We start from the raw sequence: 144,179 nt of genomic DNA, 5'->3' as shown, positions 1-144,179 counted from the left end.
AAAATAAGTACATTTAATCACATATAAGTTTATTGAGAAATAATTCCAATGCCATTTAAAATTATTACAAATCATACACATTGTTGAGCTTGTGAATACACTTTACAAATCTGGCATAATATTAACACTAAAGTTAGATAATAATAATAGAAAAAGAAAGTAACAGCCAGTTTCTCTTACAAACATATATGCAAAATTCTTAATAAAAAATTAGAAAATAAAACTTGACAGTATATCAGCCATGACCTGATATATATATATATATATATATATATATATATATATATATATATATATATATAGAGAGAGAGAGAGAGAGAGAGAGAGAGAGAGAGAGAGAGCGCCAAGATGTAAAGATGGCCTCATGTCAAGACTCCTTTCAACAACCATAATCTATTACAACAGTTTAGTAATGGCTTGAAATCATATTAATAGATGCTGAAAAGACATTTGGTTAAATTCAGCAATCATTCCTACCAAAACCCTAATAAATAATAGGAATAGGAGGAAATCACCTAAATACAATAAATGCTACCTAGGCAAAAACCAAGAACAAGCATCACTGGAGACTCCGTTTTAGAACTATTGTATCAGAATTTAGTAATATACCTGTATATGTAATTCCCACTTAAGAAATATGTGGCTCTCTACTAGAATTAGTCAGATAGAATTAAAAATAGAAAAAACTATATATATAAAAATATATATGTATATATATGTATATGTAGATATACATATATTTGTATACACACATATATATATAGTAGTACAAAGAACTTAAATATTTTTAAATAAATTTAATAAAAAGTTTGCAGGATCTGTAGGAAGAGAATGATAAAATCTTATCAAAGGGCTACATCGTTAGCTAAAAATACAGAAACGCACACCCCAGTTCTTGAATGAGAAATCTTAAAATTACAAATATATCAATTCTGCCTAAATTGTTATATGTATTTAATGAAATTCCAATTAAAACACCTATGGTCTTAGAAAATTGGATTATCCTACTAAGAAATATAGGAATATGAAAAATAATGATGATAATTCTTGCCAGACATTAAAATGCTATAAATTCAGCATAATAAAAATGATTGGGTATTATCTTTGGAATAGACTGATTAATAGACTGAAAAACATTGCAGAATAAAGAGGAATTTAGTGCAGGATAAGAATGGTATTTCATGTCAAAGGGACGAGAATAGTTTATTTGGGGAATTAGCATATTTAATTTACATATTAGTAAGTAGATCAATTAATTATTCATTTGGGTAAAGTTGGTTGGAACATTACCTCATAGTATCTATAAAAATATTGTGTTAGTCTTAAAATTAAAAAAATAGAATATTAAAATTTCATAAAGATAAAATTTAGAAATCCATAAATGTAATCTATATGTTGGGGATATTTTTTCAAAATTTAAATTTAGTTTTTAGCTGATACATAGAAACATAACAAAAAATATAGATATTTATGGGGTACCATGTGACGTTGAGACATATATATTTTGTGTAATGTTTTTCAATCAGGGTAAATATACCTATCTCCTCATTTATCATTTCTTTATTGGGGATAGTTTTTAAAGCAAGTTGTAAACCCAAAAGTTATTTCTAAAAATGCATGATTAATCCTACACAGATGTTAAGCAAATTTTTTATGCAAATAAAAAACAACAACAAAAACCCCACCTGTGTTAGTTAGGATGCATTCAACTAAAAGTACCAAGAAATCTGACTCCTACAATTCTTAAACAACCAGAGAGTTTATGGATTTCCACCTTGGAATTCCAAAGTTAAGGTAGTCTTACCTCAGTGTATTTATTCAGTTCATTTTCTTTTATTCTCTGGTCTTTGCTCAGTTTTTTGAATTGTTTTCTCCTAAGGTTGGTAGCAAGATGATTATACCCATTTTTCTGACAGTGGCATCTACAAAGACAATGGCCAGGAGAAAAGGAGCTAATTTCCTCCATCTTCCTGTTCTTAAGCCTGAGAAAAGAAGCTTTCAGCTAGTTTCTTCTCACATTTCATTGGGCCCAACTGGCTGCATATCAGAATTCCTAGAACAAGGGAAATGAATTGATTGGCTTAGACTTGAGAGTATGCATAAAAGGATTGTCATGAAATTTGATTTTCTTAGTGTGGAAGATTTTGTGTAATATTTTACTTTCCCCCTTGTATTAAATGGAATTTTTAGAAAAAAAATGTATTTTTCTATTATTAGGAAAATGACAAATTAGTAGTGCTCATTGTGGAAAAAGTCATTTTATTCTAAGAGTGAGCTGGGAACAGTGTGAACTTATGTATCTCTTTATTGTTTCATTTTTCACCTATAACCTGGCAGGAAGTCTTTTTTTTTTTTTAATGTAATGTTCTTTTGAAAATGGCTCCCAAAATATTATGTATGAGGGAACATTTTCTTGCAATAACATGCAATGGATTGTTATATTTTTAACATTTTAATAATCATAGATAATCATGAGGTAAATAATTATAACTTAAAAAGCTAAGTATAAGGTAAATAAATAGCTATAGTTATTTAAATATATATGTATGTGTGTGTATATATGTGTATATATATATATATATACATATATGTGTGTGTGTGTGTGTGTGTGTGTGTGTGTGTGTGTGTGTATGTGTGTGTTTGGTGCTGGGGATTGAATCCAGGGCCTTATGCAAGGACTCTACCAAATGAGCTATATCCCCAGCCTATATATATATATTTAGTTGTTGATGGACTTTATTTTATTCATTTATTTATATGCGGTGCTGAGAATCAAACCCAGTGCCTCAGGCATGCTAGGCAAATGCTCTAATACTGAGCCACAGCCCCAGTCCCCCTAAACATATATTTTTTTATACATGTAGTTCTTAAGATGTTCAATGAACATTACTCCTCATCAAACATCTCTGCTTTGTTAGAACAATGAATGGTTGACCCACCAACCTGAAATGACATTTCTACCTCAATGACAACTCTTTTTTTTTTTTTGCCCTTGAAGCAATGATAAGTCATGCCACTCTCATCTGAGAAAACGAATGCACTAGTTTCTTCTGATATGTGTCTGGGAGTGACTATGAATAAATTCCTGCGGAAGTCTGAGCATCAGTAGTGGGAGAGGTATAGGGCGTCCCCACGCTCACTTGCAGAATTTGGCCGTCTCTTCTTACCAGTTGTTCTTGCTCAGATTCTCGTATCCCAGGAAATGCCACCCAGTGCTGTACACATGGTGGGCTATTTTTAGAGCTGGGCCTGCCTGGGGAAACTGGAGAACTTGAACACTCACTGACAAGGAAGTTGAAGAGAGCAAAGGCTTAAGAGAAAGCCGAGATGCTTTATCTTTTCCTCCGGTGATTTCATTTGGCAGCACATCATCCAGTTAGGAAGGTCTGAGAGATAAAAGAGAGAGACAGTGCTGAGAAGTGAGAGGTGATTGGGAGGAGAGAAGAGAGCTGGCAGTGGGAAGGAGTGTGTGAAGTGTGTTTACATGAAGACAAGGAAGAGTTATGCAATTGGGTTAAAGAGGGAAAGTTGAGGCCAGAGAGACTGTTTCTAGAGAAGTCAGTGGAGACCCAAAGTGTAAATCTTTAGGACTTGAAAAAGTGGTTAAAGAAGATCAAATTACTTATAATTTTCCAGCCATGTGAATTTAAGCAAATTATTTAAATCTCCCTGAGCCTAAGATTTCTTATTTATAAAACGTGAGTATTTAAAATCTAGCTTACAAGGTTATGAGTCAAATGAGTATAAAATACTCTGCATGGGACCTGGGACACAGGAAACACAGAGTGGACATTATAACTTTGTTTTAATTTCTGTATTTGAATAAATTATTCTACTTTGTTCATAAAAAGGCAAAATAAAATTAAAAAAACTATATGGCAATGGGGACATTCTAGCTCTTGCTCCAAATGCGCATGCACACACACAAACACACACACACACACACACACACACATAGGGAAACAAATTATAGATGCATTGTTTGTAGCATCATTCCTAACAAAGCAATGCCCAAGGGAGTTATTAAAACTACATTACTCAGACACTGTCCACCTCTGTTTTGTAGTTATTCAGCAAGGGGGGCAAACCTTCTGAACTATCATAGACATGTGTTAAGTGTAGTATGAGTCTGAGGGCAAACCAATGTAAATCAATTCATCTACTTTCAGACACTCTGTCCTAACTAAATGTAATAGATCCCAAGGGAAAAATTAAATAAAAGATAGGTAAATGCACCAATATTAACACAAAGATCAAGAAAACTAAATGTAGTGCATGGGACCTCAAGTTAATATTTGGCAAAGATTATTAAGTAAGTCTCAAAACAGGGAAATATAAAATTAATACTAGAAATATAATTGTGTGCTCTAAGCAAAAGCAAAATAACTCATAGGAGATATACTGGCACTGTTCACAACTTTAGATTATATGACTTCCAAAATCCATCCAAATCTCACTAAAAAATAACATTACCATTTCTTTTTTTCTAACTTGAATTTTTTTTGAGGAAGGGTCTTGCTGTGTTGCTAAAGTTGGTCTCAGGCTCCTGAATTTAGGTGATCCACCTGCCTCAGCCTCCTGAGTAGTGGGGCCTACAGGCATGTACTACCACACCTGGCTTTCAGCTTGATTGTTTTCTTCAATTTTCTAGTGAAAAAGCAACTGATATTAAAATCTTAGAATATGTTATTTCACAGTTTGCACAACAAACACCAACTCTGCTCTTCCAGACAAGTTGTATTTTTTAGGAAGTTTTGTAAAATTTCATAGTTTATACTTAAAACCTATACTTACAAATTGCTTAAATATTTTTCTTAGTTTTAATTCTCTCTCTCTCTCTCTCTCTCTCTCTCTCTCTCTCTCTGTCTCTCTCTCTCTCCCTCCCTCCCTCCCTAGAAATAAGCAAATGTGATATTTCTGTTCCCACTATTTTCTTCACCCTTCCATGTATAACAGCCCCATTGACTGTATCCTAATGCTAAAATTAACAGAACAGGTAGAATTTTTTTCCCACATGACTTTTGGAGGGAAGTCTCTAAGCAACCTAATACCCCCCACCATTTTTAGATTTCTGGATCTGAGAGATAGGTGGATAAAACATAGAGAGACATATGGAATCTAAAGGTGGCTGGCTATTGAAGGACAGGAGTCTCAGGAAAGTTGTGTCTTAGGTAGCAATTTCTGTGCAGAAAGTTTACTAGGGACTTTTCCTGGGATCAGCACTTATTGGGGAGGGGAAGGAAGGAGAATAGGGGGTGGTATCAAAAAGAAAAAGAGGTCTGTGATGTAGTCTTGAGATGTTAGCCAACACCTGGGATTAGGTAAGGGCAAGGGGCCAACCTTTACTCTGAATGTGTCATGCCTAAGGGAGGACGTTTAAAACTGGGCAAGGCAGCTCTCTTCTTCTAAGAGAAATCCTCAGGCAAAATTTCCAGGTTCAGGAAGAATAAAATCTTGAGACACAGGGTAGGAATCTGGGCAGTGCAGCACAGTATCCACCACAGAAGTCATGGAGAACAGATGTCAGTTACCCTTTGGTCAAGTGCTGGCTATAAATGTGAGGCAGACTGACAGTTGAGATAACATTTGATTGGCTCCCTCCCCCACATACACATTCCTATACCCTTTCCTTCTCTGCCATTCCATCTGCCATTTCGTTGGCAGAGGGATTGAAAGAGCAGAATTCAGAGAACAAAGGGATTAATTCTTTGCTTTTGGGTTTCAAAAACTTAGGCCTCAGCAAAGACAAAACATTTGGAAAAAAGCAGGAAGTGTAAGAAGAGAAGATTTCTCAACCCCTCCCAGACTAAAAGATTCTCTGGGCTTTGGCCAGAAAAGGTGGAGAGAAAATAAAGACAACTCAGAATCCTGTAGATTCATGGGGTAGAAACTTATGAGCTGAGATCAAAGGATTGAGGAAGCCAAGGAAATATCCTTGCCCCCAAGGAATGAATACAATGCTGTGAGCATACTATGTTGATAGAACACATAGGATCGGGACTTAACCTGGCCCAAAGTTTGGGAATGGCTCGCAAAAAATGATATGTTTAACTGGGAACCTGCAGCTTAAATAGATGCCATCTAAATGGAGAATAGAGTGAATAAAAGTGTTTCAGGGAAAAAGAAGACATGGAAAAGCAAAAAGGAAAAAACTGTGTATGTCCATACCTACAGATTTTCATACACACATATAAATCTGATTATTTCTGAAAACCTCCCTGTCTTTGTCTTTCCATTCCTATGGAGTTGTTTTATGTACCTTCAAAGACATGGAGAGTGAACTCTCTCTCAGAGGTTAAAAACTTTGGAACTCCAACCATGTGTACTGATTTCCTAGAGAAGAGGGATTTCCTACAGAGGGATGGAAATACAGGGGGGAAGTAGAAAAAGTTTTGGTTCCTAAGCAGTTTATTTTTCTGGTACTCTCAAGGTTATCTTCTTGGTGAGTTTCATCTGTTGATTGATGATTCAAACACTGTTCCTAAGTATAGTATAAAGACCCCAAGCAAGATCTGTGAAGACTCTAAGGATAAATAGCAACTAGAGGGTACCACCTCCATTTCAGAGCTGCCTTGGATTCAGTGGCCCTGAGGGATAACCCTCAAAGATCTTATTGCCTTTATCAGCATTGCAAGAAGGTTGAAAATATGTAGCTTCGCAAATAAGATTGGAAACTCCCTAATATATTTCCTCCCACTTATATCTTTTGGGAGATTGCCTGCTTTTTTCCAAGTGCAAATTTCCCTGCTTCTTTTAGATGCAGTCACTATGTCAGCTACCTCAACTCTGTTTTGCTCCAAGTCCCCAGTCAGCTCTATTTGGGGGGCTGTCTTATTTCTCTTTTAATCTTTGGCATCAAAATGATAACATGGTCATAGTTTCTTCTGTTCTACCATGTAAGGCTTCACGGGTGTATCTCAAATAGGAAACACCTTTGTTGCTTCAGATACCTGGACTCTTTGTCTCCTCTTGCCTTTTCCAGAAAGTCATGGAGCGCCCCGAAGCAGCCTTTAGAGATCTGGCCCATGAGTATGGAGACAGCTTGTTTTGCTAACCCCTTCTTACCTCAGTGACACAACCTCTGATATCTCCTGCTTACTTCTCCCCATTTCTCTCTTCTCTTCCAATTTCCTTCTCTCTCTCCTCTAAGTGTCTTACTAGAGCAACTAGTTCAGGGAAGAGAAGATTCATAGCAATAAAAGCTGGACTGGAGTTGGACTCTCTCTACAATTCTCCACTAAAAATATTTTGGGTCATACATCACTGAGATATGGGGAGATCTCTTACAATAACAAAATATTGCAATTAGCTTGCTTGGCTATGTATGTGGAGTAAGACACTCTCTAGACCTCAGTTTCTTATATGTATAATGAAACTAATACATGAATAATGAGAAGAGCTGTATTAATTAGGAAGCTTATGGGGCCATGACAATTTTGTAACATATGCTTGAAGTTCCACCTTCCCTTATGTCATATAAATGTCAAGCCTTCCAAAATCTAGCTCTGCGTCTACTGACAGGGTTTTGTAAGAGTGGAATAAACAATAGATGTAAAACATTTGACACAAGTCCTGGCTGTCACCATTATCATTATTAACACTACTAAATTATTCATCTATCAAAAGGATGATAAAGGACTTAATCAAAATTTAAAATACCAAGCTTCAGAAGCTATGTGAATGAATGCAAAATAGACATTTTTCTGTTTTTATAGGGTTTTGCAGCAGTAACAATATTTTTCCAAATATTTTCAAATTTATTTTCAATTACAAAAGCAATTCAGTTTTGTTATAAAAACACAAATAGTATGAGGATCCCAAAATAAAATGTTTTATTTTTTTACCCTTCCTTGCCATTAGCCCGCCTCCACCCAAACTCCTCTATCGAGGGTAACCATAAATTAATAGTTTGGTATATATTTTTCTAAATCTCAACATGTACCTTATAACTGAAAGAATATTGAAATCAATAGAAAAGTAACTTTTTTCTTTCCTCAGTTGAAAACAGGCATGGAAGAGGATTACTAAGTAGGTAACCAAATGGAACACAAGTGAATGTTTATATGCATGCATGCACGTATGTATGTGATATGTATATATATTTTTTTTCTCCAAATCAAGAAGCCCAGAGTTTAAGGAAAGCAAAACTGTCCTCTTAAAGATTTTGCTAATATGCAAAATACTATTTTATTAAGTGTATCAGAGAGTACTTGCTAAATAATTTTGCCCACATAACCTCAGTGTCAATCCTTGCTGAAGATATGCATTTTAGTCTGTTCTGCATGGGTCAGGTTGTAAAAGGCAATGGAAAACAACCTCAAAAAGGGAGGAAATGTGTTTCTTTTATCTTTCCTCTTGGGTATAAATATTTAATGCAAATAGCTCCTGTCTTGAGAAAGAAATAAAAACTAGTGCTTCATGTTGTGGCATCCGCCTGTAATCTCTGAGACTTGGGTGGCTGAGGCATGAGGGTTGCAAATTCAAAGCTAGCCTCAGCAACTTAGTGAGATCCTGTCTCAAAATAAAAAATAAAAAGGGCTGGAGATGTGGCTCAGTGGTTAAGCACTCCTTGGTTCAATTCTTGTTACCAAAAGAACAAAACAAAACAAACTGGTGTTGCTTCTCATTTGCATATTTTAAAATTCAAGAGTATAGAAAGCATTAGAAAACAAAATTGACCAAATTATAGTGTTATATTGTGTGTATGTACAATTCCACTATTATGTATAATTATAATGCACTAATAAAAAATAAAACAAATAAATGAAAAGAAAAAAAGAGTATATTCCAAGCACAGAGGAAAGCTGATACATTAACTATTAGAAAATCATTTAGAGTTACACATATACCTGTTGTAAAAAATATATATTACAGGCATGTAAAAACTTCTTTTAATAAAATTTTAGGTAAATATTTGCTACCATTCTAAATAGTACATCAGAATTATTTTCAGTGCTGAATGTAACTGACATTGTACATATAAAATATGCATTCATCTGAGAAAGGGTTAAATAGTTACACCTTTTAAAATTTTACAATCAATAAGAAAGACGTGTAAGTAGGGATAAAATTCCTGAATATTTGTTGAGAAACTTCATCTCATACTCTTCGAGAAGTAGTTATTTTTCAGAGAAAATAGATGATTATTCTTATATGTTAATTCTTAAAGACTTTTCATAAATGTTTTTTAAATGAACACCTTTTATGAACTTTCTAGTTTAATTTATTAAGTGGAACTTAAAATTAATGAACAGCTACAGTTTATAGTAAAATCATTATCATATGATTTACATAGAATTTTGCATGCATCTAAGTAATAGAAAGTATTTATAGCTTAATATAATAAATGTGAATAAATTAAGCCATAATTACATATTTTCTCTAATTTATGAATATGATATTCTTTATTGGTTTAGTATTACCTACATAAATAAACTAGTTAATTTAAATATTAAATTGTAAGGGAAATATATGTCAGGTCAGTTAACAAAGAACCTAAATTTCAAAATGCATAATTGCAATATTGAATATATTTTTATAAAAGAGTTATGACAATTTTAAACATGCAAAGAAAGCTCTCATTTGAATATTTAAAATTCCAGATCATTTTTAAGACACATATATATTTCCATGGTAAAATCAAGGTTGGCCTCTTTTACTTCTATACATATTGTAGCACCATGTCTGTTTTTCCTTACACATTATATACTTAGCAGGTATCTCTCTCTCACTCTTTAGTTTCTCTCTCTCTCTCTCTCTCTCTCTCTCTCTCTCTCTCTCACACACACACACACACACACACCACAAATTTTTTCCCCACATTTATTTTTTTGTGCTGTAACTAGAAGAACACAACTAGGGGTTGTACCCACAAATAATCACTAAAATGAAACTTGCAAGACCAACCACTACTAGAGTTTGATTGCAAACAATGGATATAGTCTCTGCCTAATTAAACAAATCTGTTGGAAGGATATGGATTAGCTTATAGAATCAGAAGGGAAAGCTAATAAGTGACTAACCACAGGAAGGACCCCATCCTAAAGTAGTTCTAAGTATCTAGGTGGGAGGAATCAGTGGACAGTGTCCTCAAAAGCTCACTGGAATGAATCCACTTTGCCCATTTTCTGTTCCAGTGTCACTTTGTTTAGGATTTGGATTTCCAGAGGAGACTCTGATCAGCCTAGCCAAGTTCACAAGGCCATACCTTGGACATCTTCACTGAAGTTACCACATTGAAGGCTAGCAATTTGGAAGCTGTACAGATTCCCAAAGGAAAAGCTAAATGTAACTACCAAAAATGGGAAAAGACTTGGGGCAGGCAAAAACTGTGTGTTCTTAGAATTTAAAATATAGGAATCCATAAATGTTACAATGTTTTATTTGTAGTTGCCACTTACCACTTCAATAATTAATTGCTTAAATATTCATATGGGAGGATATTGTAACCAGCAAGGCTTTCATTAAAAATAATTAAGTAAGAATAAGATGTTAAGAATAAGATGTTCCTTATTTACCCTATTTCCTTCCTCCATCCACTCATTACTGCTAAGCTTTCAATGCAACATGCAAACATGAGTTCTTTATACTTTAATGTACAGCCTACAAGCCAGGAGGCTCTCCATTGTTTCTCTAATGGGCTAGGAGATTTTGGCTAACTGAACATTTTCCAGGGTTCTGTTTCTTCATTCATAAAATAAAAGAGAATACAATAAGTCCCAGCTGTAACTTTCATTCTGTAGTTTAATGACAGCAGGCATAATTCTCTGCTGCTGGTTTCTGCTACTCTTTCCCAGGGTCAGGCCACTCTGTAGAGTGTTTATTATTCCTGGAAGCTGATTAGTGGCAGTAGAATATCCATTCTCTGTGGAGTAGTTTGGATGAGTTCATTTATTTATTTAGTCAATAAATCAATCAATCATCTGCTAGGCCTTTTGTTCATCAAGCATTAGGGGATACGGTTAGAGCCTCTACTCCCAAAAAGTTCACAGATTCACAAGTCCTATGCAACAAATAAGACCTTATGAACTTGAAGAAATATGAGGAAAAGAGCAAGTCATGCATAAATCAGTCTGCTCCAACATGCTAACTGTAGAGAGAGGTTATTTATTGGAGCAGGGAAGACAGCACACTTCTCCATGACAGAATCAGAAGACCAAAGATGGTTTGGGGGAGGGAGGGACTCATAAACAAACAGAATATGGTTTGTTGATCCATTCAACATTCATTGGAAACTTTTGTGAAGATGCTGCATTAGGCAATGGAGAATGGCCATAGAATTGGAGACACATGGGAATGAGAGTGCAGGAAGGAGTGGAAAGGCAAGACCTTTTAGATTAAAATATTTAAAAAAAAAAAAGCCAAGAAATAACTCACCTGTAGTTATCACTTTACAAAAACAGGTTGAGACCAGAGTCTAATACTTAGTGTTTGCTCTATGCTAAGCATGATTCTAATTGCTTTCCAGGTACCACTTTGTTGTTTAGGCAGGTACAGTAATTATTCCTGTTTTACAGTTGAGAAAATGATAGCAAATTTAAGCAATGAGCCCAGGGTAAGATATCAAGCCTGGAACAGGTTAGGGATTTGAACCCAGACGAGTCTGACTCCACAGTCTGACTATACCACCTCTCTGCACATTTGTAATAGCTAAACAAACAATCATCCAGTATAAATTTAGTAGGGTTGATCTATTTTAGACCAATTTGAAATACTGAGCCAGTTTGAAAGAATAAATTAGTACCCACAGTTATAAATATTCTTCCTAAAATGACATCACCATTTCCTTTTTATAGCTTCTTTCCCTATCCCCCACCCACTGCTCAAGCTAAATTGCCCCCAAATTCAGCCTTTATGAAAAAATCTTTGGCTGGAAATGAATACTTGGATAAAACTGGGAAAAATCTGAAAATTGAGAAGTGTGGTTACTTTGTTTGTATGATGAAGAATATAATGGTGGTTTATAATAATTCGTAAGTGAAATACAGGTGAAAATCACTGCTTTCTAGTTTCTCAAGGAGTATGATCATCAATCTGAAGAAAACCTGAAGGAAAATATATTAGTATACTATTGTAGGACAACCTGTTTCTTTTTTCACTTCAGATGTAAGGTGTAGAATTATCATTAAAAGTTATATAATTTCAGTGCCTGGTGCAGTGGTGCAACCTTGTAATCCCAGCCACTCGGGAGGCTGAGGCAGGAGGATTGCAAGTTCAAAGCCAGCCTCAGCAAATTATCAAGGCCCTAAGGAACTTATGGCTTTATAATTAAAAAAATAAAAAATAAAAAGTACTGGGTTGTCATTCAGTGATTAAGTGCTTCTGGGTTCAGTCTCCCTTACTAATAATAACAATAATAATAAATAAATAAAGTAAAATAAAGTTATATAACTTCCTATTTGATTTCAGGATCTTTGGTTATATTAGTAGCACTTATTTACATAACTATAAATGTATATACATACAGTACCTGGAGATACCTTTTCAGGAAGCTAGTTTTGTTTTTTAAAAATTATTTTTAATTGATAACTAAAAGAATATTGGTATTAAAATAATTATAACCTAAATAGCATGGTATATAAAATCTCACAATAGAACCACACAACGTATACTCATTTGAGGGATCAGGTAAAAAAGAACTTTTGATTTCTGTAGTATTATTTTCCATCAAATAATTAAACTCTAAGTCTGAAGCCTGATTTTTTCCCCCTAGGAATTCTTTCTAGGCTCTCACAATCTATAGAAATAATTCCTTCCTCTAAGGTTACATAACAATCAACCTCTCCTCAACATATTTATAATTGTTCTGACCCTGCTATAGTATAAAATCTTCCAAGACATTGCCAGAGGTTGGCACTTTGCTGATCTTAAACTGTAAGTTACTATACACATCTATAAAATTAGGCCCTACCCACACTAATCATGGCTCCTCATGCTATTTTTTTAAAATAATTCATTGACAATGAAAGTTTGTCAATAAATAGTGGTCATGTGTGCTTGGATGAAGACACATAGTAAATAAGCAATCTTAAAGTGAATTGAATTCTGGCAGAAATGATTAAAATTTAATCTGAGGCTTTTAAAAAATGAAACTAAGTTCTAATAATAATAAATTAGAGAAATTAAAGGATCTTAATTGTAAAAGAACAATACATGTAAAGTTAAAATAAGACTACATCTTAATTTGGCCACTGTCCTTAAAAAAAGAGAAAATTTGGACACAGAGAGACACAAAGACAGAGATACAGCCATGTGAGGATATAACAAGAAGGTGATCATTTGTAAGTCACCGAGAGAGGCCTTGGAAAACACCAAATCTACCAATTCCTCTGTCTTGGACTTCTAACTTTCAGAACTTTGAAAAATTAAATTTCTGTTATTTAAGCTAAAAAAAATCTTATAATTTTGTTACAAAATATGTCATTCATTCAAAAAACTCCAACATTTAAAATCAGTAAATTGATTTCTTTTTTTAATTACCGTGTGCCCACTAATAACTGAATTTATGTTCCTGATTCATACCTCAAACCTATTTTTAAACTTTTTTTTTAAAGGGTAATGAGATTTGTAAAACAAAGACCGTTTTGCACAGCTATACTTAGGCAAAGTGAAAAACATGGTCTGTATTTTTCAATAATCAGGCATCTTGAGTTATGCTGACAACTTCAAATTTGCATCTCTGGCCAGATCTCTTTTTAGAACCCCAGACTCAAACAGCCAACTGCTTCTCCAGGGCTCTTCTTGGAGTTCTTGTGGGAATGTCAAATTCAGCATGTTCCAGCTGACTCTACATCCCTTCATCCCAAGCAACTGCTCACTGTGTCACCAGGGTAGCCTTGACAGGTGAAGTGCACTACCAGCTGCTCAAGTCAGAAACCTGGGCCAGTTCCAGACTTTTCTTTATCTCCCCTGAAGCTCATTTATATCTTTAAGTTTTGTCACTTCTACCTGCCAAATAGCTCTCTTCCTTCTGTCTCCTTTGTCTGCTTCAGGTGGCCTCTGCTCATCTTTCCTACTTATCCCCCACCACTCTTCCGCCTGTTCTCAGGTACCATTGAATAAGGCTCAGTTCCTACAAAGCCATGTGTCATTGGTTTCCAGCCTTTATTTATGTTGTTCTCTCAACCTGGAGCACCTTCTCCTACTTCCCTAGTCACTATCCATTCCTTCTTTAGCTCAACTTAGATGTTACTATTATTAGCAGCCCTTTTGGCATTCACATCTGCTTAGCCATTTTTCCTCTTTATCTGCTCCCTCCCCTATTATTGTGCTTACTTTAAAGATTTGTCCTGTGTATTGGTTTTCCTACTAGATTGTTAGCAAGGATCTCTTTATCATCTATTAAAGAAGCTGGTAGGTATCGGGTACTAAAAATATGAATGAATTTACATACAGACCATCAGAACCTATTTTTTCTACATTCTTGTAGAAAATCTTTTCTAAATTGAAACTTTGAGGAAAAAAATTTCCATAAGTTAATTATCCTGATCTCTTTTGGTTTCATGATGGAGACTTCTCCTATGTTAGTATCCTGACGAAGTGATACTTAACTTTAATTCAGGACTTATAAGGCACACTCTGTTGCATATCTCAGTGAATCAGTTTTTAGACATTTCAGTCTTTCGAGTCATACATTTAATTAAGGAAAACATCAGATGGTGCTAGGCCCTGTTATTCCTGGAGAATGTGCCCCCAGGGTGCCTCCCCACATGGGGAGACCGTGCTCAGACCTGGTCCTCTGCTGTCACTTGGCTTCCCTTCCACAGATTATTTGAATCTGCTGCTCTTGGCTCCTAGTTTCCTCTACTTGACACCTCGTAATTGGCCGGGAGTTGGCTTCCTGTCTGTGCCCTCATCTTCTGGCCTGGAGCTTGTAAGCCTGCTGTTTGTTTGGTTCTGACCCAGCATGCTCAGGGCAGGGCATGTGGCTGCCATCATCATTAACTGCAGTGAGCACTTTCACTTTTCAGTGTTGCTTCCCATTAACTGTTCCATCTGATCCTCACAGCAGCCTGGGAAAGGAAGGCATTCATCATCTTCAAATCCTTTCATATTTCTAGTGGGGTTGTAAATTTAGCAACTTTATCTCTCACAACTAAAGTTCTCTTTATCATCAACTGATAATGTGTTTTAAATTTAAGGCCTCATGGTAACTGTGTGTGTGTGTGTGTGTGTGTGTGTGTGTGTGTGTTTTAAACGATTTATTTTGAGGACCCTCAATTTATTTTAGGTAAATGCTAATTGTCTAAGATTTTCTCTTTCCCTAACTCAATTCTAAGACACTTTCACGATGCCATGTCAGGGAATCAGAAGAGTGATGGTGAGAAGGTAATCTTGGGCAAGACCTCACTGGGTTCTGAAGTTGAATGGCTAGTCAGGTGCCTGGGTTTGTAACTGTTGATTGCTGGTGGCCAGTTTGCATCGACCACTGGTCTACTTGCCTGAGTGCCTCAGTAGATACTGTCAGTCTAGTGGGCATTTCTGGATATCCCCTTTCCCCACCAGGATGCATAGGCATTTCTCTGGTTTACACAATTCTTTCCAAGTGACATTGTTGGGCTACTCACTCCATGTCTCCTCCCAGAATTCCACAGAGAGACCAAAGCAAAGGTCTTCTGTCTTCAATGTTCTCCAGTGTGTATTATGTACCACCCATCTGGCAAAGCTTCTGCTGAGAAGGGATGGTTGGGAATGGGGCTTATTCCTTATTTTTGTTGCTCTTGTCTTTGTTGTGAATCTCTCCTAGGCTAGAAGAGATTCTCCTCACTGTTCCTCGTAAGTTGTAAGTTCTTCCTTCAGATCTTATCCTGAATTCTGTATATATCTGTCATCTGGTAACTTCCATGAACAAAGTCAAAATGGAATTAAAAATTTTAGAAAATTGTTGAGTTTTTCAACAACGCTTGGTCCCCACCCCCCGATTTTAAATGCCTGCTTTAGATATTAAAGCTGAATATTAAAAATTCTCTTTATTTTTTGTATTCTAGCTAAAATATAATCCTAGATTAGGGTGGAATGAGTGAAGAAATGTAAAAGGAAAAAGCTTATTAATTTATAACAAAATATTCCCATTACAGCATTAATTTGGAAAAAATATTAACTATTGCAAAATTTCACTAATTTGCACTGAATGGTAAAGTCACTCTGAATTAGTAAAATTTTTAATTTCTTAACTATTACTAAAAATACTAAAATATGTAGAAAAATGTTAAAGATAATAAAGGGATATATGTTATTGAACATTTGGAAGGGTTAGGCTGTACATATTTTGTGGAGATTAATGTATTTTTTATATACACACATGTGTATTACCAGTGTATTATATACATATGTTAGCTGCTTTACCTATATGAGCCAATTTATCTTAACCTATTTTACAGAGAAGGAGAAAGATTCATAACTTGCCCAAAGTGAAATACTTGATAGGTTATTTTGCTAGATTTACCTGATTATGGAATATAATATATAACTTTCATAAAACACATCCATGAAAAATAAAGTGTATAAAGACACCTTTAGCCAATAAACAAAAAGAATGTAATTAGCATATTTTATGTAGAAATGACAATATTTGAAAATGTTTTTAAATTTTTATAGTATTACATAAATTTTTCCTTCATTTTTTAACAAGCACTTCATAATGAAAAGTTTAGCTACTGGTTTACCTAGATATTCAGAAAGTCCATGTTAGAAGGATTTGTCTTAATGCATTTTACTGTATGATTTCCACAGGACCAAACATAATCATTCTTTATTATATTTGCCATTTAATCCACTTTCTGTAGGTACTTTATGATTACATGATGTCAAAATATTGAATCTATTGACTAAAAATTTTTAAAAACAGTCAAAGGTCATAGACACTTAGCATCACTTGATCAAATAGCCACTTGAAGTGATTAAGTTCGCACATTGTAGAAAAATTCAAATTTTCAGACATTGGACTTAATAATAAGGTATAGGGATACTATACTTATATATAAAATATATTGTATATTGTATATATATGTATATATATTGTATATATGTATATATTACATATATTGCATATATTCATATATATATATAAAACTTACTTGCTTATACTCTGAAGTATAAAATAAACAGCCACAAGTCCTCACCAATATAAATAAATGATTAATACATAAATAAATGGAAAAGAAGAAATAAATGCCTCCTGCAGAATTTCTAACAATTTATGTAAACATTTGACCTAAAAGAGGTGGAGCACAACTCTCTGCTTCTTAATTGTGGGCTTCATATGGTGCCTTCCTTCAGAAGGGCACTGTGTGGAAAGAGGGAAACAGAATAGCTTTAATGGAAAAGCCTGGCAAACACACCCCTGCTGGGTGACCATGGTTAATATCAACAATGATAAGTATGTACCTTTGATATGATTTGATGAAAATGACACTTGACTTCCGTGGTTTTCCTCCTCCAAGCTCATACCCTAGTCTGATCATGAGAAAAATATCAGACAAATCTTAGTTTAGGTACATTCTCCAAAATACCTCACCAGTACTCCTCAAAATTGTCAAGGTCATCAAAAAAAAAAAAAAAGGAAGGTCTAAGAAATTGACATAGTCAAGAGAAGTCTAAGAAGATAGCTATTAAATGCAATGTGGTATCCTGGGTGGGATCTTGAAAGAGAAAAAAGAAAAAATATTAGGTAAGAACTATACTTTATTCAGGACACCTGAATAAAATATGTATTTTAGTTAATAGAATGTGTCAATATCTGTTTATTAGTTATAACAAATGTGCCAAACTAAACTATAAATAGTAGGGAAAACTGGGTGTGACCATTGTATATGATCTTCACATTTTTTATATAAATCTAAAACTGTTCATAAAGAGTTTATTTTAAAAGCAAAGCTACACACGGATATCTTATTGAATAGCATAGCTTTAGATCTGACTACTAATGTTCAGGAAACACACAAGACTGAAAAATATAAACTGTATGATGGGATGCACTCAGTAAAATCCAGGGCATAGAAAAATCAAAGAAAAAGTTGGAGATGAAGAGGCATACCAACAGATCATAGCTTGAAGAACTTCTTTAGACACTGATTTAAACAAACTACAAATAAATCATATAATTACAAAACTGTTAGAAATTTTAACAAACTAAATATTTGATAATTTTAACAATGACATGATACCAATTAAGAAATTGTTAATCTTGTTTTGAATGGGATAATGCTATTGTGGTTATTTTAAGAAATATTTATATTTTAAAGATATATATTGAAGCATTTAAGGATCAAATTATAGGTTACATGATATTTACTCCAAAATAATATGTGGTAGGGCAGGGATGGGTAGGACCACAAACAAAGCAAGATTGGTCATGAGTTGTTAAATGTGGAAGCTGCGTTACATGTAGAGATTCATTATACTATTAATTATGTTTAGCTCATGTTTAAAATTTTCCATAATAAAGAGCTAAATGAAATAAACCTACAAAATGAAAATAGCTGTTTAATAAGCCTTACTGTATAGTACTCTATTCCTAAATAGTAAAGTGTTTTCCACCTACACATCACCATTTCTCAGAATAGCAACTTGAAGATAGAAAGTGACATTTAAGCTGTGTCTACAGGAAGCCAAAACCTACTGGTTGATTTGATTAATTCAGACAAAGAGCTAGTCAGTTTAGAAGAGGAAAAACAAAATCAAACTGCTCATTTTGTTGAGTGTACTGAATAAGTACCTCATATAGTAGCATGCACATAAGTAATTAATATTTGCTAATCCCTAAATCAGTGAATTTGATATTTGTTCCGGCACCTCAATGAAGACATGATTTGACTGTCAACAAGAAATTTAAAGGAACTGAGGAACAAGGTCACCTCAGCTGGCTCCGCACAAAACAGTAGAGAAGGCAAGATTTATTTTCCAAATATTTATGTGCAAGTTGATGACAAAAACTAGATCACAAACTACCATGAGGTTAAGTTTAACTAAAATTCCACCAAAAGTTATAAAAATATACACTTAAGCTGAATTGATCTTTTCATTATAACACACACACACACACACACACACACACACAACCTATTCTTTTAAAGCCTAATGTAAGAACTCTAATATATAGCTCTTTAAAAAATTCACAAAAGCACTTTTATGTTGCAGTGTATCATGTTACCTCATTTTTGAATCAGACAAAAAAAAATAGGTAACATTATCTCTGTTTTTCAGGTAGGAAACAGGGATCTGGGAGGTCTCCTGGTGCTCTCATTGCCAAAAGCAGAGAAGTGGGGACTGGAACCCAGGTGTTCTGGCACCAAGTCCAGTATTCTCTGTTTCATTTAACTATTCTCAAAGGAAAATGTATAATGTATTCTTTTTGCTTCTTACTTGGGTTATTGTGGAAAGAAAATGGACATGGATAAATATCTCTAGTTTAGGTACACAGCCTTCTATTTTGCTAATCTCTGGTATGTAAATTGTGTCAATAAACTGGTGTTTCCTTTTAATGACTGTGTATTACAAATAGTCAATATTTGGGGCAAAGTAATGCTGCATTAGTAAAATATCCTGTTTGTTCAGTGATGCACAGCTAGAATCCAGAGATTAAACTCTGTGAGGAAGCTGCTAAACACTCTTCTCAACATTATTAAATCCTCTGATGTTGAAAAAAGAATATGAATTAAAACATATTAAAATATTATATAATAATTTTATAATGTCAATGAATACAAAGCTGATCATTCTCACTCATTCTTTGGCAAGTAGCTTTATTCTTCCACAGTGTCTTTTTCTAGGAGGACTTTTTGCTCCTCCTCAGAAGATTTACTCCACTTATTTTTCACACCTTCATTGCTGTTTGAATCCATTTTCTGCCCTATTTTATGTTCAAATAAAAACATTCAAAATAGTTTATGTGATGGTTTGTTTCTCAATAGTCAGTGACCATTTCCATTCAAATCATTTTAAACAATGTTTGGAATCAATTCATTCCTTTCGTTTGCATACATTCTATATCTTTTTTTCTAACTTCTCCCAAATGACTCACTTTTGCTTTTGTTTTTAATTAAAGGCTCTTTGTATGGTTTCTTCCTGAGTATTCCCTTTGGAGCTAGACAAATACTTGTTTTGCACAGCAGTCTGTCCAGCCAAGAACAAAACTATAGCCATGCATTGCAACAAGGTTTTAGTGGATTTAATCAGAATGCAATTTAACAGTTTATGTCCATATTTCAAAGACGACAGAAATTAACATTATATGCTATTTCAGCAATATGAACAAGTCAAAGTGTCACTGTACCAGTAGAAAATAAACATAATTCCAAAATTGTTTCCCCAATTCACTTCAAACAGCCTGATCATACTGCAGAATGTGACCCATGGGGCTGCCACTTTACCTCATGCAGAATAATCAAACTAAGAGGATCTGAAATGTCATTTCACAAACAGAGATTGAGGAAACTGGAAGAGATAAACTAAAAGAGATCTCTGGATTGAAAAAAAGTGCTTGGTGGGCCATGGCACAGTGGCAATGCACGTACCTGGGATAGGCTCAGAAACTTGGGTGAAAGTCAACGATGACCACTTGGTGCTGAAGTTTGAGGGAACTTGGATCTTCCTGGAGCATTTGCATCAGAAAGTTAAGAACAATTGGCACATATCATTGGGTCACTCATTTCCCTGCTTCACCAAGCATGTTAGATTTCTAATGCTACAGTAACAAATTACCATAAATTTAGGAGCTTGAGACAACAGAAATTTATTATCATAAGTTTCTTCAGATCAAAAATCCAGTAAGAATTTTACCAAATTAAAATCTGTTTGTTGACAGGGCTATGTTCTTTTCTGGAGGCCAGCTCTACAGATCCAATCTTCCTGACCCTTCTGCCATAATGTGGGAAAAGGTCTGTTTTGAGGGATTTATGTGATTAGGTTAGGCTCACCTGAATATTCCAGCATTTCTCATCTCAAAGTGCATAAACTTAATGTTATCTATAAAATCCCTTTGCTATATAAGGAACATATTCATAGGTCCTGAAGATTCGGATGAGTGAGAGTTTTGGGAAAAACTATTATCCTGGCAACCACTCCAAGTAAAGAGTAGAAGGCTAGAGACTTTGGGTACAGGCTGCTCTTTCATCCACCTTTCATCTTTTCCTTGTATTTTAATGTACTGACTGGATCGGGGCCTACCATTATGTACCCCAACATATCCTAATCCTATACTTGTCTTACTGTTTATTTTCAGCTCACCTGGTTTGAAAACCACACCATCTATAATTTCTTTCATCATCGTGGGTCATTATTATTATTATTTCTTCTTCTTTTTTTAATTTTAGTTGTAAATGGATGCAGTCTATTTATTTATTTATTTATTTATTTATTTATTTATTTTTATGTAGCGTTGAAGATCAAACCCAGGGCCTCACACATGCGAGACAAGTGCTCTACCACTGAGCTACAACCCCAACTCCTCCCCGTTGTTCTTAACAATAATATCTTAAAGTGTGGAAATTTTATAAGACATAAATTATTTTTATGTTAACTGAAAAAAAATGCATGTTAATTCTTAGAAAAAATATTGTATCTGTACATCAGTTGTCTTCTGGCTTAGGAGTCCAAATATCTTTTTCAAAATTAAATATGCTCATTATAATAGCATCACAAAGATTGTACTTTTAGAAATCCTTTATGTAGTTTGTTACAACAGCTCTATGAAGTAGGTCATCAACTATTTAACCATAACAGTCAATTTAGAATCTTTGAAGATATAAAAATACAAAAATTTGGGTTTCTTCAGAGAAGGAACCCCAGGAATTTCCTTGTCCTTTTTAGTTGTGACTTTGGTAATCTCAGGAGGCCAGAAAATTATATTATTATTTTCTTTGGCCCAAATGAATTAATGATTCTTATTAAAAATTATTTTATTTTCAGGAAACAGTTCCAATCCAAGTTTTGAAATGGGATAAATATTTTTGCCACAGTTTTATGGATCAATGGAGTTAGACTTTTTTAAAAAAAAACTAATGAAAGCAAAATCGAATTAACCTTAAAGCTAATTGAGCTTAAGGTTAATTCGATTTCAAGGCCCTGATTTTATATAAATGTTATTTGATCATATTTTCCTAAAGAGAATAAAAATAAAAATTGCCTGTTTCAGATTTCATAAAATGTGTCCACCTGTTACTGGCTGGAGTTTTCTGTCTGAATTGCCTAAGTACTTAGAATCATATTGTTTTCTTTGAAAATATAAATTCAGTCATTTAATCTCACTGTTTTTTTCTATCATAGAAAGATGACTATTTTATTTGTTCACCATTTTTTAAATTCTCTCCATTTTTACTATGTTTACTTGTAATTCAATGTACTCCCTTGCCCTATTGACTCTGGAAGGTTTTTGTAAGTGAAATTTGAGTTTGGAGGAGTATGCTATGTCCCAGCAGAAAATTTCAATGCCCTTGTGTGTTTGGGCTCTACTATGAGTATTACTTATCCCAAGTAGTGGCTGCTGCTTCCATCTGGATTCCAAAAGAGAAGACACTGACCCCAAGCAAGATCAGCACCAGCCTAGTCGACCTGCAGCCTACATGTAGCTAAGAAACAACATTTGTGGTTGCTTTGAGATTTCCTACTGTAGAAAAAGCCAGGTGATCACCATTCTATCTGTTTTATCATAAGGTATCTCTCTATCAACATTAATATTTTCCATGCTTGCAGTATGTGTGTGTATGTATGTGTGTGTGTGTGTGTGTGTGTATATATATATATATATATATATATATATATATATAAAACACTCTTTGGTTGCCTTTAACTAACATACTTTTTTTATGGTTGCCAAGGACTGAGTCTCTTCCCTGGAGAGAGCCTTTTGTAAGTTCTTCTTCTTCTTCTTCTTTTTTTTTTTTTTAAATAAATTGGCAGGTGTACACAAGGAAGGAAGTTTACATCATTGGGGACTTCAGATCCCCAACCCTGTGCTATACAATCACCATTTTCTGAAAATGTAAAATCCATCTCTCTGTTTTCTTGAAGTTATTTTATAAAATATGTGGAGTTTTTTATCTAATTATTTTTAATTATGCCCCTATAGAATTAGTGCAAATTTCCCTACTTGTTCATTTGAAAATACATATGAAGTGAGGCTATGTCCCCTGATGGGCACTATTTACATTTTAAAGCATCTAAACATGAGTCTCTTTTGCTGATCTTTTCTGCTGTGAACAAATTAATGTCATTCCAATTTTTGCATTCCCACTAAATATCCCTCATCAGTGATAACAGATGCTATTTTTCTGTATGAGTTCATTAAATATATTATTTCCTTAAGCACACAATATTATCAAGATATCTATCCCTTCCTTAAAAGGTGCTGTGATTCTAAACTATCAACCTTTTTGACTACATAAGATATATCAGAAACCCATCCTCAGCAGGAGAGGCTCCCTTTGGAAGGCAGCATGGTATTATTTTGTTTTACAACAGCTTTGATAGGCTTGACTGAATGTTTACTTGAACCCTATTGCGAACTGTTTCTAAATCCGAATTGTAAAAATAGCTTTATTTTAAGAAATTGTTTTTTTTTTTTAGAAATAACAGTTATATGAAATCTTAATGCTACCTAACCTAAAAATCTTAAGCAAAGGAAAAAAGCAAAATAAAAAAAATAATATTTAATACATTAGATTTTAAAATTATCTAAGAAGTAGAGAATGCCAGAATATTTTTATGCTTTATTTCTGTGTAAGCTTGAATGTATCCTTACTCTGGGAAAAAGGATATTAGGGAACATGATATCAAAATGGTAGTAGATACTCAACAAGTGTTTCGAGAATGAACTGGACTAAACTAAAGAAATGTGTCTTTTTTCAAGGGATAAGAAAATGGAAAAAAGTCACTTTGAAAACATTGCATGGTATCTAGATTTAGGTTATGTTGATACCTATTTGGAATTGATTGTGAAAAAGTACATCTAATCACTTGACAGTACTACTTGTTATGTTACATTGAGTGCTCCTTTAGCAAAGAAGATTTTATTTCGTTTAGGTCAAGATTGGTGGGTACACAAGGAGAATTCTATTGTCTGAGGCTAATTAATACTGCACAATCAGATCAGCACAGAGCCTGCCAACACTGTCTGTAGGCATCAGGGAACCTCAGGGTGCTTCAGGAGTCTTTGCCAGTACTTATTCATTCACTCGTGAACATAGAATAATAAAGTCCCTATCACAATCGCTTGAGACAAGATTCTGGAACTCAAGTGTAGTGGGATAAATGGTGGACCTTCAAAAGATAGGTCCACATCCTAGTCCCCAGAGCCTGTAAAGGTTGCTTTTTTTTTCTTTTTTTAAGAACTTCTTTGTAAATTTAATTGCAAAGATTAAGGATTTTGAGTTGAGGAAATCATCCTAAATTGTTCACATAGGTCCTAAATTGAAAGACACAGGTCCGTATAAGAGTAAAACAAAGAGGCATTAGACAGAAGAGAAGGTCACATGGCCATGTTTCCATTTTTTTCAAAGATGAAAAACTTTTGGAGATCTGTTTTGCAACAATGTAAATATACTTACCGTTACTGAACTATGAACTTCAAAAGTTGTTGGCTAACTTTCTGTTACTATGACAAAATGCTTGAGATAATCAACTTAAAAGGAGGAAAGTTCTCATGATTTCAGAGGTTTCAGGCCATAGTCACTTGACTCTCTTGCCTTGGGCCTGTGTTGTCATAATACGTCATGGCCAGAGTGTGTATCAGAGGAGGACTGTTTACTTCATGGTGACTAGGAAATAGAGAGAAAGGAAGGAGTTAAACATCCCTCAAATCTCCTTAGATGGCACACTCCTGGTGACCTAACTTCCTTGCACTAGGCTCCACCTTCTAAAAGTTCCACTGCCTCCCAATAGCACCACAGCAGTAAGGACTAGTCTTTCAACACCAAGCCTTTGGGGGACATTCAAGATTCAAACTACAGTAGTTATGATGGAAAAATTTTGTTTATTTTAGAAACCCTTTAGAGTGTTTTATAGAAATACATATAACAAAATTGAATTAAATATAGAAATAAGAGAACATGGAAAGTAGGACAGAATAAATTTGAATAGAAAAGCAAAATTTAACTAGTAGTGTTTTGTTCACAATGTGAATGCTGTAAGGTTTTGTGCTTTTGATTCTAGGCTTTTAGCAGCCATTGCCAACAGGAGACTAGTTACATGATTTTTATAATTTACAAAAATGAATTTATAGTATGATCTCAACTAGCTAAAATACATGTTTACATATATAGGTATAAAAAGACCTTAGAAAGAAATATGCACACATGCACACACAAACTTACAAATAAAGATACAAAATGTTAACAAAGATTATCACTAGGTGATTGTATTTTCCTCTTAATTCTTTTATATATTTTCTGAAATTTTCACAGTTGACCTATAACTTAACATTTAGGAGAATGATTTTGTGTCTTTTGATGACTTTCATAGAAATTAACTAAGTGACTCAAAGGGGAAAAAAAGTAAAGATATCAAATGTATAGATCTAGTACAGGATAAGATTGACTTCAGACAGAAAGAGAAAATCCTCAAGAGGATGGTATTGGCTTGGGGTGGCTGAAGGATCACAGGACTTATTGTCTCCAAGGAAGTGAAGATTTGTGAAATCTCTGAGTCTATCATGCGTGCTGAGCACTGGGAGGAACAGCTTCTCCTGAGCCACAGTCTGATCTCAGTGTCTAGTGATAAGTAAGGAACAGAGTATATCAGGGGAGAAAGGGCTAAAGTTCAAGCAATCTCTCTTGAGGGAAATATACCATTGCTATTTGCTTTTGTTGTCAATTTCCAAGATCCTAAGTTTATTTCCAGGTTCTTAGATTTCATTAATTCAGGCAAATTTGGGGCAAAGTTAAATAGATAATATGGAATTCAATGAATGATTTTGGAAATTATTAACAGCTCTATAGACATATAATTTATACATCATAAGATTTACCTGTTTAAGAATACAATTCAATAATTTTTAGTATTTACAGAGTTGTATAACAAATACCATTAGGGTTAGATGTGGTGTCTCCCAAAACTCATGTGTGAGACAATGCAAGAGGATTCAGATGGGAAATGATTAGGTTGCAAGAGCCTTAAACTAATCAGTGAATTAATCCCTAATGGGATTAACTGAGTGGTAACTGAAGGCAGGTGGGGGGGTGGCTGGAGGAGGTGGGTATTGGGGTGTAGCTTTGGGACATATATTTGTATATGGCAAGTAGAGACTCTCTCTGTCTCTCTGCTTTCTGATCATCGTGTGAGCTGTGTCCCTTTGCCACACTCTTCCACCATGAGGTTCTACTTTACCCTGAGCCCTGAAGAATGGAACCAGCCTTCTATGGACTAAGACCTCTGAAACGATGGGCCCTCAAATAAACCTTTCCTCTTTGACAATTGTTCTAGTTGGGTCCTTTAGTCACAGTAGAAAAAAAAAGCTGGTTAAACAAACACCATAATCTAATTTTTTATCAATCTCATACCTATTAACAGTCATTTCCCATTTTCTTCTATCCCAGTTCTAGGTAGCCACTAATCTACTTTCTATCCTACAGACTTGCTTCTGATAGACATTCATATAAATGGAATCCTATAATATATGGCATTTTGTGACTTGCTTCTTTCACTAAGCCTAATGCATTTTGAGGTTCATCCATATTATAAAATGTATCATTTTTAAATTCCTTTTTATGGCTGAAATGTATTCTGTTATATGTACTACATTTTATTTATCTATTTGTCAGTTGATAGACATGTGGGGTTATTTCTACTTTTTGGTTAGATTCTTAACCTGTTGTTAATAATTTTTCTTATATGGAGACTATTTCTTAAAGGTCCTTCTTTATGAAAGTCTTATTGTGTGATTAATTTATCCCATTTAAACTAATCAAGGACATTAAATGACCATTATTCAGAGTTTCTAAATAGCATGAAATAATCAATTATCCTTTAAGACAATCAACTACTGTGCTGAACCGATGTAATTTCAGTCAAAACCCAGAAACTTGGCACTTTAGTTGGTTCATACAGATTTAAGTTAAATGTCCCATTTCTATAAGGCTTTCTGATAAAATGAAAATAGTGCAGTTTCCCATCATTACCTCTGAGGCCATTGAGAGGCCTGGAGATAGGACCTGGGGTTGGGAGTCCCGCTTTCAAATTACGGAAAAGCATACCAGGCATTGAGCTTTATTGTTTTCTATTACATAAAGTAACAAAGACTAATTTCCAAAGCATTGGCATAAAATGTCCCCAGGGGATTTGGCTTAATGAACAGCTAAAAGTGATCTACAATGAACATATTTGCTATGGTATGTAAATGGTGCTTTTAAGAAGCTTTAGTGTTTTCTTCTGAGGGAGGTGAAATCTGGTTTAGCTTGCTCTTGTGCTTCAGTGCACAGAAGGGGAACTTCATCATGGCATTCTGTCCCAGTGTTCACCAACTATCCCAAGAGAGTGAGCATCAGTTTGCTCTCTCCCTGTTGTCCTTTGTGCTGCTCTTTCCCACCCTTGGAGAAAGAGAACTGATCCTAACGATCTGATTTCAGCACACGGAAGAGGTAACTTCTTCCACAAGTCTAGCAAATATGGGTAGAGTCCCTTTTCAGAATTTCATTTCAGTTTTCTTTCTTTTTTTCTCCCCTTTCCTCCAACACAGTATAGGTTCAATACCCTAACCTGAGAAGCAAAAGCAAAACAAGAGGAATGCTAACTCTTGAATAACATTTTGAAAAATTAGATAATGTTGATGAGAAGGTAGTAAAATGCCATGACATGGAGGCTATTCAGAGGGTGATGCCCACTTTCATGCTTCCCTATGAATCCATCTTGGCCTGCCTCTGCCCTGGGCTAGGTCTTCTTGATTCGACTTTGCCTTTGCTTTAAAAAAAAAAAAAATCAGTAGGTGAAGGTCCACAAAGATCCAGTGAGTCAACTATTTTAACAAACAGCCCCAGACTGCAGTGGCTGAAATGGGTAAAAACTAATTGCTTTCACATCATAGTCCAATGGGATTGGCAGTCATTCAGAAGAGGCCAGGCCTTCCAGGCTATGTGTTGAAAAAACACCACTATTTTCAACACATAGCCTGGACATCATAGAAATAGTAACGTGCTGGGTAAGTAATGTACATCACTGTCCCTCAACTTCCTTCAGCCGAAACATATAAGACCTGTGCCTAACTATGAAGGAGAACTCAGAAGGAACATAAATGAGCATAAATGAGCTTAGTAAAAACTTGGAAGTGTCTCTGTTACATATTCTCTGAACTAAGAGATAAGAAATATTTTTTCTTATGCTCTCTGGATGTTTGATTACACTGTCTTCGGAAAGGGTTGCATGTCACATTTTAGTGGTAAAGTTTGAGATTTGGATTTGAATTAAGTAATTAATGGGTCTTCATCTGGGGTTGGGTCTCTGAATATTTCTGGTTTTCCATGCCAAAGCACCACCTCAACAGTATTTAACAGTACCTGAATTAATAGTAGAGATTCAGAGAAAATAAAATTCAAAAGTTATGCTGGATCTTTCTGAGAAAATGGATTTTGTTTGCTATTATAAAGGTCAGCAACAGTCCAGTAGTATAGTAGAGCTTTGGTTCTTTCTTAATTAACCTTGTTGGAATTTTTTTTATCATTTGAAAAACTCTACCTTTGGCAAGCAATGCTGCTAGAATTTTCATTTATGTATATAAAGGACCATACCCGACAATTTGGAGGCAGGTAAGCCTAGTGGTCAAGAGCACAGGTTCTAGGTAGACTGTCTGAGAGTGACCTGGGGCCATTTACCTAATTCTCTATGCCTCAGTTTCCTTATCTATTAAGTGTTGGAGGTGGCTCCAGGGTGAATATATTGGTTCCTACCTGGTATACTATGAATTGCCTTGCTTACCTTACATTCTACCTCCTTCTAAGGGTCTTTCCTCTTCAGCAGAAGTTGAAAAGTTAAAATCTGCATTTCTCAAAACTTTAGGCAGGTGGGAACTGGTTATAATTTTGATTCTTTCATTTTGATGAATTTATTAGAAATTTGGAAGTTGGATATAAGGAGGCCATTATCTTGCCTATTTTGCTGCTGACAAGCAAGATTCTGGAGAGGAGAGGTTTAATCTTTAGCAGAGTTCCAGTGTCCTTTTTTCCAGCTTCCTGAATGTCTAAGGCAAGTGTTAGTAGTGGCATGTGCAGCAGCTTCTTGAATCTGGATTCTGGCAGTAGGACATGTTCTTGAATTGACCAGCTCTAGTGACCTCGGAAGTAGTGGCTTTGGTAATGGGCTAGTTCTGTATTACTCTGGGAATTACTTATGGAGACCCAGACTAGAACCTATTCCTTCAACCTTGCAGCTATTTCATAAAATCAATTCACTGTACTACCCAACTTGCAAAAAATATTTCAGAGTTTCCTTTTTTTTTTTTTCCTGCAGTGAATCCTAAGGAAATCAATTTCTCATATGGTCAATGTGAGAAAGAAATAATATATGTAAAGCACTAGAACTTGGTATGTAGTAAGTGCCAAATATATGTGAGCTTTATTATTATATACACTAATGACTAAGAATGTGAAATGAATTTTTATAGGATCCCCTAAAGAGTTCCATTTTAAAATATGAATTTGGCTCTAGAAATATGTGTTCCCAGCAGCAAATAAGTGGAGTTTGAGTCATACCCAGTTAATTTGCCCACATTCCTTTTCACATGCTAATTCAGGAAAAGCTATTTGGCCCTCTGCTGACCCAGGTACTTTGATAATTGCCATTTCACCTGGTTCTAAAAGGATACAACCCCGAATTATTATTTATCTTTTCGACTTGATGAGGACATTGTCGATGAAGACACAAATGCACCAACAACAGAGGTATCTTATTAAAACCCTCTCTTTTTATATCACTCTATTTAATTTTAGAAGCCCACTAAAGATAAACAACTGACTATTCTAAAGTAAATGCTAATATAAAAGATGAGACTTTGAAACAAAATTGTATTTGGTCACTCTATGAAACTTCCTTTATTCAGGGTATAAAAAAGCCTGATTTAACACTCATTATTTCATCCTGAAATTCATTCATTGTGCCTTTTTAAAAAAATAAATTATCTTTTCAACCCATTCTTTGCATTGAAACCACAGAATTGTTCCTTTACTGTTCCTCCTGTTGCATCCATTTTTTTTAATCAAAGCGACCATTAACATACTATGCATGAGGAATTTTCAACGAAATATCATTAATGAAATTTGAGTCATTTGGGAGGGGATTGGCAGATTATTGCTGCTGATGATGACTTTTTTTTTAACAAAAGAGAGTAGAGCTAGTTTTTTTTTTAAAAAAATAATGATATATATATTTTTTCAAATTGAAACTCTTGAATAACTTGATTTGCATTGTCAAAGAAAACTTGTTGGATGCCACATATAAGAGAGGTAAGAAGAGAGGTACTTTGAAACCAGGTAGACTCTGATGGAGACTCTACTACAACTTTTATGACCATCTCTGTTTTTTCATCTGTGAAATAAGAATAATGAGGAAGGAGGGGAAGGAAGGGGAAGTATGGGGACTAAATTGAAACAAATTATATTCCATGCTTGTATAATCTTGTCAAAATGAACCCTAATATTACATATATATAATGAACTATAAAAAATAAATTAAGGGGCTGGGGATGTGGCTCAAGTGGTAGGACGCTCGCCTAGCATGCACTGGGTTCGATTCTCAGCACCAGGTAAAAATAAAATAAACATATTATAAACCTATTGTATCCATCTAAAAAACTAAAAAATAAATATTAAAAAAGATTCTCCTCTCTCAGCCTCCCAAGCCACTGGGATTACAGGCATGTGCTACCATGCCTGTTGATCTTGATCTTGGTGGGGGTGATCATGCAAGTGTATGGTACATGAAAAAATTTGTTAGGCAGGGCTGAGTGTGTAGCTCAGTTGTAGATCTCTTGTCTAGCATGTACAAGGCCCTGGGTTCAGTGCCCATAGCCAAAAAAAAAAAAAAATTAAAAAAGAATAATGATAGTTTATTCTTAGATTTTTTTATGGAGAATATTGGTCATAATGTATATATAATGCTTCACACAGAACCTAGCAGATTCTAGGGGTACTTATGACCACTAGTATGTTTTTTAGTTTTCTCATAAAACTTTTTTTACAGAATATTAATAATAGTTTGTGTCAAGACCTAATGCATATATGTAGTAATTATTGTGCCTATTGTGATTATTCTCACAGTCAACTCTCTTTAAACTAGAATATTTGGTTAACAGAATACTCCTAAAATATGTTAGATTTATAAAGTATTACCCATTTTTGTAAGTCACTAGATGTTAAAAAATAATAGATTAAAAAATAAAACAAAGCTTAAATTAAAATGGCACAGACCTAAGAATCATGAATTCTATTGTTGCACATTCTATTGTTGCACAATCAGGATGGAATGGCCAGAGACAAAAAGTAATTTATCTTTCTATATGACCACCTATTTATTTCAGTCACCAGAGCCTGAGAGATTATGTCTAAAATCTTTGCTTTTGTGCCTAGATTATAAACTTATTCTACTGGCAATTTTTATACTATATCTAGACATGAAATATGAACTATTCATAAAAGTATTAAGTATTTTTATAGTTGTTCCTGAGAATGTTTTATGTTTACAAATGTGATTTAATTATAAGCAAAGAGTATTAACAAGCCAAAGACAAAAGGCTCTCGGTGGAGATTGTGCCACTGACATTTTCTGCAATGATCATTTGTAGATCCTCAGGACTGTTTTCATCTGTGCCTGCAAAGAAGCTGAGATTGTTTGTAGTTCAGAGTGTTGTGCTGAGTTTGGAGAATTCTGTTAGTTTTGAGTTATTAAAGTCAGGGTATCTGACTAGGTTCAAGGAGCTGACTGGGTCTTGGAAGTTGAGGAATGGGTTTCCTTGTGAGCAACCAGTACCACTTGTCCTTTTGGGGTATGCCCCACTCAGTACCAGGGAATAAGGACCCTGACCTTCCACAGTCATACTTGACTATCTGACTTGTCTTTCACTCGGCCTGTTTTGCTGAACCAGGATCCTCAGTATTTTTCCAGTTACATGTAATCCAGTGTGAACATTAATGTTCTGCCCACTGGCGTCAGCACAGAGGCTTGTAACAATGTGCATTTGACTTCTCTTCTAAAAATGGTCTGGAAATACCCTAACTGAGACGCCTCCATCAAGATCAGGCACTAGAGATTACAACATAGAAATTGGGAACAGATACTGAGTAAAATCATCCTTTTGTGGAAAAAAAATATTGTTTATCTCTTTTTTTTGAAATCCCCTAATTTAAAAACAAGACTTTATATAAATATACTTTTTATATCACAAACTTTACACATTTTAACTGCACAATTCAATGATTTTTTTTTATTGGCAAATTTACTGAATTATGCAACCATCACCAAAACCTAGTTTTAGAATATTTTGGATTGTTTATTGCTAGTATACTGAAATTTATCGATTTATATATGCTCTCTCTATATATTTGAGACCTTGCTTCACGTTTAAAAAATAAAGCCATTTTAATTGCTTTTCTTGTTATATGTATGTTGCTATATATACATGAGCCTGTTGTCTAAGAATAAACATGGATTCTACACCCCTCCCAACTTTTAATTAAACAACAGATACCAAATCTAGTCCCTTCATGAGGAGGAAAAACTGGGAGGAGACATTAGTTTTAGTCTGTACAGGCTATGGGGAGGTCTGTGTGGCAAGTAATAAGAACCAAGAACCTATTCTGTGGATTCAGGAATCCACAGAATCCTCTTCGCACTTACTTATTTTTGTCTGTAGTTATAGTTATATATCATATTTTTACAGGTATTTATATTTATTGTTACTGGGGTTATTTACAATAGTTAATGAGAATGGTTTTATTCAAATTCAGTTGAAAAACAAATCTCTCACCATGCACAAATTTCAAACTCAAAGTGGATCAAGAACCTAGGAATTAAACTAGAGACACTGCACCTCTTAGAAGAAAAAGTAGGCCCAAATCTTCATCATGTCAGATTAGGCCCCAATTTTCTTAATAAGAGTCCTATCGCGTAAGAATTAAAATCAAGAATCAATAAATGGGATGGGTTCAAACTAAAAAGCTTCTTCTCAGCAAAAGAAACAATCAATGAGGTAAATAGAGTCTACATTTTGGGAACAAATTCTTACCACATGCACATCATGCAGAACACTAAACTCTAGGATATATAAAGAACTCAAAAATCTTAAAAACAACAACAACAACAAAAACAAACAAACAAACAAAAAAACAAATAACCCCATCAATAATGGGCCGAGGAACTGAATAGACAATTCTCAAATGATCGACAAATATATGAAAAAAAGTTCATCAACTCTAGCAATCAGAGAAATGTAAATCAAAATTACTCTAAGATATCATCTCACTCCAGTCAGTTACTATGGCAGTTACTATGAAGACAAATAACACTAAGTGTTGGTGAGGAGGAGTGGGGGGAAAGGCACACTCATACATTGCTTGTGGGACTGCAAATTGGTACCACCAGTACTGAAAGTAGTATGGAGATTCCTTGGAAAACTTGGGATAGAACCAACATTTGACCCAACTACCCCACTCTCTGGTCTATACCCAAAGGACTTAAAATCAGCACACTACAGGGACACAGCCGCATCAATGTTTATAGCAGCACAATTTACAATAACTAAACTATGGAGACAACCTAGACACCCTTCAGTAGATGAATGGATAAAGAAAATGTGGTATATATACACAATAGAATATTATTCAACATTAAAAGAGAATAAAATCATGGCATTTGCAGGTAAATGGGTGGAACTGGAGAATATAATGCCAAGTAAAGTTAGCCAATCCCCCCCCCCCAAATGCCAAATGGTTTCTCTGATTTAAGGATGCTGATTCATAATGTGGTTAGGGGAGCATGGGAGGATTAGATGAACTCTAGATAGGGCAAAGGTGAGGGAGGGGAAGGGAGGAGGCATGGGTGTAGGAAAGATGGTGGAATGAGATGGACATCATTACCTTTAGTACATGTATGAAGACATGAATGGTGTGACTCTACTTTTTGTACAATCAGAGATATGAAAAATTGTGCTCTATATGTGTAATATGAATTATAATGCATTCTGCTGTCATATATAACAAATTAGAATAAATTTTAAAAAAGAAATTCAAGACTGAAATTCAAATGCCTTTTGATGACATGTATGGATGTGACCAGTGTTTTATATATTGTAATTTCTGCCAGGAGTTCCTGCCATCACTTCTTACTCAACTGACAGTAGAAGAATGACTTGCCTCTTCTTCTCAAAAAATACTTGTCTCCTTTCTTTTCCTTCATAATTTTCCCATAGCACTTGATTTTATATCTTCTTGTACTCTCTTCAACTTCACATCCACGAGCAGTTTATTGGTGAATCCTGGTCCTCTCTATCATGTTGCCATGAAAGATTTCTCTCTTTAAATTGTATTTCTCCCCTTCTCTCCTTGGCCACATGGAAAGTCAAAGATATTTTCTCCATTATTAAAGCTATTCAGAATTCTTCCAGATAGAATGTCAAACCTCATGTTTCTCGTTTCCCATCTTGATTAATAGATACTTCTCTGTTGGCTTTAACTATAAATCACTTCTATTTGCCCCAAATCATTTTCCATCTTTGTTCTTGTAAGAACACACCTTTACTGGTCTCCTTTTTTGTTAACTCCATTCCCCTCATAGGATTTTCATTACGTCATGAATCTAATTCGTCTTTCCTTTCATCCAGCTTTAGCTCATCTTTTGGTTTTTAAGGTACAAAGTAAAACAAATCAGAGAGGACTTTCGTCGGGGTGTAGCCATCTTTTACATGTCATTCCTCTACTCACTTCACAGAGTAGCGTTCATGCATTCACATATTTACCAAATCAGAGGCTGAAGAGCCAGGGAATGTGTTCTCCCAGCACTTAGTGCAAGTCCCTGTACAAAGAAGCCACTGTATGTTCCTGTAGTGACTGACTACCTTCCCCATGCCTGATGCCTTCTGGGCTCTGGGACATAAAAAGGAATTGCCTGGGCTTTGATGAACTTACAATCGAACCTCCAGTGTGAAAAGGACACCTTACTATTGTTATGAGTACTGTGATACAAGCAGGGACCTGCTGTATGGAAACACAGGAAAGATGTATCCAGGGAAGGTGAGAAGAGGTTTCAGGAAGAAGGTGGAACTGGAACCAGGCTTTGAAGGGGATTTTGCCAGAAGAGAACCTATGTAAGCAGAATAGTTCTGTGAATATTTTAGACTGTCAAAACAAGGATGAAAATAGCAACATGGTGAGGGCAGACATTCTGAACTCCGGTACCGTTTTTGGGGGTTTTCTAGACAAATCATCTTGAATATATCACTTATATGTGTCTGATTTCCCACCTTTTAAGTGGAAGTGATATAATAACATTTCTCTTAAAATATCTGTGAGGATCACATGAAATGATTGATGCATGTGTAAACCCACATGTAAAAACCTACTTCTAAGAAATTATATGAAAATAGCTTAATATCAATCTATTCTGCAAACATGGTATGATAGTCCCTCTTTGGAAGCCAATGGATATTTGTGGTTAAAGATTATTTTTATGTTACAAGTAGAGTACACCTTATCCAGAATGCTTGGGGCCAGAAGCGTTTCAGATTTCATATATATTTTTTAAATTTTGGAATATTTGTATGCACATAATAAGACATCTTGGGGATAGGACCCAAGTCTAAATATGACATCTAGTTATGTTTCATGAACACTTTATACACAAAGGCTGAAGATAATTTTATATAAATTTTGGGGGGTACTGGGGATTGAACTCAAGGGCACTTAACCAGTGAGCCACATCCCTAGACCTATTTTGTATTTAATTTAGAGACAGGGTCTCACTGGCTTGCTTAGTACCTTGATTTTGCTGAGGCTGACTTTGAACTCATGATCCTGCTGCCTCAGCCTTCCTCCAATCCACTGGGATTACATGCGTGTGCTACCGTGCTCAGGTTACACAATATTTTTAATAATTGTGGGCATGAAATAATTTTATGGAGTTTACCACTATGGCCTCATGTTGGCACTCAAAGTTTTGGATTTGGGAGCTTTTCAGATTTTAGATTTTTCAATTAGGTATGCTCAATTCATATATTATATATAACAATATATAATTATTAAAAATTATCATGATTTTAGCAAATCAAGTCTTAGGGAGAGAAAAAACACATTATGGAAATGAAATACCAGAGGAAATACCTGAAAGTGTATACATTTGGGGTGTGGGCATGGGGGGAAAATGTGTAGCAGGCAATTGTTATTATATGCTACTTGACTCATACAACATTTGGTTTAAAAAAGTAAAAGTAAATTTAAAAGTACAAATGGAAAAACTTGAAGGAGTGTGTTTGTGACCTAATATCCTCTGTTCCATCATACTTCAAAACAAAAGCACATACCCCACTTCTTGGGCCTGACTGCATCCCCAAATTCCAATCCGACTTCATGATCAGAAGTAACCAAGGTTCTAACCTATGTCCTCAAAGGGTGTTTTGGTCTTCTGTTAAGTTCTTACTAGTTGTTCCAGTGACAAGTTGCAAGGAGTTTGTTGAGGGAGAGTCTGGAACTGGTTAGTGACCTTTTCTAGGCAGGAACCAGGGATACTAGAAATCCCAACGTGTAGTGTGCAAACAGCTGTGCACCAAAGGAGGGCTGTCCTGAATTTTTCATGACTTTTACATATCCCATCAGACATTCATGTAGATCTAAAAAATTCCTGTAGTATCTAAGCCTAGAATTTAACTTTGTTATAAAATATCCATGGTGAATATTCTAATTTTTTTGCAGTTTTAAATGTCACAATCAGTTTGAAGTTTAAGTATTGTGTATCATTACAAAAAAATCATTGTCAACAACAAAGCCATTTGTAGTATTTGAGTCTCCAGTACAACAGTAGCCATTGCATTGTAGTGATTTCATGCATGCATAGAAGAAGTACATATGTTTCCTATTTCAGAGTTGCAAATATAAAGGAAGTCTGCTGATAATCCACTAACTATATCATTTTTTATAAATCAAAATATATTTTGTGCATCTAGCTACTATGCTACGCCTTCCTGTGAAGCTATGCCCATGCATTTATGTATGTAGTTCATATTAAATTACTTTTAAAAAATCGATATTTATTTTATAGTTAAAACAGTATATTGAAATTATTCCTTAAGGTGGAATATATTGCCTATAAGCAATATATTCCAGGACAGTGAAGAGGGTGTTAAATGTCTATTATGTAAGTGGTTAGGTCCAATAAGGTTGAATACAACTATTATAAGAATTGAAAGTTCTTTAAAGTTGAGCTGGATTCCTCCTGTCATTATTAAATATCATTTCCAGATTTCAGTCATTTTCTACCTCCCTAGAAAATAGCTGGAAAATAGCTACTCAGAACCGCCTTAAATTTTTTTTTCTTTCTTTCGTTTTTTTTTTTTTAGTCCAAAGGTGTTGATGATGTCATATCTTATGTCCAATAAGTTTGGCATTGTAAAACCTTTTCTGAGTATAATTTTACATGGCTCAAAGTTCAAAATCCACATTTCATGTGGAACCAGCCAAAGGACAGCAGCAGCCTTTCTGCTGTCTTTTCATAGCAGCCTTTCCTGAGCATCCCAGTTACAGGGCTGGTCCTGCTTCATGTGTGATTTGTGGGGCCCTGTGAGCTGGGGCCTGCTGCACTCTGCATTTTTCCCTTTGCACTGCTAATTCACCAAGCTAATTAGGCTAGTTAAGGGTCTATTAAGGCAGAAATCTGTTGGAGTTTAGTCTCATTCATTTCTTTCAGAGGAACTTGCAAGGAAGCTCCTGTCAGCTTTTGGAACAGGAACAGAATCTCAAAAGCTTGGCATGAGAAACAGCTGAAAGCGCCAACCTTCCAGGCCAAAGATTCTAGTCACAAAGAGTCCCAATTCAACTTGTTCCCTTGAGGCAAACTTCAAAGTATGCGGGAATCAAAAACTCATATAATGAAAATAAACCAAGGGGTAACACACTTAGCTAGGACTTGCTGGAAACACAGTTCTTCCACTCTTACCTCCATCCCCTCTTCCTCCAGAATAGCCTCCTGGTCCCTAATGACTTGTAAGAAAGAGAGAACAGGTTTTCTGATGTTCATTTACTTTTTTACCCATGTGCTTGTTTTATTACACACTTTAAAAATTATTCTTAATTTGTGGATGAAGAAATACATAAACACTGTTTTAATTTTCCTTTAGTGGTGTTTTTCTTTCTTTGTTTTTTCCCCTTACATAAAGTTTTAGGACAATATGTAATTTTGTCTGAGTACCAAATTTTTTTAATGATTGAAAAATCATTAAATGACTATAGTAGAGATAGAGTAAAGTACAATTTCAAAACACAGTATTTGCAGTTGTGGGGTTTTTGTTTTAGGTGAAATATCAACTACTTAAAAAATTTTAGAGCAGGGCATAAATGAAAACTTTTTAGAGATTCATTTGGCCATTAGTCTCAATTTACCAGAATAAATCAACACCAGAGGTTTTAATCTCTTTGATTTCTCTTGTTTTTATGTGCTCTTGGCATTGCCTAATTTTCCCCCCACTGGTGAATTGCTTACCTCTAGGCTTTTTTGGGGATGGCAAGAGAAGAATGGCATCCTCACAACCTGTATAAGGGCATTGTTCACACATCAAAGCACAAATTCAAAGAGCAAATGTCCAACCATGGTGACTACTGCAGTGGGTCATTCACACTTTTTGCTTGCACCTATATAGTACCATTTATCTGCAATCTTTTGTGATGATTTGATTAAAATTTAATGCATATTCAGCTAGTTGGTTTAAAAATTATCAAAGTGCTTGCAAAGTCTTGAAATTTGTAGTCTATGAAAATTAGAACTTTCCTATTGGAGTATTTTGCATTTCACAAAAGTGGACAAAAGCTGTGTTTGTTAGATAGCTCTCGCCTCATCTAATTTATTTAGGGTACTGAAATTTTTACCACCACTATTTTGGAATTCTGAAGTCCCTGCCATTTAGATTTGGATTATTGTCAACTACCAATTAGTGGAGAGAGGTATGGGACTGCTCTCCCCTTTAAGTTTTTTCCCTGCCATTGAAACTTTACAGCAAACTTGCTATTAACTGGGATGGTCAGAGAATGTGGAGAACTGATTACTTGGATAAGGGAAGAGTTAATGAGGAAACCCATTCTCTTAAAACTCTTGGACTTCTTTGTAAAATTAATTAGTACCCTTAATGGCCTTAGAAAACAAAGTGTGTAATATTAAACATCACTGAATATTTCTTTCAGAGAACAAGATATTGCTATGCCTCAGTGTTCTCATTCTGTAAGTGCATTATTATTATAATACAGAACTGTAGTTGGAGAAGAGAGAAGACAGGACTGAACCTATGTTTCTCCCTGGCCTATATACACTGGAATTCTTTTCACTCTTATCTCTGATATAAGTTGTTTCTTTATCAACAAGATAGACAGGCTCTGGAGCAGTTTATCAGGGATTAAATTTTAATTCCATAATTCATTCACTATATGATATTAGGCAATTTAATTCTGTTACTAAGTTTCCTCATCTGTAAAAGAGGCAAAATAGTAAGTAGGGTTTATAATAACCCCTTCATGCTAAATTTCCATACAAAAGCACTAAGGAAAATGCTTATTCCTAGAATTAGCCAAACTGCAAAGTCTTACAACACAGTTCTCAGACAGTCCTCAATTTCAACAGCTTGTGTTGGGGAAGAATTCATAGAACTCACTGAAAACCATTGTTACCATTTATTACAGTGAAATGATACAAGAACCTGGAGAGTTTCAATCTTTTAAGTTTTCCTTGTCCTCAGGATGTTCTGCTGTTCAAGTATCAATGGGAGGTAGTATGCATGGAGTTATTATCAACTTGGAATGCTTGTTTGAGCTTCAGTGTCTGGAGTTTTTATTGAGACTTGATTACATAGTCTTGGTTGATTGATTGATTGTCTATGAGGTTGAACTAAGTCTCTAGTTTTCCTCCTCTCCACTGACGTTAAGCTGATACCATCTGGCCCATGGGCTACCATGAGTCACTTTGTGGCATAAACCAACAGGTATGAACAAAACCTAAACCTCTCTTTAAAACACAACCTGGCACAGAGTAAGTACTCTCCTAAGTAAGTACTTATTTTATTATTAATTATCTTCTTTCTTTTATTAGAGGATCTCAAAATATTTTCCAATTTCTTCATTTTGTATTATGAAAATGTACAGACATACAGAAAAGAATATTACATAACTACCTGTATAGCCACTGCTAGACCCAACAATTAATATCATGCCATATTTATTTTATCTATTTAGATGACTGTGTATAATGTATGCATAAAGAACATGTATTGATAGATAAATATATAATTTTTGTTGTATCATTTGAAAATAAGTTGCAGGTATCAAAGCCATTCATCCCTAAAAACTTCAGCCCACATGTCTGAAGAATAACTACAGTATCATTATTATAATTTAGAGAACTAATAACAATTCCCTAAAATGCCATATCCAGCTATACTCTAATTAAAGAAAAAATATGAGTTAATTGAGGGAGACTCCTCTTTCCCAAAAAAAAAAAAAAAAATGCTCATTCTCCCTCTCCTCTGTGGAAGAATCTAGGGTGGCTTCTTGTTTCTTGCTGAATGAAGTCCAAACACTGGTAGCCACCATTCAAGGCTTTGTATGATTGTGAGTCTCACGTACTTCCCCTACATTCCCACATACATTTACATAACATTTCCTGAGTGTTTACTCTGTGCCAGCCATGGTGCGGGGTGCTTTATGTGCACGTCTCAGTTCCCACTACTTCCCACCAGCAACTCTGTGCTCCAGTGAAGGTGTCTCCATATCTGCACAAACTATGCCCACCATTATTGGGAGGAGTCATTCTGTCACCACAGAGGTTTATTCCTTCCTTCCTTTCTTACTTAAGCTCTGACATAGACCTTTAGAAGTTCCCTGGTTTGGGAGTCTTCAAATTGTATCCGATGGGATCCAGCCAATGAACTCTCGGGTCCACCTCATGGTTGAGGCAATGGCCAGGAGGATGAGTTAACTTCCTGCTCTGAAGCTCCCCTACTACCACTGTGCAAGAATTATCCACATTCAGTTGCTTTAAAAGTGGCCTTAATCAAACCCAGTCTGATCATTTTACAGAAGAAATGGAAGTGCAAAATAGTGAATGGATTTGCTCAGGTAGTCAAAGCTTGATTTTGAGAGAAGAACCTAACCTAAGGACTTTTGACTTCCTGTATATTACCCTCCGCCTCTGGAAAAGTTGCTTCCATGTTTAAAAACTACTCTCATTCTTCTCTGGTCCATTCCAATCCCTTATAGGATCAGGAGCATCTACATTCCCTCCACCACTAAATCTCCCAGCTGCTCAAGATTCTCTTCTCTGGTCCCTTAAAACCCTTTTAGTCTGAATTGCACACATGCAACACTTAATTGTGTGCACCAGAAAATCTTTTCTCCTCTTTTATATGTTTTAGTACTTTAAGAGTTGGGAGAACAACTTGGACTTTTAATTTGGTCCATGTAAATATTTAGTAAACATTCATTGATTAATTACTGTGTACCAGGCATCAATTAGGTGCTTTGGAGGTCAAAAAGATGACTCCCTGCTTCCAGAGACTCAAATTCTACTTGTGTAAATAGATTGTGTTCTACAGTGTTAATGAAATGAAATGTTCTGTTCTGTGAGCAGGCAATAGGAAAGGCAACTCATTGTGATAGAAATGATCGATAAAATTCTTCTTTGTTTCTATCCATCATGGATCATGCAGTAGACACTTGTTGATTGACAGAGGGGTTTATTCCATATTAGTTCGATGAAATAGTATTCAAATTTGCTGCATTAAAAAAAAATGAGAAGTGAATTTGGCTAAGGACCTATCTTGCCCATAATGGCAAAGAGGAAAGTTTCATCTCTTTTTGGAGTTGTGATTACTCTGTAGGTGCAGGACTCAGAACACAGTGGCTGCTTAACAGTTACTTGTTGAACAGTTCTTGGTGCTTTGTATATGCTGAGTAAGCCCGTTTTTAAAAAGAGTACCATTCATTACCAATTTTTCCCATTGGATTCCATCAAAAACCGAAAGCATATTTTTAAATCACCTTATTCTGATTTAGTTCCCACTACTAGAAGATCTTACAAAATTCTCAGAAAAAAAGCAGTCCTTTTGAAATTCAAGGGAGACAGCTCCAAGAACAAAACTATAGCATATTATCACTAAAGTCAATCAGATTCTGTGATTTCCAACTCTGAGACCACCTTCCTCTCATTGTTTATTCCCCCAAAACTCTGTTTTACCTGTTAGATCATTCAAATTCCACTGGACATTTGTGACAGACTGGAAACTTCTGATCCAAAAAGATATCAGTGGAAGAGCCATGAGAAGTACTCATGGCTAATTATTTCTTGGAAGTACAACTAGACGTTAATTATGCCAAACCCAAATTGTCATTTTTGGCAGGCACTCTATGGCAACCAGATGAAGAATACTTAAAAAATGCTATTCAATAATTTAACTTATTTAGTTTATTGTGGCTTTGTTTATGACTAACATCTGTTAGGGTCATTGAGATATAGTCCTGAAAAGGAAATCCATTAGAGGAACGACATCAAAGGTTTATTGTGGAAGAAGTTAGGGATCTGTAATGGCTCATGTAAATATACATTTATTTATGTTACTATGTAATTAATGTAGACTTCCTTACTAGATTCCATATTCCATAAGAGCAGGGAAACCTACCAACACCATTGTATCCCAGTACCTGATACTCATATGTTTAATATATTTTTGATGAACGTGTGAGCCTAAAAGAAGAATTTGATGCAATCTTGGAACACTCTTTGCCCAGTAAAGCATATTTGTTAAACATCAGGATGAACTCACAGAAGATATACTAATAAAATTTGCAAAGGGTAAAATAATTGGGGAAAAGGTATAGGTTGGGCGAAATGAAATCATTGTTACTACAAACCTAAAAAAGAAGATAGGCATTTCCTAAGTTCCACCTAATTGCAATTGTTTTGAATAATTTTTGCCCCCATTTCTCAACTCTGAATTCAAAGGCTCATTGAAATGCATCACATTTTAAAAAGAAATCTATGTCCTACAACAGTAGTCTATGAGGATGAATGAGAAAAAAAGAGGTGTTTCAAATTGGATGTGAAAGGTATCTTCAGATGTTTGAAGAGCTGCTGGGGAAGAATCAAGCTAATCCATATGCCAATCCTAGCAGAACTGGGATAAAAAATTGGAAGTGAAAGGGAGCTAATTCTTGCTGTACCAATTAGAAACCATTCTCTAACTTTCAGAGCTGTTTGGGTGTGAGAACTTCTTAAAAACTGAAGGTGTTCAATCCATCTGAGCAACTCTGGGGAATCTAAGCCACATAAGAGAGAGAGTAGATGACCTCAGGTGTTGTTCCAATCTTTTATGTTTATGCTTTGGCTTCAAAGAACTCATGAGCCCCATTAACCTAGATCCAAGAATATTTACCTCTAAGGGAATATCCTTTGTTCAGTTGTTAAGCACTTTATGATCTGGAAAGAAAGGTATTATATAGAGCATGATGCAATTTTTCTACAAGAGTGAAGTTGGACCTGTATTAAAAGTTAAGTATGTACATGAGCTGAACAAGTATTGTCACAAGAATAGTACCACAGCTAACAGAAAGAAGGTCTTAAAGTTATGGCACTAGTGTTTTCAAAGGTGTTAGCTAAATAAAAGCTAAATGAGATAAAGATGGTTTAATTTTTTTGCATTAATTCCAAGCAATACTGGCCAGAATTGCAGTGGATAGGTGTGGCTATACCATCCATTTAGCATAATTTGGAGATTAATATAGATTGCAGTGGTAATAACCCTAAGCTTGGTTCTTCCCTGACCATTGAAGACCACAGTCAATTCAACATTGCTTAGTGGGTCTCTGTGTGTCAAGTACTGAAGGAGCAAGGGAGAATGAAACCATGCTGCCTGTCCTTAAGGAGCTAACATCCAGGTAGCCCCTCGTTTTGACTGATAATATTAATACTTCCCGGACACTTACTTGTGTTATACCCTGTACAGTCAATGCGATTTTTGTTCCCATTTGTAGATGGGGATGCTAAGGTAAGAGGGACTGAGTGAACAGTCTATACTAACACAGTCAGTAAGAAATGAAGACAGGACTGAACTCAGGCACTCTGGCTTCAGAGTTCACAAGCTTAAAATGTACTTTGAAGTAAAGCACAATTCTTCCTTTCATGCTGTTCAGGGGAGACTCACTCATCCAAACTGACTGCTGACAACAAAAGCATGTGATATATAATCATTGGAGAGTGCCTACAAAACCCATTGGTACTCATCCAATTCCAGTTCAATTAACACATAGGGAAAACCTACAGCATATTAGGTACTGTGCTGATTTCACAGTAACCATCTCATTCAACCCTAATGCCTTTGTCAAGCATATATTATCTCTATTTTAGAGATGAGAATATTGAGAGGTGGAAGTTGACCTATCTAAGTTCATATAGTTTCTCAGTAGTAGTACTGGTATTTAAATCCAGGTCTCCAGATTCTAAACCCAGGTCTCCAGATTCTAAGTGTTTTCTGTAACATAATAAATGCCATTTTAAAAATAAAGAGTACAAGTCTGTGGTTGTGAGTACATTTGAAGTCATACAAGCATCATCATCATTTAATTCCAACATTTCCATCACCCCAAAAAATACCCTGCCCTCATTAGCTGTCATTTCTCATTTCTTTTTTCCCACAGCTCCTACTGTGTCTCTATGCCTTTTATAGACATTTCATATAAATGGAAACAAAAAAAAATGTGGCCTTTTATGCCTACCTTCTTTTACTTAGTATATTGTGCTTGGTATATTGTTTTCAAGGTTCATCTGCTTTGTTTTGTTTTAATCTACTTATTTGTTGATGGCCATCTGGATTGTTTTCACGTTGGGGCTATTATAAAGAGTGCTCTTACTACACTCACATACAAGTTTTTGTGTGAACATATTTTCAGTTCCCTTGGATATGTTCCTAATATTAGAACTGGTGGATGATAAGGTAACTCTGTTTAACTTTCTGAGGAGCTACCAAACTATTTTCCAAGAAGGCTATACCATTTTACATTCCCACCAGCAATGAATAAAAGCTCCAGTTTCTTCATATTATCACTAATCCTGGTTATTTTCCTTTTGTTATTGTTACAGCCATCCCAGTGGGTGTAAACTAATCTCATTATGTTTTGAAAGGCATTTCCCTAATGACTTATGTTGACCATCCCTTCATGCACTTATTGGCTATTGCTGTGTTTTTGAAGATATGTCTATTCAAATCCTTTCCCCATTTTTAAATTGTATTTTTCAAAAAAAAATTTTTATTCGGTATTTTTAGATATACATGACAGTAGAGTCTATTTTGACATATTTATACAAACATGGAGTATATCTTATTCTAATTAGGATCCCAGTGTTGTGGCTGTACATGATGTGGAGATTCCAAAGTGGATTGTCTTTTAGAAGTTATTTATATAGCCTGGATTCGAGACCCTTATCAGATATATGATTTGAGAATTCATAAATTATCTCTTAAATTGATAATTTATATAAAGTGCTTATTATAGGGCACCAAATAAATTCTGGATATTATTACCTTAATCATTATAATTATCCTGAGATTTAAAAATCAATGTTCTGAATAAAATAATAGAAAATAATAAAAACTTGGGATTCATGACTAAGAAAAAAGCACTAGAAGAAAAGACACATTAACATGTGATGGCTGAGAATTGAGATGGCTTCCCTAAGCCTGCTCATCTGGTAACCTAAAGGGTAGCACTTACACCTCTAGCCAAGAGAAAAGCCCCCTAATTTTGACTATCTTCGTTTATACCTTGTTTCAAACTTATTATATCAATGTACATTCAGGATTTTAAGGGATGGTTTACATATTGTTAGAACAATGTAACTTGACTTTTGGTTCACATTACCCTATCACAGAACTGGCAATTTGTGGGCCACATTCCTCTTGAAGCCCCTCTTACTCCAACAGAATCCATTGGGCACAATTTATTGCAAGCAACTTGTCCTAGCTTTGGCACTGTATTAGTCAGGTCTTCAGGTTTGGGGGACCAATTTGAGGTTCTTGGTTGTTCTGGGGGAGCTGTCAGTACTACAGTATTCACAGGCATACTGTAGTATGTGGTAATAATACCCATGTACTTAGACATATACCAGTATTCCACACAGCACTCTTGATTGTTGTGTGTTTGAAAGTAATAGCATCAATAGTCAATGATTTAAAACTCTACTTCCTCAATAGAAAAGTAGAAATCAGAATTCACTGAATTCAAATGGTCAATAAACACAAGTTCAATTTAACCAGTAAGACAACAATTGAAAATTATAACTGGCATATTTCTCACTTATTAGATTGGTAAAAATTAGAGTTTGCCAAAGGTAGAAGAGATGGCATTCATAAGCTGTTGGTGGGAATGGCGTTTGGTGCATTGATTTTGGTAGTCCTCAAAATGTCAAATGTACATTTCCTTTGATTTAGACATTCCATTTCTAGGAAAACAATTTAGCTTAGCAGAAAAACATAAGTAGACAAAACTTTGTGTACAAACATGTTTGTTGTAGTTTCATTGGTAACATTGAAGTATTGGAAATATAGGAATGTGCTAGGTGTGGAGGTACACACCTGTTATCCCAGTGACTTAGGAAACTGAGGCAGGAGGATTGTAAGTTTTAGGTCAGTCTCAGTAACTTAGTGAACCTGTCTCAAAACAAGAAAATTAAAAGAGCTGGGGATATAGCTCACTGATAAAGTGCCCCTGCATTCACACCCCAGTATTTGGAAAAAAATAAAAAATAAACAAGAAATAGAAAAAAGAAAATCTTTATCTTCAACTGGACTTTATGGTTGAATAAACTCAAACATAGTGTGATTCATTCTTTTAAAAAATTTATGTGCATACATATGTGTATGTGCATGCACACATATGTACTTATATACACACACACACAAATAGACAAAATGGTATGCAGTAATTACCTCTGGGATGTAGAAATAGGGGAAAGGAAGAGTTTAATGGTTTGCTTTTTTGCTTTATATATTATTACAATGTCTGATATTTAAAAAAATCACTTGTATCACTTTTGTAATTTTTAAAAAGTAAATCTAAAGTGCTCTTCTGAATTGGAAACTAGCCAGCAATGTACTTCAATTGTGTATTAATGACACTTTAAATATATTTTTTGTAAAGTGTTCACAGGATACCAGCTATTTTTCTTTGAAGTGAAAACTGTTTTGGGAATCTCTAAAACTCAGGAGTTAAGGTATGAATGAACAGAAACCAAGAAAGCTAGAGATGAGATTATCGTGTACATACTATGACAATGACAGATTTGAACAGTGACACAAGTTTCTTATCAACAAAATACATGTTGACAATATAACACACAAGCGACTAAAGTCCTGAGGGTCAACAGTTTTTTTGCAGAAACTACTCTACATCTTAAAAGATGCTAGTCTTCAGTTAAGTGGAATCCAGACAATTCAGCTTTCCTGAGGTGCTGAAAGTTCCCAAGCTTCTGAAGGGAACACAACAATAACAACACATTTACAGAGCACCTCTTCTGTTCCTGGCATTGCTCTGTTCTTTCTGTAGACAGAAGGATACTATTTAAAAGTCAAAGGTTGAACAGTCTGGATTTTCCCCTTCCAGTATGTCACACACACCCCACACTCCCACTTCTTAGCCTAGAAAAGAACTCTAATAATATCTATGCCAACCCTCCTCTCAGACTGATGCAAGGCTGCAGTTTGGTCGTGCTGGCTGAAGAGCTTTTAGAGCTGTGAAGTCCTCGATGAAGAGGTCAGCATTTTAGCACAGATGTGACTCTGTCATTTTGAAAGTGGGAGATTTTCAAAGATGAGCATGTATTTAGGGTTTTTATGGTTTGGCAGAACTGTATCTTGTTTTTAAAGACTTTAAAAACACTGGTATTTTAAAGCTTTTATTATATATTGAAGTTGCATCTGATATAAAGTGAGTTAGATGTAATCCTTCTACACTAGAAGTCACAGATGTTTTATTAAAATAATACCAATGTTAAAGGTCAAAAAATTAAAAAACAGTCCTGTTTGACTTTTTAGAGATATTGTCATGGGACAGACTAGAAATTCCTTACATCATTTGCAATAATAAAATGAAACTATCCCTCAATTTAGTAAAAATACTACGAGGCAGGTAATTTGCAGACAAGAAAACCTTTTATTTTAAACCACAAATAGTCAGCAGGTGGCCACAACTATCCATGTTTCATTAAAATCACATAAAACCTAGGTACAAAAGCACCACTGATTATTGCTCTAGAAAAACTGCATGAAAAATTTAAATATGCACAGTAAAAACACCACATATGCACAGGACCAAGTTTTTTAAAGCAAATATATGGAATGCTGAGTCAATTTTACATACAGCTTCCAATATTAAATTGATATTTATTTTGCTTGAGGATGATGGAGATTTCCAAAAAGTACTATGAGAGGGCAAAATGTCCATCCTTATATATTTTGTATGCCAACTAGTGGACTCCTAAAAAATTAGCATTTACAAAATACTTGGTAAAAATAGCTTTTAAAAGTTGTCTCAAGAGGTACATAAAATCAACCCCAATTTTCATGATAATTCATTCTCTCTCGTTATCTACAGATTCAGTTTTCTGAGCCTGTGAAAAAGAAAGAAAAAAAGATATAGTTATCACTTAAACTACGATAGCCAAGGAAAAGTCCACCCACTAACACACAAGCTTTTGAACATATGTTTTTTTGCAGCTCTACTGTACAACCTACTTCAACTCTTGGTGGAGAACAGACAAGGCAGGAGCACATGATGCCAACACTCTGCTGCGTTTATTGCTCTCTGCTTTTCAAACAGCTACAGAAACCTTACCTGCAAACCCCCACTGCTCATAATAAAAAACATCACACTACTATCTGATTCTAGTCACTGCAAACATGCAGAATTTTCTACTGTACCCTTAACTCTCACTGTTTCAATCTGCCCCTTTACTGACAGTGTGCTGGGTGGGGTACTTCTGGAGGCTGAGACATTAACAGTTGAGCGAGAGATGTGGATCTGCAATAACATTACAGGCAATAAAAAGAGACATTATGAACATGCTATCACCGGCTGAAGGATTGAGCAGTTTTTAAGACACTGATTCAATCAGTGGGAGGTATTTATGGAAAGTACCTCTTCAGCTTTAGTTTCACCATTTTCAGATGGTGTAGTACCTTCCTTTCCAGCTTCCTGCTTTTCCTCCTTCTTTCCTTTAGCACCTCTGCTAATCTTTGTTCCAGGTTCTTTCTAACAGAAGATCAAAGCACAAGGAAACACAGTATGTTAGACACAGTGTGGTTAGCCAAGATCAATTAACCTCTGTCCAAGTACAATGATGCCCACCATGGTGGCCTTTTAGAGGGAACTGAGGACCCAGTTATTCTGAGTTTGTTTTTTTTAATATTTTTTTTTATTTTTAGTTTTCGGCAGACACAACGTCTTTATTTGTATGTGGTGCTGAGGATCGAACCCGGGCCCCACGCATGCCAGGCGACTACGCTACCGCTTGAGCCACATCCTCAGCCCTATTCTGAGTTTTAACTGAGTTACACTGAGTCTCCATGAAAATCTAATAGCCTGCTTTGAAAGCCCATTGGAATTTCCCTTCCCTTGGAAAACACGATGGCAGCCCTCATTTACTGGATGGGTGGACCACCTCTCCACAGTGAGAAGTGATTCTGCCATTGAGAGGGCAGCAGCAGGACTTGGTGACATAGGAAACAGAGCAGGGGAGAACCTGGCTGTGGTGACTTTGCTGCTGCTTTCCAACAAGACATCTCATATGGAGATATGTGGCTTGCATGACTTGAAAGCTGAGAAAGCACTTGAAAACAAAGGCTCAGATGAGGAAAACTTTTCTAATTTTAAGACCAAGCTACCTAAGTGAGTTCTGTTTCTGAAATCAACAACTCACATCACCATACAGTTTCAGGCAATTCACAACAGGAATGGTGCTCTGAAGGGCAGAGCACAGAAAAGCAATTTGGGGGGTAAGTTCTTGATAATTATATACTTCAGTTTCCTCACCTGCAAAACAGGATGCTTATATCTACTTCAACTGAGTTGATGTGAGTGTTATATGGTCAAACAATCAGAACAGTGTCTGGCATAGTATGAGCTAATTATTTACCAATTATCTGCTGGCATTAATGAGTATTTTGTTATTATTAGTTATGAGACTGGCCTTCTACCAGCAGTTATGTGAGGTCAGAAGCCCCTCCCTGCAGGCCCATCCAGGAACCGTGTGAACTGCATGTTCTGAGGCAGCTGCCAATACCCCGGTGGACACAAGGCTTCCCAGAGCAACCTGCTCTGACTTCCTGCGCCTCATTGACCAAATGGAAAACACATTCAGCTAAAGCATAAAACTGTGCTTTATGCCTTTTAAGAAAACCCATAATAGTGGTAATGGCTTTCTGGTCAGAACATTTTAGCCTGAACCATTAAACATGGAGTTTCCTTGGATGATTTTTGGGTAAGGAATTATAATTTATTCATTGTTTAAAAAACCAAAGGTGGGAGGAAGGGAGCACCTCTTACCTTAGCAGATGCTTTTCTTGGTTTAGGTTCAGGTTTTGGTGGAGCAGGTTTCTGCAAAGATAAATTATACAAATGCTGACAAGGAGAATTGTTATCACTAAGAGGAACTCAAAAGGACTGCAAAGACAACTGTCCATTTTGAGTTCTACTTTGTTCATTCAAAGGCAATTGCACCCTATTTTCAGCATCAGGGAATAGCACAAAGACTTTGGCATTTCATTAACTATTTTCATCCTGGGTTTACAAGCCAATGGTAGGTGAGATTGAAAGCTGACTCAGTCCAGAATAGCTCTCTGGGAACAGAGTTAAGCTTCTATCACTGATGTCCCTGTAATTCCTTTTATCACAGCATAGCAGCAAGAGGAATGACTCAGGCCCTTGGCCAAACAGCTCAATGAATTCAGACGCATTGGCTGTCCCCAAAGTCTAGAAACCACAGCACAATCACAGGCAAAGCCCATCTAGTAATGAAGGCTGCTGTCTCTGAAGTAGTTCAAATCACTTCCAAATCCTTCCCGCTCTGATGTAGATTTCAACTTCTCTATCCAAGCTTCTTCTTACTTTCATCTTTTCCCATGCTAGCTTAAGGTGACAATCTCTCGCCCACTCAGACACTGAGCTCATTTGTCACTACTGCTTTCATTAGAACACAATTATAATGATAACATGTCCACCGTTGGCTCCTAAAGTTTAAGAGTTTGCAGCTAATATTAGCAAGAGAGCCCTCTAGGAACTATTTTCTCCTGTCTTATGTGGTTTCTCTCCTATTCTCAGAAGCAGTTCCTAAAGCCCTCTGGCCATGGTTCTTCCTCCATAGAGCCAGCTCCACAGGGTCTGAGACCAAGAGGCACTTGTGGGCACTGGGGAAAGATAACCAGTTTAAACCATGGGTTCTCTGTAGATATTTTCAGGCAAATATTCTCATAGAGTTAGAAAAAAATGTACATTTTCTCCAAACACTAGAAGAATGGTTTTTAAATAGAAAACACTGGCCAGGGTCTCTTTCTATGGAGAAAAAATTTATGTCCTCCTCTAAGTCTCCAAGAGGTTAAGGGTCATATTGAATCTGCCCCTTTTCATCCAGGGCATAAAGTGCAACTATAAGCAATGCAACTCCAGAAGACAGACTGTTAGAAATGACTTTTCAAATACCAAAAATAAAACTAAGGAAAGTTTTTATTAATCTTTTTACACTCTAAATCTGCAGACTATTCCCCAAATAAAGCAGCTTTCATTGATCTTAAATTTTCACGATCTAAAACACTTGTTATTCTAAGTTTTGATATATTAATAGACACATTTTCTCAATTTACAATGAGTAGTTTCTTTTTATATTTTCTGTGAGACAGACCTTTCACCCTGCCTCAACAGTCAGTGATTTTGATGGGACCAAGAGTGGAAGTTGTGTAGTCTATAATACTGCTAGCCTTGGAGGAGGTTGTGTTGGCACACAGAGTGATCTCAGTGGAAGGGGCTCATATAGTTGGTTCCTGGCATTCAGGGAAAGTCTTCTTTTAAATTTGGGTTTTCCTTTGACATACAAGGACTATTCCTTTAACTGACTAGAGGTTCACAACAGCATCTGTAGTTCTTAAATCCTTCTGCTGGCTCTGATACCTCTACCTTACAAGAACTCAAGTGAAACACTGGCTCACTTAAACCAAACTCAGCTACATTTCTGAACTTGTGACCAGTCCTAAAACCCACTTCCGTGTACAGGTATGGGCTGTGGACAAAATCCAGCTTGCAGCTCTTATAACATCTAGTGTCAGGATAAACACTATCAGCCAACAGGTCAAGCCCTTTCTACCACCTTCCCAGTGAGCTGCTTGGGCTGCAGAAATCTGACCAAAATCCTCCACTAAAGTCAGACTGATCTGTCTGCTAGTAGAATGAGAACCAGTACATCAGGAGGGCAGCAGGATAGAGCACAAGAGCCAGTGTGGTGTACACAAAGGCTGGTGAGGAAGAGTGAAGCACAGCTATGGTTGAGGCTCCACCACACCTGCCCATTCCACTTTCAATTCTAATCCCCACTCATAGAAGACTCCAAGTAACAAGGTAAAATCACTATATTTCCAAAGATGTTCCAGGTCTGAAATGAGGCTAAAGTGTATGGATTCAGACCGCATTCTGATGCTGGCATAAAATGTTCTAAAGTATGAGTTGTGGACAAAACATCAGAAATCTTGTCTACTTCAGCACATCAGGTATACAGTTTAAAGGCAATGATTTTGCTTAAGGTACTTCTTTCATTGCAGAGATCTAGCAATATCAAACAACACCCTGGGCTTTATTTTCCTGGTCATAGCACTGATCACTGATTTTCACTGATACATCTGATTAAGTGAATTGCTTGGTAAACATGGGTCAGATTTGATAGAAATTGTGACCCTAAGTAATTTTCAAAAATAAAATAAAGAAACTCAAGGGAAATACCACCTTAATCTTCCTTTTGCTGCTTTGCTTTAGACAAAGGGAAAATGTACACATAAGTAGAAACACCAAAGGGGTTCTGAGGCACTTACTGCTGACAATCTGGCAGACCGTCTCGTGGGCTACAAAAGGAATAGAAAAAACAAAAACATTTTTGTAATTACATACAACCAAGTTGACTTTTAAAAAATTATTCTTGACATATCCTACTTTGTTGATAGAATGTAATATATGACTTCCATCACCCTCTCCAGGTGAAACGCACCCAAGTTGCCTGGGTACCATAATAACTCCAGACAAAGTGTTCCTAAAGAGATGTAGGCACAATGTTCACATAATTGGTGTCTACCAATCAGGGGCATGGTGAGAAAAAAGGGAAAGGAAGTTGACTTTTGACTCCATCCTACACCATAATCTTTTCTTTTGTGATAAAATTGAAGTTTAAGAAATGGTCTCTAGTCTTATTCTTGTTCTTTAAAAAATGGAACTGAAGCTTACAAATTAATACAAGAAGACATATAATAAGAAACGAAAATAGCAGGAGTCTCCCATTTTTTGCTATGTCGGAAGAGAGAGAATGACTAAGAATCTTCACAGCTAACAAGAAAGAAAGACTTCTTTGTGCCTATAACAAAACAAATACACTTATCTACTAAAAAAGATGTCAAAGATTTAACTAAAGTAAAAAGTTCACTTATCTTTTAATTTCAAAGTTTAGAAAACCAAGAGAGGGACTGTACAGATTAGATACTGATATTGAACTTAAAGTCTGGAATTTTTTTCAGAAAAATTTTCTTCAAGGATAGTACAAGTTAATAGCAAATGAGACTGTAAAGAAAATTTAAAATAACAGAACTGTCCTAGGTGCTTCAGTGATAACACACAGAATTGATATTCTACTTACCATCCAGCAGAAGCTGGCTCCCCGGGGGATTTCACATGCTAAAACCACATTTGCCCTTCTTTACAAGTATTTCAGAAATAAATACTCCATACATTTTGTCTGTTTATTCACTGCTCCATTTCCAGAAGAATAGTATACTACCCAACAAACAGTACATACTCAAAAATACTTGCTGAATAAATGAATTCAAGCTTTTTCCTAATTCTTACTCCCTTATGAAGACTGTGCCTCATTATGATAGCTTGAATGTTTCCAATACTTTTTCTTGAGGAGGGTAGCAAAAGTGGAAAATAGGAACCTGTGCCATGATTGCAAGAAATCATGGAAATTCTTGAAGTCGTGCTTAGGTCAGTCTAGGTCAGCTGCTCACACCAAACTGGAAGAAATATTTCTTGCCGCTTCCACATCGCATTTCTTACTGAAAACAGCCAGAGAATCTAAATTCATCTTTCTTTATACTACAGAAGGAAATGAGGAACCAGGGCCTCCATGAATAATTTTAACCTTGGGGTCTCAAGGAAAGATCAGAGCTGGACTTAAGGCCAGCTAGCAGAATGTGCTGAGAATAGGTGACTGTGCAGGTTAAGTGGTTGACGGGGATACACTCACTGCCCAGAGCAGGAGGATGTATGGGGTCAGCACACAGCTAGATCACTGCCCTGGGATTACCAGGAGAGAAGGGTGCGTATGACATTCTCCATGGGAAATACCACAGTGCTTGCTATGATTATCATAGATGCATTTTGATGATGCACCCACAAGTCTCTGGGAATCAGACCCAAATCTTTCAGTGTCTTTCCCAGGATAGTCAATCACATTACCTGATTATCACTGAAAAAGAGGTAACATTTTCCCTCTAACTGGGCAATAGTGGGTGTCTTGTGTTTCTTCAACATGCTGAGCATGAAGGAGCAAAGGAGGATCCACCATTATTAAACAGAGATCAGCTTCAAAGCTTCTGTATCGCCTCAAGAACTATTGTCACCATCTCACAAGTACAGAAAGCAGCATGTTACCCTCTAAGAAGAAAAGTGGAAGCCTCTATGCTAAAGAGAAGTGAATGGGCCTTATGTGAATCCCCCTGCCTGGTTGTCAGCAGATGGCACCATGTTGACTGCATCTCATTGTTCACCCCTTCTGTTTCACATCTATCACTACTATTCAGGACAATCTTTCTCTTGGGCTGGGGATGTGGCTCAAACGGTAGCGCACTTGCCTGGCATGCGTGCGGCCCAGGTTCGTTTCCCAGCACTACATACAAACAAAGATGTTGTGTCCGCCAATAACTAAAAAATAAATATTAAAATTCTCTCTTCTTTCTCTCTCTCTCTTTGAAAAAAAATTAAAAAAAAAATCTTTCTCTTATATTTTGGTAGTTCCAGTGTCTAGCAGGGGGCCCTCAATATATGTTGAGATGAAAAGAAGTGGCCAGAAATTAGTATATTACTAATTTACTCTCTAATGTGGGCCTGACAAGGAGCCAAGCGTGTTTGCCTGTCAACTAGTGGTCCTGTGTAAAATCTCACTGAAGTGGGACAAAGTCGTGAAAAATTCCCCTTCTGTGACGCTTTTGCTCTTGTCCTCTCTTCCCCATGTGAACACCTGAACACATTGAATAGGCTGAGTGGTGTCAGAAAGCCCTTGTATTTCCAGGCGGACATTCCAATGCTGCTGCTATGCAGGGCCTGAAAGGACTTAGTTCAAGTTCAGTACAAGAGTTCCAAAATAAAAAGCTTAAGTAATTAATGCAAAAACAAAACTTCCCTCTATAAGCTGTCTAAACCAGTCAGTCTCTAAAAAGCATTATCTTTTACTGTAAAATCATTTTATGACTTCCTGCCTAAAATTAACCAGCTCTTCTATGTTATATAAAAAAAAGACTTTTCTTATGATTTTCTTTCTAGCAACCACTACAAGAGATTTTCTTTTTCATGCAAACAGTGAAGGCTGAGACTAACCTTTCACTCAGTCAGCAGTACTGATTATGCATGCAAGTGTGGACGCCTTCCTGGAAAGTTCCATCAGCTTTCACAGCCTTAAAATCTATAAATGATTGAACTATATTTATTGGATATGAAATAGACTAGACTGCTATTTTTTCCTTGTTAAAACACTAGCATTTGAAGTACTTAAATTAAGACTCAGGCTGGTTGGGTAGGACTAGGAAAAAAGAAGATATTAAGAATTTCTCCTCATTTGTTGATTAAGTGTGAAACCTCAGGAAAAGCAGGCCAAACAATGACTCTCAGAGAAGAAGAAGGCTTTTAGAATGACAAGTCACCGGTCCGGTGTAATTGTGCACACATGTAATCCCAACTACTTTGGAGGCTGAGGCAGAAGGGTAGCCTACTTGGGCAACCTACTGAGATCTGCCTAATAAAGCGGAAAAAAAAAAAGAGAAAGGACTGGGGATGTAGCCCAGTGGTAGGGTGCTTAAATAGAATGGTCAAGGCCCTGGGTTCAATCTTCAGTTAAAAAAAAAAAAAAAGCATGAACCATGAGATTGACAGACATCAATACAATAAAGTTGATGGTTTATCACTGTGGTTTCTGGTGTTGAGCACATTAGAATCATCCAGTAATAATTTGATTAATTGATCATTTCCTAGGTTGGAGAAAATTCTGGTGAAGGCTATCCTGAAATACACGAAGTTTTCCACAGTTGCAAAAATAGCAACAAGTCTAATCTCACACACAAAAAAAAGTTCCCAGAGATAGCTAGATTGAAGGAGAATCATTAGAATTTGTTGAATATTGCTTCAAACGTATGAATCATTCTATTGGAAGTAGTCTTATTTTTATGAGATTTCTTTTGCTTCTAAGCCTGACCATGTACTTCTAATCAAAACCCAAAAGTCAAGTTGCTTTGAATTCTCAAAGACAAGTGAGAAGGTAAATAGAAATTTTAAAACTGGGAAGTAGGGAAAGATAGAGCCTTGTATAGGCAATGGAGAAGACTGGAAACTGGATTTAACTGTATCTTTATGAATGCCAAAAAGGCAAATGGGACAGAGGATTTTGGATCAGGAGATTCAGCTATCTTTACTGGTTCCACAACTAGTGAGCAAATTGTTCTCTCTCTGACAACCTTATTTTCGCTAATTAAAACAGGGATAATAACATCTCCTTGTTATCAAAACAGCACTTCTCCAACATTTGCTATTCCCTCACCTGGGTTTATTTTTCTTTATAGCAAATATCCAATTATTTTTGCTTTACCCCTACCATAATGGAAGCTTTGCAAAGTCTGGAATTTTGGGGTTTTGTTTCCTGTGGGATCCATAGTGCTTGGCATATTTTAGGTGCTCATATATTTTTGTTAAGAAATGAATCTGGGGCTAGGGGTATAGCTCAGTGGAAAAGCATGAGCCTAGAATGCTTAAGGCCCAGGGTTTGATCTCTAGCACAAGAAGGAAAGAAGAAAAAAAAAAGAAAGAAAGAAAGACAAGGAAGGAAGGAATCTTAGGGCTATTGTATGGATCAGACAAAATAATGAATGTGAAAAGGTTTGTAAACTGTTCAAATAATGATCATAATATATGGTTTCAGTTATTGTTCAAGTCTCCTGAAATACTGTACACTCTGCACAATGCCCTTCAAATACCACAGCAGTGGTGGAAGACTTTCAAAAGAGGATCCCCCTTTGTAATTGTTTTCTATTCAGTAGAGTCAAAGCTGTGCATACTCAATGACATAACTGGAAAATTCAGCCTGAACTGAATTTCAATTCAACAGAAAAAAAAATCAATCAGTGTATTCTCTGACAGTTTTTACCAAAAGTCACCAGCTCAGTGACTGACCTTTTCACTTTTCCAGCAATTGTGCTGACATCTTGTAGACATAGCATGAGTTTTAATCTGGCCTTGGCTTAAATGACAGGTAAAGAGTCTTGTTTTGAAAGATTTTTGTTACTAATAATATTAAAAATAGACAAAATAAATAGAAACAAAATAGAAAAATAAAATAATAAAAGCATAATATAAATAAATAAATAATAAAGGTCCTTGGGCTAAACATGTATGTATAAATAAATATGTATGTATATGCATGTATATGACAGCTATGTAAGCAATATATATATTTTATATGTATTCTAAACAGCATGATTTGCTTGTAGCATAGAGGGATTGGGAAGACTTTCTGCTATCAATTATCTATAATGATTTCTAGATTTTCTGATTGACAGATCAACTAAAATGTCAGTCTTCAAGGAGAAACCCAAACACTTTTCTTTGGTAACTAAATCTAAAAACATTAAGGTTAATTACACTTAAGAACTATCCTAAAAATCATACTTTGCCATTTTCCAAGAAGTATTCCTAAGAAGTATTCCAAAAAGTATTTCCTAAGTATTTAGGATTGGCTTTTATTATTTGGGGTTGGTTCTAGTATTTGTATGGTGACTTGACTTTGGATCACAAACTTCATGACTATGCCAAACTCAGGAAGACAGTGAATGCCAGGTATATAATGGACGCCATTGCTTTCTTCGTTTTTTTTTTTTTTTGTTTGTTTGTTTGTTTGTTTTGCAGTATTGAGGATTGAACTCTTGCATGTTAGACAAGCACTCTATCATTGAGCTACATCCCACCCTTTTTATTTTATTTTGAGATGGGGATTCAATAAGTTCTTTAGGCTGGACTCAAACTTTTGATCCTCCTGCTCTGAACTATTTAGTGGCTGGGATTACAGGTGTGTGCCACCATGCCCAGCTAGGTACATGGGATGGTAAAGACAGGCACTTTTGTTTGCTTTGCTTTTAGATTACTTCTTTATAGTTTCTGCTAAAGAGTTTCCATTTGGCAGAACTAATTTCCTTGTACAAATCTTGTGATGGTGTTATGATAAATTTCTCTGAATTATCAACTATGATGTGAATCACTAATTAAAGAATCTGTAACTGGATATTGTTTCTGTCTTTTTCAAGTTTATAAGTGCAAGGGTAAGAGCAGTAGTTCTCCACACACTGTAAAGCTCTGTGCAAAAGGGAAGGGCTTTCATCATATATACGTCTCATTTCCTACTTTTTAGTCCATCTCCTTTCACATGGTCATAATATTATCAGCAAGGCTCAAACACAAACATTTCTCTCAAGTTCCTGGCCTTTTGGAAGTTTCTGTATTTTAATACAAAATATCTTTGATTCATTGTCTAATTGATTATCCTAATACCCTAAGAGTTTTCTTAATTAAAAACAAAAGCTTTACTATTTTGACATATTATATATCCTTCCATAGTTTTTGACCTTAGAGGAGAATCCTCCTAGGTGAATATTTAGAATCTAAAGAGTAATTGATAATTCATTCACTGGAGCAGAAAATTATGAAATCAACAGTCTTTCATTTTCTTGCTATGAATGGAAGACTTTGTTCTCCTATATGAATTACCTATTATCTCACTCTTTTCCCAAAAGGAAGTCTTTCAGTATCTGCTTTGATAGACAGCATAACTAACAGGTAGAAACATAAACAACATAGTAATATCTCAATCAGTGTACTCAGATGAAATATACTTTGGCCAAACAAGATGACACCCAGACACTTATCTGATTTATGTAGTATGGACAATTTTTTTTTATATGGGCATTGAATTCAGGGGCACTCTACCACTGAGCCACATTCCCAGCCCTATTTCATATTTTATTTAGAGACAGGGTCTCACTGACTTACTTAGCGCCTCGCTATTGCTGAGGCTGGCTTTGATCCGCCTGCCTCAGCCTCCTGGGCTGCTGGTTTGAGAGGCATGTGCCACCACACCCGGCTCAGCAATATTATTACAACAGTGTTCATTTAGATATAGACAATCATATTAAACATTTCAACATAAAGAATTAAAAAGAGGATGTCAAAGATACACTTACCTCCTGTTTGGTTACTTTGGATCCATCTTTGCCCTCTGAATTCTCTGGGGACTAGAAAGAAAATAGTTCAGTGAATTGTATTTAAATTGGAAATCACATATTAATGATTAACATATACAAAGCTATTTTTATTCCTGGGATCAGATAAGCCAACAGATTTTTTTTGCAAGGAAAAATAAATTTATGAAAGGATTTATTTTTACACACACACACACACACACACACACACACATACACACAGCATTTAGCTGCATAATTGCTCTACTTTTAAAACAGGAATGGGAAAGAATAAATATGAGCCCTTGTTCTCAGTACATGCATACCCTAAGCAAATTTTCATTTATCTTCAATAAGTCCATCACAGTTAAAGAGCAAGGACTCAGTAGTCAGTGGCAGGGGTGCCTGGGATCCACCCCCTTGTTTCACTTGCTTGTTCTAACACTTTGTCCTCAAAGATAAAGGCAGGATGCTGGTAAAACCAAGGTCAACCACTGAAGCATATTTTCATCCCATATCTTCCTTTCTTTGATTTCTAGCTCATTTTAAGATATGACTTGACAGATTTATCCTGAATTACTATTTTTCCATATCCAGCTCCAGCATCTCTACTACATTCCCAGTCTCAGCATGACAGGAAAGCACCTTACCACCCCCAGATGATTTGTTTCCATATTTTGATCCATCCCCTGGGGCAGCACCTGCCCATCCTGTGACAGCTCAAACCTAACAGGAAGCAAAACTTGCACACAACCATGGGGGAAATATAACTTATATTTTCTTTATATATTAAAGTGAAATGTATTCGAGATTTATAAGAATCTTCACATATCCCAACATATTTCTATTGGTTAGGAGTTAAAATATGAGAATAAGACAATTAAGTTAATACAAAATTAAACTATTTAATACAGTTTACAACTGCATAATGCTGGAAGGTAAATATTCCTGCAGCATAAATGGGTAGCTGATATGAACAGAGCATCAGAAAAGATACAAACAGTGAACCCACATTTGGCAGAATGTTTGGCTTAGCAAAATAAAACAGCCATGTGGCAATGCCTTATCTAATAAAATGAGAACAAAATTTACAAGGTCATAAAACCCACTGTTCAGTGGAGCTGGTCACATGAAATTATATAATCATTTCAAAGAACAACCTGGAATCATGAAAAAGACACACAGGACTAATCAGATGACAACTCAGTAATTTCAATTTTCAGATCAGATTCAAAAAAAGAAACTCTGCTAAAATATGGTTTATTTGCACTTTTTCTAATATGGAGAATAAATTCAATAAATAATAGAGAATTACTTAAGCTATGTAAATATTAATGCAATGGGATTAAAATAGGCTATCTGAATATACAGAAAGTATATAAAATAATGCTAAATTTAAAAGCTTACATAAATTTAGTAAGCAAGACATGGTCCCAAGTAAATAAACAAATCTTAGAGCAGAAACTTCCAAGGCAAAGTATTACAGGGAGCGTTCTCTTCTCCCTGGAGCTGTACCTACAACTTTTCAGAGCCTCTCATGTCTATGAAGATAAATCCTGTTTTCCAAGTGGAGCAATTGTTTCCCCCTCTGCCAGGGAGCCTCTTGGGTTCTGAGGGGGAAACAGCTTCCTGTTTTCTGCTCCTCACTCTCACACAGGAAAGTTTGCATCACAGACCTTGAGTTGCACTGGCCAGTTGAGTGATAGACCGTGAAACCTGAGCAAATCTGAGCATATGAACATGATTCCTACATGGGCCATTTGGTTTTGCTAACTTCCATGATTACAAACTCAATGCTTCTGGTTCCACACCAGACCTTCTGACTGTCTTGGAATGCCGCTCTCATTCATACCTATAAGGTCACTCAGTAGATTTCAGTCTGGGGTACCCTCTATCTGTAATAGTTAGGAAGTTAAGGAAGCAGCACATAGCTATTATCAGGAAAAAATATGCTAATGACATTATTTTTAAAATTTTCAAGGCAGTGTATTAGAGGCAAGCAATATGATCAAGAGATCACTCTCTAAACACTGATCCAATAATGTTTATATTGGATGAAAATTACTTAAAAAGAAGAAAGTAGGAAAAATGCATCAGAAAAGCAGGTATACTGAAGATGTTAATGCCTTTGGATGAATGAACGTTAAGACTCTAGAAGTGATGTTCTACAACTCTAGATGAAAATCTCTCCAAAAGGGCTTTCTATGAATAAGAATATAAAAAATTACAATTAAGAATAAATAACCTTTCTTTACACTGGGATCAGTATCAAGACACTTGGCTTGAAACTTGGCTCTCTACCTAGGAGGTGTAAGATTAGGGGTGATGACTTGATCACAGAGGCTCATTCTCTTCACCCAAGAATGACAGATGATAATGACAACTAACTCAAAAGGTCATGCTCGTGATCAAATGAGAGATTAGAGAAAGCATCTCTTAAACTGAATTGTTACACAGATGCTATGAAACAGAAAAGACACAAGATCTTAAGTTGTCTTCTGAATTATAACATATGAAATTATATTCAATAGATATTCAGATATTGATCACATTTCCTTAAGTCCAGATTCCATGTAAATTGGTCATCTGTTTTCTGTTACCTCACAGGTATACTATTTTGGAAAGACCCCCTACTATAGGATGTTGATTTCATAAATTTATAAATGGGAGTTCATAACCCAATTGAGTCAAATGTATGAAAGATGATATATCATGAGCTTTGTAATGTTTTGAACAACCAATAAAAAAATTTATAATTATCCCCCTCTACCATTTACACTTAGTCATGTGGGTAGAGAAAGGAGGAGGCCATGGTATGAAGAGATTGAAACAAAAGCCCAGTGCTTTTTGTCCCTATCAGTTGTCAGGAATGACAAAGAAGTAGGAAAGGAAGGGTTGAGATATACTTCAACCTTCTAATGGGCTGATGTGAAGAATGAGGTGAGTTAAATGGGCTGCAAGGAATACCAAGGCAAAGGGATTTTTGCCCAATTTACCAGGACACAGCAGGATTACACTAATCCAGTTTGAACCAAGAACCGTCAATAGGGTGAGAACCATGGGCAAACAAAAATGTCTACTCATGTGTCTGAGACTCCCTCAGCTGGCCCAGGTGCAGAGTTGGGCCAGCATGGAGGTAGGGGATACATAGGGCAACCAGATGGAGGGCACTCCCTGGGGGCTCTTGAGAATCTAGGCACTATCAAGAACTGACGTTAGGACAAGTCAGCAGGCAGGTGGACCACTGAGCATCTGGTGACTGGATTAGGACAGAAATCAGCAAAGAGGGCCTGAATTTTGGCATGAAGGGATTATTTTAAGTGAACATGGCTGATCCAGAGCAATCACCAAAGGGCAGGTAACTCTGGTTGGCTATAAGCCAGAAACTTCACTATGAGAATGGAGCTGAGGAAGCATCACTCTCTACAGGGTAAGTTTAAATGGTATAGGTACTGGTCATTATTAGGTAAGTATGTATCAGGTGTGTATAGATGGACTTAGGCCTTAGCCTAAGCAACTCCATTTTAAAACTCCAGTTTGAACCTGCAGTCTCACCAGGCACACCTACGGAACCCTCTAATATAGTCATCAGGCATAGCCTGACATAGACAAGTCACTTCTCACAACCCAGACAAAACTCAGAATGAAGTCTCTGTCATGTTGCCCTTGCCCTGATAAAGCAAGAGGTGGAGAAAATCAGGGTGGGAACCACCAGCTCAGATGCCTTAACCTCAGGACGAATGACATCACTGAGAAACACGGTACCAGCTGATAGGGATTGAAAGAGCGGTCAGAAGCCCCAAAATTCAGTATAAATGATGGAGTAAATGAACAGATATTCAGCTAGACAACACTGATGCCCACATGCCGGAGAGCCTGATGAGGACCTGGACTGACATCCCAACTCTTCTCTTCATTTGCCTGATCCTCTGTATTGTTCTCACTGCTCTCAAACTCTACAGCCACATTTTGACCCTGGTGAGAACAGTGAATTCTCCTTATGACCTTCTCCTCAGCCGGCCATCAGCTCCACATCAGAGGAAGCCTCCATCAGTTCCTGGCCTGATCACTATGGTCTGAGTAAGGGTATGTCTGCTGGACTTAAAGCCTAAGGCTTGAGATTTTAGATCTGGTACTCAAGCTTAGCACGCAGAAGGAATATCTGTCATGAGCCTGTCATGATTAAGTGTGTTTGCAGTACTTAGAATTAACCTAGAATTGTTTGCTGTCTATTGCAGTGCCTAGCATTAAGGATTGTCACTTTCTTGATTAAGAACCTATAGAGTAAAATTGTATTGAGTGATTTGAGTGAATAAAGCATTGAAAAGGGCAGAAGTGCATGGACACTATTTATTTCTCCCCCTCAACTGCATAAGTCACACCTTTGCCCATCATGACAAGGTGCTTTCTGTGAGGGGCTGGTGGAATGTTCATCAAGAATCTGATGGACACTAGAGCAGAGTGCGTTGTTGTGTCCTAGAGGAGTTTGTGTGAATTGCAGATAGAGGCTTACAAATGTGTTCCAGGTCCTAACAGATTCTAAGGGGTCTAGGGATTACTGGCATAGTAGACCCAGTGTCTTCCACTCAGTGGGAACACTGTATTTCTAAGCCAAAGAAACAAGGCATCCCTGATAGCTGATGTGGTATTTAAGATGCATCAGGGTCAATTTTACTACATTCTTAGAACACAGGCTTAGTTTTCAAGGACACACAGGTGGTGTGGAGTGTGACCACATATCAGGGCTTAACTGGAGAGTCATTTTTCCCCACACCCAGTGTTAAGACTACCTTAGGCAAGATCCTCATACCCATTCTCTCCAAAAGTGATTTAATTTTTTTGTTGTTTCTTGTGTTTTTCTAGGCAGCTGCTTAGGTAGGGATATTCCTGTGTGTTCTCTCACTTTGTGTGTGCCAGAGGCTTTGTTTTCTGTCATCTCTCTCATTTCTCAAAGAGAAAATAAGTGTGGGGGTGCTCGCTCAAGCAGATCTCAAGACTTAAAAATAATAAAATGAATAATATGAATGTAGCTAACTAACAATTATACAAAGGATGGTATAAAAAATCCAAGGACACAGGAGCATAAAAATAAAAGGATATCAAGAATATACAATAAGCTAAAATCTATTAAAGACTAGAAACAACTCAGATATCCACCACCAGGAGGATAGCTAAATACATTATAGAACAGAATAAATAATATGTAGCACTAAAAACAAATGGTCTATGGGTATTCATATCAACATGGATAAATCTTATAAATATAATGTTGGAAAAAATAGAAAAGAATTGCATGATTCTAAAGCAAAGTTTAAAAGTAAATGTACATGATAAACCTATAAGAAAAAGCAAAAAAAAAAAGATAAATACAAAATTGTCTTAAAGTTACCTTTGGGCAAGGGTAAGAGAGGGTGATTTGACTGGGATAAACAAAGTTATTGGTAAATGATATTATTCTTATCTAAATCAAATATATGTAAATATTATGTATGCACATATATTTTATATTGAAATGTCTTTTATAAAAATAAGAGGTTCTGAAGCAAAATAATCATAAAAGAAAAACTAGTTATTTTGAAATTAAAAATTCTCAAAATAAAACCAGCTCATTGAAATAAAAAACTCAAACAGGATAAACTCGAGATGAGGCACAGTAGAAGAAATGGTGAACTATCATAGAATACTGAGGAATTAACACAGAATGCAAAGAGCCATAGACATGAACAGTATGGAGGAAATTACAGCACACCTAGTTAACTGAGAAGTTCCACATCTAGCTAATCGACATTTCTAAAGCAGAATGCAGAGATACGAGGAGAACAGCAAAAACACATGGATGAGAATCTTCCCAAACTAGAGTTATGCACACATCAAGGAATAAACGGGAAACAAACTGAAACAAACAAAATAATACAACACATACTGTCATAAAACTACAGAACATCAAGGAAAATAAGAAAAATTTTAAAAATTGTCAGAGTTAAAAGATGGGTCACCTATAAAGAATTACATCTCGACCAGCTACAATGAATGTAAGAAAATACAGAGTATTGTTCAAGGAGTTGAAGAAAACTATTAACTTAAAATTCTGCACCCAGCTATCATTCAAATAATGGCAAAATAAAGCCATTTCACAATAAAACACGAGAGAGGTTACCAAGTCTTTCTTTCAGCAAGGATCTACCATTAAGGGATGAAATTCAGCAATAAGAAAAATTAATCTAGATGAAAGGCAAGCATATGAAAAGAAATGACCTGTGTGCTGGGATATTTGTAATTCCAGCTACCTAGGAGGCTGAGGCAAGGGGATGGAAAGATGAAGTCTAAAAAGTAAGAAAGGGTTGGGAATGTAGCTCAGTGGTGGAGCCCTACTACTTTGCCTAGCAAGTGCAAAACCCTGGAATTAATCCCCAGTAACACACACATATACAGGTAAAAATATATTGTGAATCTAATCAACTATTACCTATAGACAGTACTACCTCTTTTTTGTGTGTTTAAAAAGAAGTTTTAATAGAAATCTTAGACCAGTGCTGTCTTTTTCTAGATATATCATGTAATTTAAAATTTTCAAACAGCCATATTAAAAAAGCAAAAAGAAATGGGTAAATGAATTGCAATAATTTATTCAGCTGGTATATATCTAATTTTTTATCCTTTCACCATGTAATAACATACAAATTATTATTATCTTAGGGGTGGATATCGGGGATTGAACTCAGGGTCATTTGACCACAGAGCCACATCCTCAGCCCTATTTTGTATTTTGTTTAAAGACAGGGTCTCACTGAGTTGCTTAGTGCCTCATTTTTGCTGAGGGTGGCTTTGAACTTGTGATCCTGTTGCCTTGGCCTCCTAAACTGCTGGGATTATAGGCAGGTGCCACGGTGCCCAGCACATACAAATTATTAATTAGATACTTCAAATGTTTTAAACTAAATCTTTAAAATATGGTATGTATTTTACATTTACAACAGATCTCCATACAAACACTAGATTTTCATTGGGAATATCTGTACTTAGAATTCATAAAAATTTATAGTTGTTTCAACCAGATTGTTTCAAATGTATTTAAAAATTTCCAATAATGGAATCTTATACAATTTTTAAACTTAAGTTGATTAAAATTAAATAAAATTGAAACTTCAGGCTCTCATTCTTTGTAAGTACTTAATAACCTCATGCAGCTGGTGGCTGCCATGCAGGATGGACAGCAAAGCTCTAAACAGTAACAACCACAGGAGATGGGAGTGGGGTGAACAGATAAGAAAGGAAAGCAGGCCATGGTTCCAGTTTTGTTCAAGGATGACAGATATAGAATAATTTAGACTTTGTTAAAATAAAATTAAAAGATTACCATTAAAAAAATCAAAGAACAGAAATAGGATATTTAACCTTCCTAATCAGGAGGGGTAGAATGAAGCAAAATTTTACAAATAAAAGGGAAGAAAAGAAAATAAAAGAAAAATGTGGTATATAGAAAATACAATAAGTCATCAGAAAAATCTCAAATATGTCAGTAATCACTATATATTGAAACAAAGTATACCCATTCATTATGTCAAGTGAGGGAGGTTCACACAGCAATACAGATACATGATTCCACTTTGAAAATTATAAAACATGTACATGTTAATATTATGGATGTACATATGTAAACATCATAAAAAGTATAAAACATGGAAAGGAAGAATTTTATGATAACAGTTACCTATAAGGAGGGACACAAGGAAAAGGGATCAGGGAGGTGTTTCAAAGGAAACTTTGTAACAATTTATTTTTTAAAAGACACAAAGCAAATATAATAAAAAGATTCAAATCTGTGAAATCTTGGCAGCTGGTTAATAGGTATGTTATATCATTTCCTGGATTTTTCTGCTTTAAATTTTTTCCAAATAAAAATATTATCCAGTACTGAGAGAACAAAAACAGACTAGCAACAAACTTTTTTCATATTTTAAGTCCAGCTTAATAGTGCCATGTCTATTCCCTGACACAAATTACAAATCACTCAGCATCTTCTATATATCTCAATAATGTCTTATGAATGTGGTTCATAAACTGCCTTCTTTCTTGTTTAAGACACATAATTGCTTCGCTTGTGTGATATGAAGAAACCGGACACAAAACTTCTCTTTCTAGCCAGCACGGGAGGAGCTGGCAGAAAGTATGCAGATGATTTCAGTAGCTGATCAATTATGCTATCTGCATTCTCAATTTACACAAAGGTGCTGCGTTGTGCATCTTTAAGATGCTCAAGTCTCCTGAAGGGAACACAACTATAATTTCCTTATGCCTTTCCAGCAGTCCAGAAGAGAAACTTAGAATTTTTATTCTACAGGCCATTCATTAGGAATGCACAGCAAGTGTTGGGTTTCTCTTGCAGTAACAGAGGTGACCCCCCCACAGAGCCCCATTTTCTCCCTCCAAACCCAGGAAGGTTTCAGAGAAGATGAAACACCAGTTGCTTGGGAACTGTCCTAGATGGCATCAGCCTAAGAATCTGCCACTGCAGAGAGAGATCCTGAGGGTACAGCAGGAAGCTGGGGAGAATAAGGCTACTGTGCCCATGGTCCTCAGACACTTGTGAGAATAAGAGGGCTCAGGATTCTCTGTGGGAGTGCTGGACCTTTCTCATAAGTCTTTACAGTTAAGTGTAGGCTCTTAGAGTTCTACTTCTAAGAGTTTCGTTGACTGGGGCTATTGCTTATAACTTCAAGGCGAAAGCCAAGAGAATTCATGAAACTCAAGTAACCATGTATCAGCAGCCATAGAATAAATTTAGTTTCAACACTGGGTTATACATACCAATGTGTTAAAGCTAGGATGGAATAGTACAAACAAAACAATGATCACTTCCTTTAACCTTGAACATGTATTACATCGAGATGATTTTTCTCCAAGTTGCTGACCAATATTTAAAAATCTTTATTCTATTATTTAAAAGTCCTTTTAAAAATTAATTTGCATATTCTGATATAAATCAGAGGCAGGAGTTTAAAAGAAGGAAAAGAAAAAAAAAGGCAGCCCACTAGTAAGCTTATTAGCAGAAGCTAACCATTCTAGGGCCAAAAAATTAAAATAATCCACCATGAAATAGACTGAAAATATGCCTATCCCTAACTCTGTCACTCTTCATTTAATATTAACACAAACTAATTGATTAATCCAAGGTTATTTTCCCACAATTGGGGTATTACCCATGAAAATCTCATGAGGTTTTTTCAAATAACAGGTTCCCTTAAATTAAAATATCCTATGACATATGAAACACTGGAAATTTTACTCAAAGCCACAAGGATCATATGTTAAATGTTGGTATGATTGGTTTTCATTCATCCTGCAGCTCTATGTTTGGAATCCCTTGATGAGCATTGCTTTTTAAAATAATCTTTAAATAACCAATAGTTGAAATTGAGAGGTCACTTTAACCGTATTAATGATCAAACCTGTATAAAATTTCCTTTGCTATTTCCTCCCTGGTTTGGCTAATCAATTTCACAGGTAACTTCTATTAAACTATACTGCATTAATAACAAGGTCACTGAAGGCTACTATGTCTTCCATAAATATTTTGTTATTCAAGATAAAAATAACTGAGCAAGCTTTGGATGAACTGTAATGAGGGATACTTGGAAAATATTTCACTTATAATCAAATATAAAAGGTAACTAAAAATAAAGTCATGTTCAAGTATGTTCAATAAAATTTTATTAGTGTAAATATACATAATTCAATAATGGAGGTATACCTGTACTATGAAAGAAATAATTTAAAATAATCTACATCTCATTAGTCTGAGGTGACTCCTTCACCTAAGGTATCTTTTCCGTGTGTTACTTTTTTTATGGGTGAGATCATGGAGAAAGCAGCCAGCTGGATCAGAAAACTGAATTCCAGTCTGGCTCACAATTGACTTCAGTGGGCCTGAGTTTCTTCACCAGTAAAACTTGAAAGGAGGGACCTGAAGATCTCACTCATTCATCGTAACTGCTTACATGCTTGTATTTACAACACAACAGAAGTGTACAGTGTATTCTGGGAATGTCAGACAGTGGGATCTTGGGAAAAGTCCAGGGAAGGAGTGCTGAAGAATAACAGTATTAAACATATATAAATATTGGACTTAGATGTAAGGCAATGATCAAGTGATTTAATTCTTATCACAATCCTATGAAGATGACTCGGTAACATTGCTGGTGAGTACAAGAGGATGATTCAGACTAAGGTAGGCTGCCTCAAAGTTCATACCTTTAATAGTACACCACTCAAAGTGACTTGTGTTGGCATTACCAATTTCAAAACTGGCCTCAGATTTGGGATGCTAAATAGGAAGAATTTCCACTTTGGGAAACATCTTAATCTGTATCCTTGTCCAAGGAGCACATGATATATACTTTAAAATATACACTTTAAAAAATTATGTCTATAATTAATCAATTGGTAATCCAGAACACTGGAATAAAAATTCATGTAATTCTATGTATAACAGACTTTCATAGCTATTAAGCTTTGATTCTTATTTGCTGAGTTCTGAAAACAAAAGCACTTGCTCATTTTTAAAATCCAATACCTAAGTAAGTAATGGCTGAATATGTTCATTACAATCTCTGACTAGAATGTATAATATGCAAGTGCATTCACATGTTCCTAGTTATAGAGGAAAAACCCTTATTATTATATACAACAAACAAGTAAGACATGGTTTATTGGAAAGAATAAAGCCACCAGTTCAGGATGAAATGTAAAGAAAACAGAGAGTTTTAGATTTTTAATATTAAAAAAAATCAGTAGCTGAGTGAAGAAATCTTGTGTGTGTGTGTACATTATCTTGTATATAATCCCAGAGACCATTAGTTACTGAAATGCTGGGAGACTTAATGTGCCTTCCTACCAAGCACAGGCCTAGACTGAGGCCAGCCTTCAGATAAGGCTACAGATGTTGATGACTTATTGGGTAACGTCCTATAACTGGGGTCTGGAAGAAATGGCATCAGCCTATGTCTTAGTAAAGGGTAACATTTTTAAACAAATGATGCAATATTTATATCACTCTTGATTCTTCCTTCTTTCATTCTTTAGGAATCTTAGTTTAAATAAAAATATATGAAGCTGTTAGAAATAAACATGTATGGGAAGTATTATGGTATTATGATTAAAAGCAAATTCTTGAATAAAATAAGCTTGAATCAGAATGCTGCTTTGCTTTACTCCCAAACTGTGTGGCCCAAGGAAACTTCCTAATCTCACTAAATCCCAGTATTCTCTCCTGTGTGTGAGAAAGGCTGAAGGTCTCACTGATTAAGATCAAAGGATCTGTCTGACATAATTTTCCCATGTACATGAAAACAACATAGTGAATCCCATCACCATGTACATCCATAAGAATGGAACTCTAAATAGAATAAGATATATCCTATGCTTGTATAATTATAACAAAATGGATTCCTCTGTCATGTACAACTAAAAAGAATCATTTTTTTTTCCTTAAAAAAGACCAAGGGCTCCAAACCAGACTTCTAGAAGTGAAATTCCAGCTGTACAGGGCCTTGGGGAAATGTGTTAGTGTCTAGGTGTCTCAACTTCCTCATTTGTAAAATGGAACTAAGAACAGAGAGTCCACATCTTACTGAGTGGTTGGGAGACTGTTTACTAATACAGTGTGAAAAACAGTGCCTGACTCATAGAAAGTCCCCTGAATACTAGATAGTCATAATATATAAGGCTTCTCTGTGAGATGAGGACAGCCTCACAGAACTATTGTGAGAACATTGCAAAATTATACATAATACTTCCTGTACAAGCTTATTTCTAATAATTTCACATAATGTCATTGAACCAAGGTGCTTAATGAATACAAAGCACATAGCTCAGAACTGTTAAAACAGACATTCAATGATGGTAGCTATTTTAAATTTTAAAATAATAAATACATTTCTGTTGGTTACTGATACAAATTCCTTTTAACATAATAAAATTTGAAGCCAACTTTGAAATTTAAAATTAATCTCTGTTTCTGAAAATGCTTACTGTTTGTTTTGTGTGACTGAACATGCATTTGCCTTGGGCACATCTAACTGGCTCTGTTTTTGGACATGCCCACAAGATATAAGACTACTGAACTCAATACCTACCTCGATCAACAACCAGTAGGTGATATGACTGAATTCTTCAATAAGACAGTGAAATGTACAATAAATAAGCAGTCAGTGAAAAAGAAATTCAACATTTTGATTTGGTTTATCTTCAACTCCGATTTTTAAATTACTCAGGAGACTAACATCATATTTCAACATACTAGGTACTGTGAAAGCAGACAGCTTAAATGGTATTTATTTCAGTCACCATTTCCAAATTGTACCCTGCAGAAAAGTGAAATATATTTAACTTTGGTGTAAACAAAAGCAGCGTTTTAGGGGGAAAATATAGGAAAAGAGGATTACTTAACTGATTTGCCAAGGGAATCTTAATGTTATATGGAGATATTTTTAAACATTTTTTTTTCTGTGAGAAAAATCAACCAAGTAAAAATGCACAAGATTAAAGCTTATGTTCTTTCAAAAGCACTACATTTGTTCTTTGGCCCTTGAATATCTACTTCCATAACTGCAGTTAATTAGGCATCCAGGATGAGGTCTACTTGTTCCCCATCCACTGTATGTGTCATGTGTCCTCCTATAAAACGAAGCTTGAGGTTTATTACAAGCTTATTATTTCATTGTGGCTCTCTTACTAATTAAAAATATCATCATCACAATAATGAGTATTCATTGACTGTTTTACCCTTGCCAGCCATGGTACTAAGTACTTTATATTCACCATCTCATTTAGCTCCTACAACAACTCAATGAGGTAGAACATATTATTACCCTGAGAAACTGAGTCCTAGAGAATTAGGATCATAGGAGTTTAAGGAAAGGCCAAGTAAGCTGCCCCAAATCATATAGCTGCTAAATGGTGACTGCTAGAACTGGACTTTTTTTTTTTCCAAAAAGCATATGAAATATTTACCTACTCTCTACTTAACTACTTTCTCCCCTTGAAAACAATTCTTTGATCTACTCACTCAATGAATACAGCACCTCTGGTAGGTGTTATGGGGAATAAAAGAAAGATCAGAACCAATAAAGACTTCATGGTCAAGTCAAATTAAGAGGATTACAATACAGATTCATTCAGAAATAGGTAATTGATCAAATAACTTGTGCTGATTTTGAAACATGGTGCCAGAAAACAACCTTTAAAAATCAGAGGTTGAGATTTATGTGGTATATTCATACATGAACATAGGAAAGTTATGTCAGATTCATTCCACTATCTTTCCTATTCCTATCCTCCTCCTTTCCCTTCAATCCTCTTTGTCTAATCTCAATATAACGTATATTCACAAGGATGGGGATCTTAATTAGAATAATATATATTCCATGCTTGTATAAAAACATCAAAATAGATTCTGGGCACTGCTAAAAAAAATGTTAAAAGCCACAACCTCAATCCTTTAATTAAACAATTCTTTGTTAGTATTTCTTCTCTGGACATTCAGGTTGGCCAAACCTTTGGATGCTCAAAGCTCATAACATTCCTCATGGCTAATTATCACTTTTTGCCATGAATTGTAAATATTTATATGTATGTCTGTTTAACCTACCCTGTGAGACTGAAAGATCCTTAATGACAAGGACTTTAACTCATTCACTCTTAAAAGGGTTGAAAAAACAATACTTCTTCACTTAATTTCCCAAGGTGGTGTACCTTGCATAAAGGTGATGCTCAATGAATGTATGTTTAACATGGAGTGGATTGAATGAAGGAAATGTACAGCCCTGACATTTTTGAGCCTTTACTCAAATACAGGTTTCATATCAATATTTAACTAAACTGAACTCAGAAAGAATTTAAGGATGGCAGGCCCATTCATATTCAGATTGGGAGACCTGCCACTAGGAAGGCAATTCTCCTCGAATTAATTTATAGATTCAAATCTATCTCTATCAAAATTATGGTGAGTTTTTGTGTAGAAATTTATAAGCTGACTATAAATTTTATATGGAAACACAAAGAACCTAATTTTTAAAAGTGGAGGGCTGGTACTATCAGATTTAAAATCTTGTTACAAAATCATAGAAAACAAGTTTTTGTGTAAGGACAGAATTAAGGTAATGGAACATAATTGAGAGCCCAGAAATAAAGCTTTACATTTACAATGCACTAAGTTTTGACAAAAGTGCCTAGGCAATTCAGTGCAGAAAGGATGATCTTTTCAATAATGGTGCTGAAATAACTTGCATGTGAAAATAAAGAAAAAAGAAAAAGAAAAAAAAAGGAAAGCAGAATTTACATCCTTATCTCATATGTAAAATTAGCCAAAATGTATAATACAGCTAAATATAACATTTAGATCTATAAAGCTTCTGTTTTTATAGAAGTAAAAATTTATTACATATGACACTAAATGAACTACATAAAAGTTTAAGACTTTTGTTCTCAGAAGGCACCAATAAAAAAAATTAAAGGCAAAAACTGAAAGAAAATAATCTACAAATCATACATATGATAAAGAACTTATATATAAAATATATAAAGAACACTTACAATTATTTAATAAGATAAACAACCCAGATTAAAAGTGAGCAAAAATTATGTGAACGGACATTTATTTAAAAAATACATATAATGCTAGTTAACATATGAAAAGGTGCTCATTATCATTAGTTATTACGGAAATTAAATAGAATTTATTAGAATGTGTATGAGCAAAAAACACCTTATTATACCCGGTATAAACAAGAAGGTGGAGAAATTGAAATCCTCATGCCCTTTGGAAAACAGTCTGGAAGTTTCTTGAAATGTTAAACATAGATTTTTCACATCACCTACCAGTTCTACTTTTCAGAATCTTCAATGAAAATATATATCCATGGAATTAAACACAAATATTCATCACAGAATTATTTATAATAACTGGAAGTTGAAACAATCCAATGTCCATCAACTTGTAAAAAGATAAACAAAAAGTAGTACATCCATAGATGGAATATTATTAGACAATAAAAAGAATGAAGCATCGATACCTGCTACCACATATATGAACATCAAAACCAATATGCAGAGTGAAAGAAATCAGAAACAAAAGACTACATGGTGTATGATTCCTTTTATATAAAATTCCCAGAGAAGGCAAATCTAGAGATAAAAAAAGTATATCAGTGACTGTGCGGGGTTGAGATGGAAATAGAGATTGGATGCAAACAATATAAGGAACTTTTCTGAGGTTATGGAAAAGCTATTAAACCGGATAAAGGGAATGGTTGAGCAACTCTCTAATTTACTAAAAATCACCAAATTGTACATTTTCAATGGATGAATGGACTTTATAGTAAGCAGGTCATCTTCAATAAGTTATTTTTATTTATTTATTTATTAAAGGAAATTTAACTCTCATCCACATTCCTTGAGAGTGCACTGGACTGTGATACTTTCAATCTTTTTTAACCAGATTTTTTTTTTAAAAAAACTCATCATTATTAATAATGTACATATTTTGACTTCTAGTAAAACTAAACATTTTCATCTACTTGGGTATTATTTTTCCAATAAGGATATCCATCTTTTCCATAAAGACATATAAGACTCTTACCTTCTTAAAATAGCAAAACGTTTTCAGTGATATCCAGTACAAATACTTTTCCCATCTTTTCATAAAATTTAAAACTTTGGTTTTTTTTTCTATATTGAACCATTTATTTTTATCTAGCTAAATGTGCGTGTGTGTGTGTGTGTGTATTCATTTATTGTTTCTGTGTTTGCTATTATAACAAATGATATTCTATTGAAAGATTATCAGAAATCTTGAGCATTGTTAATTAAGCATTCCCTATGCCAACCGCAATGCTAATGGGCCTCTCCATTTGGAAAAAAAGATAAAAATCCAACTTAAAATTTCAAAGTCAGGTGTCAACAGACTCTTTTCTTCCTTTAGCCCTTAAATGGAAAGAGACCACTGCTTGCCTGACAAATTCATAAATTGCTTCAGTAGAGAATTTACAATGTTGAATACTAGACACAAAAGTTGTAGGGATGAGGAACTAGAAAAATAAAAAGGATGTGAAAATGTGTTTGCTCTTGCTAATCATGCCAGAACTGTGATTCTAGGCCTTGCTAGCTCATGCCTCTTTTTAGAACATCAGATCATCACTTAATGACATGACCACTGCAAGCATTTGTGGATGTTTGATCAGAATAGCCTAGAACTCAGTTACTCACTGTCCCACCGCCAGTCCCCCAAAGTCCATGAATGTTATATTTCCCCTGCTCTTTCACTCATTCATCACCCATTAAGTAAAACAGGAAACTCAACTTGATTTAAATCTTACAAACTCAGACACAGGTCACATTGTTAAGTGCTATCTTGCTTACAAAAATAACACAGTGGTCATAATTTTTTTTTGATTAATGTTGCTGTGACTATTATCCACAAATATATACATAAAACTTACATTTAATAAGACCATTTTATATTACATGCAGATGATATTATGGCCTAGAAGTTGTGTAACTGAGACCTAGTCATATAAAGATACAATCAGAAGGGGCATTCGAATGCCTGATAACAGGAAAGGACTCTGATTTTGTCTTTGTGTATTTGAGTCCTATCCACATTTTCAAGACCAGTCCAAATTCAGTTTTGTTTTCTTATCTATGGTAGAGCCTTTGAAATCTTACTAAACATTCTGCAACATATGCATGGACTAAATGTTGTTGAACTGTTTTGTGCCTGCTACTCTTATTCCTTCATTAAATTAAACATAAGCTCCAAGAGAGCAAACTGCATGTCCTTAACAACATTAAAATAGTACTAGGACTCCAGATCTTTTCATTGACTTTACTAGTACCACTTCTTGTTCTGCAGGACAGCTTAGAAAGAAGTTCATTAAATAACATTTCTTGATTTCAAGGTAAAGAGATACAAGGAACTAACATGGCAAAAATGTATTGCCATGGGGGCACTTTTGAAGCTGATTATAATGTAGAATCGGCAGTTGTTCAGGCAAAGAAAATATTGTGAAGTAGTACGTAAATGCTTTGGCAGTTATCCAACTGTACAGATCTCCAAGAGCTATGCATGGATCATCTCCAGTTCTCTTCCTCCTCCTTTTTTTCCCCTTATATGGAGGTAGGCTTTACCTATTGACAGTGGTTGCCAATGTAAGTTCCATGAACTCCAGGATTCCATGGGACAGCTCTAAGGTTTGACTGATAGAGATGGGATGGCCCTGACAGAAAAGTTTAATCTGTGGTTACCTCAGCTCAGGTATCAACCCAGGTTTTTTGAGCTCTAGGTATAAATAAAAAACCCTTCCCATTAATAAAGGAGAGTTTTCCATCTCTAAAAAACTTTCAGATGTCCTAAAGAACCACATATAGGTGCCTGTATACAGATTTGCCCCTAGACATAGAACTGTTGGTTAGCTCATTCATAGGAGTTCTTTCTTGCCTTCCAAAACCAGTTGTTCTACTGCTCTTCTTTTGCTCCCTTCTGTCGTGGGCAGTGACATAAAGTCAGGGTGATGGTTTTAATAGCTCTGGTTCTTGAACAAGGTAAAGTTCCAAAGTTTGGGTTTATTGTACATAAAGATGCACATCTAACCTGCTGTTTATCTAAACATTTGTTATAATTCCCAGGGAACAAGATGGCTCCAATTTACTTTATAATTCATTTCTTGATTATTTCATTGGGTTCCACTAAAAGTCCAAACCCATCATTAACCCTCAGATAAATGATGAAAATGGTAACATCAGTTTAATATACTCGTTTTAGTACAGTAGCACTAAAAAATAAATACTTTTATAAAAATTAAATTTAAATAATGAGTCCTAAATACTAATATTCTTAAAATACCATCCATCTTCTTAAGCTAGAAGTCCCTTTAGATTTCCTAAATTCCTTTTGTCCCACCTATCACTAAATGAAGAGTAAATAATGGTCAGGTGTAAGGACTGTGGGATTTACAGCAATTTGATTCCATCTTTGCTATTACCTATGGGTTGGTGAGAGGTTGGGTAATTTATGTCTTAAGTACAGTTCAATGAGGTTAATACCTGCTCAAAGAGTACTGAGATTCAATGAGATAATGCAAGTCAAAAGCATGAGGCACAGAGTATGTTCACACGGAACTCTTCAAGAATTTTTTTAAAAACTGCTTTAATTATTATTATTTTTTTTTTAAAAAAAAGAGGAGTAGGAGACATGTCTACTCCAAATTCTCGGTGATAACAAATAAGAATGTAAAAGATTCTGGATTTTAAAAGGTCCAGTATTTTAAAATAGTTCCCTCTCTCTCTCTATCCTCTCTCTCTCTCTCTCACCTCCCTCCCTCCCTCCTTCCCTCCCCCACACCCAGTCGAGTCTTTAATTAATAAGGTAGTTTATTATTTGTAATTTTACTTCAAGTTTAATAGTCACACTATTGATTTGTTGGAAACCCTGGGGCACTTTGGTTGGAAGGTGCAAAGCATTTTCTTAGTAACCATCGGGTCACACTCCAGCTTCCCCAGGAAGGTAGAAAGATTTCCTTCCCTTACTGGAACAATGTCAAGTCGCATCCCGACCCCGAAGGAAGTATGTGCCCCCACGCGTGGTACTCGGTGTAAGAGGCCTGAGCGGAAAGGAACACGGTGCGTGAGGGCACACAGTCCTCAAGAAGCCGGGGAAGTCTCAAATGACCCCGCTTCCTTCAGTGCACCGACGAGCGCTAGAAGGAACCAGTGGGAGTTCAGAGACAACCCGGTGGCCCCTGACCTTGGACCAGCCACGCCAGGCGTCCGCGGCACGTTTAGATCTTTCACGCTGCCAACTCCGCGGCTCTCACAGCGAACTACTAGTACGTCCAGGCCGCCGGGGCCCCGCCTGCGCAGTCCCCAGCCCTGATTGACACCAGAGTTGGTACATACGGGTCTACAGCAGAGGAGAGCAGGGGGTGGGCGCTATTTTAAACATGGCTTTCCCTCTTAGCCTCAGAGCCACCGCGGCACAGCGGGCACGGCCCATACGGGGACAATCTCAACATCTGCCCGATTTTATTTATTTATTTTCGATTTCTTAATGCTCGTAGTTTTTTCCTCTTCCCGTTGATTTCTTTCACACTAATCACAACCTGGAGTTTGTAAAGAGGAAAACTCTTCTCCTACAAGGGGAAATAGAAATCTCTTTTGCTGCTTTTTCTGGAGGTGCAAACCATTCTAGTGAGAATGAGTTCCTAAAGAGGGGAAGCCGCGTCGCTGGAGAGAAAGTAACATTCAGAGATCGATGGGGACAGAAGGTGGGAGAGAAGAAGAGAGAGAGAGTAATGCCTGCAACAGGCATCTGAAAACAAGTGTGGAGCAGTAAAGAGATCCCCAATTCCCGAGTTACTACTGCGCGAATTCAGCGCGTCCATGGCAAAGACAGGATTTGCTGTAAGCGCAACTGAAGGCCTATGAAAATCTTTTTAGGTAAGACTTACCTTTCTCTTCGGCATAATGACTATATTGGTGCAGCAAAAAAAGTAAAGCAACGGGCTGGATCTGCTGGCACCGCGGCTGGATGCTGCCTCTGCCGCTGCAGCTGTTCACGCGCAGGGCACAACGTAGCCCGGCCTCTCCGACCTGCACCTCCGCGGCTCCCTCCCGAGGCCCTCCACTCTCTCGCTTCCCGTTCCTCCAATGAGAGATTCCCTCAGCCGGCCGCGAGGCCCCATTGGCTGAGGCAACGTTCTAAATTCCACGAGGGCACGCCCACCTCCGCGCGCACTGTACGCGCTGTTGTAGTTTCCACTTCGCTGAAAAATCTGCCTGGCGACTGAGCATGCCCAGTTCAACTAGTAGCCTTCGGGCCACACAATCCTGGAGTTTTATTGTTTTGCCGCTTCTTTGGATTGTATCAATTAGAACGGTATGCATCTTTATAGAAGAAAAAAAATGTACGGATGGACGCATTAACTTGACAATATAAATATACACCCAGCAGGTAGTTTACTTATTTCGTACCCAAAAAAGCTTGTGATGAATGTTGAAAAGATGGAGACTAGTAAAGGTTAGGAAGGTGCTCACTTCTATAAGTGTCTTGCAATCTTTGAGGATCTCAGTTTCCCCCTCTACGAATCTAGAAACAGGAATCCCTAAACTTGCTTAGCTCTTATTTTCTAAAATCCATGATTACAAGTTACCCACTAATATTTTCTAAAGTCCATGATTACAAGTTACCCACTAATTCGGCCAACCTCAAGCTAGGTGTGAAGATGATTAGAATATGTTTTCTATGGAAATAACAGGGCGAAAATGAACGAGTTTAGAAATATTTGAAACACATGTTTAAATGACACCTATCGTCATATTTTGTGCATAGTTTAATGTTTCTCCAAGTTCTGCAGTGCATTGAACAGGCATTTCAAAAATACTTATGACTTTATTTAATCAGAGTAATTTTACCCTGGTAACAAAACCAGTGAAAAAACTCAAAAGAAAAGAAAATTATAGATCAATATGCTTCGTAAACATAGTAGTGAACAAAATTTTAATAAATCAAACTCAACCTTTGAAGAATAATATGTGACCAGTGTTTAGCATGAGGATACAAATTTAAGATCAACTAATGTAGTTCACCATAATTATGTAATAAAAGAAAAATATGATCATTTCAACAAATGAAGTAAAAGTTGCAAAGAATGGTTAAGCAAATTGTGATAAATACATACAACGGAATACTACTGACCAATAAAAAGAAACAAATGGTCCTACATGGATAAACAACAAAAATGCTAGGTGATAGAAGCCAAATACACAAGACCATACTGAATGATTTCATTCATAAAAAATTATTGAAAAACAAAATTAGGCAAGTTTGGTTTCAGAATCATCTTAGAAGGCAAAGTTCACACCATAGGAAAATGTACTGAAGCCTTAAACTACAAATATGACCAAATCCAATTTGGTCACATGGAGGCTGTAAATGCAATCAAGCAATACATTTTAATACCTTACTTTTTATTTCTTAATTTTCAGAATAAATGAATTGATATTCTTTCAAACTCTAGAATGGATTGATGAGTTTCTTTTTGGAATATCTTTATAAACTCATGGTATGTTTTCAGTCTTTTGCTATTATTATTTGGCATGCTTCAATCTACTGCTATCATTATTATTTTTAATTGCTCCTATTGACTTATTTATGGTCAATAAGTCTTTCCAAATTAGTGTCTTTATCATTTTGTCCTGACACCGATTGTCTTTGGTAGATTCCTTGCTCTTTGGCATTCAGTGGAAGACAATATACTCCAAAGAACAAAGATAAAACCTATTCATTGCTTTAGAGCTTCATAAAAATGTAGAGATTAATAAATTTACCATTAAAATAATATGATGAAGATGTCTTATTTTAAAGTTAATTTGCCAACAGTGATATTTCAAAAAAAATCAGGGAAGAAGCTGAATGTGGCTCAAGCGGTAGCGTGCTCGCCTGGCATGCGTGCCGCCAGGGTTCAATCTCAGCACCACATACAAAGATGTTGTGTCTGCCAAAAACTAAAAAATAAATATTAAAATTCTCTCTCTCTCTCTTTAAAAAAAAAGTCAGGGAAGATACACACACACACACACACACACACACACACACACACACACACACCCAAAGGTGCTTAAACCACTGAGCCACATCCCCAGCCCTTTTTATTTTTATATTTTTATTTTGAGACAGTGTCTCACTAAGTCACTTAGGGTTTTGCTAAGCTTGAGGCTGGCCTTAAATTTGCAATCCTCCAGCCTTAGCCTCTCCAGCTACTGGGATTACTCCAGCCTTAACCTCTCCAGCTACCAGGATTATAGGCATACACACTGGCCTGGGAAGATATTTTTAATATGATGTATGGGAAAGATGCTGGGTAGCACTTGAGATCTGGGTTGAATTGTTTTTCTTTATGAAAATTTAAAGGTGTCAGAAGAAAGCTTTAGTCTTTAGTCTTTTGGGCTAAGAATCACAAAATTGTTTTCTTTAGTTGATATCTTGCAAGGACAAACAGTTAACAACAGCAAACCAAATTTCGATTATTTTAAATGCACCTAATAAAATGATTGTAATGAAATCGAAGCTTGCTAGCTGGAAAAAGAAAGTTGATTGCAGAAGAACCTTGAGTCATTTGAGCCTTTTAGCTCATTTACAAATACTGAAACTAACAACTTTGGTTGAAAAATACAAACGGTTATCTGTCCTTTGATGTGAATTGCACCTGACTGAGTGGGACTGGAGGAGGGAGTGTTCTCCCTTGTTCCTTTAGTAGCCTTCAAGATCTGGGGAGATCAACACTGATCTCCACTGGCAACACTGGAAGTTAAAGAATAGGCAAAAAGAATGATCAGTAGGTAGCTAGAATTCCAGTTTAAGAGATAAAGACACCTGGGCAGAAATGAGTACACCATGTGCAAGATTGTGCAGAGGACACCCTGGTAAGAAGTAAAGACTCATTTGTTTTTTTATTAAATTTCACTGAGCATTTCTGTTGTTTTCAAATTATAAAACTCTAAAATGGTAAAAGCATCTTTATAGGATACAGATGCTACATTAGCTAAGATAGACAATAGGTAAATTAAGGGAGTTACTGCGTAAGAATGAAAGAGGCAAATTAGTGAATAAACTTTGTTTATCTAACTCCCCTTTTCTGTCTTTCCTCCTCAGAACTGTTGGAATTCTACACCTATCTCAGCATTTTTCGAACAACAAGGCAAAACTATTTACAGTATTATGATTATCACCAAGGAAATGGAGAGAGAGAGGGAAAGAAGTAGAGAAAGGAAAGAAAAAGGGCCAAGCATAGAAAACCAGAATGCTTTTTCACATGGCAGAGGTAAGTAATTTTTTATAAAATGATTGTTTTCATTTTCGATATATGTGCACATAAACACACATGATATACATGTGGTGCATGTGTATTTATGTGTGTGTGTGTGTGTGTGTGTGTGTGTGTGTGTGTCTATGTGTGTAGTGTATTGAATTGTGATGGGAAATGAATTTTTACTATTGGTCTTGGTGAAAAATATTTTAAAATTATTGCACAGCTAATGAAGTTTGTGGAACTCTGGGGCTCCAGAAATTTGATCCTCTGGAAAAAAAAATGGTGTTTGATCTGCATATCTTGAAAGGAAAGTTTGAATGGAAACTTTAAATGGAGAGGATCATTTTGTAAAAAACATCCCTCTTCGTCTGTCCCCTTCCCTCTATGAGGCAGGTACAGCTTCCTTAGACTTTTGCTCTAAGTAATGGCAAATTGCTGGAGAAGTCAGACCTAGAATTTGTACATTGTTGCTTGTGGTAGCTCTGTAATTCCAGGTTATGTTATGGTCCTTTAATAAATAGGCCAAAGAATTCTCAGGTGCATTCAAAAGTATAACAAAACAACATAAAAACAACAAACAAAAGGTAGCAAAATAATACTCCATTTGGTTTGCATTTTGTCACTCAAGTTTCTAATGTGATTGCATGCTAACTTTTCACTAAGTTTCATTTTTATAGGTTAGATTTTACAAAGCAACCAATACAATGCAAGAACCACTGGTCCCAAATCACACGAGCTACTTGACAACAATGCATATTCCTAGACCCCAGTTCCAACATACTGAATTGAAATCTTATTATTAGGCCTTGGAATCCACATTTCAATTAGCTTCTCAGATAATTCTTACACTAGAATTGGAGAATTCTAGACCAGGCCTCTTCTTTTAACAAATATACACTAAATGCTGGTATAGTCATCTCTGGTTCCAGGGTCCCCTATAGATAACCAAATCTGGGGATGCATAAGTCTACTTATAAAATAGCATAGTATTCTCATATAATTTACATGCATCCTCTGTGTATTTGGAATCTGTCTCTAGATTGCTTCTAGTACCTAACACCATGTAAATGCTATGAACACAGTCATTATGGTATTTTTAAGGGAATAATAAAAGGTTGAAAAGGTTCACAAGTTTAGTACAGATGTAACTTTTTTTCCCTGATATTTTTGATCTGTGGTTGGTTGAAATCTGTGGAGGTAGAACTTGTGGATAAAAAGGGCCAACTGCACTTAGATTTTGATCATATATATCTATAAATCCTGATGACTTTTTAACACACTTTCAAAGCAGGAGCATAGTTCTACAGGTAAAACCCCTTCCTGATAGACCTCAGCTTGTGCTTCATTTCTTAATTCCAGGTTAGCTGGGCTCTAGCTGTTTTTTTTTTCACATTCTTCCTCTTCCTTAGTTGCAGGGGGCCTGAAGGGTGATTAAAAACTATTCACATCCTGATACCCAGAAAAACATCTCTTCCATTTTCCCAAGCGTCACTCTAGACAACTTCCTGAGCCCCTGCAAGATTAAAATAAAATCCCTGACACCACATCCCCAAAGAGAACCTAACCTAGGGAGACTGTCCTAAGCCAAAGTCCTGCAAGCCACACTCTCACAGTTATGCGAATGATTGTACAAGCATATCTTGTAATTATTAACAGCAAGAGGGGTCAGAGCATTCTGCGACCTTCAGACAGGAACCCACTTCTTTTTTCCCCAGCCCTCAATCAAATTTAATGTGTGTAGATTGTTTACCCCAAATGTGTTTTAAAGTTGTCCCACCCTCAGTCATTTTCAGTTCAGTTTCTGTGCTATTTCCCTCACCTCCTTCTTCTTGCTGCTGCTGCTTAAACTCACAAAAGTGCAATTAATTTGTTCTTTGTTTCTCCCAAATGACATTTGGAGATGAATTAAGAATGCTCAGTAGCTGGACACAGGGACTGGGTCACGTTTGTTTAGCAATCCCTTTTTGCCAGAGCATTAGCATGTCCAGTGCCAAGAACTAGCCAAGTTCAAGGATGCAAAAATTGAGAGAAACCCTCAAGGTTCATGGTGAGGACACAGCAAAGTAAGGTTGACTTCCATTCTCCTAAGGAAAAAGCTACAAGATGACGAAGACCTGTAAAGAGTTGTTGTGAACACTAGGGCTGAGTTACATCTTCTCATGGCCTCCTATTATTGCCAGCTTGCTCTCAAATAGGACCACAACCTGCTCTCTAACCAGGGGGTCTACCCATTTCTGTTGTCTCCTATATTTCTTCAGATTCCAGAATCACTGGGAGCTTGTAAGAGACCCAATAGCCCGATTACCATCGTCATTGCAACAGTCCTGCCTTCCTGAGCAGATTGTACTGTTTTTCTTTTCTCAATGAAAGTGAAGAATCCCAGGTTTAAGAATATGAGAATCAAATGAATCATTCTATAAACTATCATGTAGCAACTGGAGATGATTTTCAGGGTAGCTTTTTCCCCCAGGTATTCTAATTCTGAAGTATTAGGTAAGAATTAATAGAGGCAATAGAATAAGTTTGCCAGGTCAGAATGAATTCTAACCACGATGCTATAAATTTTTACTCAGCAGTGGAGAAGTTGTCTGAAAACATGCCGTGATCTTCAAGGTTGCTTTTAAGTAGACTTTTTTTTTAAGCACAAAATTGTGTTATCCCCATTGAAAAATCTCTCTTCCTCCCACCTTTTCATTTCCACGTCTGTTCTCTAGAATATGAAACAAAATATTTTTGAATAATCTGATTAGCATCTTTAGATGTTAAAGTTTTTTTTAAGCTTTTACCATTTTAAAAGTAAATGTTTTATCAAAAGTCCTAAATTTGAAGTCATATATGCAAATTCAAATCCAAGTCATTGAACTATGATCACATAACCTTTTTGAACCTTGGTTTTCTTGTTGTAAAATTAAGAAAATAGTGTCTATCTAAGGCAGATATGGCTTGTTACCTTCCCAATATTCACACCAGCTTTATTTCTTTATAACAGAATTCTGATTTCAGCAATAGTCCTGGCCAAAGCAAAACAAAACAAAGACTTTAGTTTCCCAGGTCCCCTGTAGATAGAGGTTGCTATGTGACACCCTCCCTGCTGGGATGTGGAAGTCACAGAAGTCAGGAGGTGGTAGTGTAAACACACCTACAACCCTGGCAGAACCAGCCCTCTGCCTTTGTTCTCCCCTTCCTTCCATCCTGGAAGTTGCTGACAATGTCAAGAAGGGGAATAGGGATCTTATTATGTTTCTAAAGATGAGGGGCACAAGGTAAGGATGAAAGCAGAAAGAGGCGCCTGAGTCTCAGTCTTGACCCTCTCATATCTGCAAAATAAACACCCTGTTTGATCAAGCTCCTCCAGGGGATATCTGTAAAGTGCAACTGAAAACAATCCCTAATTGATACACTGCTCCATAGAACTGGTATGAAAACTGAAGAGCATCTACTGTTAAATTATGGGGATTCACATGTGCCTGAAGCATGATACTTAACATATTTTGTTCGAAGCAAGTATGTTATATTTCTCTTTAGATTATAAAAGAGAGCCCTGGAAGATTTTAACTTCCTGAATCCCAGAGAGACCGATTATAAACATGTAGTGTAACTCTCGTAAAATTATTTTAAAGTAGGCAGGGATAAAAATGATGTAGTAATTTATTGTTGCTATAGAATGTAGTGCCCTACAATATGGCCTGTTGCTATATTTTAAGGGATGGAGAAATTGGAATTTTGCTCAGTTTCCTGTTTGTTGCAGTATGCCTCCTAGCACCCACACCATAGATGCACAGATGCATAGAGTCCCCAGTGCAGCTAGGGTCCCAGATATGATATGCATTTGGCTAATCACACATACTGGCACGAGATTCAGAAAATGGAGGTTAGGGAGAGTCCACACTTGTGCTCTATCTGCTGTGTCTGCTGCTTTTTGTTTTCCTACAACAACATCAGCAAAGATCCCAGGCAACAGCTTTGTGGGTTTTGAGAGGCATCCATTCTGTAAGCAGAGACTGTAGCAGGTCTGACCAGTAATTGTCAGCAATAGTGGCTTCCTGACTAAGAAAGTGAGGACTAATATTCTGAGTCCTAATAATCAGTGGATTCAGAGATGTAGCTTATTTCATGGACTTGGTTCTGGATAGATTTTCCTACAACCTAGAACCTGTTTCTTTTATTTAGTGTCCTCTCAACCTTGAGTTTGTTTCTTTGGTTCTCCCAGCTGTGCCATAATCCACTGAATTCTTGAATCTCTACCTCCTTCCTTTGGGAAGAGGGGATTCTATTTCTTGCAATGGAATCCAGAGCTTTGGAGCATCTGTTAGAGCTATTTACTAAAATTTTCTGGCTTTAAGAGATGCATGCTCTTCTGGTAGAAGTAATGATCAGAGAAGAAGATGTTGAGATAGAGATTGTCTTGGGTGCCTTTGAGTAATCATGGTGGAAAGAGCCTTTTGAAGAATCCCTTCAAGGACATGAAGCACAAGTGAAAATTAACCTTTTATTTAAGTTGCTGAGATTTGGGGATATTTGTTACCACAGATTTACCTGTCTTGTCCTGAAATGGCATAGAACTTAGAACTAAGTAGGTTACTGCTTGAATATAAAATATAATATGTGAGTTTGACTTAAGTACTGGACAAAGAGAATCAGGGAACTATCACTGAGGACTGGAGCAATGGAAATACATGTTTTCTCATAGTGAAACATTTGACAAAATTATTTGTAGTAAATTAGAAGGCAAATGGCTTACCTAACTTTAGGGAAAAGGTTTTAAAAAGATTCTTATTACTGTTTATTGTCAACTACTAGCTGCATTTAATAATATATTATAAGAAAGAGATATGTTCCGAGAAGAACTGGTTAATTTTTAAGGACAAATAAGAGAGTACAGAGTTTGAAAATTCAGGAACTTATAACTCTAATAGAAGCTCTGCAACTCTGGATACCATTGCAGAGAAGAGAACTCCCCCTCCCCTTCCCAATGGAAGAAGAGAAAGATTTAAGAATTTAGTGGCTTATGGAAGAGCTGTGAGAACTAAAGAAGACATAGTGTAAAGACTATTGCCTTTCAAACTAAACAATAGAACTGAGTTGAACACCATAGCACACACTTGCAATCCAGCTACTTGGGAGGCTGAGGTGGGAGGATCACAAGTTTGAGGCTATCCTGGGCAACTTAGAGAAAACTTGTCTCAAAATAAAATAAAGTCTAGGGATGTGGCTCAGTGGTAGAGCACTTGCCTAGCAAGACCCCAGGTCCCCAGTATCACTCCCATATACAAAGATAAAATTGATGCTTTAAATAGCAAAGGCCTGTTAAAACTTCACTTTGCGTCAAAGATCAGATCACTGATCATGGATTAGGGTGTAGTCCCTGCTTTCAGTTGGATCAAATAACTAAAAAGGTCTTAAACCAGTTCAGGTGGAAAACTCATTGCTGGGCTCAAGGAACCTACCACTCAGGGTGGGGCAGGTTAATGGTGGGGTGGAAAAAGAGGTGGGTGGGGAAGAGATATCAATTGAGAACAGAGAGACATTGGGCCAGACAGCACATAAATATGATAAAGAAAACTTTCTAGAAAGAAGCAGGTAAGGAGTTAACCACATTTAAGTTTGTAAGACAGTTGTACTATTAATAAGAGGCTCCCATCTAGACTGGTTCTTTGAGATTTAAAATGGCTCTTGGCCTTCCTACCCTAAAGGTAGGAAATAGGCTGGGGAAGGTGTTTATCCTTAAAGGCAGACATTTCTTCAATGATGACATGAGACAAGCTAAATTAGGACCTTTCCCAAGAATCCAAGTATCCAAGAATCATGGAGATTCATCAATGGACAAGGAGCTCCACCAGAAAATCCACAAGGAACCTATTCCTCACCTTCAAAGTAGGGATTCTAAAACCTCTGCCCAGTCTAATATTGGTTTGTCACAGGCCAATCACTGTTATATGTTGCCCATTCTTCCTGTTTTTGTTTAGGGGTTGGGGTTTTATGAATTGAACCCCAGGCCTCACACATGCTCAGCAAGCACTCTACCACTGAGCTATATCCCCAGCCCTTCTTCTCCTCCTGCTGCTGCTCCTCCTCCTCCTCCTCCTCCTCCTCCTCCTTCTTCTTCTTCTTCATCGTCTTCTTCATCTTCTTCTTCTTCCTCAGGCAGGCCTTGAACTTAGACTCCTCCTGTCTCAGCCTCATGAGTTGGTGGGATTATAGATGTGTACCACCATACCCTGCCCATTCTTCCTATTTTTTTTTAATATTTATTTTTTAGTTGTAGTTGGACACAATGCCTTTATTTTGTTTGTTTTTATTTGGTTCTGAGGATCAAACTCAGGGCCTTGCACATGCTAGGCGAGCACTCTACCGCTGAGCCACAACCCCAACCTCCTTCCTATTTTTAATACGAGTGTTTATTGAAGTTATCCTGACTCTGTTACACCTGATTCCGAGTCTCTCTCTCTCTCTCTCTCTCTCTCTCTCTCTCTCTGTATGTGTGTGTGTTTGGAGATGGCTGGGCCTCTGGATCAAGAGGATATATAGGCAGATAGATTGTAGAGGCTACTTGCACATTTCTGCCTTATATACAGATTACCACAAATTTCCCAGATTTGGCTTTGATGTTGATGTTACACTGGGACTTTGAATTCTGTTCCCTGGGAAGGGGTTGAGTGAATGCATTTTTGTATGCCAGAAAGAGAAGGAAAGAAATACGCCCAGAAGAGAAGACTGTGACAATCACCAGTACTACTCACTAAACATTTCTGCTTTTTACCTTTAGAATAGGATTGTACTTCTCCCTTTTTAAAGTTAGGCATAATTATGTAACTTTCTTAGCTAATTAAATGTGAACAGAAGTGATGTGTCTCTTTTCTGAGCATGATTTTTTTAAAATTTTGGTTTAAAAAAAATCATAAAATTTGCCACCTTAATTATTTTTAGGGGCATTGCTCACTAGTGTCAAGTGTGGTCTGTTGTTGCGAAATAGATGTCCAGAACTGCTTCAACTGAAAAACTGAAACTCTACACCCACCAAACCTCTTTATTCCACCCCCTGATTAATACCATTCTGTCCACCAGGTAATCAACTCTGTCTCTATGGATTTGACTACTCTAAGTCACCCATCTAAGTGGAATTATCAACATTTGTCTTTTTTGTTGTTGTTTTCTGCCAGCTGATTTTATAGCAAAATGTCCTCAAGGTCATCTGTGTTATAGCATGTTATAGGATTTCTTTCCTTTTTAAGGCTAAATAATATTCCATTGTACAAATGTGCAGCATTTTATTTATCCATTCGTCCATCCATAGACATTAGGGGTGATTCTACCTTTCAGCTGTTATTAATAGTGTTGCTATGCTGAGCACCATGACCAAGAACCAGCATATGATTCACTATATTTCCTTTTTTCCCTGCTGCCATGATCAGGGAAGCATGTATGTCAAGATGAATTTTTTTTCATTCTGTTGTTTCTGATTTATTAAAATGAGCAGAGCCCCCTGCTGACCTAAGATAGATACATAGAGCCAGTGAGAAATATGTCTTTGTTGTTTTTAAGACACTGAAATTTTGGGATCTTTTTTTTTCTAGTGAAAATTAATAAAATTTTCACTTTTTAAATAAAAATTTGACTCTTATAAGTTTTCAGAAAAGAAGGTTGGTGGGCCAGAGGTTCCTATATTGGGGAACGCTGCTGTATTTGAGTCCTGTACTTTCCTTGTGTCTGTACCCATTCCCAGTTACACTTGCTTCTTGAGGTTTTTTCAATTTTTTCTTTTAGTGTGTGTGGCCATGGCCATACCCATGGTTTGTCCTCCTTCAGTCAGTCAAAGTCTGGAGAAATCACACATCTCCTTTTTCATTTCCTGTTTGCTTATCTTATTTTCTATACTTTAGGCTGTTGACACAGTACACCCTGTGTATTTGATAGAATTAGGAAAAACAGTGTTGATATGGTGGATCCATGGCCAGTGAGGACAGCTTTCCCCTCATTCCTCTCTCATCTTCATTATGAATAGTGCCAGATCCACCTTCATTCTTCATATGTGCATTTTGGTCAGTAGAAAGAATAAAAGAGAAAGAAATGCCCCCTCCCTTGAAAGCAACTTCCAGAAGCTGCATCTATCACTTATATTTACATCCCATAATAGAATTTAGTCATTCCAAAGGAATCTGGGAAACATGGCCTTTATTCTAGGTAGTGATTGTCCAGGTTTTTGATAAATAACTTGAAGTTTCTACTTTTGAAGAAGAGGAAAATTGATGTTGAAGAATAATTGGTGTGCAGGGTAATTATCCCCAAAAGTTGGATATTCTACTTTCCAGAATATTAACGTGAAAAAGAATTTTTGCAGATATGATTAAAGCAAGGGCCCTGAGATGTGGAGATTATCCTGGGTTCTCCAGGAGGGTCTATTTTCATTACGAGTCCTTAAAAGCAAAGAATTTTTCCCAGCTGTGGTCAGAAGGGAGATATGACTACAGAAGGAGACTCAGAAATATTTCATGTAAGAAGGACTCAATTTACCACTGCTGGCTTGTAAATGAAGAAAGGAGACATGAGCCAAGAAATGTAGGTGGCTTTTAGAAACTGGATGAGGCAAGGAAATACATTTTCCCTTAAGATCTTCTGAAAGAGATGCAGCCCAGCCAATACCTTAATTTTAGTCTAGTGAGATTCATCTTGTACTTCTGATCTACAGGATGGAAAGATAATACACTTCTGCTGTTTTAAACTACTAAATTTAAGATAATTTATTGTGGCAGCAATAGAAAATTAATGCACTAGAAGTCTCAGCCACAGGGCCTTCTTTGGCCACCCAGGTATCTTCACACCACACTACTTTTTTATACAAGTTACACCTTCTGTTCAATGGAGAAACTCCTCAAATCTCATCCATCTCTTTTAGTTAAGACTATCCAGCTCAAAGTCCAAGACCTCCAGGAAATATATAGACTTTTTCCATCAGGTCTGGATGTGGTCAAGTTATATTCTCCCCAGACACTTAACACACTGCAATGAGGTAGTGAAACCTTGATTGGTGAATATCTGTCACGTTCAACTGACAACATAGATTGCAGGAAGATTTCCCATGTCTACTTTCCTACATATCCCTGCCACTGCCCTTTGGGAAATTCATTGTTGTTCTGCATCCTCCAGTGCCTATCTGTGGGTATTGAAGTTTTCATCCTATTTGTCACCACAAAACTTTGGTATCATATTTCCTCTTGATGTGAGCTTGAGTGCCCAACAATTGCGTTAGAGGCTGAAAACAGTTTTGGATTTTTCTAAGTTCATTGTTTCTTAGGCCATATACTTCCCCCAAATATTTGGCATGCTCGTCATTGATATATTATTGTAAGTTAATTTCACTTACAACTAACAATAGTCAGATATTGTCTAGACATAGTTTTTAAGCCTCAGATTATTTTAAATACTGGCCTCTCTACTCTTCTTGTCCTTCCCTCTCCTCAATGTGATGGCTTTCTTGAGGGCATATGAAACAATAGACTTAGGTAGAAAGAAAACACTTTCATTTTGATATTTTCTGCTTGGACTAACTCTTATTTTCTGGCAGATACTTCTTAATAGAATTTGCTTTAAAAATTAAAATTCAGGGTCACAATCTCTCTCCAGTTATGACTGTTGATTCAGAGAATACACTTTTCTAAGCCTTGAAAAACTCTGCATTACCAGACTTTTTGTCAAATTAGTTTGCAAGCCACAGACAGACATACTTCTTAGCCCAGTTATATTTCTTTCTTTCTGTACTTTGTACCATTTTCTAATCTGAGGTTACCTACTCTTCTTACATCTTTGCTAAAGGCAGCAAGAAACATCGGTAGACATCTGTACTCTGATTTTTTCCTGTCACTTCCCCTGCCTGTCATGGTTTCTGTGGCCATTTCATTGCCTGATATGGTTTGGCTATGGTTTAAGTATCCTCCAAGGTTCTGTTGTGATGGAAGGCTTGGCCTCTAGGGTGGTGGTATTGCAAAGTGGTGGGACCTAGTAGGAGATCCGTAGATTAACTGGGAGAAAGACCTCTGAAGATTGTAGGACTCCAGTATCCCTTTGCTTCCTGTCATCTGGAGATGTGATCACTTGCTCCAGGATGCTTCTCCCATTGCCATCTGTCATTTGCCAGAAATTCTCACCAGAAATGAGGTGTTGAAGGTACCGCGCCTGTGAATCTGGAAAACTGTGAGCTAAAGAAACCTCTTCTTCATAAGTAGCATGTGTCAGGTATTTCGCTATAATGACAAAAAGCTACTTAATATGCTGCCAAATATCTGCCTCAGAATAACAAGGATCACATTCTCTAGTTGCTTATGTTTCACTGTCCAGCTACTTGTTGGTACAAGAACACCTCATTTCAGGGAAGGTATCATGTATCAGAGCACATGGCTTCAGAAAGATACACACTCTGCCTGCCTTGCTCCAGGCTGCTATTACTGTGCCCTACACGGGGTCACCACAGAGGGACCCTAGAAACTAGACTTCCTTAGATCTTTGATCTAGTCCAGCATTTTACTCTAGCTTGACTAACATCTTTTCCGGTACCAAAGGGAAAAGTCTCTAATGAGGTTTTACATCTACTTTTGACCCTAAAAGAAAACCATAAAATTTGAAGTTTGAAGTTAAGAATCAACTGACTTTACATTAGAAGACTTCAAAGAGTTTTAGCCCCTCTGAGAATCAGCATAGTCTCCAGTGTGGTGGCTGTTTCTAAAAAAAGCCACTTTGACTCCTTTTGCCTGTATGGAGACCCTCTTCAGAGTAAATTGCATAGTGGATCAGTGTCTTCAGACTGGAGCAGTAATCCTTGACTCAGATCCTTCTTTATTAAACCTAGAAAGTACCTGTATTCTGTTCATTTTCCCCCTATTTAAATGGCACTCTGCTTCAATGGGAACATAGAAAGTTATGATGAACAGCCACTCTCACTCTATAAAAAATTGGACAAACTAAGAAAATCATATTTAAAAGAGAGGTGATTGAATAAAAGTCTAAAAGAACTAAAAATGTACATGAATATATAATAATGGTTGCAATGTAATAAAATAAAAAACCACTCCAAGATGTAAATTTTTCTACTAAAAGTAAAACTGTTGAAACGTTACATTAATTTCTCAAAAATAATTTTTAGGGAACATAACTTTAGACTTCAGCTGACATGAGAATTTAGTTATTCAGTTATTGTTGACATTTTTCTCTTAGCAGTTAACATAGCTAATAGTGAATTAAAAACCTTTTGACGAGTTAAATAATAAAATTTACACTATTTTTATTTAAATCTCATACCCAACTCACACACAAAAGCATGAAAAAAAATATACACAGTAACCAAAAGGCCAGCAGTAGCGCATAACCATGTGCAGGTCACCTCTTGAAATATAAGTTTGAGATTCTGCAACTGAGCAAGAGAAAAGTCCTCATTTCAATACTCTCTATGCACCACAGTTTTGAGACATCTGATATACATTTTGTGTACCTGTATTAAGGTTGCTCACATGGCACTCCCACCAAACCCAATTCCCACTGAGAGGAATTAAATATTAAAGAGTGAGATTTTATCAGATAAGGTTGGGCATTGGAGGGCCACATACTATTTTAATTTTAAGATTGTTTTAAACAGCTCCATAGAAATAATTTTTGCCTCATTAGGTACAGCAGAGTCCCACTGAGAATGCAAAATAGAAATGAATTTAAATAATTGATAAGAAATATTAACAAAATGAATATTTTGAATATTTGCAAAAGATATATTTCCTATTGAATTGTATAATTTAAATTTTTTTGCCTTCTTCCAGTTAATTATATATGTAAAAGGGATAAATTCCTCCCTTCCTCTCTCTAAATTACCCTAATTTCATTATAGAAGCCAGTGACCCAATGTTCATTTAATAAAATTCATTTTGGAACATGCTTTCCCCAGGGACTTCAGGGATCATTTTGTGCTATAGTCCAACCTGGGATCCTTAAATAGTTACAAAAGTAATAATGGGGTCTTGTGAGCTATTTTCAATATTTCAGAATGCCTATACAAAATCAAGTCTTGCTGGAGTTTTTCTTTTCTTTTTTTTTTTTTTCCTATAACATGCCTCGGTCATATAGGTCTTTGCTCCATAAAAACAGCACATCGAATTGTTGCTACATTACCTGATGAAACTGATATGTCCTTCTAGTCCAATCACCTTCCCTGCCCTCTGCTTCCCACAGCCACCTTCTTTTGTTCATTACCATTTCTAATCCCCCTTAGAGATGTCAGAAATTTTAACAAAACAACAGCAAAAAGAAAAAATGATTGCTCAGTAAGTGAATTTTTCTAAACATAACATTTTACACAAGGTACATTGCTAAAAATTGTTAACAGAGAGCTTAGTGGTAAGAATGTTTCAACTGTTTATCTAGTTTACAGAGGTCTAAAGCAGTCAAATGCATTTTCCAAGGTCATGCAACTGGTTAACGATGGAGGCAGGGTTAAATCCCAAATTTCTGACTAAAACCTGCCATGCTTTTCAGTACTTTAATGCTGTCCTCAGCATGGGCAGCATGAAATGTTGCACCATTAAGTGGCATGAAGGCCATGTCCTGTGGTAGCTGCCTTCACACCCAGAGGCCTCTAAGAGCTACTTCTGCCTGCCTGCTTGTGAGCCAGCGTATTGTCTTCTGCCTGGAGCACAGCAGAAGGCTGAGAGGCAAAATGCTGGGCCAGCATTTCTGATAGACCTCAGAAGTAAGCCCATGTTGTCTGTGACTGCTGAATTGTGCTGTTACAATTTGTGGTTCACAATGATGTCCCTAAAGCACTATAAGTTCCTGAGATGTGATCTGAAATATCAAAGAGTAATTATACATAGAGCAGTTTAACATTTATTACATTTATTATCCTAAGGTGACAATATAGTAACTCTTGGTCAAACACAATTTGTTTAATAGGACTTTAAAATAAGATTTCTGGAATACAATTTAATGAAGACTCAAAGTCTAGGGTTATATTACTTGTTATTATGTTTATACTTGTTATAATAATTTTACTTTTGCTCATCAAGTCTTTCCTGATTATTATAGTATGGCTCTCATTGACTCTTCCATGGACTTCCCAAGTTCTTTAAAACATAATTATCAATTATGCATTTGTTTAATAAATTCATTCACCTACTGTGTGCCAACTTGTGCTAGACAGTAAGGAGATACCTACCAGTGGGGAAAACTATGAAGATTAGTGCCTAAAAACATAGCACAAATAAATTAAATTACAATTGCAATGAGTGTTACTGAAGGAACGATATGATTGAAGGGAAAGCAGATTTGACAAAATTAGGATTATCAATGAAATTTAATTAAATTGGGCATAAAGAATTTCTTGAGAAAACAATGGTTAAGCAAAAAGTCTCATGAAGAAATATCTTTTAACTTAAACAAAGAAGGCAGAGAGGAGGGTTTCAAACATATGAACTGCATGTGCAAAGTCCCTGGCACATGTATGGTTCAGTGTGGAATGAAGGTAGATGCTGCTGAGGTGCAGAAAGGGTTGGAAGATGTTATAGGAGATGATGCCAGAGTAAGGACCAGAGTACGGGTGATGTGTTGTGCATTTTGGCTTTATTCCAAGAATAGCTCAAAGTTTTGAAAAAAATGGGTGGTCAAGTTTAAGTTTTAAGGAATCATCAACAGTACTGTGAACAGATCAGAGAGACAAGAAGCAGGTGTTGAGACCTATTAGGAGATTATTTTAGGAATAAGAGTGATAAAGCTGATTGTTTAGACCATGAACTCTCAACAGCTGTTATATCACTCCCATTAGGGCAAAAATTGCTTCATGGAGAAGAAGAAAAAAGAAATTTTAGCTATGACAATGGTCTGTAGTCCTCTAAAGCTCAACTCTAACAAATAAAATCTTATTCCTTAGTATTTAAATTTTCTTTCTTTCCTTCCTTTTTCCTTTTTATGGTACTGGGGATCAAAACCAGGGCCTTGTGCATGCTAGGTAAGTGCTTTATCACTGACCTGTAACTCCATTAAAGTCATATTGCAAGAGGTGACCTGAGCTGCTGACTACCATGTGGATGATCTTAGGTCTGGCTCACTTGATAACATGGATGATTCAGTTAGCCACTGAGATAGGGAAGCATTAGAAGAACAGCATGTGTGCATGTTTGTTTTGTGGGGTCTGTTCATGTGTGTGTAATTATGTACTTGTGTGATAGATTTAATGAAAGGGTCTTGGATATACTGACTTTTAGGTACCTTTGGTAGACAGAATAATGGCCCCTTAAAATATCCATATTCAGTCTCTGGAACCAGTGAATAAGCTATTTTTCACATTAAAGAGGAATTAAGTTTACAAGTGGAATTAAGGTCATTAATCAGTTGATACTAATGATAATGATCAGAAAAAAAATATTAGGAAAACAATTCAGAAATATATAGCATTAAAAGAGTCTATTTGGGAGGCTGGGGTTGTAGCTCAGTGGTAGAGCACTTGCCTCACATATGTTTGATCCTCAGCATCACGTAAAATAAATAAACAAAATAAAGGTATGTGTCCATCTACAACTAAGAGAGAGAGAGAGAGAGAGAGAGAGAGAGACTATTTGAGCTGGATCTGGATCTCAGTGAGAGAGTGCTTGCCAAGCACATGAGAGGCACTGGGTTTGATCCTCAGCACCACAAAAAAATAAATTAATTAAATAAAGGTATCATGTCCATCTACAACTAAAAATATTTTTTTAAAAAGTCTATTTAATGTTAGTATAGAGTGTTGTTCAAGTCTACTTTCTTGCTAAACAACAAAAATATAGAACTGTCCACATAATAACAATAGAATATACATTCTTCTCAATTGCTCATGGAATATTCATCAGGAGAGACCATATGTTAGACCACTAAACAAGTCTCTAAAGTTAAAGAATTCAAATTATACAAATAATGTCCTTTTGACCACAATGAAACTGAAAATGAAAAACAGAAGGAAATTTGAAAAATTCACACATATGCAGAAATCAAACAATATACATCTAAAGAACCAATTATTCAACAAAGAAACCACAAGGGAAATTAGGAAATACTTTGGAATGAATGAAAGTAAAAACATAATATAACAGAACTTATGGGGTGCAAGGAAGAAAGTGATCAGAAGGAAATTTATAGCTGTAAATACATCTACATTTAAATAAAGAGAAGTATCTTCTATAAATAAAGCTAAATTTCTATTTTAAGAAACCAGAAAAATGAGGGCTGGGTTATAGCTCAGTTGGTAGAGTGTTTGCCTTGCATGCGTAAAGCCTGGATTCACTCCCCAGTGCCAAAAAAAAACAAAACAAGAAGAAAAAGAAGTAAACAAAACCAGAAAAATGAAGTGTAAACAACACAAAGCAAACAGATACAAGTAATAAAGATTAGAACTGAAATAAATAGCATATAGAAAATCAATAAAACAAAAGTTTGTTCTTCAAACACAGCAATGAAATAAAAAAAATTGGCTGGATCATAATAAAGAGAGTGAAGGCTTGAATTACTAAAGTTAGGGAAGAAGTGGGGGGCATTACTGCCAACCTTATAGAAATAAAAAAAAAGGATTTTAATGAAATACTATTTATAATGTTATGCCAACTAGTTAGGGTACCCAGATATAATAGGTAGCTTCTTAGAAAGACAAACAACCCAATAGTGACTGAAAAAATAATACAAAATCCGAATTGACCTATTACCAGTAGGGGAGCTGAATCACTAATCAAAAACCTTGTATCAAAGAGAAGCCTAAGATCAGATGACTTCACTGGTGAGTTCTACCAAACACCCAAAGACAAATTGGCACCAATCTTTCACAAACTCTTCTAAAAAATAGAAGAGAACACTGCCTAATAATTCTGTGAAGCCACTATTTTCTTGATAAAGAAAATCATAGGAAATCTACATATCAGAATCTTTTATGAATCTTTAATAAAATCTGATTAAACAAAATCCAGTTACACATAGAAAGGATTATATAACATGAACAAGAGGGATATATTCCAGGAATTCAAATTTGGTTCAACATACAAAAAAGAATCAATGTACTATAGCATTTTATAGAACAACAACAACAACAACAAAACAGCAAAAAAACCCAACCCTCTATATAATCATCTCAATAGATTCAGAAAAATCATTTGACCATATGCAAAACAATTTTATGACAAAATACTTAACAAATTAGAAGTTAGAATATAATTTCCTCAAACTTACAAAAGGCATCTATAACAAACCACAGCTCATACTCATAGTGGACTTTTGAAAGCTTTCCCTTAATATCAGGAATGCCAAAAATATCAGTTTTTACAACTTCTTTTCAACAGGAAAATCAAAGGCATCTGGATTGGAAAAGAATAAGTAAAACTACCTCTACTTGCAAATGACAGTCTCCTTTGTATAGAAAACCCACAAAAAATATCAGAGCTAATAAACAAATTCAAGAGTTTGCAAGATACAAGATCAGGATTTAAAAAGTGAGTTATATTTATATATACTTCATGAGGAGTCTATATAATCAAAAATGAGATTAAGAAAATGATTTCATTTATAGTACCACCATTATTCAGCTTTTCAGTGCTGTGACCAAAATACCTGACTGGAACAAGGTTTATTTTGGCTCATAGTTCCACAGGCATTATTTCATGATTGGCCAATTCCATTACAGAAACATCATGACAGAAGGGTATGGCAGAGGAAAGCTACTCAGACATGTCAACTGGAAAGCAGAGGGGGTGAGGGGGAAGGGGCCAGGGAGAAGACAAATCCTTGTAGGCCATGCCCCATTGACCTTCTAACTAGGTCCCACCTCCCAGTAGTCCATTCAGCTATCAGTGGATCAGTTCACCAAAGGATCAGAGCGATCATGAACTTGTCTTAAAGCTCCACCTCTGAACCTTGCTACGTTGGTGATCATACTTTGAACACATGATCTCTTTGTGGGACTTTCCAGATTCAAAGCATAATAAGCATAAAAAAGAACAAATGCTTAGGAATATACTTCACCAAAGAGATGCAAGAGTTATATACTGAAAACTGCTAGGCATTGCTGAAAGGAATTAAAGATGACCAGGATAAATGGAAAGGCATCTTGTGTTCTTGGAATGGAAGGTTTATATTGCTTGTAATACTTCCTACCCCAAATTCATTACAGATAAAATGTAACCCCTATCAAAATTCCATATTTTTATTTTATTCGGAAATGAACATGCTGATCTAAAATTCACGTGGAATTGTAAGGATCATCAAAATCACCTTGAAAACGAATAACAAAATTGGAGGGACACACACCAATTTAAAACCCTGCTTCAAAGAAATGATAATCCAAACAGTGTTAAGCTGGCCTATGGTTAGGCAAATCAATCCATACATATGGTCAGTTGGTGATTCTTTTTTATAACTTTTTAAAAATTTGTGGCCAGATGATTTTTGACAAGGGTGACAGACCATTCAGTGAGGAAGAAATAGTCTTTTCAACAAATGGTGTGGTGTAACTTGATATCCACATGCAAAAGAGTGAATTTGGACCCCTTCCTCACACGATACAAAAATCATTTCAAAATAGATAGAAGCACTAAATGTAAGAGTTAAACCTATAAAATTCTTAGCTCAAAACATAGGTGTGAATTATTATTACCTTTGGGCAAAACTTTCTTAGATATAAAACCAAACGCACAAAGAATAAAAAAATTAGGTATATTGGACTTCATCAAAATAAAAAAACATTTGTGTGTCAAAAGAAACTATCAAAAATGTGAAAAGATAACCAACACTATGGGAGAAAATATTTTCCCATCATATCTGAAAAGGATCTAGTATACAAAGTTTGTAAAAATAATTTTACAAATCAACAATAAAAAGTTGACTCTTAATTAAAAAGGAACAAAGGATTTGTTCCAAAAAAGATATATAAATGGCCAATAAACATATGAAAAGATGTTCAACATTATTAGTCATTAGGAAAATGCAAATCAAAACTATAATCAGATACCACTACATAGCCTCTAGGATGGCTATAAAAATTTTAAAAATAAATAAATAATGGTCTGGGGTATATATAGCACAGTGGTATTGTGCTTGGCCAGCATGTGTGAGATTGGGACTCAATCCTCAGCACTTAAAAAAAAAGTCAAAATTAATGTACCTAAGGAAGGAAATAAAGTAACAAGTGTTGGTAAGGATGTGGAAAATTTGGAAACCCCATGATAGGCATGTAAAATGGCTCAAATACTTTAGAATCGTAGTTTGACAGTTCCTGGAGAGGATTAAACATAGTGTTATTATATGATTCTATCCAGAGATCCATACATAAAAGGATTGAAACTTACATTCACACAAAAACTTGTACATAACAACGTTATTCATAATAGCCCCAAAGTGGAAATGATCCATATGTCCATCAACTCATGAATGGATAAAAGTCGTACATCTGGGCTGGGGTTGTGGCTCAGCAGTAAAGTGCTCACCTAGCACGTGTGAGGCCCTGGGTTTGATCCTCAGCACCACAGAATGAATGAGTGAATGAATGAATGAATGAATAAATAAATAAAATAAAGGTATTGTGTCCAACTATAACTAAAAAATAATAATAAAATATTTTAAAAGTAGTATATCCATACAATGGAATATTATTCAACAATAAAAAGAAATGCAATACTGATACATACTATCCCACTGATGAACTGTGCAAATATTTTGCCAACTAAAAGAAACCAGTCACAAAATGAAATTTATATTATTTCATTTATATGAAATGTCCAAAATGAGCAAATTCATAGTGACAGAAAGTAGTTTCATGGTTGTCAGTGACTAGGAGAAGCAGAGATGGGGAATGACTGCTAATGGGTATGGGCTGTCTTTGGGGGATGATGGAAATGCTCTATATTAGAAAGTGGTGATGCCTTGACACTTTGTAAATATACTAAGAACCATTGAAGTTTATATTTCAGATGGTGAGCTTTATGTTATATGAGTCAAATGTCAAATTACTTTTAAAAAATGAAGAGGGAGGCAGAAGAAAGAGAAAGAGATGTAATGGAGGATGGAGAAAAGGGACCAAAACTCAGGAAATGCAAATGGCTTATAGAAACTAGAAAAAGTAGGGAAACAGATTTCCCTCCTTGACCCTCCAGAAAGGGCATCAGTCCTATCAATACTTTGATTTTATTCCACTGAGTCCAGCCCATGTCAAATTTCTAATTAATAGAAGCAACTATAAGACAAACATTTATTTTTTAAAAATCACAAGTTTGAGATAATTTGTTCTAGCAGTGATAGAAAACTAGTACAGTGCCTTTGCAATATTTCAGTGAAAAGTGTACATTATTAAGTTCAATACGAGGCTCCAGAGTTCAGAAGAGAGATTTGGGCTAGAAATATAATGACATTTCTGAGCTCTCTTCCAACTAATTTATATATGTGCATGTAAGAATTAAATACATTGGATATTTACAGGCCTTTGAGGTTAGTTATTGCTTATTATTTACCTTTTTACATAAGGAAGCTGGGGCATAGAGAGAAGTTCAGTATCTTCCCTGAGGCATAGACGCATTATGACTCCAATGTAGAGAGTCTGGCTTCAGAGTTGGTGTTACTTCTGACAAATAAATAGGTCTGTGAATTATTATCAGGTAGGTACTGATGACAGCAAACTGAAAACACCTGTTAGCAGCATAAGAACATCGGTCACATTTGCAAGAGTACTTTTGATGGAGTGATGGGGCAGAGGTAAGAGTTGGCTGCAAGTGTAGACAACCCTTCTGCCCAGTATGGCTTGAAAAGGGAGAAGCAGCAGAGCATCATGGGGAGTGAGAGCTGAGAGAAGTCATTTTCAGTGGACGTCTGAAGATGTCTAAGAACTATTGTGAAATTCTGATGAGGGAGTGAATCTACAAGAGTGAGAAAGAAAAGGAGCCTCTATTTTAGAATTTTGAGAAGGAAGGGAGAGAGGGACCCATCACACCGTGGAGGGACTTGCCTTATGTGAGGCAGGACTAGTTTCTTTGTTATATCAGAGCAGAGTGAAAGGATAGGCTGGCATATTTGGCAACAGGAATGGGAGAGCATTTCTGAGGGCTTTTGTTTTCTCCTCTCCTAGGAGGAAGGAGTCAAGGTCCCTCTGCTGTTGGGGGAGGTACTGGGAGGGTAGGTGAAGAGAGTGGAAGTGGCAGTGGCAGTGGCAGCCACATCAAAGCAGCTTAAGTTTGAAGAGAGTGGAGAGGAGGCTTGGAATAATTATTTCGAAGAATTGCAGAATAAACTGGCCATGGGAGCCCAGAAGTATTTCTTTCAGTCTCAAGGGCCCAGTTAAGGATCTGTCTGGCTTACTACTATCATCTTAAATTGTTTGCAAGTTTTTACATGTGTCTGAGATTTCTTCTAACCCCAATGGTATTGTAAAATTCTTTTTTTTTTCTGATTTCCCCTCAATTTCAAGGGTAGTGTTGAGAAATAGTTCAGTAATGTATTTGGATAGCCTAACTAGGGTGTTCGACTAGTCATGATACTCCAGTTCCCAACATTTCCCGACAGAGAACGTTTGCTATAACATGTTTGTAAAAGGCAAATAAACTGGATGTTTCTTCCAAACCTTGATTTTTAATAGAAGTTTCCCACTGAAAGAAAGGGTCAGTTACAGAGCATCTGTTTTAAAGTTTAAAAGAAAAACAACAACAAAAAGACTTCATTCACAGAAGCTAGAAAAAAAAAACTTCAACCTTTTCATTTTAATATTGAGGTAAATAAACCTCCTTGTTTTATAAGTTTATAAAGCCATTGCCAATAAATAAGCAGGAGTGTTGAATAGTGATAGAAAGAAATCCTTTTTATTTTACTTTATTTCGTTTTATTTTTTTAGGAAGCAGACAGTGAAATAAGACATGAGGGATGACTCTGGGCAAAGATAAGAGGACCCCTGCCAGACTCCTTTGCTGCTTGTTGCAATCCACAAATACGTGTGTGGTTGCCAGTGAGGTTCTCTGAGGCTCTGTTCCACTCCTGGAGCTGATAAAAAAAATGTGACCTTTAGCTACAAATGGAAATCTCAGAGTATATGAAGCATAGCAACCAGGAAAGAGACCCAAGAAAATCACCCAGCAACAATCAGAAAGTTAGAAATAGCAACGCAGTAACCAAAACATAACCCAGACAAACTACGGAGCCAAGGAAAGAGGGAATGCATCCAGGCAGAGTGGAGATTCTCTTTGTGGGGTCCAACTAAGAAGTGTTACAAGACGTGTACTCACTCACTCATATTTGGTAGATACTTACTGTATGTCAGGGTTTTGCCAGAAGCTAGGAGTTCTAAGTTGAATAAGAAATAGACGGTATTTTCAATGAAATAAACCCCAGTGGCAAAGTGAAATAAATGCTAAGATAAGGTGTCTGCAAAGTGCCATGGGAGTACTGAAGAGTTGGGGGAGTTTGGGGACCTTTTGAGATGTCTTTGGAGTGTTCAAGTGGAAGCATTCATTTGGCTGTTGAATTCATAGGCAGAGATTGGAGCAGACAATTTGAATGATGATAAAAGTATAGACATTTGTATACGTAGTAGTTGGAGTTGTGAGTTTGAAGAAAGTCTTGAGGGCATATTGAAAGTGAGGGCAGAGTTCTGGGGAGCATTGACATTTATAGGAGAAACCAGAGAAGAGGAAGAGACAAAGCAGGAAAGAGAAGGAGAGCAATAGAAAGTGTCGAGCATCCAAAGTATAAATTGAATTCAGAAAGGAGGTCATCAAGGTCATTCATCAGAATAACTTAGGAGCAGTGTTGGAAGGAAGTCATCAAAACTGAGGAAGATGTAAACACTTAAGTGGTTTTATAAAGAAAATCTTGCAAGCTTTGCGTTTGAATAGCACACTTTGACACAGGCTTGCAAACAGCTAATTCTAGTAATCATTCCGGACTCTATTTTGACTCTTTGAGTACTTTTTCCTCATTCAAATGAGGATTCTATGATTAAACTGTGAGAATCCAGGAGAGAGTGTGAAGGGAACTGACCCTTTCAGCAGTTATCAGGTGCAAATTTCCTTTGGGGGTGAGAGATGTGTTTCAGGAATTGAAACCACTCACCATTACTCACAACTCCAGCCATTTTTATTTTTTTTATTTTGAGACAGGGTCTCACTAAGTTGTTTAAGGCCTCGTTAAATTGCTGAGGCTGGCTTTGCATGTGTGATCCTCCTGCCTCAGGGTTTCCCTCCTTGTTGCTGGGATTTCTGAGTGGGCACCACCTTGCCTCCAACCATAAAACCTTTTGAAGAAGTTTTTTTTGTTTTTGTTTAGATGAAGATTCAAAGTGAGGTGTAAATAAAGTAGCATTGTCTACTAAACTCAACAATTATCACTTTGCTTTGATTTTATAGCCTCCGGAAGAACTTTCATTTCTCTTGCTTATAGGTCTTCCAGACTTTGAAAAGCCTGGGGCTACTGGCTATCTGTGATCTACCTGAATACTCCTTTTAGAATCTATTCCATTCTATTAGTCTGTTTTTGTTACTATGATGAAACACCTGAGGCAGGCTATAGCTCACAGTTCTGGAATTCTAGGGCATGGCACCAGCATCAGGTTGACTCTGGTAAGAACCTCATAGCTGATGGTGGGGATGAATGTAAGAGGAATTACGTTGCCAGACTGCCACAGTCTGGCTGGGCACAATTCAGGAGCCACTTGTCAAAGGAAACAAACTTTATTTTTAGAACACACACACCGCACCACACAGCTCTTCAGGAAAACTCTCAGAGTCCAACTGCCACCACCGGCTTCCCACAAGCCTCTCAACCTCCCCCACTCCTCCTGCTCTTGAGGCCGATTGACTGGGTTGTGTGGGTGGAGCCAAAAAAAGTCCCCAATGAGCAGCTCCTGTGGTCTGAAAGGGCAGGGAAACAGCCCAATGAGCATCACCGCAGAGGAGCCAATCATCAGCTGGCAGCTGGAAGTTTGCTGGCAGCTGGAAGTTTGCTGGGGCCCCTTCGGCTGTGGCTCTCAACACCAGACAGAAAGAGAGTAACTGGGGTCTCACAATCCCTTCTGAGGGCAGATCCTTAATGACTTAAGGACCTCCTGCTTGGCTTTACCTCTTAAGGTCCATACAACTTTCAATGCTGCCACCTTGAGATTTCCAATACATGATCCTTTGGAAGAAAACCATACCCAAACCATAGAACCCAGCCTTGATTTAAGGAGCACCACCTATGTCAGTTCTACCTGCTTTCCAGGTTCCTGGGTCATCATCACCTGACTAATGCCTCTTCTGATAGTCTCAGGGGATTCTTGAACTTCAACCTCTGTTGTTATTATTGTTGTTGTTCTTTTAAAAATTTTTAGTTGTAAATGGACACAATACCCTTATTTTATTTATTTTTATGTGGTGCTGAGGATCGAACCCAGTGCCTTACCATGCTAGGCAAGTGCTTTACCACTGAACCACAACCCCAGCCCTCTCTTCTTTTTTTGCCCCTGATCATGAAAGGAAAAAATCATGTAGCATCCACTTAAATCCAATCCTATGATGATTTTCTTCCAACCAGAAAAATGTACAATATAAATAATTTCTATCTAATGTTCATATTCCCCTTTTATATGAGGTTAAACTACATGAAACTGCCTTCTTGAAGGACAGAAAAATTGAGTGTCAGTGATTCCATGTAGGTTTTGAATGATCATCTGAACTTTGTTGTGTACTGAATGTATTTGGCCTAAATTCATATTTTGAAACTGTACCCCATAAATGTGATGGCATTAGGAAGTGGAACCTTAGGGAGGTAACTAGAGTTAGATGAGGTCATGAGGGTGATTTCTTTATGAATAGAATTAACGGTCTTTGTTAGAGTTGTAAGAAAGCTTGCCTCCCCTCTCTGCATTTTGTCTTAGGAGTTAATAAAGAGAAGTTGGCAGTCTCAATGTAGAAGAGGTTCTAAACCAAAATTCAGTCATACTGAAACACTGAAATTGGACTGCCAGCTTCCAGAACTGTGAGAAAAAAATGTATAAATAAATAAATGTTGATAAGCTATCCAGTGAATTGTAATTTCTTACAGCAGCCTTACCTAAGATAAGCTTCACATAGGAAATGATGGGAACATTGATTCTGTTTGATTTAATGTTTCTGCAGTTTTTGTGTCTTATTTCTATTTTAAAATTTATGTTGTTTGCATATTAAGTAAGGTCAGGCTGCTATTTTAATGTCTAGGAAATATATTAACCTTTATAAAACAGAACCCCAAAATCATATCTATTAATTTAGGAACCTGTTTAAAGCTTTCTGTTGTTTAAAGAGTGTATATCTATGAAACTGAGTTTTTATAGCACAGTTTTTGAGACAAGAAACTATTAAGAATTGGTCTTTTTAACCCAGTCTGGCAGCTCCATGCACCTTAATCAGTTTTCTTTATTGCCTCATAACATAGCCTAATACAAATTCAAATTTGGGGTTATACCTCAACCCATTTCAATTTCTTAAGCAACATATGAACAAAAACCATATTTATTTTAAATATCACAAGCTGTGTGTTCATGTTGACAAAATATTAAGATTAAATTATATAGCCTAAATGCCTACATTTTATTTGGTTTAAAATTTATTTAAATACTTTTGTGTTTCCCGGAGGTTTAAACTTTTAGATTGGAACACCCATTCTATGTTACACTCTAAATCTAGCTATTAGACTTAAAGTTCACCAAACACTAATAGAATGCTAACACTACCTTCATGTGATTCTGGAGTGGAATAAAAGAACCTCAAAATGGAAAGTCATTGAACTCAAATCCCATTGTTTTATGCTTCAAGAGGCCATGAAAAAGCTCCTCAGGCATGAAAGTGTAATGGTTAATGTAAGTATTGCTTGTACTATTAAAAAAATCTGACTTTAATCCATTTGTCCTAACTGTAATCTCTGCTTCCATTATAACATATTTAACTGACTTCCAACTGGCAATCCTTCCAGTTTTTAGGGGAATCGTGATATTTTTTCCAAGGTCAACTTTGTTGTATAATTGTGGTATGTGGGGCTATTTTTTTTGGGGGGGGACAAACACTATCTTTCCATTTCCATTTTTCCAGTCATTAATATAGCCTCTAGAAGAAAAGAAATGAAAGGGACAGAAATGCCTGTGAAAAATTCCAATGTAAAGATATTTAAGTAATGTTTTCTTGTTAAGAAATCCAGAAAAAAATTAATTGGAAAGAGAAATTTAATTGGCCATGGAAATTTGTCTTTTGTTGAAAATAAAACAAACCTCCCTTAGAAGAAAGAAATGGTTGCATATGGGTTAATAGCTTAAGTAGAAAAAAATCACAAATATTAAAAGGACAGAACTGTGAAAGCAATGTATCCAGTTTTTTTAAAAAGGATTTTTATACGTATTTTTAGTTGTTGGTGGCCCTTTGTTTTATTCATTTATTTATATGTGGTGCTGAGAATTGAACCCAATGCCTTACACATGCTAGGCAAGTGCTATACCACTGAGCCACAGTCCTGATGTATCCAGTTTTAATTGAGAGAGTAACTAGGCTAAGTAAAGGCAAATGGGTTCCAACCTGTGGGAGAATACAGCCTCTCTAATGCTTCGGAAATGAAGTTCTATATCAGAATTTAAAATCCTTAATAAATTACTAAAATTAAGAGAGGGAAAGCCTTGGTGAAGGGCACTATTAGTTAGCTTGTGGAGGGAACAACATGGTAAATAAGAAGAGATTCCAAAGGCATAAAAGGAGAAACAGAGAGGGCAAGCCTTTGCTTTTACACTGGTGACCTTGTCAGAGAGTGGTCCAGAGAGAATGTGAGAGCTGGTGGCAGAGCTCAGTGGGAGAGCTCTTTTCTATGATGGGATTCCATCCCCAGCTCTGGGGAGATAGAGAGGGAAAGTGAGAGCTGGAAATGACCTTGAGATACTTTGCTTCTATCACCTCATTTTTAGATGACACAATTGAGCCTCAAAGAAAATCTATTTGGTGGTAGGACTGGAATTTGAACCAAGAAACTCTGCTTCCAGTCTTGGGGAAAATGTTTATAACATTTAGCATCACTTAATATGTTCTCATTATTTATGGCTAAGGTACTATTAAAAGTGATGCTGTGGAGGCATATAAATACATACAGATGGACATCATTATTATCATCATCACTACTGTTGTTACTGGGCATTCAGAAAGAAAACTCTTGTATCTATCCCAGATAAAAGACTTAAATAATCTGCTAGATGCCTGAAGACCAGATTCTAATCAAACCTCTAAAGTGACTTAATTACTTGGGCAGTTTCTGGTCTCCAACTTTCTGGGTGGAAAATGATTTATTGGCCCTCCTCAATGAGGGTGTTTGACAGAGCCGTTTCTTGTCCACCCCCTCCACTGGATGTTGCTTGGAGACTCAAGGCTGGCACTCTTCTTTGCAAGCAAGAGGGAATGATGAAAAGTGAGGGTTGGCTCCTCCAAGTCCTTAGATGAACTAAGGACTAGCTAGCTCACGTTCTGTGAACTTGTCCCATGGATGTGTGTCCTCAACAGAGCCTCTGAGGCAGAGCACTACTGAACATTGTGGCAGTGCTCTAGTCAGCATCAGTGCTGAACTCCCAGAGACCACAGTTAGTGGTGGCTCCTCTTTGATCTTGGTGACAGGGCTTTCCTGGGACTGCTCCACCTGCCAGCCAGGTCCTCTAAGGAAAGGCAGCTCTGCTGACATCGTCCAAGTCCCAAACTCTAGCTCTGTCAGCAGTAAGATAGCTCTCCATTATTCTTTTAAAAGACATTCTGTAGCCCTTTGCCTACATTATCTCATTTAATCCTCACAGAAATGCTATGAGGTTGGCTTAATAATCACCTTGAGGAAACACTGTCTCTGAGAGAGTAAGCAAATTGCTCAAGATCATGAAACTAGCAAATGGAAAAACTGGTCTTCAAACCCAGATTATCTAATCTCAAAGTCTACAACCTGAACCATGGCTTCTCTTACACATGTATTAATTGTTTTTAAACAAATGTTTGTATGTGTTGTGGATTAAAAGTTATTTATTTAAAAGTATTATATAGTTTGTAGTATGTTTTTTTATTTTTCTATTTTTCTACATTGAAAGTAACTCAACTACCAGATGATTGGAATGTGATATAGAGGGTTTTTTTTTCTTTTTTTGGTTCCAGAGATTGAACACAAGGGGGGTTAACCCCTGAGCCACATCCCCAGTCTTTTTTTGGGGGAGGGGGACAGGGTCTCACTAAATTGCTTAGGGCCTTGCTAAGTTACTGAGGCTGGAAACTTCTAAGTTACTGGGGCTGCAAAGCACTTGTGATCCTCCTGCCTCAGCCTCCCGAGTTGCTGGGATTAGAGGCATTCACCAACTTGCTGATGTAATATAGTATTTTTAAAGAGTTCTCTCAAGTCAAGGTTTGTGGCATAGCTCAGTGGTAGTGTACTTGTCTAGTATAAAAGAGGCTATAGACTTTATCCCCAGCACCGAAAATGGGGGGAAAGATGGAATGAAAAGACTCTTCTCAAAAGCTTTTTAAAATGTAGTGTAGAAACGCAATTTTGTGAGTTGATGGAGCATAATTTACAATTATTTTAGCAGCATTCTGCTATATCTTAGGCAGGGGACCCCATTAACAACTGATCCCTTGAATCAAATGGACAATGAAACCTCGATCAAGACTTTGAATGACATTAAAATCGTTACAATAAAATGGTTAGTTCTGATGAAAAAAAAGTGAAGTTAAGATAAAATTAGTTTAACTGCCCAGCTGTTTTGTTCACTTATTTATTCACCCATTCAATAATTTTTTTATTGTTTCCTACCAGGCACTGAGTTAGGAAGTAGAGACATAGCCTTCAAGAAAGAAAAGGAGTTTGTAAATTGCAAGAAAATATTATCCCTGACAAGTATTTCACCTATTAAAATGCTTTCATTCCTTATTTTTATATTTTTATTCTAGATACTCTCACTCAAAAGAAATTCACTTAGCAAATGCAAAACTTAAGAAATATAGATAAATTAGGTTACTCTAAAGAATCAGCAGGCTTACCTGGTCTGTTCCTCAAGTCTCTGGAACTTCTCCCACCATTGTGATTTGGGTCTGAACTGTCTCTCATAAGCTCCTGTGTGAGATAAGGCAAGAAGTTTTAGAGCTGAAATGATTGGCTTATGAGAGCCTTAAACCTGATCAGTGCATCAGTTCACTGAGAGGGGTTAACTGGGTGGTAACTGTGGACAGGTAGGCTGTAGCTGGAGGAGGTGAGTCATTGGGGATGTGCCCTTGGGATATGTATTTTGTTCCAGGTGAGAGGAGCCATCACTCTCTGCTTTCTGGTACCATGTCCTGAGCTGCTTTCTTCTGCAACACTCTTTGCCTTGATATTCTGCCACACCTTGGTCCCAGAGCAATGGAACTAGCTGTCTAGGAACTGAGATCTCTGAAACTATGAGCCCCTCTGAAATGATGATTCTTTGCTTGGGCATAATGTGGAGGTTACAGGGAAATTTCTCAAAAAGGCTTAAATTCTTCAATTAATTCTAAAGAAAAACTGTGACTAACAAATTTTTAGTAAACCCTTTTTAAATATTTAGGTTAGAATCAGGAGACAGTTTAGACAGGAGGAATTTAGGGAGCTGTTGTCTACTTGAAAATCAGACTCAAAACAGCCTTGCTGTTCTTGCCAGTTGAGATAGCTCACGTGTGTGTTTGACCAGTGCCTCTTGCATCTTTCTTTGTATCTGTGTTCCCTTTTCTAACACCTGGAAAACCTGAAGCCCTGCTACCTGCTGGCAGACTTGCCTGGTACTGTCCACTCAAGTCACCTTTCTTGAGTTCTCCAAAACCAGGTCCTGCATTTCTGGTCATGTGGTGGTAAACTTAATACTTTGCTTGGCTTACATTTCCCTTGGATTTCACTGCTATTATTCTTTCTAGTGATAACATTTTTTCTTCATTCAAAAAATATTTATTCTCAGGTATTGCTCTAGGACCTGGAAATAAAATAATGAATAAAACAGAAAGAACTGCAACAGGAACAAACAAAAATTACTACTGCCTTCATGGAGCTTCACATTCTAAGAGATATCAAAGCATAGTGAACTGGGATTCTCTTTTATCAACCATAACTATAGATTTTTCTCAAGAAGTAAAAATTCGATTTTCAGGTGCTAATTCTGTGTAGTCTGTTATCCCACTGCAGTAAAGGGAACCTTCTTCTTATAGGATAAGAAGTGTTATGTAGAGAAAGGAAACAGGACCAAAGCAAGTACATTGGATTTGCATAAACTTAGAGATCAAAATGAGTTGAGTCTCCAAAAATTCAAGGAACAATAAACATAGCTTTTAAAGTTTATTTAGAAAGAGGATCAAGGAGGCAGCAGGCCATTGGGTGGAGTCAAGTCAGCAGTGATCTACCATTGAAAGATTATTTAGCAAAAACCAAACTCTTTAACCTCAGTTTTACTTTTGTCTTCCTACTGAGCAGAGCAGGGAATAGAGGAGAGAAGAGAGACTCATTAACAAGAGAAGTTCAAAATGGGAGAACATAATCACTCTAAATAGTTTCCCAACTCTGATAAATAGCACCCCAATATTCAGTGAAAAAACATTCTACTAGCATTGCTGACCTCTGCAAAGAGTGTAAAGAGTGGTTGAAGTGCCAGTAACCTGTACATGAGGAAGTCCTATCACTAGTCAAGAAGTGAAAGAAGGGAGATTTTGTATAATAAAGATTAAGGGGGCTGGGTATGTGGCTCAAGTGGTAACACGCTTGCCTGGCATGTGTGGTGCGCTAGGTTCCATCCTCAGCACCACATAAAAATAAAGATGTTGTGTCCACTGAAAACTAAAAAAAAAAAAAAATATATTAAAAAAAAAGACTAAGGCTCTTAGTGATTAGGGATTGAATTTTCTTTTTAAATATATAAATGATTTTTTAATATACAAGTTCTATAGATAAATTTTTTCTCAGACACAACCACCGTGTGGCATTTCTGGCTGGTGGTCTCCATGTGCTGACCTGACACAAACGCCCTGAAAGTGGCACAGTCCCTTGTGGGCAAAAATCTTCAGTCACTCCAGGCACAGAGCTTGTTGTCCAGACCATTGGGCCAAGACTTGGCTGTGAACTCCATTCTTCATATCTTTATCTGTGTAAGAATCAGCCTGGGATCGGGCACTGGCTTAGATTTGGCAGATAATCATTACATGTACTCCCTCATTCTCAGTGAACCATCTGACCTCCCACGGAGGTCAGTGTTCATTTTCCTCAACAACACATGAGTACGTCTTTGCCTCACATCCTTAACAGTAGTGATGGTAATCTGTTTTCCATCACAGATAGATGTTGTCATCAAGTACGTGCAAAATGTGCTGAAATATTAGATTAGAGATATTAGAATATTGGAGATATTAGAACAGGGTGTAGGCTTCTAGTGGGAGAGTGATTTCAGGCTTTTTTTTTTTTCCTATAATTTTCTTTCTTTTCCTTCTTGTTGGAGTCAGGGATTGAACCCAGGGCCCAGGGCTTTGTATATGCTAGGCATGCACGGTACCACTGAGCTACAATCCTAATGAGATGTTGGATATTTAAAATTTTGTTTGGAAGCTTCTAAGTCAGGAGTGGTCAAATATGGCCCACAGGCCAAATGCAGATCATTGTTCATTTTTGTAAATAAAAGTTATTTGTATGAAGAAAAATTTACTGCAATACAGTCAGAGCCAGTGTCCATTTATTTATATATAAATGATGTCTGTTTTCATGCTATAACTGCAGAGTTGAGAAGTTGACCATATGGATTACAAAAGTCTAAATATTTATTATGTGTCTCTTTTAGAAAAACTTTGCTTCTGGGTAAAGAAGCATCGAGCACTAGGACTAGAGTTTACTAAAAATAGTTCAATGAAACCACATATATGTATATGTGTATATATGTATATATATACACCATATATGTATTCATATAAATATATATTTGTGTTTTCTAGATAGATAAAGGAATTAGTTCATATTGAGTATCTAGTCTTCATTAAAAATTCAGTCACCACCATTTCTTATTTACTATATACCAAGCCCTGGGAATATAAAGAAATAATTGTTTGGCAGAGGAGTTGCATACATAAGGGATGATTCCAAATAAAATAATACTTTCTATGAGAGGACTATATCCAGAATGGTGCAAAAACTCTGAGGAGAGCAGTTTACTGACCTTCAGAAGACAAGGTGCAAGTTGAGTACTGAAGAATGAACAAGAATCAGATCCATGATGAAGCAAGATGTTTCAGGCAGAGAGAGCTGTTTCTGCAGTGACACAGGGAATGAGGTAGTGTGTTTAGTGGGAGAATAAAATGGTGTGATATTTTTATACTGCAAAGTGGGAATGGTAAGAGATGCAGGTTGAAGCTAGGTTCAAAGAAGGATTTTTTTCCTCCATCCTGATGGATTTGGACTTTATTATGGAAATAAAAGAGAATCATTAAAGCATTTTAATTGCTGGAGTAAAACTGTCAGATTTGCAAATTAGATGAGCCCCTTTTTCAATGGTGAGAGTCAAAACGTCACTGTAAAAGGGTTTGAGGAGGTTTTTTTAGAGGCAGAGAAGACCTCTGCTTGGACCTTCCAGACTCTTGAGACATCACAGAAAAGAATTTAAGGACACAGAGGATTTTTGCAGAGAGAAAGAACTTTATTAGAAAGTAAATGGTGAAGACACACATTCTTAGAACAGAATGCGAACTGTCTCAAAGTTTTGGGGGTCTTTGGCTCTTCTTTTAGAGGAAACTATGTGGGGGTAGATATGGGAAGGTACATAAGAACATTAGCCTGGTGAACTCTCAGATTATGGATTACAAGATGTTGATGGCCATCTGGTCTTCTTGCACGATTTTCATGTTGACGTTGTCTCTTCTATCTAGATGACATTTGGAATGTTCCTATATTATAGGTTTCTTAAAATACATCTCTCTCACTTTGTTTAATCTGAAAATATATTGTGTAGGCTAACAGTACACTTAAGCTTTAATCAGAATGAGCCAATTTTCATAGATGAGAGAATTTAAATTAACTGTAAGACATGTAGATTTCTCAGAAATTTGAAAGTGACAGTCCTGGAGGAAAAAAACAGGTCTGGAGAGGAAAGATGTGAGGAACTTTAGCACAAGGCTTCCATATTTAAGTTTCAGTCTCCTTTTCCTTTTATTTCTTTTATACCTATCTTTTATTTCTTTTCTATCATACCACTAAATAAGGAAACAGGAAGCCTGACTCAGGGATTAATCACAAAATTTGATCAAGGAGAGGTTAGTGCCTGAGCTATGGTAATCATTGTATGGATTGAAAAAAAGGAATAGGTTTGAGAAATTTGACTGTAAGATAGACATAGTTTAGTGACCGAGTAGCTTTAGTGATACAAGAGTATGATACAATAACTCATAGATTTCTAGTATGGTAGCTGGATAAATGATGTTATTAATAACTAATATGGGGAATTAGAAGGAGATTTGGAAGCTTAAGATGGCTGTAGTGAGGCTCCCTCACTGAGACTTCCAGCCAGATATGTTTTTAGTATGTAGTCAAGGTCATAAACACCCTGATTCAGCATATGCAATCAGGGTCATAAACATGTGCTTGTGAGCATGTGCTCACTGTGTAACCTGTTGACACTGTGCTTTCTTTATTTGATCTGTACACCAAAAGTTCTATGAAATGACTTTGTCTACTATTCCACTGTACCTTGCATCTCCTTTCACCTGCCAGGATCCTGAATCTGTTTCCTGGGGTTTGAGCCCTAGGAGTACATAAATCATGTCTGGATGTGAAAAAGATAGAGTTCAGTTCTGGGCATGTCAGTGCGAGGAACCTGTAGGTTATCTATTTGGTGATCCCTGGCAAACAGATATATAATCCTGAAAATTAGGGGGGATATGGGACCAAACAACATTAATAAAGAAGTAGTGGTTAAAAATATAATAGGAAAGCATGTGGAAAAGAAAAGCATGAATCCTAGTGGAACCATCAAGGAATTTCTGAATGAAGAGCAGAGAATGAGTAACCCCCACAGAGAACCAAGAAGGAACAGTTTTCATGAGTTACTTATGAAAGGTGGATAAATATGGTCTGGATGAAAGGACAGTTGTGCCAAAGGACACTAGTTGAGCGAGGTTGTCTAAGTACCCCCGGGTCCACCTGGAGGGAGTACCCTACTAGAGGGAAGCAAGACCTTCCATTGTATTCTTCATTTCTATCGGTGTCTTAGATGAAGGACAGGCTTTTCATGTGTTTGAATTATGTGAACCTGAGAGGAATAAAAAATACATCAGATAAAACTCTGAAGATATGAGAAACCCTTGACTTACTAGAGCCCCCGGACTCTTATCTAATAAAATAAAAATTTAAAAGGGTTACATTTTCAGTGGCATGAATACAGGCTGGGAGTAGTGTGGCTTAGCAGTTGATTGTAGGAAGAAAAAATTTACAGATATTAGTTGGTGGTTAATTTATATGAGTTCACACTATGAAGTGGCTGCCAAAAAGAGGTAAAATTGGTATAGAATGAATGGAGTATCCAGAAAGGTGGTTTTCAAACTTGGGGAATTTTTACAACTCCTCCTATTCAATCCATATTCCATACCAATTTAATCAGAATCTCTGTGGAGTGAAACCCAGATCTCAGTATGTATTTAAAAAAAAAAAAACTACAGGTGATTCTAATATGCAGCTAAATTTGAAAAAAAAAATAAGTGAATGGAATTTAGACTATTACAGAAAAAATTCAGAACACTTGTTAAAAACAGTAAGGAAGACTTTCTGGGGAATGCTGAAAATAGGCAGAGGAACCCTTGTAATTGGTTTTTTTTGCAGTAGGGGGAAAGATTGGGCTCAACTTCAGCAAGAACAAGTTGGAATTTATAGCCAAGGAATAGGGTGGGGTCAGTGAGTGAAAAATTAATAAGAGGGAACATAAAAAATATGGAGGCTTCTGGCTAAGCTGACTTGATAGGATTATTGCTGAATGCAGGTGTTACTGGTTTTTTTTTTTTTTTTTTTTTGACAGCATTCTTGCTCAACCTGCATTTTACAAAGACAGAGAGGGAAGCCCAAGTTCAGGCCTAGTCAAGCAGTGAACTCAGAGAACCTTATAAGCTTTGGTTGAAGGAGAGTCTCTGTTAAGAATGAGAAATGCCATAGTTTCTCCTTTATCCTGTGTTTTGAAATTCTCTGTTTTAATTATCTGTGGCCAACTGTGACCTAAAAATATTAAATGTAAAATTCCTCAAATAAATAATTCATTATATATTCTAAATTATGTGCCATTTTGAATAGTGTGGTAAAGCCTTGCACTATCCTGCTCTGTTCTGCCTGGGATGTGAATCATCCTGTCGTCTGATGTGCTTATGCTGTATATGCCCATCTACCTGAGAGTCACTTAGTGGCGGTCTTGGTTATCAGATGGACCACTGCAGTATTGCATTGCTTGTGTTCAAGTAATCCTTATTGTACTTAATAATGGCATTTTAAGTGCCAAATATTGATGCCAGCTATTTGAATCTGCCAAAGAGAAGCTATAAAGTGCTTCTTTTATGTGAAAAGGTAAAAAGAATGCAGTAAGATATTTTGAGTATGAGAGATTACATTCACATAAGATTTATTAGAGTATGTTGTTATAAAGTTTCTATTTTGTTATCGGTAATTGTTGCTAATTTTACTGTGCCTAATTTATAAATTAAACTTTTTTATAGTACACATGTATAGGAAAAAACATAGTATATATAGGGTCAATTTTAGTTATCCACCAGGAGCATACCTCTGGTGGATAAGGAGGTATGACTGTACAACAATGATTTTTAACTGAGAGCAGGAAACATTGGAATTACCTTGGGTGGGGTGCTTTTCAAAATATACCTGGCAGAGCCTCTTCATCTCATGGTTCTAAAATGCCTTTTGAATAGGGATTTGGATGCACCATTCTATTCCACATGGATTGAGCACAACTGGTCTAAGAGTCACTCTTCTCTGCACTATTCAGAAATATCAAAAGTCTTTCAATTTTTTTCTGGCTGTCTCCTTTTCAAAAAGCTATACATTAGATGTCTCAAGCTGATGGCCATAGGCTGGGTCTTTCTTTGATTCTGAGGGATGAAGTAACAGTCAAAAACATAAAATATTGTCATCAGTTTAAAAAATTCAAGACATTTCTCATGACCTTGATTTTTAGATTCTCTTAAAAACTAGTAAGATCTGATGAATCTGAACTCACTTTCCTTGGATCTAAGTAGCTGCTGCCCCCTTTAGAGCAGGCCTTATACCTCCACCCCTTTGTTCACTTATTTACATTTCTGGCCAAGCACCCATAGGTACCTGTGTTGGCTACCCCTACTGATCAATGGAACAGGCTCTAGGAAAGGCAGCAAGGAGGCAGAAAAACCTTAAAGTCCTATCATTTAAAAGGTGCTTTTGAGTAGCTAAAATGTGAGGTGGGAAACTCATAAGGGGTTTTTCACATTTTTGGAACATTTTCATGTGAAAGAGGTTTTGAATTTCCTTGTCAAAATGAAGAACTAAGACCACCAGGTATAAACTATTGTGAGACAGATTTGTACTTCATATCCCAACTGATTTTCTAATAAGCACAACTGTCTAAAGAGAAGGGATGACTTTCGAGATGGTGAGTTCTCAGTCATAGCGATAGTTCTCAGTCATAGGCTAAATTAGTTCTCAGTCATAGGCTAAATTTCTAACACCTCTGTGGGATAGGCATGGGGGTGGGAATTGTAGGCAGGCCTGTAGTTGGGTGTTTAACTTGATACTCTTGACCAGAGGCGTCCAAGGAGCAGTTACTAGAAACTGCTGCGCTTTTTTTTTTCTTTTTTTTTTTTTAGCTTAAAAAATAGAGGAAAGGGACCAAAGGGCAGGAGGCAGGGATGGAGGGAGGAAGTGCTGGGGAGTGACATTGGTCAAATTATATTGTTACATGGTGTGCCTGTATGAATTTGTAACAACAAATCCCATCAGTATGTACAACTATAATGCACCAGTTTAAAAAAATGTGGAAAAACCCTTTTTTAGTGCATTATACTGATATATAATGGTGAGGTTCATTTTGAAATATTCATAAATGCATATAACATAATTTTCTTCATTTCAATCCCCAGTACTACTTTCTTCTCTTTCCTTCCTCTCTCTCCTTGGTCCTCTTCCTTTATTGTATTAGTCTCTCTTTTATTTATTTATTTATTTACTTAATTATTTAAATTGATTGATTATATAAAGTTAGGATGTGTTGTGATATACTAATACATGTGCATAGTATAATTTGGTCGATTTCATTCCCTAATTCTTACCCTTTCCTATGCCTTCTCCCACCCTTGGTCCCCCTGTTCGTACTCTACTGATCTTCCTTCCATTTTCTCAAGCTTCCCCACTTATTTTATTTGTTTTTCTCTTTAGCATCTGCATATGAGAGAAAACATTTAACCCTTGACTTTCTGAGCATGGCCTATTTCACTTAGCATGATGTTCTCCAGTTCCATCCATTTACAAACAAATGACATAATTTCATTCTTCTTTATGGCTGAGTAAAACTCCATTGTGTATATGAACCATTTTCTTCAGTTATTCATCTGTTAATAGGCTGGGCTGGCTCCATGACTTGGATATTGTGAATTGCACTGCTATAAACATTGATGTGACTGTATCATTATAGTATGCTGATTTCATTTCTTTTGGATAAATACCAAGGTGTGGGATAGGTGGATCATATGGTGATTCCATTCCTAGTCTTTTGAGGAATTTTCATACTGCTTTCCTAAATGGTTATACTAATTTACAGTCCCACCAGCAATTTATGAGTGTACCTTTTCCCCCATATCCTCACCAGCATTTATTATTATTTTTATTCTTGATAATTGCCATTCTAACTGGGATGAGATGAAATTTCAGTGTAGTTTTAATATGCATTCTCCCTGATTGCTAAGAATGTTGATTGCTAAGAATTTTTTCATATGTTTGTTTGCCACTTTATTTCTTCTTTGGAGAATTGTGTCTTTAGACCTTTCCCCATTTGTTGAGTGGGTTATTTAATTTTTTGGTGTTAAATTTTTTGAGCTATTTATATATTCTGATTATTAATCCCCTGTCAGAAGAGTATCTGGCAAAGATTTTCTCCCTTCTGTAGGTTTGTCTTCACACTTTTATTTCCTTTGTTGTGCAGAAGCTTTTTAATTTAATGCTATCCTACCTATTGATTTGTGGTTTTATTTCTTGAACTTTAGGAGGCTTTTTAAGGAAGTTGGTGCCTGCACCAATGTGTTGGAATGTTTCTCTATATTTTCTTCTAGTAGTTTCACTATTTCTATTCTAATTCCTAGGTCATTGATCCATTTTGAGTTGATTTTTGTGCTGGATGAAAGGTAGGTATTTAGTTTTATTTTTCTACATATGGATATCCAGTTTTCTCAGCACTATTTGCTAACAAAGCTATCTTTTCTCCAACACATACTCTTGGCACCCTTTTCAAGGGTCAGATAACTATATTTGTGTAGATTTGTCTCTGTCTTCTGTTCCATTATTCATTGCTGTTTTTATGTCAATACCATGTTGTTTTTTACTATAGCTTTGTATAGTTAAAAAACCATCCTAGTCAAATTATCTTACTATACTAATTTGAGATTAAATTATCCTGAGCTGTTGTTGCTCAAGATTGCTTTAGCTATTCTGGGGATTGCATTGAATCTGTAGATTGCTTTTGGTAAGATAAGCATTTTGATGATATTAGCTCTACCTATTCATAAACATGGTAGGTTTCTAATGTACATAAATGTCAGTGTTTTATAATTTCATTTATTCATGTTTTATATTTTCTTTCTTCAGTGCTTTATAATTTTCATTTATTGTAGGCACCTCCTACCTTAGTTAAATTTATACATAAGATTGATTTTTTTTAGGTTGTTGCAAATGGAGTAGCTTTCCTGATTTTTTTTTCTTGCCCTGATTTCTTTCATTATTGGAGTGTAAGAAAGCTATTGATTTGTGAATGTTGATCTTATATCCTGCTACTTTGATGAATTTGTTTATCAGACCTAAAAGTCTTCTGGTGAAGGTTTTTTAAAATCTCCTTCTCTTGCCTGATTGCATTCGCTATGAATTCAAGAGCTATATTGAATAAGAGTGAAAAGAGCGTACATCTTTGTCTTGCTCCTAATTTTGAAGGAAATGCTCTCTCAGTTTTTCTCCATTCAGGATGATGTTAGCTTTGGGTTTGTCACATATAGCCTTTTTGATATTAAGGTAGGTTTCTTCTATCTCTAATTTCTCCAGTTTTGACATAAATGGTTGCTGAATTTTGTCAGACTTTTTCTGCATCTCTTGAGATGGTTATGTGATTTTTTTGTTCTAAATTATATCTATGTGATGCATTAAATTTATTGATTTATGCATACTGAATCAGCTTTGTATCTCTGGATTGGCTTTAACTTGATCATGGTGTACAGTCTTTCAATGTGTTTTTAAATACTGTTAGCTAATATTTTATTGAGGATTTTTACATCTATACTCATTAGGGATATTGGTCTGTGATGTGTCCTTCTCTGATTTTGGTATAAGGATGATGCTGGCTCCATAGAATGAGTTTGGGAGTGTGTCCTTCCTTTCTATTTTATGGAATAATTGGAGGAGAATTAGTATTGGTTGAAAACTGTTGTATCATAACATTTTGGTTCAAATCACCAATCCAAAGACAGCCAGGAAGGATTTAATGGAGAAGGGATAAGGAGAACAGTTTGGAGCAGATGCTGGTAAAAGAATGATCTGTAATGGTTCTTGAGCCTGAGGGAATGAAAGGTAAGGAGGGGGTGGTATTGACAAGACAAACTCAGATCTTTCCTTCTTCGGCACATTTGGGCCAGGGATGCTAGTCAGCACTGATGTAGAATGTGGAGGATACTCAAACATTATATGTACAGAGAATGTTAGGCAAGAGTATGAATTGTTTTAGAGTTCTGGATCTACCATATAGTCTCTCTATATGCTTCAGTTTTCTCACCTCTAGAATGAGGGAATGAATATTGTGTCATAACATAGAATTCTGGCTATTAAGTGACATAACCCATATAAAGTTCTTAGAAGAGTTTTTGGAACAATGTTATTGACCACTGCAGTTGCATAAACACATCATAATATATTGAAGCAATTTTACCTAGTACATTACTTTTAGGTTGCTTCCAATTCTGGCTGTTATTTCAAGCTTCATTATCTAATACACTGACAAAATTGCTTGAAAGTCACATCAATAAATATTTATAAGAACAATTGGTAAAATTTTTTCATATTAAGGGACTAGGTAATACAGAACTTACTTTCCCTGTAAGGGTTGGTGATCTTCTTCTCTGACACCAACCTACTAGTGCAGCATAATTCTAAGAATAATTCTTTTTACTATTCAAATATGAGAAATTCATAAAACAAGCATTTCATCAAAATAAAACTGTTACATTATCTTTCTAAAATACATGGCTCAAAATCTTTAGCAATTTTTTCTAACTGTTCTCAACATCTAGTAATAAATGGATACTGAGGATAATAAATGGATAAATGGATACAGGGAAATCTATAGATCAATGCATTCAACAAAAGCAGGGTATATAGTCTTTCCAAATTGTACACAGAATATTTATCAAGGTAGATCACATACCAGGCCATAAAAAATGTCTCAATAATTTAAAAAGTATTCTGGCCATATATTTTGCCAAAATGTATTTAAATTAGAAATCAATAACAGAAAGATCTGCAAAAAATCTGTAAATATTTTACTTTGACCACAATGTAATTAAATTAGAAATAAATAGCAGAAAACTCTGTAAATATTTGTCTGGCATCAACACACTGCTCAATAACCCATTGGTGGAAGAAATCAAAAAGTACATAAGAAAGCAGTTTGAACTGATTGAAAATGAAAACACAACATACTAATATTTGTGGGATGCCTTTAAAGCAGTACTTATGGGGAAATTTTATAGCACTAAATCATTCATTGTTGGAAAAGAAGATCTCAAATTGGTGTAAGTGATTTGTAATCAAATGCAATGGGTCTACCCTTGCTGAATTTAAAGCCAATGAGCATAACCAGGAGATAAAAGAATAACAAACATTTATTAGTTGCAGCAAGAAGGAGAGGACTGGTGGTAATTCCTAAATTATTACCTCTCTTCAAACAAGGCAAGGCATTTTTATTGGGGAATCTTATTCATAGAGGAAAGACTTGTCATCCTATGTAAATACGGGGATATTTCTGAGCATAAACAATTTGAGGTCAACATTCTTCATACATTGCATATTTTAAAAATAGCCAATGGGACCCACGCACCCCAAGAATTTAAGATGATAATCAAATTACAATGAGCAAAGTTTATTCTTGGTCACCTAGAGAGGGTTGGCTTTGGCTTTAAGCTGTCTCCTTGTGGTTTCCTCTGAAAGCCCTTTTCTGAAACAAAAGAACAACTTTGGAAGAGAGCTAACCCTTATAAGTTACTAACCACTGCTCCCCTCACGTATAGGAGTTTGCCACTAAATTATCTGCCCAACAGATAACAAAGCTAAAATTGCCAAAACAATTTTTAAAAGAATAAGGGTGGAGAACTAACACTACCTGATTTCAAGTCTCATCATAAAGTTACAGTAATCAAAATATGGTATGACATCAAAATCATCACCCATAGTATAAAAACTGGCTAAAACTGGGGCAGTAGCACACTCCTATAGTCCTAATTATTTGAGAGGGTAAGGCCAGAGAATCACTTGAGGCTGGGAGTTGGAGGCCAGTTGGGCAATAAGGTAAGATCTGTCACCTAAGAAAAAAACAGTGTGTAGGGATAAATTGGATTTAATCAAAATTACAAACTTTTGTTCTTTAAAAGTCAGCATTAACAAAATGAAAAGGTAATGGGAGAAAATGTTTGTAAACTAAATTCCTGATAAAGGACTTGTATTCAAAATTTAATAAGAAACAACGATCTAATAAAAATGGTTGAAAAAAGGGAGTAAAATATTCAAACAGATTTCACCAAAAAAGATAGTAAGCACATGAAAAGATGTTCAACATCATCAGTCATGAGGGCAATATACATTTAAACCACATTGAAATACCACTAATTAAGATGACTAAAATATAAAGTCAGGCGTTGGTGAAGATGTGGAAGAAGAACTAGTGTAAGGGTCCCGTGAAAAGTTGGAGGAAGAGACCACCAAGAGACTGACTCATGCAACTGCAGAAGGGGATTTATTGAGGATCCAATTCAGTGCGCTGAGGCTCCAGGCTCACTCAAGAAGCAAGAGGAGCCCAGAGCCCAGAGCAGAGGCTAAGCAGTGCTTAAGTACACTTTTTGGGGAGGGCAGGGGCTTTGTATACATCAGAAAAAATCAGCATGAGGCGTGGGAAAATTGAACAACAACTCTCATACATGATTAGCACATTCATTGGCAGGAACAGGTCACTGGGGGTGATTGGTCACTCCTAAGTGGGTTACACATTCAAACTGATTGGTTGGGCCCTGAATGCCTAGTTTCAGCTGCACAGGGCCCTAGGCTAAATGGCCAGTAGGGCATTGTCTTAACTGCCTCAGGAATTTCAGGTTCTGGGTGTGGCAGAGGAACTTAATAATACCTGGTCCTTCACTTTTTAACTCAGGCCTTGCAGCTTAGAAACTTTACAATGCCCGGTCTTTTACATTTTAACTCAGGCTTTGCAGCTTAGAAACTTTACCCTTTCACTAGAACTCTTATAGATTATAGATGGGAAATATAAAATGGTAAACCTCTTTGGAAAATAGTTTAGTAACTCCTTTTTAAAAATTAGTTTAGTTGTAAATGGACACAACAGCTTTATTTATTTATTTTTAGGTGGTGCCGAGAATTGAACCTATTACATCACACATGCTAGGCAATCACTCTACCACTGAGCCACAACTCCAGACCCAATTTGGCAACTTCTTAGAAAACAAAACCTAAACCTATCACAGGTCTACAGTTATTTTTCTCTTATTTACTCAAGGTTAAAGAAAGCATATGTCTATACAAAGATGTGTATGTGAGTCTTTATAGCAGCTTTATTCCTGACATCCAAAATATTTATCAACAGGTGAAGGGGAAACAAATTATGGTATATATGTATAATGGACTACTACTGAACAATAAAAAGAATAAACTATTGACCTATATATTTATTGGTGAATTTCAAAATAATTGAGAAATCTAGACAAAAATAGTGTATACTATTGTAAGATAATGTAATATGATTCCATTTTCAAAAAATTCTTTTAAAAAATCCCTAAATATTCTATAGGGACAGAAAGCAGAGTAGTTATTTCAAAAAGGAGAGAGGAGCAGAGGGAGGAATTACAAACTCCTTTGTAATTCATTCTACCCTTTCAGGTTCTGTGCTGGGCCTAAGAAGTAAACTGACATAAAACAGATTATAGGAGAAAATATTGTTTTAATATTTAATAAATTTTACATGTACAAGAAGTACAAGAAGTCTTCAAAAGGGAAATGAAGACTCAGAAGGCATTGTTCCCAAAAGCTTACATACATTTTCATACAAGGAACAATACATTTTTTTTGTGGCCATGTAACAAGACAATAGGGCTTGTGGTAGGGATAGTTAATTATGGAATAATGACTAGGAAAGATATGGGGGAAACTAATGGAAGATAATGGTTATTTTAGATTTGTTTGCATAGGTCCATTTTGACTTTTAGTCCGGTGATAAGCATGATCTCTTCCTAGTACAGGGAGACATTTTTTTCTTTCATGGGAAATTTTAAGAGCTGCTTTTAGGCAGAAAGGGAATGGTCAGACAGAACTTCTGTTTTTCAAGTACTTTCAGCTCAAGATAATCAGTATGTCAAACTGGCATTTGTTGGAGAGGCATGTTCTGAATACCTCTGGGTATGAGAAAAAAAATTGGAGGCAATGGAAATGGTCATTATCTGAAGTGTGGTAATGGTTTCATGGGATATGTATCAAACTTATCAAATTGTACACTTAAATATGCAGCTGATTGTGTGTCAATTATACTCCAATAAAGGTTTTGTTTTTGTTTTTAAAGAAGAAATTAATGTAACCTCCTTCTGAATTGTTGTGGAGATCAGTCTGTGCCTGATCCCTGAGTTACTCTACTTTATAAAGCAGCAGCTTTCCATAGCTACTCCATTGTGAGTGCATGTGCTAAGGCAGATTGACTTGGTAATTAGGGCAAAAAGATAACCACCAGATGTGGACTTACAGAAGTTATAGAAAGAATAACCTTTAGCTGCACAGCACAATCATAAGGGGCAAACCAATAATTTAATCATGCTAATAAAAAATGACCGCCTGTTAACTTATCTAATTACATCAGAAGCACATGTATGCATGGGCATATGAGCCCTACATCAAGAAACCAGGCCTGTGTTTCAGACACACCAGACTGCTGAATGATTCAGTCCCCTGTCTAAAGCACATAAAAGGAGAAGCACCTAAGACAGTGGTACAGTAGCACATGCCAACCTATCATCGCACAAGAACACCCCGTGAGCATATCACAAAGTTGAAAGGGGATGAACTCCGGACTCTCCCCAGGGCTTCAGCTCAACTCAATCTGCCTGCTTGACCTGAACCATTTCAAAACTACCTACCCTCTAGACCTTTGTCTTGAATAATTTCTGCGCCCTGAACAGCTCTTTACCCTGAACAAGTTCTTCTATTGATTCATAATCTTATCTGACCACCAGTGACTTTTTTGCCTTTATATCTGTTCTCTGCCTTTGCTCTTAGTGTGGCCTCTTGAAACTCTTTGGCCACGGTTAACCCTTTCTTCACCAATCTATAACCTATACATCATTGCGTAAATCGTGATGTGTGATATTTGCGTTACAGATGTTAGTAATTAGATTGAAATGGAATAAAAGAACCTGTGATTGTCCTGTTCATGGCTATTCAAGTGGATCAGGAATTTGTGGTGAACTCAGGCCAATGAAAGTGATGTAGCTTGTGAATTTATTGTTATTTAATAAATTTTGACATTGCAGAGAGCCATAACCCGTCTGGTCTATGTGAATGCCATAGCTTGCCCAGGACAGTTCAGTGCTGGGAACTGAATTTTGGGTTGCAGAGTGGGTTAACTGGTTAGTGTATGGAGTATTGTGGTCATTGAGTGTCCCTCATAGAAATATCTTCAGTGGCTGAAGATAGCCTCTTACTTGGGCCATTCTCTCACACAGAACTGAACCTACAGTAGTCAAGGCTCTTCTATCCTTTCACCAGTCAATGTCAGAAAGTATAGGAAATCACTAGATTCTGAGTCCCCTGGAGCAGAAACCATCTGTTATTTAGCACTGTGATCCTTGAAGTAATTTATCTGTGTGCAGAAATGAATTGAGTGAAATCATAGGGTTTTTAACTATGGTTATGTATTTACTAACAGCTTTATTTGGGCCCAGAATATTTTTCCTCAAATGTTTTTTTTTTTTTCCTCTGTGAGAACTGAGGGGGAATCAAGGAAAGCCTTATATGTTAAGTCCTTAAATAGATCCTTTGAATCAAAATGGAAGGTCAGTAGGAGAGCTGAGGGTTGTGAGTCTTGTCCTAGTAAACAAAGCAGCCAAGGCAGGCAGTCATTTCATTAGAAGCATTTTTTTCTCCCTCTGTGAGAACTGAGTAGGAATCAAAGAAAGCTTCATACACTAAATTCTTAAGTAAATTCTTTGAATGCTTGGCAACACCTATCCATAAAAGTGATTTTCGTCAGTCAAATTAAGAATGACCCAGAATTTTACAAGGAGCCTGTAACAACAGCGTGTGAACAGGGCCGTGCATTAACGTAGACCACACATGTTTGTATCTTTCCACAATGTCAGAATTTATTGAATAGCAATAAATTTATAAGCTACCCCCCTTTCAGTGGTTGCAATTCACAGAATACTCGTGGGTCACCTGATAGTCATAAGCCAGGCAATCACAGGTTCTTTTATCCCAAACTTAATGACTAAGTTATACATCATCACATCATCCTTTACACAGATATGCATATATAGGTTACAGAAAGCTTAAAAAAGCGGTAAGGGGTGGCCACGGGGTTTGGAAGGCCGAACTGAGAGCAATGGCAGAGAGCAAATATGAATGCAGAAGAGTCACTGATAGCCAGGTAAGATGATGAACTAGCCAAAGAACTTGTTCAGTGCACAAAGTGGGAACTTATTCTAGGCCAGGGTCTGGACAGAATGCAGCTTCACAGTGTCAAATTGAAGTGTTAGTTTGGAGTGAGTCTGTGTTATCATCAGAAACAGAAGAAATCATGCTGCGCTGAAGCTCAGGGAGACAGAATCCAGGGTTCATTGCCATGGCGATTTTCCTAGTCAAGGCTCATGAGGAGTGACCAGGTGATGCGGACAGTGAGCTGCTGTGTCCAGTCTGGGGCTCCTCCTTTTTGAGGTCTTAGGTGAGGGGCTGCTTCATTTGGTGGTCTGGTGTGTTTGATAAGCTTGTGGCCCTGGTTTTTGAATGTAGGTTTGTTAATGCCCACACATCCATGTGTTCCTGATTTAATTAGATAATTTCACAAGTGGTCATTTTTCTTAACATGATTCGTTTATTTGTCAGTTTGTGCTTTATGGTTATGGTAGGCAGATGATTATTGTTTACTTGTACAAACAAGGTGGAGAGTCATTCTACCTGAGCACTTATACTCAGAATGGAATAACTCAAGGCAAATTGCTGCTTTATAAAATGGGGTAACACAGGATTAGGCACAGCATAAAATCTACTGTTCCATTCATTGTGGAGTAAGGAGACAATCTACTGTCTACACTCAGGACACTTTTACTTTCAGATCCAAGGTATGCTGTACCATAGCAGGTAAATTATCTACTCGGATTCTTTTGCACATCCCTGACAAATGATACTGTCACATTTTGGCAACCAAGTGTGATTACCTAGAGTCTTGACCCGTAGCCTGTGGCTCACCTTTCTACAATGCAGTCCTCTAACTCTGCAGTTTCTAAGCCTGCAGTCAGGATAATTTCTAGATCTTCTTGCATTCATCCTTCTAGTCCTGCTTCATTGTTCCCTGCATGCCCAGCAGCAATGCTGGCTGACTCAGTGTCTACCAGCAACTCTCTCCAAAACAAGGCAACACAAGCTAAAATTAGCTTCTTTATAGTTCTCAGACCTGGCTGCACATTAGGATTACCTAGAGAAAGATTTAAAACACCACAGGCCCCACCCAAGATCAATTAAGTCAAAATTCCTAGGGGTGACCACTGAGCATCAGGTTGTTTCTGTTTTTGTTTGTTCTTTTGTTTGAACTTCCCCAGAGCATCCTAATGTGCAGACAATTGAGAACCAGGTTGATGACAACTTGGTTTTGGTATGGAAAGTTAGCACTTTCTTAGTATGTCTGGAAAAACCTGACTGCTTTTGTTGTTATCTTCTACAATCACATTTGAAAGGCCAACTTCACTCATTGGTTATGTACAGGTCATGGAAGTTATGGGAAGATTTATCCTCTAATTAAGAATAAAATGAGACTTAATTTCTGTAGGAAATTACATTGCACTATATCGTAAATTACACTTTTCATTGGGAAATTATGAAATTAGAATTTGGCATGAGCTAGAATAATATAATGTTTAATTCTTTAAATTATATAATTAAAAGATAATTAGCTGAATAGGTAATAATTTGGCTAATTGCAGTGATTAAATGATTGCTTCCACAATGTAAATTGCTTTCTACCATAGTCGGTGATCTAAAATATTTTCTAAACATCTAGGGGTATTTTAAATGTTAGCTCATTTTATGAGTAAGTGGCCCATGTTTGATTGATGAACTCTTTGTGACCAATTTGTCCTACAATTATCCCATGCCGCAAGGGTCTGTCTTTCTGGTCTTAGCTAAGCAGTTTTGTGTTAAGCTTGGGTCCAATGAGGACAGGGCAAGTAGACTGCACAGGTGCTCAGGGCTCATTGTTGGTGTGCTAGGTAATGTTTTGTTTCTTAAAAACTCTTTGAGAAGAGGGTAATCACTTTATAGGATTATGGCATTTAGTTAGTGCTGAAGAAATGAAAGTAATTTGTCATTTTAAAAATTATTTTCTAGGAGCTGGGGCTATCTTCTAACTCAGTGGCAGAGCACTTGCCTAGCATGTGTGAGGCACTGGATTCGATTCTCTGCATCACATAAAAATAAACAAATAAAATAAAGGTATGCTATCCATCTACAACTAAAAAAAAAATATTTTTAAAAATTATTTTCTAGTCAGGCCAAGTGGTGAATGCCTATAATCCCAGATACTCAAGAGGCTGAGGTAAGAGGATCACAAGTTCAAGGCCAGCCAGGGCAATTTAGCAAGATCCTGTCCCCAAAAATAAAGAGTTAGGGCTATAGCTTAATGGTAGAGGGCTTGCCTTGCATGCATGAGGCCCTGGATTCAGTCTTCATTTCCACACATGCACAAAAGGTTTCAAAATGTTGGACTCTTTCTTAAGAGTGGTCCATAAAAAGGTATCTTTTTAGACATTTGGTGTAATGAAGCCAAAAGTTATAACTGAGGCTGATTCCAGGAACAAAAAAGTATTCGATAACTGAGGAATGGAAAAGTGGGAGCCTCACTCACAAATCAACTTCTCTATCTATTAAGGGTGGGGAAGGCACAAGATACAGAGCAAAAGTAATGAGGAGGGCAGATAGGCTAAGAAAAGAGAGGAATATTCATGTCTTTTCTGGAATAGGCAGAGATTTCCCATGAATTTAGACACTAACTCTTTTTGCTCCTTTTAATGGTCTTTTCATCCATCATCATGTCAACTGCTGTAGTGCTCGGGTGTGTGCCATTTAGCTTGCAGATGGGATTAAAATAGTGTTTGGGCTCTATTAGAAGCCATTTAGGTCAACTGCCTCCCCTTGGAGAATTCAGAATGTTTCATTTAAAGCCAGAAGTCTCTGTGCCTTGCTAGATACTAGCCTCACTCAGTTCTTGGCCAGGTTAGACTGCCACTTTGGATCTTGCCCGTATCAGTTCATTATCAAGAAGAGGAAGGTCTAACCTCCAGGTATCCTGTTTTCAAACATAAGCTTAGTTGGGGGTGGTAAGAAGCAATCCAGGCTGTGTAGATATTGTTCTGGGTAACAGTCCTACTCCTGGCCCTTCATTTGGCTGGATGTAGAACTTATGTTGACACAGCGGTACTGGTTAGCCTGTTGGATTCTGGATGACAAGTCTCAATGATGCTGCAAGATGGAATTGCAGGTAGGGTATGGCAAATTAATCAGTATGAGGAGGGAACTGAGGCCAACCTAAGTCTGCAGGGAGAAGTTGTCCTCACATTCCACATTGAGGGCAAGCCTCAACTCCACACAGTTAGCTTTACAGTTACAAATCTGGAAAGTGATGCCCACAGATACAACAGTGGAGTTCAAATCAATTTAGCAATAATATTCCTACATGGATTTAAAGTCTATTTTCTGCTGTGTTTTCCTTTTTTGCAAAGTTTCCACTTCCTGACTTTCCCTTTCTCTGACATTACACATGCTAATTGAAATTGAGCCAGATGCTCTGCATGCAAGCAGAGAAGAGTGAGGTAACTTAACATTGAACCACAGAATTTAGGACTGGAAAGGCTCATCTAGGTTTGTGCTTTTTAAAATGGGTTCTCACTACCCAAGTTCCACAGAAATGACTCAGGCTAACACAGTGGAAGTGGAGGGGAGAGAGCCTGTGATCAAGTGGGCAAAGCTCCAAGTACCTCCACCTTTTTTAACCTTCTCCAAGTTACAGTGTTCCAGCTTGATCTCTTTCATAGGTTAGGACCTTTGAATAAAAGTCAACTTGCAAATAAGGGTGTTAGTGCTAAAAACAAAGGTTGGAAAACCAGAGAATTAGTTAATCTTCTATTTTGTAAATGGAGCTTTGAGTGATAAAGTGATTTTTTTGAAGTCACATACACATTTTAAAAAAATAGTAGACAGATTTTAAAAATATTAGAAAAAGGACAGGTAATTAGTTCTTCTGATTGTCAGTTCAGGAACATGGTTCCTTATATCACATTGCCTCGTAAAGGTAAGAAAAGGCAGGTAGGATGCATGACATGCTTTTTAGGCCACAGCTCTGAACACATTGTAAGACAAATCTTTAAACAAAGTGAGAGGAAAGCTGTGAGATTTCAGCATTTTAATAGTGGAGCTATCACAGTGAATGAAACCATATAAAAAAAGGTACATAGAAGGGACCATTTTCTCTTCATTTCTCTCTTCTAATGCAAGCTTCTATGAAGCAACATGACTTGGAATAAGGACCTTTAAAACCATGCAAAAATTTGTCTAACTTTACTGGAAATGGTGAAGAAACCTGTAACAGATCAGTTTCATGGCAGATCCTCAAAGGTATCAGTTTCATGGCAGATCCTCAAAGGTATGGGTGTATTTCTCAGTACTGAAGCATAAAACCCTTATTTATGATAGTACCCTTATCTGGTACTTACGTTGTAGCATCAATGGGCAATCAATATCTGCCAAAAGATACACCTTTACCAAACATACTCCACTTCTCCCCTTTTCCTCTATCTGTCTGTGAGGCTGGAGACTATTCTATCCTGATAGTCTCACCTCAAACCATGACGATTCCTCACCAGGAAACTTGATAGTCTGGAAAGGTCTCTTACTTTAGCACTGTCCAGCATAATCTCTCTTACTTCCGTTAACCTACCTCTGGTTAGCATTCCTAGTCCTAAGCTGACTGCTGCCACAGGTTTCTCTTATATAAAATGTCTAGCACTGCCCAGGAAAGGAAATCTCTACATTTGTAGTGTAGGTGAAAGGAATGTGTGTCAAGCAAAAAGAACATGGACAAGTCATCTGCATAAGTGTGAAGAAAAATGGTTACTTCAAGCAAAGAAATAAATCTCAACCATTAATGAGTTTTGAGTGATCAGAACTGATACAATTATCTCATTCCATAGTTTCTGTGATTGGGCAGATGTGGCCATAAAATTACTTCCAGGGCAGAAGATGTAGTAAACATCTTCTTTCTCACCAAATTGCACTTAGGAAATTTGAAGATTACCATAGCTAAATCTCTATATAGATTCTTGTTCATTAATTCTATGCCACTTACTATGATTTTTATTGGGATTGTAAAGGTTGTTTTGTTTGTTTTTAAAGGAGTAAAATATAGATAAAAGATAATCATGTTTACAAGAAAAATTCAACATTATAGGCTTTTGGTTGGTTTAACATTGCAACTTAACCAAATTGGCTTTGCCTATTAGACCAGCTGAACAGAGACATTACTTTGATTTAACAAAGGGATGAAAAAAAAATCATTAAAACTTAAAATTTATCCACAGACTCTCTGTAGTTAAAGGCAATTTCAGTTTTTCACCAAAGAATTCATGGAGAATTAAAATGAAAGGAAATAAAGGCTTGGGAAAGTAACACCAAATGGATGGAAAATATGAAATTAATTATCTCAAAGTCCAAAAAATCTGTTTCTTATAAAGAATTGGAGATCTGTTGAACTTCAGAATTGTTTACATTTCTTTAGAAATGTTCTTGCTGTCAGTGGAAGAACATCATGTGAAGAGGTATCTTTTGGGGCAGAAGCTGTATAATATAAAGTTGGAAGAAGACCCAAAGAGCTCATCTGAGCTAGTCCTCTGTGTCCAATCAGGTGATTTCCTTCCTGGCTTGAAATAAGTGGCTTTTGTCTACTTTGTGAAGTTTTTCTTTGGACCCTCTTTGCTCTTCATTTTTCCCCCATAAAAATAAAGAAACAACAACAACAACAAAAAGACCTGTTTTTTCTTTAGAGAAAATTTTAGTCCAAATATTATTTATTTCAGATATAGTTTGGGGTCTGTCATACTGTTTTCAAATAATATCAGTATTAAGAAATGGATTGTTTCATCAGAAATATACTAAAGATTTTTCCCACAGTTAATAATTTTTATATATAAAGGTGCCAATGTAAAGGAGGAATTGAAATACTCTGAATTGAAAGTATTGAAAACAGAAAGTTACAGAAGAAAATCTTAGAAGTGCCCATCCAGGGACCATCTAGAGGAAAAGTAGTCTTCGTTGCCAGAACTAACAGAGTACCAGTCCATGTTGGGCATGGCTTGTCTGTTTAGAGATCAGTGTAACAGGATAAGTTAGCTTATAATCATTAAACATGACATTCTTTTGGTCCCTTGTTCTGACTTAATACCTATCAAGAAAACTTCTATTGTTATTTGAACTTCCATGAAGTTCTGCCTACAAATAGGAAAAGATCATTACTCTGAAAAACCATAAAACTAAACTGGATTCATATCTAGAATATAGGGGGAGCCTATTAGGGGAGCAGCCTCTAGCTCAAGGCTCAAGGTTGTTATGTCTTGTACATGGCACACTGGTGATGCAAATCCTACTCCCTGACTATGATGGGTAGTGTCAAGGCTCTGCACCTATGCTGGGGCATGTGGCAGCATAACCTCAGTCACCCCAAATTCAATTGCTCCTTTGGTTAGCATTCCCAGTCTCATGTCCCGTGTTTTTGATTCTTGGTAGAACCAAACACTGCCCAGTCATTTGATCTCTTTCAAGAAGCAGGCCTCTGAAGCGGCTCACTCCTAGAGTGGGTGTGCTTCCAGAGTTGGTGGTAAATCTTACAGATGATAAGCCATGGCTCTGGGGATCATTGAAGCCAGATGTTCATCTCAGCCTTAGAAACACTGCGTCCTTCTAATGATTGAGATTCTCCATCTATAAAGCCACCAGATGCATCTGCAAAGGTGAGACCAGATTAATTGCTGATACATGTTGCTGTATATCTGTAAGAGACCTAGATAAATTTTTTTTATATTTAAGATTAATGCCTTTAAAATGTTAAATTTTAGCATTTATTGAATTTTATTTTTTATCTTTTATTTTAAGTTTCTCTTATTATGAGCAAGGGAAGAGGGTGTGAGTTGGGAAAGTGTTTGCCATTGTTAAAGGTGGATTAGCTGGGAATTTCTGAATGGACCAGATTCAATTCTCTGACAAATGTGTTGAATTGCCTCTAAACTTATAATCCCCAACCAAGATGCATGGTTTCTTTTTGGACATATGGTCATACTTTGATGATTTTTTTGCTTATATTTATTTATTTTTATTTTTATCCTGTCAGAGTTACAGTCTGTGGGGAATATTGGTAGTGTGTTAAACAGAGAGCAAAAGAATGGCTGTGAAGATAGATGTGTTTAATTAAATTAAAAACTCTATAACACATGCCTGTGTAAAAAGGAAACTGGTGATATAGGCTCCTTTTTCCTGAAGCAAATCTGGGACAAATTTAAATCTATTTCTACTCAGGGTCAGTGTACTATGGTTATTTCTTTTCCACTTAACCATACTGAGGTTGATGGAAAGGTGAGTAGAGGCAAAGCCAAGAATGAAAGAAAAAAAAAAGTCAGAATGTATATTCATATATCTGTACAACATAAAACTATAGATGTTTCAGAAATGACTAATTGAATTTAACAAATGCCTTTTCAGCATCTAATAAGTGGTTTTAACACATTTTTCTGAGTTTGCTGATACAAGAATTATAATGATAGACTTTTTAAAAAATATTTTATTTTTTAGTTATAGTTGGACACAATACCTTTATTTAATTTATTTATTTATTTATATGTGGTGCTGAGGATCACACACGGGGCTTCACACTTGCAAGGCAAGCACTCTACTGCTGACCCACGACCCACAACCCTAACCCCAATGATATTTTTGGGCAGCAAACCATACTTGTAATCAGAAGTAAGTTTTACTCATTCATATTGTTTGCTCTCAAACCGTGGTCACTTGTGTCTGATGGATGCTGTGCTGCTCAGATGCCACAATCAGCAGGAGACTTGTATTTCCTTAGCTATTTTGAGTGTTGGGGCTGCCATCAGGGCAAAGCCTTGAGTCCCATGACTGGTTCTAGAGCTCTTAGGATAGGACAGTTTGGAGCCATTGTTGTAAAGTTGTATGTGGTTCAACGTCGCCCCCTACCTGAGGCCTCAGGCTCTTCCTCTCCAGAACAACTGGTGTTCCTGAGAGCACTCCCCAGTAAGCCTTGGACTTGTACAGCTCTACCTCAGTGTCTATTCAGGGAACCCGACCTGAGACAGAAGGATAGCTACATTTTATTTACTTATATTTCAGTTTAAACTTTTTTTAATCTTCATTTTTAAGTGAGTGGATCTTACATATTCTTTTAATAGCACATCAGGCTTTGGAATAAAAATTAATCTGACTTCATAAAATGAATTGAAGGGATTTTTCTCCCATGGCCTGGAAATATTTAAATAATATTGGAATCATCTGTTCTTTAAAGATTAAACCCATCTGGTCTTTGTGCCTTTTTGCATGATAGACTCTTAATCACCAGCCCTGCATCTTCTACAGTGATTGGCAATTTAAGTAATTTATATTTTGTTAGGGAATCATTCATTTCCCATGTGTTTTCAAATTTGTGGCCATAGATTTGTAAGCCATAATCGCTTATAATTCTTTTAGATCTCACCTGTACCTGTGGTTTTGTCTCTTTCTCATTTTGCATCTTGCATATTTTTGAAAGTGCCCTCTCTTGTGTGTGTTTGCCATGTGCATGATCTCTTTAATTAGGTTCACAGGGAGTTTATCTGCTTTATTGGTTTCAAAAACATAAAAAACAACTTTTGAATTTATTTATCCTTTCTGCCTTATTTTGGATTGTTTATGTTTTTTACTTTATTAATTTCAGAATTTGTTACAATTAATCCATTTTAGGTTCTTTTGTTGTCTGTTTTCTAATTTCTGGTGATGAATATGAAGTTGTTTTTTCTTTATTTTCCCTGAATAATATATTCAGCTGAGGCAAAAAGTTCACTTGATTGCTTTCTCCAAGTTTGTTGTTTCAGTTTTTCTTTTTGATACATGGAATTAGTTTTCAAATATTAAAAACTTTTAAATCTCTTTTTCTTTAAATTGGGTATGATTAAGGAAAGTAACCTGAAAAAAATATATTTTTCTATTCTTTTTTGCAACTTCAATTTGTTAAGCTATGTTTTTTGACCAAATACATGATTGATTTTGTATGTATTTTTCATGTAAATAAATTGGTGAGGGTTCCTGAATTGATGGGAGAAAATGTATATTACCTACCTGAAGGGACTTAAGGTTCTACAAATATCTATTCATTGAAATGTGCTGATGTGTGTACTAGCTGTATTCAGTGCTGGAAGAACTCCAGGTCTTTTTCTGATTGTATTTTAACAAGTTCTCCTTGCATTTCTAATTTTTGCTTTATGTTTGTTGCTGCCGTGTTGCACATGGCTGATTTTCCACTGCAGTTTGGGGGCTGCTTGTGGAGGAGGTTCACATCACTTGTTCTTAGCATTCGTCTTAGAAACCTCTTGTCATTCCACTGTTGGAAATTCCTTCCTGTTTTGAAGGCAGCGGCTTCTGTCAGGCTCCCATGGGTTCTTCCTTCATTCTGCCTGTGCTTCATTTCAGTCTGCATCCTTAAAAATCTTACCTTCTTTGTCTGGTTAGCCACTTTTTCTTCTTTTTCCTCCTTCCCAGGGTTGCTCAGGATACCTTCATTTTTCTCATATTTGTCTGCTGCCAAGGTGATTTTTCTGCATACTCACACACAATAGCCACAATCATATTGAATTTTTAGTCACTGCATAATGTCCTTCTGTAGTCTGAAATACTTTTAACCTGAAACTAACCTTGTCTGATATTAATATCATTACCCTTTTCTTTTTCATTTGCATTTGCTTGATGTGTTTTCTGTTCCTTTAGTTTATTTTTTGGGACTGGGAATTGAACCCAGGGGAACTTTATCACTGAGCTACATCCCCAGCCCCTTTTTTTTTTTTTTTTTAATTTTGAGGCAGGGTCTCACTAAGTTGCTTAGGGCCTTGCTAAGTTGCTGAAGCTGATCTGGAACTTGGGATCTTCCTGCCTCAGTCTTCTGAGTTGTGGAAACTGTAGGCCTGTGCTACTGTGCTTAGCCTCTCCCTTTGTTTTTAAACTTTTCTTTGCTGCTTTGTTCTAAGTTGTTTGCAGTTGGGTTTTATAATTTAATTAGTTTGACAATCTGTTACTATTAATGGGAGAATTCATTTCATTAATCTTTAATGTAACAATTGATGTACTTCATTTTATCTTGTCTCAATTTATGTCTACTTTTGTTTACAATTTTTTCTTGTTTCCTTTTTCTTATTTTTGCCAGTTGGTTTGATTCATGCCATTACCACCTGTGTTATTGTTACTCTTTCATTATATTTGTTCCACTGATTAATTCCATTAATTGTTATCTTTTCCTGTGCCGTTATTTTTCTTGTAAATAAGTTGATTTTTCTTCCAGGAAATTTGTACAGTTTTCTTTTATTCTGGGATTCAGGAATTTACCTGGTCATCTCTCGGTATGTCTTTTACTCAGTAATTCCTTTCGGTCTACAGACAGCTGTCTTCAGCTCAGAGATTTTCTTACATATACAGTTCAATAATTTATTTCTGTCTCGGGAATTCCTACTGTATGTTATGTCTACTAAATGAATTCTCAAGTTCTCTTACCATTCTCTCATTATTTCTATCACAATTTCCCATGTCTGTACTTTGAGCTATTTCTTTTTCTTTTTCTCGATTTTTGGCAATGCTGAAAATCAAACCCACAGCCTCACTCCTGCTAGGCAAGTGCTCTACCTTTGAGCCACATCCCCAGCTCTTGAATTATTTCTTCAGTAGTCCTTTAGGCATTCTTTTTGACCTTTATAAATGACCATACTCTTTAATCCTCATAATACATTGTTTCAAAATTATGGCACATTTTGGCTCTAGAAAATCTGTGTGTGTGAGAGCCCCAGCGTGCTTCATTTGTAACTGAATGCATTTTCCCTCATCTTTCTCATATACCAGTTCTGTTTCACCAGGAATGTTGTATTTGTCCTGACTGATCTTACCCTCTCTTGTTCCTGCACCCTCAGCTTGAAATCCACACCACTGGCTTGTTCTGGGACTGTTGGCATAATTATAGCCATCTTCCTTTCCCTCCTCCACTTTATGAATACTGTTCTTATTCTCAAGAAATGGAAACTAGCCTGAGATAAGACTTACCAGTCTGGAAATGTGCTGGTCTCTCTCTGTTCTCTCATTGAGAGATAGGAGACAAGTTATCAGTCTCTGAGATGGGGACATGCTGGTTTCTCTGTTCTCTCCTTGAAAGATAGGAAAACTGCCTGTCTCTGTTCCCAAGATACAAACTTGCCTTCCACCAAATCAGGGACTAAACCCACCCTTAACCATGATTCTAGCCTATAGAAAGTAACACTCAAGGGGGAGTTGCTGCTGTTGCTTCCCTCTCCCCCCCTCACCCCCCCCCAGCAGCCTGTCAGGCTTCTGACAGTTAACCCACTTCTTATCCCAGGTGTATGTGTGATAACTCATGCACCACTTTTGTTTCAGGGCCAGTTGATGGTGCACGCCAACTTTTGGTAGTTTGGTAAGTGATGAACTGTCAATGCAGTGGGCCACAAGTAACTAGTCTCCAAGTGACCTACCAAAAGAATCCTCCAGACTCCCCAACTTTTTTTTATCTCCAGCCTCAGGAACTGGAGGACTTAGCATACCCATTCATTAAATCCTTGACTTTTGGGGATAAAGGATCAAATAACTTGCTCTGGGACATGTATTTCTTTTCCTTGGTGGTAAGCAAATCCTGGGGACCAAGCTCTTTCCAGTCTTTTGCTTTGTGCCAGCCTTCCTTTCTTTTTTCTTTCCTGTTTCTCCCCTAATCTTCTGTTTTCTGATCCTTGTCCTGGGCAGTCTGAAGCAGCTCAGGTTCTTGCCTGCCTCAGGCAAGACCTCACATCAATCTCTCTCCTGTTCACCCCCAGAGCCCAAGACTGTGTTAACACCACCCTGCACCCTGTGTTGATGTAAACTGCCCTTCTGTTCAAGATAGACATGTAAGCTAGAGTTGGGAACACTGAGATGGTGGGCAGCAATCATTTTCTAGAAATTTCTCTTAGCACAAAAGACATTAATTTTAGCAGGGTAAAACAGAAAATGTTTTTGTTCTAATCTCTTCTTGTAAACCCTGTGGCTTCATGATTTTATCCCATTTTTGTAAGAACCCCTCTGTAATATATGCTAATTGTTTTATTTTCTTGAACTATCAGTGGCCTTAGAGAAAACCTGTCAGATAGCCCACTATTGCCAATGGTAATGACTTAATTCGGCTACTTTAAATGAAAATCATCATTTTGTAGTTGGCCTCTAGCACTTAATTGGCTTATATTAAATAACTTTAAATTACTGATCATTATGTTTAATTTGCAGGGATAATAGTTTGCATACAGTTCATCTTAAAAGTTTCTCTAAGAAGTTAAATTGCTTGAGAATAGACATGACATACTCCAAATAGATTGACTGATGGAGATATATTGGGATTGCCAGATTTAGCAAAAATCAACAACCAGGACATCCATTTTAATTTGAATTTTAGATCAATAATAAGTTTTTAGTATTAATTTGTCCATGTAATACTTATGCTAAAATTATATTGTTTAACTGAAATTCAAATTAGACTAGAGATCCTGTATTTTACCTTACAACCTTAAAATATATATATATATATTTATTTATATATATATATATATATATATGCAATTATATATATACATGTGTGTAAATGTGTGTATGTGTGTGAGATCACCATGTGTGAAGAAGGGGGGAGTAGGGAGAGAAGATCCGTTAAGTTAAGCTGTTCTGAAATGTCTTAAGGCTAAAATCACAGTGGCCACGCTTTATCGCAGAGATTTAAGCTATGTTGGAGGTAAATTGCATGAAGTTGTGAAGTGCTCTCTTATGCTCACTGATAGATCTCTACCATTTATCACAGTTTGACACAAGCTGTTTTCAGTGAATATTTTCTAAATAACTGAATGGACCATTTCCCCCCCTGAATCCTAGAGCCCAGATGGCATCTCAAATGTAAGCAATAATATATTTTCTACTAAAATGTGAAGATTTAAACTTAACTGAAGCACCTATCCATCACTTGTATATGTTTTTTTTTATTGATGTTTCATCATAAAAGGAATTTGCCCTCTAAGAGTTTCAAAACTCCTGTTCTACGAGACAGATCTTTCTCATCTCTTTTTGTTTGTATAGACCATTATTTTCTGAGGAAACTCTGAGATTGGATGTATTCTAGTTAGACTTCTTATCTTGCTCAAAGTAATACTTAGTATCTATTACAGATTCTTGCATTTAACTTTCGGCTGTTTAATACTTATCATAAGTATCATGGCAAGAATAATACTTTGGAGGAATTGCCTGGGACAGTCTACTCATTCCTCTGGTTATTAGAAGTTCTGTTTTTGAACAAGTGTGTTCATCATTACTCCTAGATCTCATTTTTTGGAAAGCTTCAATTTTGCCTTTCCCAAATAATACTTTAGTATTGTGCCTGTTGTACTGGACTAACATGAGTGGTCAGTTCCTTGATACCTGGTGAGAATTTAACCTCAAGCCTATCATTTCTCCGAGAGAAGCAGATTCTTTATTCTCTAGTCAAATGAAAAGTGAAGTGAAACAAAGATAGTTCCAGAATTAATCCATTTATTGCAATACACTCAAAAGCAGAGTATAAGAAAAAAAATAAATAAAGGGAATATATGAAAATATAGGCAAAAGTAAATAAAATCACTTGAGCAGAAGGCTAGTAATGAACCAAACACCACGTGTTCATGGAATAAATAGACCAAATGGTGCAGGAGACCAGTCCCTCTTAGCCGAACCGAGCTGATACTTGAACAGCTCTGGAATGGCATCGAGTTGTCAGCAGTGAAGCAAAGGACTGTTTACAGGAGGACCGGTGCCTGCAGATGCCATTTTAGAGTGAAAGCTCTCAAAGGGTAGAGTCACAGCAAAGTGTGTCTCAGATGGCAGTCTGAAGGCACTGGTGTTTATAATCCCAGAAGGTGTATTATCTCAGCTTCCAGATGTCAGCCTTGGAAGGAAAAGTCCTGGATACTAATTATCTTATTTGCATATTGGCACACAACTGTCAAAGTGGCTATCAGCCAGCACTGGTTCAGTTACAGCTTGTGTTACAAAAGAAAGCTCCAAATGAAGTTAGTACTGTCAAAGCATAGCCACATCTATCATAATAAAAATACCAATTTATTTAGGTTCACCAGAATTATAACATGTACAACACACACCACAACAATGTCATAGGCCAGCAAGGAGGGGGAAAGTGAGAAAACTTATGAGTGTTTTAGAATTTTTCTTTATTAAAAATGATTTTTATTTCTGGTATACACAAAGGGCCTATCAATTCTTTTGAACTGTCCCATTATAGAGATAATACAGTTCTGTGAGTTTTAACAAATAGTGTATGTAATCCCACCACCAACAGTCTGCACATGGAAGAGTTTCACCACTCCAAAATATTTTCTCCTAGTCTACCTTAGTAGGGAGCCCTTTCCTGCAACTATACCCCTGCAAAACCGACCTGGTTTTTGTCACTATAGATTGCATTTTTTAGAATTTTATAGAAGAGTACATATATACTCTTTGTCTGGTTTCTTTTGCTTAGCATTATTATTTTGAAATTCATTGAAGATGTTGCATGTCTGTGTAGCTCACTCTTTTTTATTGCAGACTAATTTTCCATTGTATAGATATACCACAATTTGTATATATCCTTTATGTTGATGGAAATTTAAGTTGTTTGCAGTTTGGGATTATATCAGATAAAGCTGCTATAAATACTCCCTATGATAGTATATGTGACTATGCTTTTTCTTTCTTTTGGGAAAAAAATATTCAGGAGTGGAATGACTGGATTACATAGTAGGTGTATGCTAAACTTTTTAGGAAACTGCCCAAGAATTTGAAAAACAATAGTGCCATTTTCATACTGGAAGTTGGACATTCTTACTGACACTTTCATGGTCAGTCTTTTAAACTCTAACTGTTCTGATAGGTTTGCAGTGATATTACTTTGTGATTTTCATATGCATTTTCCTAATGACTAATGGTGCTGAACATCTTTATCATCTTCACTTGTTTATCATCTTCTTTGATAAATTATCTATTCAAATCTTTTGCCCACCCTTCTTCTGCATTTAAATTGTGTTGTTTTTCTTATTATTGAGTTGTGAGTGTTCTCTATACATTCTGTATGTAAGTTCCCTTCCAGATATAAAATTTGCAAATATTTCCTGTTTGTGGTATGACTCTTCGTTCTCATAACAGTATCATTTGAAGAGCAAATATTTTTACTAAGTCAAGTCTATCAATTTTTCTTTTATGGATCGTGTTTTTGATCCTTTAGGTCTATGATCCATTTTGAGTTAATATTTATATAGGGTTCAAAGCATAGATTAGTGTTCAGTGTTCTTTCTTTACATATGCATAATCATTTCAATGTCATTTATTGAAAAGACTGTCTTTACTCATTTGCATTTAGACCTTTGTTGAAAATCAGTTGTCCAAAAACATGTGAGTCTACTTGTAGTTTCTTTACTCTGTATCAGTGATCTTTTTGTCTATTTTGATGCCAATATTACATTGTCTTGATTACTGTAACTTAATATTTTGATATTAAATCAGGGAGTAGTTGTCCTTCTACTTTGCCTCCTATAGCTTGCTGATTTTTTGACTAGGATTGGATTGAATCTGCAGAAAACTTTGCAAAATAAATATTGTTGATGATGATTATTGCAATTGTGCCTGCCTATGTATGCCAGTAGTTCTATTAAAACCCAAGAATCACTGCTGTTTTAGTCAGATTTTTCACTGCTGTGACTAAAGGACCAGAACAACTGTAGAGGAGGAAAAGTTGATTTGAGAGCTCACGGTTTCAGAGGTCTTAGTCCATAGAAGGCAGGCTCTCTTCCTCGGGGCTCAAGATGAGGCTGAACATCATGGCAGGTGATAGAGAGGATGACAGAGGAAGCAGCTCACAACATGGTGATCAGGAAACAGAGAGACTCCACTTTCCAGATACAAATATATACAACAAAGCCATGCTCCAATTCCCACCTCCTCCAGCCACACCCTACAAATCCAGTTAATCCCATCTGGGATTAACTCACTGATTAGGCTAAGGCTATGACCCAGTCATTTCTCCTCTAAACTTTTTTGCATTGTCTCATATATGAGCTTTCGAGGGACCTCACATTGAAACCATAACAATTGCTATCACTGATGGCTACTTTTAAATACATATACATAGTGGATGCTAACAAAGAAATGTAAATTTATGCTGTCTTTCCCTTTTTTAGTCAAAACAGTATGCCATATGGAAAAAAAAATACCCAAGATGATCATTCAACCTCCAAGTAGAAACGTGTGTTTTAAATTAATCTAGAGAA

The 144,179-nt window shown here is 36.3% G+C and overlaps 1 protein-coding gene and 1 long non-coding RNA gene across 3 annotated transcripts; one reads left to right on the top strand and one right to left on the bottom strand.

The window, feature by feature from the left end:
• Nucleotides 1-48,339: 48,339 nt before the first annotated feature.
• On the bottom strand, nucleotides 48,340-79,609 carry Hmgn3 (high mobility group nucleosomal binding domain 3). Of its 2 annotated transcripts, none has more exons than XM_005324770.4 (6): nucleotides 79,450-79,609; nucleotides 59,951-60,001; nucleotides 53,279-53,308; nucleotides 50,751-50,801; nucleotides 49,344-49,457; nucleotides 48,340-48,816 (listed from the first exon to the last, which is right to left on the bottom strand). In XM_005324770.4, the coding sequence occupies exons 1-6, from the start codon at nucleotides 79,462-79,464 to the stop codon at nucleotides 48,778-48,780; spliced, it is 300 nt and encodes a 99-aa protein (XP_005324827.1). In that variant the 5' UTR covers nucleotides 79,465-79,609; the 3' UTR covers nucleotides 48,340-48,777. The 2 variants fall into 2 exon arrangements, with proteins under 2 accessions (XP_005324827.1, XP_013213810.1); XM_013358356.4 differs by having other exon boundaries at nucleotides 48,781-49,226.
• Nucleotides 79,610-79,747: 138 nt separating this feature from the next.
• LOC120889079 (uncharacterized) lies at nucleotides 79,748-120,180 on the top strand. The gene is made up of 3 exons (XR_013425042.1): nucleotides 79,748-79,877; nucleotides 82,653-82,821; nucleotides 120,138-120,180. It is a non-coding gene; the product is annotated as an uncharacterized LOC120889079 (long non-coding RNA).
• The last annotated feature ends 23,999 nt before the right edge of the window (nucleotides 120,181-144,179 follow it).

This window comes from Ictidomys tridecemlineatus, chromosome 8, assembly GCF_052094955.1.
Source record: "Ictidomys tridecemlineatus isolate mIctTri1 chromosome 8, mIctTri1.hap1, whole genome shotgun sequence".
NCBI lineage: Eukaryota > Metazoa > Chordata > Mammalia > Rodentia > Sciuridae > Ictidomys > Ictidomys tridecemlineatus.
Note: the sequence above shows the minus strand (reverse complement) of the source record. Positions and strands in the feature narration are given on the sequence as shown.

What these genes read in the sequence shown, in the direction of transcription:
- Hmgn3 (XM_013358356.4), bottom strand. An exon ending in GGTCTGCCAGATTGTCAGCA is followed by an intron (nt 50,802 to 53,278) that starts GTAAGTGCCTCA and finishes TTATCTTTGCAG; the next exon opens with AAACCTGCTCCACCAAAACC. An exon ending in CAAGAAAAGCATCTGCTAAG is followed by an intron (nt 49,458 to 50,750) that starts GTAAGAGGTGCT and finishes ATCTTCTGTTAG; the next exon opens with AAAGAACCTGGAACAAAGAT.